General features: G+C 51.8%; 8 protein-coding genes and 2 pseudogenes across 33 annotated transcripts in view; 5 read left to right on the top strand and 5 right to left on the bottom strand.

The window, feature by feature from the left end:
- Rnf223 (ring finger protein 223) overlaps positions 1 to 5340 on the top strand; it is a 6591-nt gene extending 1251 nt beyond the window's left edge. Inside the window, exons 1-2 of the mRNA XM_008852562.2 lie at positions 1 to 2730; positions 4061 to 5340. The exon at positions 1 to 2730 is cut by the window's left edge and continues 1251 nt beyond it. Coding sequence (XP_008850784.1) covers positions 4070 to 4837 — 768 coding nt within the window. The 5' untranslated portion in view covers positions 1 to 2730; positions 4061 to 4069 and the 3' untranslated portion in view covers positions 4838 to 5340. The remainder of the gene's footprint in view (positions 2731 to 4060) is intronic.
- Positions 5341 to 16855: 11515 nt separating this feature from the next.
- Positions 16856 to 49783, bottom strand: Agrn (agrin). 5 transcript variants are annotated; one of them, XM_008852552.3, is made up of 39 exons: positions 49491 to 49783; positions 47315 to 47576; positions 37006 to 37053; positions 30975 to 31190; positions 30684 to 30908; positions 30356 to 30580; positions 29986 to 30192; positions 28760 to 28978; positions 28493 to 28687; positions 28210 to 28410; positions 27964 to 28112; positions 27773 to 27878; positions 26926 to 27042; positions 26682 to 26846; positions 26398 to 26541; positions 26187 to 26311; positions 26008 to 26113; positions 25589 to 25921; positions 25347 to 25484; positions 24794 to 24921; positions 24565 to 24679; positions 24367 to 24486; positions 23904 to 24251; positions 23617 to 23809; positions 23214 to 23429; positions 22589 to 22818; positions 22366 to 22500; positions 22077 to 22176; positions 21822 to 21986; positions 21523 to 21634; positions 21322 to 21333; positions 20980 to 21096; positions 20646 to 20838; positions 20475 to 20562; positions 20268 to 20291; positions 19382 to 19414; positions 18898 to 19122; positions 18486 to 18589; positions 16856 to 18220 (listed from the first exon to the last, which is right to left on the bottom strand). In XM_008852552.3, exons 1-39 carry the CDS (start codon positions 49695 to 49697, stop codon positions 18063 to 18065), a joined length of 6204 nt encoding a protein of 2067 aa, XP_008850774.1. In that variant the 5' UTR covers positions 49698 to 49783; the 3' UTR covers positions 16856 to 18062. The 5 variants fall into 5 exon arrangements, with proteins under 5 accessions (XP_008850774.1, XP_008850778.1, XP_008850776.1 ...); XM_008852556.3 differs by lacking the exons at positions 47315 to 47576; positions 49491 to 49783 and adding an exon at positions 37511 to 38022; XM_008852554.3 differs by lacking the exons at positions 19382 to 19414; positions 20268 to 20291.
- On the top strand, positions 38231 to 78472 carry Perm1 (PPARGC1 and ESRR induced regulator, muscle 1). 6 transcript variants are annotated; one of them, XM_008852560.2, is made up of 4 exons: positions 38231 to 38265; positions 74551 to 77018; positions 77625 to 77750; positions 77999 to 78472. In XM_008852560.2, exons 2-4 carry the CDS (start codon positions 74840 to 74842, stop codon positions 78109 to 78111), a joined length of 2418 nt encoding a protein of 805 aa, XP_008850782.1. In that variant the 5' UTR covers positions 38231 to 38265; positions 74551 to 74839; the 3' UTR covers positions 78112 to 78472. The 6 variants fall into 6 exon arrangements, with proteins under 6 accessions (XP_008850782.1, XP_029411730.1, XP_017658535.1 ...); XM_029555870.1 differs by lacking the exon at positions 38231 to 38265 and adding an exon at positions 50172 to 50803 and having other exon boundaries at positions 75228 to 77018; XM_017803046.2 differs by lacking the exon at positions 38231 to 38265 and adding an exon at positions 50172 to 50803.
- On the bottom strand, positions 51803 to 53031 carry Isg15 (ISG15 ubiquitin like modifier). Its single transcript, XM_008852558.3, has 2 exons — positions 52924 to 53031; positions 51803 to 52316 (listed from the first exon to the last, which is right to left on the bottom strand). The coding sequence occupies exons 1-2, from the start codon at positions 52924 to 52926 to the stop codon at positions 51825 to 51827; spliced, it is 495 nt and encodes a 164-aa protein (XP_008850780.1). The 5' UTR covers positions 52927 to 53031; the 3' UTR covers positions 51803 to 51824.
- Positions 56757 to 56866, top strand: LOC115067620 (annotated as a pseudogene).
- On the top strand, positions 59166 to 60779 carry LOC103749729 (annotated as a pseudogene).
- Positions 78473 to 79590: 1118 nt separating the features above from the next.
- Positions 79591 to 86783, bottom strand: Plekhn1 (pleckstrin homology domain containing N1). 3 transcript variants are annotated; one of them, XM_029555873.1, is made up of 16 exons: positions 86701 to 86783; positions 86511 to 86610; positions 83417 to 83563; positions 83233 to 83313; positions 83080 to 83152; positions 82801 to 82928; positions 82594 to 82725; positions 82407 to 82487; positions 81711 to 81786; positions 81411 to 81559; positions 81132 to 81281; positions 80777 to 80920; positions 80466 to 80606; positions 80083 to 80313; positions 79780 to 79828; positions 79591 to 79694 (listed from the first exon to the last, which is right to left on the bottom strand). In XM_029555873.1, exons 1-16 carry the CDS (start codon positions 86781 to 86783, stop codon positions 79591 to 79593), a joined length of 1869 nt encoding a protein of 622 aa, XP_029411733.1. The 3 variants fall into 3 exon arrangements, with proteins under 3 accessions (XP_029411733.1, XP_029411734.1, XP_029411735.1); XM_029555874.1 differs by having other exon boundaries at positions 80083 to 80310; XM_029555875.1 differs by lacking the exon at positions 79780 to 79828 and having other exon boundaries at positions 79591 to 79752; positions 80083 to 80310.
- An 891-nt stretch (positions 86784 to 87674) lies between these two features.
- On the bottom strand, positions 87675 to 93204 carry Klhl17 (kelch like family member 17). 5 transcript variants are annotated; one of them, XM_029555809.1, is made up of 13 exons: positions 92996 to 93204; positions 92932 to 92961; positions 92101 to 92360; positions 91888 to 92009; positions 91519 to 91740; positions 90954 to 91070; positions 90516 to 90729; positions 90120 to 90264; positions 89868 to 90035; positions 89383 to 89471; positions 89194 to 89267; positions 88800 to 88981; positions 87675 to 88577 (listed from the first exon to the last, which is right to left on the bottom strand). In XM_029555809.1, exons 1-13 carry the CDS (start codon positions 93076 to 93078, stop codon positions 88349 to 88351), a joined length of 1935 nt encoding a protein of 644 aa, XP_029411669.1. In that variant the 5' UTR covers positions 93079 to 93204; the 3' UTR covers positions 87675 to 88348. The 5 variants fall into 5 exon arrangements, with proteins under 5 accessions (XP_029411669.1, XP_029411668.1, XP_008850770.1 ...); XM_029555808.1 differs by lacking the exon at positions 92996 to 93204 and having other exon boundaries at positions 92932 to 92983; XM_008852548.3 differs by lacking the exons at positions 92932 to 92961; positions 92996 to 93204 and adding an exon at positions 92719 to 92920 and having other exon boundaries at positions 90897 to 91070.
- Positions 93205 to 94267: 1063 nt separating this feature from the next.
- Noc2l (NOC2 like nucleolar associated transcriptional repressor) lies at positions 94268 to 105774 on the top strand. Of its 2 annotated transcripts, none has more exons than XM_008852544.3 (19): positions 94268 to 94393; positions 94501 to 94653; positions 95551 to 95725; positions 95808 to 95939; positions 97046 to 97163; positions 97251 to 97341; positions 98491 to 98569; positions 98704 to 98814; positions 99059 to 99172; positions 99893 to 100081; positions 100243 to 100382; positions 101149 to 101260; positions 102502 to 102615; positions 102920 to 103021; positions 104060 to 104203; positions 104325 to 104438; positions 104673 to 104808; positions 105019 to 105108; positions 105365 to 105774. In XM_008852544.3, exons 1-19 carry the CDS (start codon positions 94368 to 94370, stop codon positions 105469 to 105471), a joined length of 2247 nt encoding a protein of 748 aa, XP_008850766.1. In that variant the 5' UTR covers positions 94268 to 94367; the 3' UTR covers positions 105472 to 105774. The 2 variants fall into 2 exon arrangements, with proteins under 2 accessions (XP_008850766.1, XP_008850765.1); XM_008852543.3 differs by having other exon boundaries at positions 97043 to 97163.
- Samd11 (sterile alpha motif domain containing 11) lies at positions 105532 to 124117 on the bottom strand. 10 transcript variants are annotated; one of them, XM_008852546.3, is made up of 14 exons: positions 123031 to 124115; positions 122015 to 122106; positions 118174 to 118355; positions 117548 to 117598; positions 113847 to 113971; positions 110766 to 110840; positions 110441 to 110575; positions 108693 to 108855; positions 107638 to 107753; positions 107436 to 107514; positions 106848 to 107359; positions 106521 to 106642; positions 106246 to 106356; positions 105532 to 106126 (listed from the first exon to the last, which is right to left on the bottom strand). In XM_008852546.3, the coding sequence occupies exons 1-14, from the start codon at positions 123545 to 123547 to the stop codon at positions 105878 to 105880; spliced, it is 2529 nt and encodes an 842-aa protein (XP_008850768.2). In that variant the 5' UTR covers positions 123548 to 124115; the 3' UTR covers positions 105532 to 105877. The 10 variants fall into 10 exon arrangements, with proteins under 10 accessions (XP_008850768.2, XP_017658547.1, XP_017658548.1 ...); XM_017803058.2 differs by having other exon boundaries at positions 110751 to 110840; positions 123031 to 124114; XM_017803059.2 differs by having other exon boundaries at positions 110751 to 110840; positions 113847 to 113938; positions 123031 to 124114.
- Positions 124118 to 136652: the final 12535 nt, after the last annotated feature.

Below are 136652 nucleotides of genomic sequence, written 5' to 3'. Positions count from 1 at the left end.
ACCAAAGGCCACTCTTGGAGAAAATAGGGCCTTGTGTCGGCCACCCAAACCTAGCTTGGTTGTCCCACTCCAGGACCCATGAGTGGATGTGGAGATGTTTGCCAACTGGTGGTGGGACTAGCCATGGAGGGCTGAGCAAGAGCATAGGGATTCTAGGAGTCGTGCACTTGCTTTATGCCTGCTCTGGATGTCTCTACATACTGACTGGAGGGTTGTATCCTGAGACATCTGCTGAAACCTGGCCTCTAAGGCATCCAGACAGCATCCCTCTGCCCTGGGCCTGCACCCCAGAGAAGTGCTGGGGAGTAAGATCTGCCAGGCTGCAGTGTATACTTCCAGACCCACTTTGTTCTGGGGACCAGGTACCTTGCTGTGGAGAGAGAATGTGAGGAACAATATGAGCTACATGAGAGAGTCTAACCTAGCATACTTTTGCTTAGCAACTTGACACTCCCCAGGGCTTGCAGTAGGGTGGGGGTGCTCTAGCCTGAGGGACCTTGAAGCTAGTGGGAGTCCAGAGTTCCCCAGTATGATTTCTGATACGAAGTGGAAAGGAAAATTGGCAGCAGCCAGGGAAGGCCTGTAGGAAGGAATTCCAGCCCTAGGGCAGCTGGCACCAAGTGAGAATGTACGGCCAGTCTTCCATGTCAGTAGTTTGGGGGACAGGAGAGTGGTCAGCAGAACTCCAAACACCAGGCAGGCAGAGATGATGGATGGACCCAAGGCTGAGAACCTAAGAAAAGCCTGGGTGGGTACTGGAGGACCTTTTGCACTAGCCATCCTTTGTCTCCCGGCAGCACATAGTGACTTGCAGCCAGGTCTGCAACCTTAGTAGTGGGGCTTTGACACAGGTTTGGTCTTGGAGTACTACTGAGAGGCTATGATCACTTTGGAGCAGGGGAGAGGTCAATGAGGGCCTTATCCAGGGAGACCCCTAGGGCCTCTGAGGTAACAGGCACTAAGAGCCCAGCCCAAGTGTTCTGTGAGCAGTGACTGTGTGTCACATGCTACCTCCAGGAAGCTGGAGTCCCAAATGCTCTGGGAACAATCTCCAGAAGGCTCCTGGGAATATCCAAGCTCTGAGATCACTAGGGCTACCCAGTGGATAGTCAATGCCCAGAGGCAAGTGTGCTGTGAGGCCTTAGGAATGTATCAGACCTCTCATAGCCCAGGCCTTCTAGCCCAGACCCTAGCCAACTCCCTAATGACAGAAAGGCAGGGACCTGGGGGAGCTCCCCTCAAAGGACCCCATCTCTTTCTTTGGACCTTATACCATTTAGGCACTTTCTCCTCCCTGGGCCCCCATACCCTCTCCGTACTTCCTCCATGGGCCCCCCCCTTTTTTTTTGTCTTTTTGAGACAGGGTCTCCCTGTAGCCCCAGCTGACCTGGAACTCAACTGTGTCAACCAGGCTGGCCTTGAACTCACAGAGATCCGCCTGCCTCTGCCTCCCAAGTGCTGCTGGGACTAAAGGTGTGCGCCACCACGCCCGGCTGGGCCCCCTTTCTGATTCCTAGTACTCATGGAACAGGCAGGAGAGCTTCAATCCCCCTTCCAGAGCTCAGGTCCTCTTGTTTGATAGAACATTTGCCCTATCATTGCCTTTGAGACTCCCCACATCCAGGAACAAAATGGGAGGGGCTTCCAGGAGCTCCCTGTGCTGTTGGCCACAGTCCCCAATCCATCCAACTCCAGTGTGGCACTCCCCACCCGAGCCCTCAGTGTTTTTTGGGTACCAGCCCTGTTGATCAAACCTTCCTTCTATTAGAGTCCTGTCCCACCTGGCCAAAGCTACTCTGAAACCCCAGCATTTCAAGCCTACCTGACTGGGTTGTGACTTCCTCTGCCCTGTAGTATGCCCCAGAAGGTACTCACAATCTATTGTGACCAGTCTGGGTGTTGATGATGTTGCCCAGCCCTGACCTCTCACCCCAACGTCCTGGACCCCAGAGCAGGGAGTTCCCCAAAGGCAACAGCAGCAGCAGATGAGGGATGTTTGTGAAGCACTTGTAAGAACATAAGTGTAATGGGAGGGGAAGGGGCAGAGATAAGATAGGGGCAGATATGCAAGGCATTAATGGGTACAGGTAGACAGGGAGAGGGTGATGATGGGGCAGACTGGACTGTGTTTGAGAGTGTTTGCTGCGCTCAGTGAAGGGTCCCTGCTGGGTAGACTTGAGACCAAGTGGGCAAACCTGCTTTCCAAGGGGGAGGGGCTTTTTCTGAGTACCTGAGCATCTACTCCCAATCTGGAACCCCCAAGCCAAGGGGCCTATGTGGACCCCAGACCCATCCTGGTTCTAGCCCTTACCATGGCTTCCCACCCATTCTAGGCCTGTCAGGGAGAGGGCAGGAGGCCAGCCAATCCCTGATGCCCAGTACCACACCCCTCGCCACCATGACCTGGAGGGTATAAATACACCTGCTCTGTAGCTCATGCCCTGAGAACCCACACTGTCTTCAGTCAACCAGCTCCACTCCTGGATGAGCACACTCATCACACTCCTCATCCCCACATACACACAGAGGAGAGGGTGTGCCAACCAGACCGGTGCCACAGGACACCTGCTGGCTGCTGGCCCGTGGAGGGACACCTACCAGGTGGAGCAGAGGCTGGGCTGAACCCAAAGGAGAGGGAGCAAACGCTGCTACAGCTGGTCAGACACTCAGAGCTTTGCAGTGGCTAGTGGAGAGGATCATGCCCAGGAACCGTTGACCCCCAGCTACCAGGTAAGGTCAGCTCAGCCTGTCTTTACTCTTGATCTATGTATGCAGCCTCAGGGTGGAGCCCCTTCATGTAATGTGAGCTCTGGTACCAAGGAATCAGTTCTGTGAGGAGCACAGGTTCAGGGAGGATAGTTCCAAGGTCCCCTCAGACCCTGCCAAGACCATTTCTGCCTCCAGGAAGTTGTAACATCATATACCAGGAGGCTAGAGCCCTCATAACATCATAGTGATAGCAGATGATTCACAAAGTCTCAGTGATGATTCAGCAATCCTTGAGCCATTCTAATTAGCCATCTAGGGCTGACCAGTGAGGCAGGATGAGGGGTCACCCCTGGTGTGGCTGCTAGGATCTTTATAGTGAAATACTCTCTAAGCAGGATGTATATGGCTCCCTATGAGTCCTGACCCAAGGGAGGTTAGCAAGTATTGCTAGGTAATCAGCAGGATTTCCAGGACTCCTGTCAGGGAATTGGTGTATGCTGTCAAAGAGGAAGGTGGTAGATCCTTCACATTCCAGTTCGTCCTTGACAGGCTCTTGACTCTGATGTTGGGAGGGGGCATGCGAAGAGCATGGCTGAGGCTTTGGCCACTAGCTAAGGGACATTTCTAAACCCTGGCTTCTGGCACCAGTCTGTTACCTGCTAGATACAAGCTAGCCCCATAGATGCAAGGCTGCAGCTGGGTAAAAACTTAGGCCCTCCCCACTGAAACCCTCCCTGTCTTCCTCAAGCTAGATGGACCCCAGCTGCTCCACCAGAGACCCCAAAACCTTACTCAGCTACTGGCAACTCATGTATGCCATCTAAATCAGGCACCCACACTGGGACCCAAGTTCAAACCTGTTCACCTGATCCTGAGCTTAGCTCATAAGACTGTCAGGGCCTGGCTTCCAATCAGCTCTGGTCTGGAAGACCTTATCTAAGCCACTCTACCTTGGAACTGCCTTCTTCATATAGAGTTGTTAATGAGTATTCTGTGACATGGGCTCAGCCTTGCAGAGCATGGACACAAATAGTAGCTGCAATGGGTCACTGTCAAAATCAGCATAGGGAAGAGTAGGCAACAGGTGTCTGGCTATCAGTGTGATACCCCCTTACACAGGGCATCTATTGTTGGAGCCATCTGGACTGTCCAGGCCTGAGGTACCATGGGACTCTTGACCCTCTAATGAGTAGAGGAGGACAAGTTACAACTTGGGCATGGGTGGAATTTTGGAGGTGCCTACAGGTGGATAGTGTCTTCTGAAATTTTTGGAGCTGATGCTGGGTGAGAGGGAGAATAATAGGCTGACCTCCAGGGACAGGGCCAGCTCATGGTGGTCTCTGTCTCACAGCTCAGAACAATGACATCAAGCCAGCAGGTGTGGTGCACATCTATGCCACCCCGCCGCCAGAGCTCCACAGCCACGGGGCCCAGGTCTCCTGGCCCAGCTAGCAGCCCCAGGTCCCCCAGCACACCTGGCTCAGAGAAGGTAGCCTCCCCATTGGAGTGCTCCATCTGCTTCTCAGGCTACGACAACATCTTCAAGACGCCCAAGGAGCTCTCTTGCACTCATGTCTTCTGCCTAGAGTGCCTGGCCAGACTGGCAGCTGCACAACCTGCAGGCCGCCCTGGCAGGGAAACTGTGCCCTGCCCATTCTGCCGGCAGCCTACAGCCGTGCCAGCTGCTGGAGCCCCTGCACTGCGCACCAGCCGCAAGCTGCAGGCCAAGATGCCAGTGCACCTGCAGAGGGAAGAGCCTGTGTGGCTTGAGGGCACCAAGCTTTGCTGCCGTCCACCACTCACCACTCCTGGCAGAGAGGCCACTGGCTTTGTGTGTGTGGATGTAGGCCTGAACAAGCCGGCCGAGCCCACTCTACCTGCACCTGTCCAGGACCCCGCCCCTCACCAGGGCCACCAGGGCTGCTTGGCCCGTTGCTGGGCACGCTGTAGGGACTGGCGGCGTGTAGCACTGGTTTCTGTGCTGCTACTGGTGTTGTTTTGTGTGGTGCTCTGGCCTGTGCAGTGTGTGCTCAAAACTGGGAACCTGCACTGCCTCAACCGGCCACCTACAACTACTGCCACTGCTGCCACTGCTGCCCTCTCCCTTGAACCCCTAGCCAATAACTAGGGTCTTCAACTTGGGCAAGGCCAGCTACCCCACCAGCTCCATAGACAGATCCATGACCCATTGAGGTCAAGAGCACAGAAGCTTTGGAAGTTGGTCCCCCAAGACCCCAGTGAGGACCCATGTGGGCCTCTCACTCTCTGGTCTGAGTGCCAATGGGGATAAAAGTGTCCCCAACGCCTCCAAGAACTACAGGCCTCAAAAGGCCCCAGAAACCACCCCTCTGACCCAGACCCACAAATGGGGAAATGAACCAGGAGTACCTGGCTAGGTCCCTGTCCTCCCTAACCACACTGAATTGCCAAAAAGGCAGGAGTTTACCATCTCTCCTTTCTTGAGACAGTTCACCAGGATCTTATCTTGGTCCTTTCTCTGGGAAGGTCTAGCACCTTCCACTGGGAGTGCTGAGTAGCTAGTCCTCTGAACCAGGAATGAAAATGAAGAGGCAGAGCACTCCTTGAACCCAGGCCACTGTAGGCATGTCCCATCTGTCCCTGGCACCATTGTGGATGATATATTTTTTAAATAAATTATTTTGTATAAATTTCATTTCCCTGTGTACAGCTTCCTACCCCCATCCCCCATCCCCCATCCCCATCCTCATCAGCCAAGCCTGACCCAGGTGACCTGATTGGATCACAGTATGATCAAAGTCCTGGGGGGACCAACATTCATCCCTTTCTGGCTTTACAAGGGTAAGGACAGTTTGACTTGGTTGCTACCGAAAACCATGAAGCTGGGATAGCCCTAGAGCACTGAGGCAGGGCAGGCAGAATCAAGGTGGAGGTACCACCTGTACCATAGCATAACATTTCTAAGGGTTCCTTTTCTTTCCTCATTCCCCACCATAGCCACCCTGGGCACTTATACCCCATGAACCTGCTGGGAGCCCTATTTAGAGAACTACAGAACCCATCACCCCCCCATGGGAACCAAGAGATAAGTATATCTGAAGTGGGGGTGGCGACAACCAGTAGATGGCCTGAAAACCCACAGACTATATAGAGCTCTTCAGCAGACCCTTAGCTCTCCCCTGGCCAGCTGGCTACTGAAACAGCAAAGTGCAGTGTCATGAGGGTGAGGCAGAGCCCTGCCCACCTCATCTCCACCCAAGTTCTGCCATCAGCCACAGGAATCCTGCACCAACCAAGCAGGCATGGCCAGGAGTGCCCAGGCCAGTTCCAGCTTAGGCAGGTCTCAGCCTCCTCACCTCTGACCCCTTGGGAAGTACTACAGATACTTCCTGCTCCATCCAGCTGGGCCTTTGGCTAGGGCAGGGAGGAGGCTTAAGAAGGTACAGGGCTCAACTGTGGGGACTCACACACATCCCTGACCCCAGTCCCAGTAGACACAGAACAGAGAACACAGCACTTTACTGAAGGTGCCAAAAAGCCACAGACCACCTGTGATGGGGGAGGGTTCTTCCATGGACCATAGGGCCAGTATGACATTGCACTTTCACACATAACAATGCACACACGTGGAGCCACACCCTTGTCACTGGCAGGGCCAAACACCTGAGACTGCCTATGTGATCATGAGTATCTCACATATGCCTTCATTCCACAAGCCTTATCCACTGTGTGACCGTCACAGAGCTGAGTCACTGCAAGAACCACATCCCAGACCACCCTGACCCTTGTCACTGGCAGGGCCAGACACTTGAGACTGCCTATGTGATCATGAGTATCTCACATATGCCTTCATTCCACAAGCCTTATCCACTATGTGACCGTCACAGGGCTGAGTCACTGCAAGAACCACATCCCAGACCACCCTGAAACAGGCAGGACTGAAGTGCAGGTCATAAGGAAGCTGGGCTCCAGCACTGATTGTCAGGCACAGACCATCCTTTTTTGTCACTCACATCACACACAGGCCCACAGAGTAGCTGCAATTGAAGTTTATAGATTCACATGTGGTCACAGCCCACATCTCAGCTGGGTGCCTGAAACCGGGTGGGGACACCGGGATCTCCGATTGCCTCTCCCATTGCTCAGCCCTGTCTTGACTGAAGAGCCTAGGAGGCTCCCACAGCTCTGGTCACAGTCAGCCCTTAGAGGCAGCACAGGCAGGAGGGCCCTAGTGCACCTGGGGCGCACCGGGCTTCCCTCACGCCTGAGGCGCAGCAGGTTTTGGTTCACGGTCCTGAGGGTAGAGTAGTGGGTCAGCCAAGTCCTGGCGTGATCCCACCCCAGATCCCGTGGGGCCTCCACGATGGCCTGTACCACGCGAGTAGGGGCTGCGGCCAGGTTCAGACTGCGGGGAGGGCTGCGGAAACACTTTCGTCCTCTGGTCCCGCCCCGTCCCGCCCGTTTGCGCAGGTGCAGCTTCTGGCCTTGGATAACCGCTGCAGCGCCTGAAGACATGAACTTCTGAGCCTCAGCCAGCACCAGCCTCAGTCTGCACCAGCCCGGAGCGCCGCCCCGGGGTTCGGATCGTTTTCAGGAAGTCTAGGACTTGAGGGCTCAGTGCAGTAAGGGCGGAGCGCGCCACATCCACCTGACTCTGGGGGCGTGACCGGTAGATAGAGAGTGGACCTAATGGTGAGGGCTGAGCCAGTGGGACCCAAAGGGAGGAACCAATTGGGGGGGGGGGGGAGACCGGACGCGAAGGGACAGTGGGCGGGACTAGAGAGGAAGGCGGTTCTTTGGAGGGGAGATGGGACTAGGGGTAGGGTCTGAGTAGCAGGGCCTGCCAGGGGATACAGTCCTCTATCGCAAGGATGGTATCTCCAATACCCGGGCTATGAGGATGAACCAGGGGGCTTGTTGAGCCTGCATGGACCCCTGTGGGTCCCTCCTCACGCCCGATTTGCAATACAGTACACTAGGTTCCAGCGTCTGGCTCTGGCTAGCTACTCTAATTCAGGTTCACCTCCCCCAAGAAACTTAGGGCGTCAGTGGGCTCCAGCTGGACTTCTCCAGCCATAGTGGAGCCTGTTCAGCTGTGGAGCTTGCAGATGAGACCACGTACACGCACTCCTGGGACCCTCGTGGGAGGATACAGAGATGAGCCAGAAATGACCAGGTGGAGGGGCTGAGAATGGACCAGAGTCAAACAGGAGGGAAGACGCGGAATGCGACAGACCCTAAGTATCATGGGTGTCTAGGGAAGGAGGGAAAGACCAGACTGGGGACATTGAATTCTGTTTGAGGAGCCCCATGCTGCAGGGGCTGAGAATCTGTGCCTGGAACAAAAATAGATTCCACTTCATACAAAAGGGATACAGAAGCTGTTGTGGCCCAGGGAGGTCATGAGTGGGAGTGCAGATGTCAGTGAGGCTGCCCTGGAGCCAGCGATCTGAGACCTGGACCTGAAATTAACATGGCCTCTGTGAACACTGACCAGAGTCCAGGCTTAGATTGTACCAAACGGGTTGAGGGACATGGAGGCCACTAGCTCTTATGGGGTTAGACGGAGGTCTCTTAGCTTAGGACCTCCTTATTCCCAGCACAGACTTGGGGAACCAAGCTCACATAGTCCGCCTGCATGCAGTATCCCTAGCCCTGGCACTCAGCCATGTTGTACATACACAGCCACCTTCAGTTGCAAGTTGCAGCTCTGGCCATTATTGGAAGCACTAGGGGATAGTGCTTTACATCAGCCTGTACAGCAGACCGTCAACACTCTTGCTCATTTTCTTCAGAGATACACACTTATCTCTTAGGGTCCTTCTATCCCAGTATCCCACAGACTTCTGTCCTAGTCAGGAAGAGCCATATCTGTGACCAGCAGAAGCCTAGGCCAGTCATCATAGAGCGTGATTCAAAAGACTCCTCAATCCTACCCCTCATCTGGTGGTATTACAGTGACTCATGTGTTCTGGTGGACTGTGGCCCAGAAGATGGCCATTATGGTCTACAGACAACCTTGCATGGCCATGTAAACTCTGCCCACTCCAAAGCATGCCTTCTGCTCTGGGTCACTCTGAAATGGATGAGTATTATCTACCTGCTGATTCCACAAAGCTTCATGTGATGGTCTGGAGAGGTGGCTCAGTGGTTAAGAACACTAGCTACTCTTGCAGAAGACCCAGGTTTGAATCCTAGCACCCACATGGCAGCTAACAACCATCTGTAATTCCAGTCCAAGGGATCCAATGCCCTCTTCTTCCTCTGTGGCCACTGCAGGACATGGGTGCACTTATATACAGGCAGGGGTGAGATGTAGCTCAGGTCTCCCAGGAAGGTGAGACGCTCAAGGGCCCACACTGTTTCTTTGCCCACTGACCTATAGTGAGTATAAGTGGGCAGGTCTAAGAAGTTCGAGTATGTAGACATAGTGCCCTGGAAATCCCTCCCAGAAGGGCCCCATATGTGCACATGTTGAAGGAGAATCCTGGGCTTCGCAGGGAGGAAGATATTTGCAAATTCCTGAGCTTGTTCTCTAGCTGCTGTCTCCCTTGTTCTCCAGGTGGTGGGAGTAAGGAAGCTGGCATTCCTGTTGCCATACTGTCTAAACAGATGGAGGCTTCAGTATGGCCCCACTGATACTCTTTCTCCCCTTATTCTACATTCTTGGGCCTCTGCTCCTGCCCCAGAGGACAAGAGTCCAAGGTAGATACTGGTGGGACTACCTCCAACTTGTCTCAGAAGCCCTGTGTGGCCATGTCACTAGCATTCTCAGGCTGTGGAGCTCCCTCACACAGCTCTCAAGGTTCTTGGTGCTATTGCTCCTGGCCTTGAGAAGCTGGCAGGGAGAGACTGCAAGCTTAACAGAGCTAGTAAAACACCCTCCATACTGATAGCTCTTTTTTTTTGCATTTCCACTAAGCCACCCTGCTCCAAACCCACACCACTCCTGGGAGAGGTCACTGTATGACAGGTCAACACTTGGTGTCTTTTTGAGACCCTTCTTTCCCTTGATCATTTAGTTCCTAGGACTCTACTACAGCAACTCCTGGTCCCTATGAGGAGAATCCTGCTCAGGAACCAGTATTTGTGTGGGACACATACTTTCTTGAGGTGCTTAATAGTTCCTGAGTTCTCCATTAATGGCATTCTTTAGTGCTCACCAGGTTAGAATATGTGGAGCTGCTCCCTGCCTCCCACGCTGTACTTCCTGACTGGCTGTGGGGGTGGCAGTGGGGGGCCTGACACTGTAGCTTACTCTTCTCAAAACCACAGCCTACCTGCACTGTCTCACACCTGGAAACAGATCATGGTGTAGGGTACACGTGGCTAGCAGTAGATACCCTGCATCTTGCTGGGCTCCTGGGTCAGCACTGTGAGCACACCATCTCCAGGGATGCTCTGACTCTCCCACACCAGGACACTGCCTAGACACCCCTTCTTCACCAGCAGCTCTTGGCCTCATTGGCAGACAGGTGCCTATGGTATCATCTGGCCCAAGAGCAAAACACAGGTTAGGGTGAGGCTTTAAGCTACAACCTGGTCAGGTGAAAGGCAAAGACCTATAAAAGGTGGATATCTCGGAGATACCCCACCACCACCCCCGCCACTTGTGCACAGGCAGTACCACACCTCAGTCTGACCCTTGAGGCCTCCAGGAACTAACGGGAGGTTGGACAGGCATGCTTACAGGGCTCAGGGGAGTTACCAGGTGGCAGTGTGGTTCTTAGCAAGGAGCCATTTCCCAAACCAGCTTCATCTCCTGCCCCCTCCCCACTTCCTTGTTAGTGTAGCTCCCTGCAGTGGGGAAACAAAGACTGGAACCAACTCACCCCAGTTACCCAGTCACAGGTTTTTCTGTCCAGTCTAGCAGTTTGTTACAGCAGCTGGTCCTGATCATCATGGGCCTGACTTATAACTTCCCCTCTTTATCCCTTATTTTGGCTCATTATTACATTTATTATTTATTTGTCTGCCCAGAAGGGTCCCCAGGTGTGTAACCCTTGCTGGGAGCCTCCCTGCCCAGAATGTTGCCCTCATCATGAGAGACTTGGAGTCTGACCCGGGCTAAGGTGCACATGCTCATGCCTTCCTGCTCATGCCTCACCAGGAAGCTCTATGTCAGCAAGAACAACTTCTCTACCTTAACCCTACTGATGTGGGATTGGAACCATTTGCAATGGGGACAACAAATCAAAGGCTAAGGAACAATCCTGCCCCCACCACTTTTGGCAGAATTTCTGCAAATACCCACAAATACTTACCCACTTGGGCCACCCCATGCTCAAAGCTTGTAATAAGCAATGACCAGGGCACTGAGGTCTATGGAAAGGACGCAGGGGCTTTGGGGTCCTGTAGTACTGAGTGGGTGGGGCTGACCACTTAGGCATACCCACAGGGTGGCTCCAGCTTCACAGCCAGCCCTTGCTCAGACCTCACATGAAGAACAAGAGCATAGCAACACTCCTACCTACCCCCTTGTGCTGGATAGCTTTAGTGTCAACTTGATGCACCTGGGCTGAGGGAGCCTCAATTAGGGAATTGCCCCCATTGAACTGGCCTGTGGCTATGTCTGTGGGGGCATCTTCTTGATTGTTGTGTGATGTGGGAGGGCCTAGCCCACTGTGGGTGGTGCCACCCCTGGGCAGGTGGTCCTGCATTGCATAAGAAAGCAGGCTGAGCAGGGGCTAGGGGAACAAGCCAGTAAGCAGCTTTCCTCCATGGCCTATGCTCCAGCTCCTGGGTCCACGTTCCTACCTTGGGCTCCCTGATGATCTGACTGGGAGATGTAATATAAAATAAATCCTTTCCTCCCCAAGTTAGTACTGGTCAGAGTATTTTGTCACAGCAGTTGAGAAACAAACCAGGACACCACTTATCTTGGACCTCCAGCCTCCTACCACTGAAAGGAACACAGATTTTCCTGCCCGGTCTAGCAGTTTGTAACAGCAGCTGGCCCTCATCATTATGGGCCTGACTCATAGCTTCCTCTCTTAACCGCTTATTTTGGCTAGTTATTACGTTTATTATTTATTTGTCTTTTTGAGGCAGGGTCTTCCTGTAGCCTCAGCTGGCCTAGAATTTGCTCTACAGACCAGGCTGGTCTCAAGCTCACAGAGATCTGCCTGCTTCTGCTTCCCGAGGGCTGGGATTAAAAGCACGCAACACCACACCTAACTTCGTATTACATTTATAAATTTGCTGTCAATCTCATGCTAAAAGACTTATGCTCCACAATAGCAGATACCATTCTCTCTACCGCTGTGTCTGAGATCTGAAATTAGTGCCTGGGGGTTATTACTGTTAGGGTTGGGATCTGCAGCAGCCCCATCCCCAACAGGGCCTCAGGGTTTTGCAAGCCCCTGAGAATGCAGGACCTGAGTTAATGAGCACCCTGGTCTTTGAAGACAAGATAAGCAGACTCTATGCACCTTTTAGATAATTATTTATTTATTCATTCACTTTGGTTATTTGAGACATGGTCTCTCTAGTGCCTCTGACTCATCTGGAACTCACTATGTAGACCAAGCTTGGGGCAGTCCTCCTATCTCTTTTTTAAAAAAATATTTTATTTATTATTTTTACTTTATTTTATGTGTATGAGTGTATTGCCTGCATGTGTATAAGTGTACCCATGTTGTGCAATGTCCAAGGAGGTCAGAAGAGGGCGCTGAATTCCCCAAACTGGAGTTAGGATGATTGTTAGCTGCCATGTAAGTGCTGGGAACAGAACCTGGGTCCTCTGTAAGAGCAGTGAGTGTTCTTAACCTCTTAACGGCTGAGCCAACTCTCCAGCCCCAACTGTCTCTTTAGCGCTGGGATTACAGACATGCATCACCACATCTGACCATAAATATATTTAAATTAAGAAGTAAGCCAGGCTGGTGGTACTTGGGAGGCAGTGGCAGGCCGATATCTGTGAGTTTGAGGCCACCCTGGTCTACATAGCAAGTTTCATGCCCGCCAAGTGAGATGCTGTCTCAAAAAACAAAACAAACAAAAAAACAAGTGATGGTTAGAACTGAGAGATAGCTCAATGGTTAAAAATACTTGGGTTCAGTTTCCAGCACCCACATTAGGTGATTCAAAACCTCCTGTAGCTTCAGATCCAAGGGATCCAGTACCCTTTTCTGGCCTCCACAGGCATCGCACACATGTGGTACACATACAAACAAGCAGGTATATATATACACATAATTTTTTTTTTGTCTTTTTTGAGACAGGGTCTCCTTGTAGCTCCAGCTGTCCTGGAACTCACTGTGTAGACCAGGCTGGCCTTGAACTCACAGAGATCCACCTGCCTCTGCCTCCCAAGTGCTGGGATTAAAGGCGTGCACCACCATGCCCGGCTATAATTTTTTTTTTTTAAAGCAATGGGCTGGGGAATATATTAGTGGTAGAGAACTTGTCCGGCATTCCAAGGCCCTGAGTTCAATCCCCAGCATAGACCAGAAAAAAATAGTGGTAGGGTGAGTGAAGTTGGGTATGGTAGTGCACACTTGAGGCAGGAAGATAGAAAGTTCCAGGCCAACATAGTAAGACCCTATCTTCAAAAAAAGTGAATGAGCCGGGCATGGTGGCGCATGCCTTTAATCTCAGCACTTGGGAGGCAGAGGCAGGCGGATGTCTGTGAGTTCAAGGCCAGCCTGGTCTACATAGTGAGTTCCAGGACAGCTGGGGCTACTGAAAAGACCAAAAAAAAAAAAAAGTGAATGACTGAGAAATACACAGTGGTAGATGGCACAGCAGGTGGGTGTAGGCAGAGTGAAGGAGACAGAAGGCCCAGGTTTTAGAGGGTGATACTGAGGGACTCAATCTTGCCTTTGCTGACCATGGGGCCCAATACTGACAGGTAGGTCCAGGAAAGTAGGGCAGGGCTCCAGGCTAGCCCCTCCTTCTGGAGAATGGCCATCCCTGCTTTGCTCCCTATGAAGGAGAACAGCCCAGGTTCCAGGAGGGACAATTCAGGGAAGCCCCTTAGTGGGCTGCATGTGTCTCACCTATCAGAGCAGGAGTTTCTGGGATCAGGGTTTAGTCAAAATTAGACAGTAACCCCAGAATTTTGTGGAAAAGCAGAGGAAAAAGAGGGGCATGGGTACATGAGAGACAAATTGACTGAGGGAGTAGATGGATAGTGACTTAGCTCTCTGCCCTTCTAAAATAATCACATTGTCATGGAGCCTGTCCCCAGGATAGGCTTTTGGGGCATCTCAGTCTGAGGTACAGATAGGATATACTCAGGGTGTTACATGGTGGAATAAACCAGGGCTCTAACCCCAGTGCTTCTAGTACCTCCCATACTAAGGCTCCCCAAGACAGCTATTTGCAGCCCTTCTAACCTATGCACAAGTGGGATGGGGCTGCTGAGCTCCAAGTGGTCGCTGCCCACAATCTATAGCTGACACAAAAGACAGGAAACCCTCGTCTCCCAGCTTCCTGCCCAGGGCAGCTATAAAGATCTTCCTAGAAGGAAAAAATCAGACCATATCTTCTTTTAAATTTAATTGTGTGTGTATATGTGTCTGTGTGCATGTATATGACCAGAGGTCAGAGGACAACTTACAAGACTTGCTCTCTCTGTCACATGGTTCCAGGGTTTGAACTTAGGTGGACAGGCTAGGCGACAAGTGCCTTTACCCACTGAGCCATCTCGTTGACCTCCATTATCTCTTTTAGTAGTTTCCCACCTCCCTGGGAGCAAAGCCCAAACCCCTGCCTTTGACAGGTTCCCTCTGGGCAGGACTCCTCAGAGAACCAGCCATCTAACATCTAAGTTGTGTGGACTAAGTGGAAACAAACAAAAAGTAAAAAAGCGGCATCTCAGTGCCAGTTGCACTAAACAGAAAAGGCTGTAGCACTGTCACAGGTGAGAAACTCCTTTTCGGCAGATACCCTCTGGCCACACTGACCCAGCCATCATCTGGTCTGAAACTTGCCAAGCTTGCTACTGTTCTCTCCCACCCCAACCCTACCCCCCAACTCCCTGACCTCTTCAAGTATCTTCCCTGACATCTGGACCAGGACTTGACTCTTCCAGGTGGGCTAGAGGACTACGAAGGAAGAGTGTATCGAGTCTAAGTGGCTCACAGGTCTAATGTTTGCTCAGGAGCCCGAGATCAGCCTGAATACAAGACTGGCTAGTCCACCTCTCTTTGTGGCCTTGACGAATGTCCCATCTATTGATGGGGCAGTTCTAACCATGGAACCCTAGCATTTTAGTTCAATAGAAGTGTACATTGGGACACATGATTTGTGAACCTGCTTACACACACATTAGGGACCTGGACATGCTTGAGCCACAACAATGGGAGACATACAAGTTAGGGAAAGAGTGGTAGGCTGAAATTCCTTGGCTAAAGACCTCAGAGCATAGCACCTTGTTCTGGCCCTGGTCTTGTTCTCAGTTCTTGGTCCCTTGAGTGTCTGTGCTGACTATATAGGACAAATGTACTGGACACGTGCTTTTCTCCCCAACCACTGGAAGGAGGGGAACCAAGGAGCTCAGGGGACCAACCCACTCCTCATAGGACCCAGCTCCCTCCCAGGCACTAATGTAGCACAGAACCAGGCCTGCTCAGTTCTGTCCTTTTGTACTGACCCTTGAGTGAGCAGTGGTCACAAGGCACCCATTAGCTCACAAAGCAGAGTGGGCACTTATCAGGGGTAGGCTTTGCTCTGGGATTTGGTTGACAGGGGTGTGAGCAGGAGCTCAAAGGATGAAGGGACAGTCCATGGCCATCACTGAGTGGGGCAGAACCCAGCGAAGACTTTCCCAGGCAGTCCTCAGTCTCATACAGATGACATAATGACTGACACTTTGAGTGCCAGTACTGTGCCCAGAGGACAAATATAAACGAGGCCAAGGAGCCCAGGAGTTATCCAACCATTCCTCTAAATGGACACTATGCAGGTAACCTCTTTGGTTTCTGTCTCGATGTTAAACCTCTGAATCACAGGGTTATGGGGTGGACAGGTTCTAATTCACTTCCATAGTTTCTTGAAGAGGGCCCAAGAAGCTCCTTGTTTGCTCCTCTTTGTCCTTTATCTAGAGCTCTCAGGACCTTCACCTCCTGTGCTGCTCAGGAAGAGTGGGAATCGTCAGGGTCTGTCTGCAAGAAGCCCTGTGCTGTATTGGAGATGGGACCGTCTCATCAGATCAGTCTTTCATACAAAGCTCCTTGCTGCTGTCTACAGCTGCTACAGTCTGCACTTACACGTTTGTGTACCCACCTAAGAGCAGGGATCTGCCTGTTAGAGCAGGAAGTGTTATTATTTCTACCTCCCTCAGCATGGACACAGGAAGCCACTACCCACCCTTTGTGGCCTGCCCAGTTCCACCAAAGGCTACAAACCCAGCAGTTCATCCTCTAAATCAAGCTCCTGGGGAGTTGAACATGTTGAGGGGAACTAGTCTTTGAAGAGCTCCCTGGATCTGTGTTGGGGCTTAGCTGCACTAGATCATGTCTGTACCCTCACCATTCCACTCTGGGTGCTGGAGCAGAATTATATCAGGCCACACACTAGGATCGCTCTGCAGACGCCCATGTGTCCCTGTGCCCAGTGGCCTCCATGCTAGGAGCTAGGAACTCTGGAGAGAGACAGATATTTCTTATGGCGGCTCAACTTTGGAATAGGGGAGGCACATAGGCTCCCAGGCTCAGTGGGTGATGATGCAGCAAGGCTGTGCATCTGGAATGGCCCCTAACCTGCTGGTCACCTCATTGTATCTGCTTGAGGGTCCTCCTCAGATCTCTGGCATTGCCTCCTGGGTGGGGCAGCCTGGAGCCCACCCTCCAGGCAGACCCAGAAGCTGAGCCCACCCATTTGTCTGGTTCTGCCCTCAGTGCAGTCACTAACTCCTTTCCCATATTCAGATTAGTACACGTACACGTACACGTACACGTGCACACACACACACACACACACACACACCCCACACACACAGCAGCCTTGTGGCCCAAGAAGGATGCCTGGAGTTAACCTTTATACCTTCATCATGCTCCCAGCAATATGCATCAATGTGCATGTTTACCACAGGGCACTTGAACCCTGAATTCTCAGTTCAGGTTCCATTTCCTCCACCAGGGCCAGGAGAGCTTGAAGCCTGTGTCCATGAATCTGAGCAAGAAGCTACCAGGCTAGGAAGTGGGAAGCACAAACACAGCCCTTATTTTAAAGTTTTCTGACTTTTATTTCATGGTGTTTGACATGGACAAATACTGGAGTTAGTAACTTGACACCACGCAGCTCCCTCCAGCCTTGGACCACCCTAGCAGAGGAAAGGTCAGGCTGCCACCCCACCAACTTTGTCTGATCTTGCCCTCAAGATGATTGTGCTAGACACTGAGGACAAGGAGTGGAGGGGAGAGAAAGATGATCATTGCAGTTTAAGGCATTTCTGGTTCTAAGCCATTTCTGCCACCTCTGTTCCTTGGCTGGACACTGGGCAGATCCCTATCACTTAAAGATGAACCACCCCTCACACGAGACCAATTGAGGGTTGCTGTGAATCAGGACAAGAATAACACCTCCACATAAGACATCAAATAAAATCAATGCTTGAAGAATATGGTTGAGTCTCCCATTCAGAGAGGGGGTGGGGAGAGGGAGATTGTCTGCCTAGGCAAGCAAACAATGGAGGTCAACCACATCTGACGGTGGCCTACTCCCTCTTATGGGTTCCTCATGTGGCCTGGAGTTTGGAGATGGGATGGCCATGTCCAGAGTGGCTGGATAGGTAGGTAGGGCCAGCTGAGTATCAGTCAGGGCAACACAGATGAAGCCTGGCTTCTGTTCTAGCCTCCTGGGACAGGCAGACATATTTGGGGAGGTGAAGTACTGCTCCAATAGTAATATGGTTTCTAAGTCACAGTATTGGTGCAGGGGGCACTAGGGGTCCAGACTTAGTCTGAGATAAGCCTAGACCTCAGCACACCCAGGAACAGCTTAAGTGGGGACAATGGCCTCAAGGGGGCTTGCTCCAAGGAAGAGCCCAATCAACCCCAGGAGCTCCCCACTGCTCTGGGACACAGCTCTCATCCAATAAAGCGTAAGTGACGTGGGGAAATAGGGCTGGCGAGGGGGCCAGGGAACACAAAAGAGCAATGCAAGGGACACACAGTACAAGGGGCTGAGGTGTGGTGCCTTAGGCAGAGGAGTGTGGCCTAAGGCTGCCTTTGAAGCCCAGGGCTATAGGCTGCCACTTAAAGAGTCCCTCAGCACCAGTTTGTCTCTGTGGCACAGCTGCCTGGATGGAAGGGAGGCCAGGTCAGCAGTCCTTCTGGCCAACGTGCGGGCAAGAAAATCATATCAAAAAGCAACAAGTTTACAAAAATAGAAAATAATTACAGTAAGGTAGAAGTTCTGGTGGCGGCTCAGGGAATAGGGCAGGGCCTTAGCTCTGGCTTGGTGACAGCGTCCTCCAGCAGGTGCAGCTGGCGGTGACCCACTACCACGTCCCGTAGGCAGCCCACAAAACCTGTGCCATAGGCTTTGGGCAGAGTCTGCCCCACAGGCAGCTTCTGCAGGCCTCCTACAGGACAGACATTAGGAGGTCATCAGGCAGTGATACCAACAGATGGAGACCACCAAGCCCTTAAATATCAATGTGGGTGCTACACATGTGCCCAGATCCCTGTGGTCTGGGATCTGCAGGGCTAATATGGGAGAAGATGCCATCCTGCTCTCATGAGTCTAACTGCTGTCCATATGGGGCTGATTGAGGTATCAGCTCTAGGAAAGTTTATCCCTTAGTCTAAGACCCTTGGGTGCCCCCTCCCCTGGCCACCTCCACTCACCAAGCCATAGGGTTCCGTCTGTGTCCAGTTGTGTTGCACCCAGTGGGGAAGAGCCAGTCACAGGGGCCTCATTGCCCACCTGAAGAGAACCTTCCCTTTGCTCCCTGAGAGGATAGGTGGGGAAAGGCTGTCAAGGAATCCTTCTCTGCCTCCTTCATAGCCTGAGCCCCACATCCCTTCTACCCCATGCCTTGCAGGTACCATATCCTGAGGATGAAATCCTGGGGGCCAGGTTAGAGGCCATGAGACCCCTATGGCAATAGTTTCTCCTGCAGCTTCGTGTCCCTTCCTCCTCTCCCTTTCCCACTAGCAGACCTTTATTCAGGCAGCTAGTGACCTTGAGTGACTGATCAGAACTCAGCTAAGCAAGTTCAGGTACCACTTACTATTATTTTCAGTGGGCCCCACTGACCTGTGAGCCCTGACTCGTAGCCAGCGGTTAGTGTTGACCTTCACAGTGGAGCGCAGCACAACTGGCTGGGAACCTAAGTCATAGCTCAGGTGCAGGTACCCATCCACAATGGCCAGAGCCACGTAGTCTGCACGCTCTGTGGCCTTGCCACTCCACAGCACTAGCCCCTGAGTGGCCTCAGTGCGCAAGCTCAATTCAAAGTGGTTGCTCTGTAGCGCCTTCTCACTGAAAAGTGAAGGGATTAGTCATGGTCTCTAGGAAGGTTGAAGGGAGCAGGGAGCAGGGGACAAAGAGATTAGAGCAAGAGTGCTTGAGCCACTACCACAGAGGCCAGAGGCTGGTGACTGGATGGGCAGGGACAACACTAACAGTAGGACAGAGGAGGAATGGCAAACAGACAGCTAGGCAGAAATGATCAGGGAGATCAGGCAGGCGCATGGTGAGATGACAACTTGGTGTCTCTCAGGTGCTACCATGTGCTTACCTGAGAAGGGCCCCAGAATCCAGAGGTGCAGGGCTTAGAAGCAGGAAGAGAGGGAAGTAGTAAGCAGGAGGCAGAGAGGCTGAATGTGGGCCAAAGTCCCCTTATCAACAAGTACAGATGGGAGGAGGAGCAAGCATGACCCCAGGGTATCAATGGCCTCCCACAAAGTGTCCTGGCAGTGACCCATGTGCAACATGAATGTGCAGACACAGAGGGTGACATGGCCCAGTAGGTAGTTCAAAGAGCAAGGCATGGGTGATGTAGAATGGGAATGAAGGCTCTTTTGCTGGCAGTAACCTTAGAAATGCACACTCTGGAGCGTACACACACACACACACACACACACATACACACCCTGAACAAACTCACATTTGCATACACACATTTTTTTTTTTTTGGTCTTTTTGAAGCAGGGTCTCCCTGTAGCCCCAGCTGTCCTGGAACTCACTATATAGACCAGGCTAGCCTTGAACTCACAGAGATCCGCCTGCCTCTGCCTCCCAAGTGCTGGGACTACAGGCGTGTGCCACCACACCCGGCTCACATACACACTTTTATGAGACATAGTGCATATACACACCCACAAAGCAAAAATGCACATACGGAAATATGTATACATGTACACACAGGGACAAAACCACACTTGAACTGGCGCCTCAGAAGGGCCAGGTGGCCACACAGAGTAGGTGAAGTAATGGCCCTCAGTAGGTGTGTCCTGGGGAGAGGACTATTTCCAGGGCATAACAGTACATAAATAGGCCCTGGCCCCATCCTCTATCCAAGGCGGAAATTCCACTTTTAGTGGGGCTCAAGACTGTGATGTCAGGAGCAAAGGATGGACATGAGTGAGTGCCAAGGTGCAAGTAGGAGCCAAGGGCCTACTTACGCTGGGATCTCATTGGTCAGCTCGCTTGGAAACAAAGAGACAGAGATTTTAAGAAGGAAGGAGGTGGGGTAGATCCTGGGCTTTCCCTCCTGGTTACAAAGTTGTTGGAGGTATGGAGAGTCTAGCACCCCCACCCTGCAAGGCATGCACAGACAGGAGCCGACAGCAGAAAGTAGAAGGAGTGCCTGGCTCCCAGTTGCATGTTACCTCTCGATCACAGCATTGAGGTATTCAACATATGTCTTCCCATCAAAGGCCAGGGTTTCTAGGTCACCCACTGACTTCTCAACCAGCCCTGGGAGACAGATGGGATGAAGTAGACCTCAGGTGAGATCTCCAGACCATGTACAGCCTTAGCCCTGGACTGCCAGTGCTCACCCTTCTCGCAGTGCAGCCCAGAGAATCCCCCTGGACATAGGCATTCATAAGTGGCTTCCCTTGGGAGACAAGAGCCCCCATTAAGGCAGGGGTTTCCCAAGGCCTGGGTACAAGGGTGGTCTGCAAAAGATGAGACATCTACTGCCTGCAACACATGCTCCTGAGTCAGTAGTTGGTGGCCTTTTAGAGACACCTGAAAGGGAGAAGAGGAAGTGTCTTCATACAGTCTGCTGCTTCTCTGATGAGATCGTCCTCACCCAGAGCAGAACCCCTCACATCATGGCCCTTCCTCCACCCCACTGTGGAGAGCCCTGGCTGGTATCTGCCCCCATACCAACTGGATGGCACCATCGAAGCCAGAGGACACTGCGGCTGCCCGGGCCAGCTTGCTGAAGTCAGGGGCTCCTCCCACATAGAGGGGCTCCTTAAGATTAAGCATGGTGTGCGGCACCTGTAGAGGGCATAGGGTAAGGGGCCGTGTGAGATCTACCTATTGGGCAGGAGCAGGCCAAGTTCCAGGCCAGTGTACTCAATTATCTGATGTCTCACACCCACCCCTACTATCTAGGAGGCAGCGTTAATCACACAAAAATAGCAGATGTGGGCCTTAGTGGGAAAAGGGCTACTCTAGGGACGGGTATAGGAGATGCTAAGAGGGGCAAAAGGCCAACAGTACCTTGCGGGATTTCTGACATCCGGAGGCGGGTAGGGGGTTGCAGAGCAAGAGCCAGAGAGCAGTGGGGGCAGAAAGGAGACAGATGAAGGCACAGGACAGAGAAAACAGTTCTGTGAGAGGCTTTTAAGCCCTGGGGGAGAAGGGAAGTGGTGGGAAAAGGGTGAGAAAGGTTTGGGCTTTCCTCATACCCTGGACACTCACCGGAGACTCCCCCAGCACACGAGGCCCATCACCCACACGAAGGGCACCCTTGCGGCCATTTCGCTCCAGGGAAACCCTGATCCAGGTGCCCAGGGCTATGGGCTCCTTGCTCCTGTAAAGAGGTACCTGAGCAGACTCTGGACTCTGCTCATTCAGGGCCCCAGTGACACTGCCACACACCCCTTGTTTTATCCCAACTTCAGGCTTGTCGCCAAAGTCCTTCTTATAATCTATGCAGTTGTCCAGAGCCAACCCTGGGCAGCCTTACCCAAACCCCAGTCCAGTCCCTGTATGCCCACCTGATGACTGCAGCTCCCTTGCCAAGGTCATAGCGGAACTCCAGGTGTTGGTTATGCAGGGCCAGGGACACAAAGTCTCCCTTGCCATCTGTCTTTTGCCCGTTGTAGAGAAGTAAGCCATTGGGCTCACGGGCCAAGAACACCATCTCCAGTGCCATCTTCTCCCTGGGGTCATATGGAGATGCGGGAATGTGTCACTCACTGTTCCCAATAGGATGGCTCCCTTTCCTCACCACCCCCACTTGCCCTACTGACCCCAGGTCTCGATCGAAGGTGTGCAAGCCTTTCAGCTCCAGGTAGGAGAAGCCACTGAAGTCAGCTAGGAAGGGCTGGGAGCCAGTGTCTGTCTCCAAAACTACAGAGGGCCAAACAGGTATCAAACAGATTAACAGGCCCTGGGCTCTCTACTGCCCTGTATCTAACTGAATGAAAATCCAACACTAGTCTTAACCATAACCCTAACTGGATCCCGTATCAGACCTCAAATCAACCCAAGAAATTTCACCCTAACCCTTCATCCCCTCCCCAGTAGCCCTTTGCCCACCTGTCTGGCAGAAGGCACCCCTGCGTCCCAGGGGGCACTCGCATTTGACCCCACCTGTGGGAAGCACTCGGCAGGGGGCTGTCCCATGGCAGGGGTTTGGCTGGCAAGGGCTCTTCTCATCTGCACAGGTCAGGCCTGAGGGGAGATAGGATGGGAGTCCCAGGAAACACAAGACCCTGCCCACAACACCTGGATTTCCCCCAGGCACCAGGCTAGCTCTCACCAAAACGGCCAGGTGGGCACTGACAGTGGAACATGCCAGCTTCCAGTGCCTGGCACAGGGCCCCACCATGGCAGGGGTTTGGCAGGCAGGGATGGTCTCCACACTCTCCCACGCCAAAGCTTTGGGCTGTAGCCCCCTGCCAGCCGCTGAGCTCCAGCTGCTGATTGTTGATGTCCAACAGACGAATGCATCCCTTTAGGCCGATGCCCACAGAGGTTCGATCAAGTACCCTGCCACCAGGCGGGGTCAGGGTCAGAGGTAGTCTCTCACAATCAGCTGTAATACTAATACTAACATATTCCATAAACTAGGGCTAGGGATTAGGGTTACCCCTATGCCCATTTCCCTTATTGTGTTCACAGAGTGGCCAGTCCCATCAACAAAACAGAGGTAAGGATAAGGGTCAAGTGTCAGGACTGAAGGTCAGAGATGGCTATCTACAGCGGTTCCATCAAAAGCATGTTACCACCCACAAACAGAACAGTAGCAATAACTGGAGGGCCAGAGTCTGGGTTGAGGTTAGAGTTGCAGCCACCATCCATACCCATCCCTCTATCACCCATCATTTGTCACCCACAGAGTCAGAAACCAGGAGCCTAGCCAGTCCCATCCTACTCCTGCTCACATGGCAGCCTGTTCCTCTGGGACGCCACCCACAAACAGGTCTGTGTCCAAGTTGAGGCCATCAGTGCCGCTGGGGCTTTCACCCACAACAGGGGTCTCACCATCCACAGAGAGTGTGCCCTGGCGCCAATGTCGTGACAATTCTAGGTGGTGCCAGCGTCCAGGTTCCACTGGCACTGAGCTGGTTAGCACTGCTGGCCCTGAGCCTGTATCAAACCTGGACATGGGAGCAGGGACTCAGGATGTCAGTCCAGCCGTACCACAGGCCTGGCCTACCTCATCTCACCCATGGCCCACCATAAGCCTCACCCCTTACCTTCAGATTTGGGTTTATCCCTGTCACCATATAGCCTATTTGACCTATAGAAGCCAGGCCCATGTACTGCTCCCTCCATTATACCCACCTGAACTGCACATGCCCATCCAGCAGAGCCAGAGACAGGAAATCCTTGCCACGTGCATTGCCATTATAGAGCAGCAGTCCCTGAAGCTCCAGTGTCCGGAATTCCAGTGCCAGGCGCAGCGTGTGGTATGCCCGGAGAGTGGGAAAGGCCAAGAAAGAGTGGCCCTCAAAAGACGGCACAGAGGGACGTAGAACTGCAGGGAACAGGGAGGGCTAAACTGGAGGAGTACCTGTGACCCTGCCACCTACTCATTGCCTCCCTGACTCCCTGGCACAAGGTGACCTTACCTTTCTCACAGATGGTGCCCTCTCTGCTTGCAGTACACCTACAGGTAAAACCCTTGCCAGAATCCTGGTCCTGGCAGGTGCCCCCATAGAGGCAGGGCTGGGAATCACAGGACTTTGGGAGTTGTTGAGGGCCTGAGGTCCGAGACTGGTCACGGCTGAGGGCAGTGGTGGGTGGATGGCGTGTGGTGGGAGGTGCTGTGGTTCTACCAGTGGGCCGGCTGGTGTGACTGAGGTAGACTCGTGGGGTCACAGTAGAGAAGGGCAGTCGGCTCATAGTAGTGGCTCTGGCAGTGGCCACAACAGCCGTGGCTCCTGTTGCAGCTCCCGTAAAGAAAGCTGGAAACCAGTCTGCAGGGTAGGGGAGCTGTCAGGTCTTCAGTGAGCAGGGCATAGGGAGAGCTGGTAGGATAATGGAAGCTAGAAAAAGGAGGACAGGTGAGCTGGTGTCCAACCTGGCACTCACCAAAGTCCATGAACCGCACATGCTCCTGAAGAGGCCTCCTCACTGCCAAGGCCCGGCGCCTGGATACCTGGATTTGCCGGAGCAGGGCCCGGCCCACATCGAGTGCCTGGAAGGCTGTGGCTGGGGAGGAGGGACTCCTGAGTATGACCTGGTTCCATGTAGCCAGCACACATTATGAGAGCGGACAAAGGAACTTACTAGGATCGAAATGAACATCCACAATGGCTCGGACTGATCTGCCAGGTCCCAGATCCCGTAGGTGGACACTCCGGAAGTCTTTCTTGACATCTGAGTTCCGGAACAGGTCATCCAGCTGTAGGCAGGGAATGGGTGAGGACACTGGGCACTATCTAAATTCCACTAAAACTGGTCCCCTTGAACCAGTTATTTGGTTCTGTCCTGGAAGGATATCCACAAACTCTTATACCGTGCTTTCAATGCTTCTTGCAGTCTCCCCAAACAGCTCTGATTTGGGATCAGCCATCTCTGGTGTGTAGAACAGCTCCTGACCCTCAACGCCCTCAAGCTCCAACACACCCTGGAATGCCTTGGTAGCTGTAGGGGAGGGTCAGTGAGGCCATGCCAGTGCCATCTGGCCTCCTGGGCAGCCACAGGAGCAAGCCCCACAGCAAGTCGTTTGAGATGCAGGGCAGGGGATGTTAGTCAGATGATCATGGGGTTAGTGGGGACCCCAGGGCAGGGCTGGCGTCAGTTACCAGGCAATTCCTAGGAGCAGGTGCCCCAAGCCGGCTTGCAAGGAGAAAGACGGGTTAGGCACAGGGTCCTGGGCACACACGCATATTCAGTGGCTGAGACCAGAGTGCATGTGTATGCCAAATCCCCCAAACCCTATATTCTCATGTGCTGTAGCCAGAATATCATAACCTTGTACCAACCTGTTGCCACAGGGTACGGGGACAGCACTCCTGGCATATCCATGCTGTTCCTCAAGCTCCACCCTTTCCCCATTATTCACTTACCAGGACAGTTGGAGCCTTCTGAGTCCAGTGAGGGTGTCTTGCCATCCGAGCAGCAGCCCAAGGGTGAGTTGTAGCAGGAAGCCCTCTCAATGGGTGGCCCATGGGTCACCACACTGCTGCCCACAGGGGGCTCGAGTCCTGGGGAGGTGTAGTCTAAGCCCGGCCCTAGGTGGGAGCCACTCTTAGGCTCTGCCCCCACATCACCCTCAGACCTGCCCACATGTCCCTGAGGCCCTGCTCACCCCCAGACCCGCCCCCACTGGCCTCCTGGTCCCCGCTCAGCTCCTCATCGCCACTCCCATAGGTGCTTCCAGATTCGCTGAAGATTGATGTGGCAAGACTGGTTACAGCAGAGGGTACTGTCGGGGGTACGGTCAGCACAGGCCATGCAGTACTCCTGGAGATGCTGGCTGTGGTCTGAGGTTGTGATGTGGGTGGTGGAGTAGGCCAGCCATGAGTGGTGCTGCTGGGAGCCAGGGGCGGGGCACTTGAGGGGGATGGCAGTGTCTTGCTCAGGACAAGCCCTGGGATAGTCATAGATGCAGATGTTGGGGAAGTTCCAGGAACAACAGTCTCTGCAAGGAAAGGGATGTTAGGGACTCAAGTTAGGGAAGAGCCTGGTCTTCCTGGTCTGTTCTAAGTAGTTGTTCCCTGTCCTTACCCGGGCATGGGCCAAGACTCTGAATAGAGATGTCCAGGCCCTGGCGGCAGGCAATAGTCTTCAGCTGACATTCATTGCCATATGTGACACCATCTGATCCACAGACCTGGGATGTAGGGCAAAGGTGTTTGGGTTAAGCCTCCCGACCCAGATCTCTCTCCACATATTCTACTTCTTACCTTGGTAGAGTTGGCCTCTGGACATGTGAGAGCTGGGCAGACACAGTGGGCAGAACCAGCCTCCTCTACACAGGATGCACCGAACTCACAGTGCACCTCCACACAAGTCACATGTGCCAAAGAGTCTGTGGTAGACATGAGATACCCCTGCCAATTCAGGTACACATTTTAGCACAAGGAACCCTGGGTCAGCACCAGCCCTTGCCCTTACCTGCTTCACAGCCAGCAGGACCCAGGGCTTGACCATCTGGACAGTGCCCACACTTGGAACCAGCCACACCAGGCCTACAGGAACACAGTCCAGTCATTTGCTCACAGTCGTCCCTCACAGCACCCCGAGGGTCACAGCTGCAGGCTGGGGGGAAGGGAAGAACCTAAGGTCTACACCTGGACAGGCTTCTCTAACCTACCCTAGAGCCCTGACAGGTATTGGTCAGGCCAGACCTGAGCAGTGATGGGAGTGGGTACTCAGGGGTGTTTGGGGCCATCACTCACGAGTGCAACCGCTGCGGCCATCAGTGACAATGCCACGGAAGTTCCAGAAGCCAGGCTCACAGCGATCACACCTGAGGCCTCCCACACCTGGTCGGCAGGAGCACTGGCCTGTGGCTGGGTCACAGGTGCCACTGTAGGAGCCGTGTTGGTTGCACTGGCAGGTGCCTACAAGGGGAGGGAGCACTGATCACTGCAGCTGCACAGCTCTGCCAGATGATGGTCAGGGCTGGGTTCAGGTACTCACTGGGACAACCAGCCAGGCCCACACCCTGGGCAGCAGTGACATTGTCCTGGCAGCAGCCATAGGGTGTTTGGGTACAGTGTGGGAGGGCTACAGGCAGCAATGGAGCCAAAGTAGGGCCTGCAGGAAGGTACGCAGGGTTCAGATTTGATGTAGTGCTAAATGCTTATTCTAAGCCCAACTACTCTGCCTCAACCTTGCCTGTCACACCACTCAGCTCCTTTAACAAGGAGCTGATGACAGACATTGAGGCTGTCATGGTGAAATCAACAGTATCACATGTAAGGATATACTTGAAATGCAGGATCTGAAAGCCACAAAACATATGAGGCTACAAATATAGATAGGGGATACACACAGCCCCACGCACACATTACCAGAACCACAGACATATACACAGATAAGTGTGTCTCACAAACTAGCACACATATGAAGACACATGTATATGCATTTGCATTCCTCCAAAACATTGTATTTGCAACCATATACATGTATCTATGTACATGCACAAACACATATGTAAGCAGGTGCATGTAAATAAACATGATAACTGTGATGTATGTGTCATCAGTCACTGTCCTACACAAGCAAAAGCATCCAGTGGGTACCCCTCATATCCCTGTTGCCTTCGTTTGGAAGCCTGGATTGGCTTATACAAAGTGCTTGCTGTACATTTGCTAACTGGGCACTGTACATTTAAGAGACAAGGCCACCAAAGCATGCAATGTATGCCCACAGCCTCATCTTGGAACCCCCTCCACCCACCCCCAACACATGGAGACAGAAGCTATTCCACAAATGAACAAGAATATGCCACCATATGCCAGATATACCCCGTGCAGCCACTCACCACGGCAGGCTCCCTGAGCCACAACATATAGTTCTTGCTGTGATTCACACCTGGCCTTCTTCAGGTCACACTCAGTGCCATAAGTGACCCCATCTGAGCCGCACACCTGGAAGAATGGGGTCAGTGTGGACAGTCTTGGTGCATTCCTCACTGTGCCCACCCTGGAGCAAGAGGAGAACTGGGGTGCTCACCGGGCTCCTCAGGACACTCTGGCAACTGAAGTCACAGACACATGGCCCATCCTCTGAGTCTTCATCCCAGATACCACCATGCTGTCGACACATCTCTTGTTCACACTCATTGTCTTCCCCAGAACCAGAGCCTCCAGAGCCACACTCAGCTGTGGGGAATAAGAACTGAGTAACTCATGAGGTGGCCATCAGAAGCTGGGGTCCAGCTGCTTACACCAGCTATCTACGCCAGCTGCCTGAGCTTACCCTGCTCACATGGCCCTGCCCTGGCCTCCTCAATTTGCATCTGCTGCTGACAGGCAGCTTCTCGTAGCTCACAGGCACTGAGATAGGTGACACCATCACTGCCACACACAGGGCCAGGTGGAGGGTGCTCACACCTGGGACACACACACTGTCCAGCTGAGCACACAGCCCCAAAGGTGCACACTGCGTCTCCACAGGTCTCTGTAGGAGATGGTGAGAAGCAGGAGTTAGCAGATGCTGGCTGGGGAAATCATGGGAGCCCAGTTCTCCTGGCCCCACTCACGGCAATGTCCAGCTGAGACCACATGTAGACTGATCTGGTGTGTGCAGGCGTGGACATGCAGCTCACATTCACTGTCATATGTGTGTCCATCAGAACCACACACAGGCTGAGCTGAGGCTACACATTCAGAGGGGCACACGCAGCGTCCAGTTTCTACCTCACATAGGGCTCCAAAACGGCACTGTCCACATCGGTCTGGGGAGGAGGCTCCATCACTACGTTGACCAGAAGCCTCCTCCCAACCCAACCTACTAGCTCACCACTGACCACAGGGTCCTCTGTGGGCCACCCGGATTTCATGCCCAAGGGCACAGGCCATAGACTCCAGCTCGCACACACTGCCGTACGTGATGTTGTCACTGCCGCACACAGGATCGTAGACACCTGAGCACACCTGCTGGCACTCACAAACAGCTTCCCCATTCTTCACTGTACACGTTGCCCCAAATGCACACTGCACTCCTCGGCACGGGGATGGGGCCTGGTCTGGGGAGGATGTGGTACTCAGTTCACACTCTCTTCCAGCTGTGGGCAAAGCCCCCACTCCACGCAATAGCCCCTCTCAGGGTGGGGATGGTGGAGAAAGAGCTAGATGCATAGGACACAGCAGAGAAAGGGACAGACACAACAGAGATAGATGGGGACATAAGAGTTCCTGTCTGCCCACAGTAGGCCACGGACCCTGGACCACCAGCAGCCCTGGGATACTTATGCACACGGGGAAGAGGCTCTTTGCCCATGGATAGGATGCATGTATAACCCCACAATCACACCCAGGGCCACTCAGGGGAGAATGTGTCTGTCAACTTGCTCTGAGGACCAGAAGGCCAGGCAGCAGCAAGCCACTCCCCCCAGCCATGCCAGGGGCAGACCTCAGGCTGTGGGCTCCTGGCAGACAGGCGCGGCACCTCATCCTGCCAGCAGGTCAGGCTGGAAGACACAAGAGGCGGAGCCGAGAGGGAAGGAAGGACCAAGAAGACACAGACAGATGCAGAAAGAAGGACCAGAAAGATGGACAGAGGACTGACCAAGATAGACAGCAGAGCCAGGCAGGGCCATGGTGGCCCACTGGCCCAAAAAGACATGTTGGCCACTGCCCAGCTTCCTCCACCCTCTCCACTGTACTCCAAATCTCAACTGAGACTCCATCTTTAAGGGACTTGGGGTTGCACAGTGCTCCAACAATATGGGATCTCCAACATCACATTCATTCCTGCCCACCCAAGTAGTCTGCACCCTGTGTAGCGAGGAGACAGATGGATAATGGACAAGAAGACCTACAGCGTGCAGAATGGCCAAGTGCATGCTGCCTTGCCCCATCTCCCAGGTACCCCAGAGTTCCCCTCTTCATAGCTTCCACATACCAGCACCCTCCCCAAGTGACTCCAGCCCAGGACCCCAGGAGGTATATGACAAGGAATGGAGATGGTATATGATGGGAACAAGGAATGACACAGGACCAGCTGCATCTGGCTGGATCCTAGGCTGCTCACCACATGGACCCTGGTGCTTGGGTGGAATGGCATGCTGTTGCCGACACTCAGCATGCTGGCGCCAACAATCATTGTCATACGTGTGCCCATCTTGGGCACATACAGGTCTGTAGGCCCCATCACAGGTGACACGATTGCAGGAGCAGCGAGGACGGCCATGGCGGGATAGACACACAGAGTTGAACTGGCAGGTCTCCAGGCACTGGTCTGGGAGTAGGCAAGGAGATCAAACAGGCCAGAGTATCACATCAACTGTATGCAGGGGATTTAGGGACACCTGATGTGATGAGTTGAGACACAAGAGTATGTAGGAGTTGGGGTCTAATGAGTCACAGTGGCAAGACTAGGTCCCTCCCCTGGGAGCACCCACCTTGAGTCTGGCACTGGCCAGAACGAACTTTCTGGAGGAGCAGGCCACGAGCAGCCCCAGTACGGCCCATGACACAGTCATTTTCATAAGTGACCCCATCATCTCCACAGATAGGCATGTGCCGGGCGGGGCAGTTCTCTGGCCGTAGGAGCATCTCTGGGTGCCTTGTGCGTGGATTCACACGGCAGATTCGGTTCAGGTCAGAGAGGTTGCCCTGGCAGGGGTCTAGAATGGGAGTGTGAAAATCAGGGACTGTCGCCAGTCCTGGGGTTTAGAATGGGAGGTATCATGTGTGGGAGAAGGAAGCCATGCAGAGGGTTTCACTCACCACAAGGGCCATTGAACTTCTTAAAGATGTGCTCCTGGCGGGCACAAGCATGACGTAGCAGCTGGCACTCGCCAGGGTAGTCAATACCATCACTGCCACACACAATGCCCTTAGGGGCCCCAAGACAGGTTGCAGGACAAACGCATGAGGCAGTCTGTCCATCGGCTGAGCGTGCACAGGTGCTGCCAAAACTGCAAGTAACATTGGCACAGGGGTCCCGGATCCCTGTGGGATGGGAAGAGTTAGGTTATGCTGTCTACCTGGCCCCCAATGCTGCCCACACTCACTTACCGCATGGTCCCTGGCGAAGGAGGCGGATGCGTCGCTGCTGGCTGCATTGAGCTCGCTGTAGCTCGCACTCATTGCTATAGGTGGAAGCATCAGAGCCACACACAGGGGCCACCACAGCAGGGCAGGCATTCTTCTTACACACACAGGAGGCCTGGCCTGGATTCTCAATACTGGGTTCACACACAGCGCCAAAGCCACACAACATTCCCCTGCATACTGAGGTTAGACCAGAAAAGGGGTATTCAGAGTCAGGCTAACCAGGAATCTGTTCCTAGTTCAGACACCCAGGAGTTCTTGTGACATACTATTTGTGTTCAAACCTCATGGACAGATACACCCACAACACACATTTAAGTTCACACCCAGACACAAGAGTGCCCACAACTGCCCCATGTTGGTGCCCACACTTAATCCTACCTCTGGAAGGCTCCCCCACCAGCCTGAGCCTTACCTCATAAGATAGTTTCCCTCATCCTACAACTTACAACCATAGAGTTCCTATTTCCACAACAGGACAAAGCATTCACTCCCAGCCTATTCCATAGGCCCTAACAAACAGTAGGAGAGGGCGCCAGTTATGGATGCTCCAGCTCCACCCACATCAGCCACAAAGCTCAGCTTTGTGTGGACAGGTTCCTGAGGCTGAATGTAGGGGATGTAGTTGCATTGGGAGGGCCTTTGAGGATTTGGGTCAGGACATTTACTGAGGTGGAGAGGCCCAGGAGGATAGGAGGTACTTTTGTGATCCCAGAGAGATCCTTACCTGCCAGCTTGAGGCTAGGGTAGGAACTGAGGCATGTGAATGGGGGAAATTGGCTATGAGGGCCAAAACTCAGGTTCACCTCATCTTAGGTCTCGGTGGGGCTTTTTCTGAGGAGTTGCCTCTGTATCCACCAGACCTCTGCCTGCCACATCCCAGTGAAGACCATCTCCACAGTCTTCTGAAGCCTCCCTCTGACTCCCTATATCTCTTTTACCTTCCTACAGGCTTGATGAGCCGCTTTCTTTCCTTCATCGTCCTCCCAGACCACTTGCCTCTCTAGTAGGTCTAGCCTCCCTCCCTTCCAAAAGCACACTCTCCTGCCCTGCTCCTGTGATCTTTTCTCTTTCAAAGTCTTCTCTCTGGCCACTCTCCTCTCACTATCCAGGCCCCCACAGCCAGCTTCCCCTGTGCATAACTCTCTAGTACTTCCCACTCGGCCTCAAGTTGGCAGTGCAAAAGTTTCTCTGGGATCACACAGATCATACAAGTACCCCTGCTGTCTTCCTGGGCACTCCATCTCAGGAAATGTCCTCACCCAAGTCCTCTGAGTGCCCTCCCGGTACAACTGCCCCTATACTCCTCCTCACACACCCATTCACACAAGATCTGGGCATGTGACTTCATTCTCTAACATTTAGTCTGCTGTTACAGACAGCAATGTCTAGCATACACCCTGTTCCTAATCTCTAAGCAGCCTGTGAAGCTGGCAGAGGGCAGGGGTGTATTTGTGTCAGGTGTCGTTCACTAAGTACGGATGTAAAGTAGACACGGATACATTTAAAGTTGGGGCAGTCACTGTCCTCCTAGCATGGCATTGGGACTGGTACCCACTTGAGAAGATGAAGCATGAGTGGCGTGGGCCCTTTAGGAACTACAGCTGCCTAGATCTAATATAAATATATACTTGGGTATAATTATCATTAATAAGTCACGGGAAGCAAGGCCCCCATCACCTCCTAGCATGCTCAGAAATGAACCAGAAGCAGTCCTGTACATCTCCTAGAAGGTGAATTGGGGGCTAGAGCCAGCTGTTGCCATAGCAATGGCCTATTCAACCTCTCTTGTTTGCTTATCTGGGTAGCCTTGCTTCTGCCTAGAAGGCTGCAATTATAGAAACCTCTGCCAGATTTCCCTATGACTTGTGCAGGCTTGTGCTTACCAGCCCCAGCTCTTAGAGCCAAGCCCTCATGCCTTGGTTTTCCCTTCCCGTTCTATAAATGGGGACCATAAGTACCTATTTCCAGGACTGTGGGTTTGCTAATGCCTATAAAGTTTAGAGGAGTGGTCTAAGTGAAGTGCTAGGTAGAGCAAGTGCTATGAAGTGCAGTAATAGGGTTGCAGCCCCAGCAGCCTCCTCTGTCTTGGTTCAAAACAAACTTAAGCTATATCCACCAATGGTCTGTCTTCATGCCTGACCAACACCTCCCTCCCATTTACCCTTTTCTTTCCTGTGGTACCATCCTCACATTCTATTACCCAAGTTCCCTGGGAGTCCTATGTCAAATCCAACAGGAGTTTGCTGATGCCAAGCTGGCTGTGCTCCTGGGCTACTGACCAAGATCTCCCCAGGTCCAGACCTTGAGTCTGTGCCTAGCACCTAGTTCTTTGGCTAGCTAAGTATCTGTGTTCTAGGGCCTCTCTCTCGCTCTCGCTCTACCTGATCACTCTGACCCAGTCAACCTTCCCCAGGCCAATGCCATAGCCAAGTGTAGCTATTCCTCAACTACCAAGAACCTATGCACTAAAGCCAGGTATTGCTTTACAAGTATAAGACTCTGCTTCAACAAAATAAAGCAAAAATAGTAACAACAAAGGGCCTGCACTGAAGTTCTGTAGCAAATCCAGGGTTTAGAGTGCTAGGCTTGGTGGCACATGCCTTTAGTCCCAGCACTTAGGTGGTGAGTTCAAGGCCAGCGTGGTCTACACAATGAGCCCCAGGCCAGCGGGGGGTAAAGGGAGGCCCTGTCCCAAAAAAACAAAAAAAAAAAAAAAAAAAAAAGAGTGTACAGTGCCCATCTTGACTCTGTCCCTGGTTCTACAACCAAGTAACTTATCAAGAGTCAGTCAGGACAGTGAGATGGCTGAGCGGGTAAAGGCACTTGCTACCAAGTCTGACCACCTGAGTTTGATCCCCAGGACCCACGTGGTGTAAGGAGAGAAATAACTATATTCTAACCTCCACATGCAAACCAGGGCACATGTGTGTATGCATATATACACATAAATAAAAATAAATAGTTAAAAGAAAAAGAGAGAGAAGCCAGGCATGGTGACACCAGTTGGGGCTATAGGAAAACCCTGTCTCAAAAAGACAGACAGACAGAGAGAGAGAGAAAGCCAGCCAAGAGAGCCAGCTTGGGAAGCATCCACCACCTCCAGGACAAACGCATCCACCTCACATAGCTGGTAAGGGATGTTCCCTTAAATCTTGTTTCTTGCCTCAAGGTGATTGTTTATATGCATCTCTTTCTCACAGGACCAGGTGATCACAGATCAAGACAAGTTTCTTTCTCTTTTAATTTTCTGGATTTACTTTATCTTTAATTATGTATATATGTGTATCTTCACATGAGCGCAGGTGACTGTGGAAGCCAGAGACTTTGGATACCCTTGGGGCTAGAGGTACAGGTAGTTTGAGTCACTTGACATGGGTTCTGGGAATCAAAACAAATTCTGGCCCTCTGGAAGAGCAGTATGTTCTTAACTGCTAAGCCATCTTGCCTGCCCTCAAGACAAGTTTCTTTACTGAATATAAGAATAGATAATATCTGAGACTACCTGAAGACAGGTGGATGGAGTAATGGCACATGCATACATTCCTACACAAGAGCAGGCAGAACTGTTGCAAAAGCCACACCCTGAGCCTTAAGCACCACCCAAGTATCATCACATGCAATGCCTTAAGCACCACCCAAGTATTATCACATGCAATGTCCCATGTAGCAGGAAAGAAGCAGAGGCTCAGAGAGGTTTCCTGACAAAGCCACAGTGCTAATAAACACTAAGCTCAGCTTAGTCCCTATCTGTGTTCCTGGTCAGTTCTTCAGACTGCCTCTCATAAATGCAGGTGGCACACCCACACCTATGAGTAATAAGTCTCCAATGGATCACCTCTGTCCCCCCACCCCAGTATGTGCCACGCTTAGCCCTTGTGGAAATCCTTCTTGGCCTCCTAGCTTCCTGCCCAGGCAATCTCTCTCCATGCGATACTGGAGGCGTCAGGAACTTTTTATAGCCACCACAGTGGTGGAGTGTATATTTAACTTTCCTCCTAGTCTTGGGTGGGTTGGAAGATGGAACAGATGCCCGTGAGCCCTGCTTGAGGCCATTTATGTGTGGCATGAGTGTTTGTATGTGTGTATGGCTATGGCATATATCCAGAGTGTGCAAAAGACATCTGGGTGGGGATAAGAGGTCTGCATGTGTAGTTGTGGGGAATATAGTGTATATAAGAAAAAGTACATTTGGCAGCTTTTGGGGCTTCAGGACAGTGAGCTGATAATGCCAAGGAGGAGGATACCTTCTGAGCCCACCTTGAGTATTGACAGCTTCAGGTCTCTTGGCCCTAGTCTGTGAACATTCAAATCTAGCCCCAGGCACCATGTTAGAGGACAAATTCTACCTCCTCATAGCCCATCCCACTGGGAGGGATTGGGCGTCTTCTTTTAAGATGTAGAGAAATGACAGTCCCTTCCTCCTGGATCCCAGTCCAACAGGAAGAAAGCAGTCTGACACAGGCAGATTACTCACTCATTCATCTATCTAGCCAATGTTCTCTGTAGCTCCAGTAATACTGAAGGTCGCATACCATAGAGTGGTGACCAGTTGCCCTGACAATGACCCCCAAGCAGAAGCACCTGAGAAGCATAGGCTCCCCTCAACACCCTTTGGCTTGGGACTCCAAAGGGCCTTCTGAGTCTTGGGGGAGCAGCCTGAGGAAGTGCACTGGTGTCAGGGCTAGGACAGGGGGTCCCACCACTGTTAGCCTGCATTTCCACTGTACCCGTACACTGTCCAGTTAGGTGCCCTTGGGATCAAAAGCCCAGTGGATAAGTGTGTCAAAAAACACACTCTAACACTATAGTCTCAGGGGATAAAGAGCAGCTGGTTACAGATGACTCTTGCCCAGATGGCTATTAAGACAGGAGAGACCCTCCACTGTACTATTATCTCAATCTAGTTCCTGCTTTTGGGTGCCTGGGTCCCTCACTCCCAGGAAAACAAACAACCTAACTGGTTTTACAGGTGGCTGAGGCCCCCAGGGTTGCCCTACTCTATCTCCCAGCACATGTTAGAGGGAGGGAGGCCCTGGAACTGCCAGGTTATCTCCTCTACTCTCAAGACCCAGGAAATAACCCAGACTGTGTAACCCAGGGATGCATCCTAGAACCACGGGGTCTATCCTCATAGTGACACCCATAACCACAATCCTAGAATTCCCTGATGTCCTCCCAACCCATGTCCTAGTCAAAACAGAACCATGGTTTTGCTCCATGTAAGAGAACTCAACATATATGACTTCAGTGAAACTGGACAAGTGCCCAGGTAGCAGAATTAATGGGGCAGGTGCTAGAGCAAAGTTGGGAACTATGACCCACTGGCTGTGAGGACCCAGGCTGGGGTAGCAGAGCCACAGTCTACCCCATCCTTGCCTTTTTAAAAAAGACTGTCAGTTTTTCTTCTTTCTAACATCAGCTCAATTACAGAAGTCTACATATTAGCAGCCTCCATGGGAGACCTGGCCCCAGCCCACAATGCCATAAAAAAGGTCAGTCTGGCCCTTCCATCACTTGCTTCCTCCCTCATCCTAGGGAAAGACCCTAGGCCCTCCAGGTTCCAACTTAGAAAGCTTCACTGGCTGCCCCACCCAGCCCAATTTCCCTTCTGTGCTTCTGCCTGTTTCAAGCCCCTGTCCAGCCCCACCCTTTCCTGAACAGAGAAAAGGGAGAACAAAGAAAAAGAATCCTTCCACAAACTGACTCCAGTTTCCCATCCAACCCCCACACACATTGTCTAAGGTCATCTCACAACTTATGGATTCTAGAACTGGTCTCTAGTTTTGAGCCTAAGAGAAGTTAAAGTCCTGCTCAGGAGCATACTGGCCAGTAGTCAAGACCCCTATGGACTCCCAAGGATCCAGGTTCCCTTGTCCAGCCTCCTCCTCCAAACACACATGGTATACATACCCCAGAACAGCTCCAACCCTGGTAACCTTGTCCATTTTTCACCCCCACGATCAGCCTGCCATCTACTGTTGCCCCTACTCACCATCAGGAGGCATAGGAGGTGCTGGAGTGAAGTGGGTCCCAGGTTTGTCTGGAAAAAACAAAAGAAAAGTTAGGCCCCTCTGAACAGGTACTCTGCCCACTCATACCTAATTTCTCTGCTCCAGTTACAATCATCAAGGCTGGGAAAGTCACTGGCCAAGACTGAAGACTTAAGTATAAGTGTAAAAGGCTCTTGCCTTTTCTCTACATCTCTAGCTTAATGGCCAACTGCTTTTCCCAAATGAGTCCAACCTTTGCCTGTTTCCAACCCCAATACAGATACCCCCTTGCTAACTCCCTAAGAGCAGATCAGGATGAGGGTCAGCACCACTAGGAGCACAAACGCAGGTCTCAAGGGGCTTACGAATCTAGAATGGTCCAGAGATGGCCCATCTAAGTGACACTACAGCCCCCTGACTCGTTTAACCCTGCCTGCCCTGAAATCCTTGGCAGCTGAGATGAAGGGCTCATCAAGCAGAACAGACCCACACCCAGCAGCCACGTACAGTTGCTAAGGAAGAGCAGCACTGCAAAACCCAGCGTAGAAGTAGCCAACAGGATCAAGCAGATGTTGCAGGGGATCATGAAGTACCGAACCAGCAAGGAGGCACCAGGCTGCTGCCCGGGGCTGCGTTCCAGTGGCAGTGGAGGCATGGTACAGCTCCAGCCCACTTCCTGGGTATGGGAGTCCTTATGGAGTGCCCTTAGGCCTCTTCGGGGCTACGCTCCCCATGCTGGGTGCCCTGAGGCAGCAGATGGCAGCGGTGCTCTCAAAGTTTAGCCAGTCATGGCCTGGAGGGCACTAGACCCTCCCCAGACATCCAGTCCCATGGTGGGAGATATGCAGAATTCTCTCGAAGTAGAAATCCCCAATGTGGACTCAGAAGCAGGCAAAGGATGACGAAGAGCCAGGGCAACCCGTTAGCCTCAATCCTTCCGCCCACCAGCCGGCGCTGTTCTTTGTAGCCCCTGGAGTCCGCACTGCAGGAGAGGCGGCAGGGACCAGGGATGCGGGCGTGGGGCCTGTCTGCTCTAGCCTAGCAGAGGCGGGAGGAGCACGATGGCAGCGGCGGGAGGAGCAACGGCATTGGAGAGAATAAAGAGCGGGTTGCGGAGGCGCCTGCCCACCTCCTCTAGCAGTAGCAGCAGCAGCAGCAGCAGGAGGAGGAGGAGGAGGAGGAGGACCAGGAGCAGGAGCAGCAGCAGCAGCAGCAGCAGCAGCAGCAGCACCAGCTCCCCTTGTCCTCGCTAGGCTGGGGCGGTGAGTGAGGGGAGAAGGGAGCTGTGGGGGCGGAGGCAGTAAGCAGAGACAAAGAAAGATGTCTCTGGGGACCCCATCTTCCACAGGGAGTGGGAGTAAAAGAGACTGGGGTGGATGAAGGCGAAGAGGGCAAGACATACAAAAGGGACAGAGCAGCTGGGATCAGAGTGGGTGTGGGGTGATACTGGAATGGGGGCAGACCAAGGGAGGGGCAGGTGGTGGGAGGGCAATGGCACTCGAAATCGGCTGTGCCAAGGGAGGGTCAGGAGTGGGTAAGGTGCTGTGTTGGGGTAGGGGAGGAGAGGTTGGGCCTGGAGAGGCAGGTGCTTGGCCCCCACCCCACAGGGGCAGTGAAGGGAGGCAAGCCAAGTGGGAGGGGCAGCTGAGGCTGTGATATATGCAGAGGCTGTCCTTTTCCCCTATCACCCTTAGCAGGCTGGGCTAATGCCCTGCTGGGCTGAAAGATTGGTGAGTCACCACAGAGGACTTGGGCCTACAGGAAGGACTTAGCTCTGGGGTTCAATTGTTGTGTGCTTATGCATGCCATTGTGTATGTGCTTGTGTTTCTGTTCTGCTGACTCTACTCTGGTGTGGAGGGGGGATCCCCAAGTGGCATTTAAGGTCCTCAGGTAGAGTACAAGCTAGAGAGTGAGATGATAGGTCCAGAAATCATCTCACCTACCTTTCCTTTAGTAAATAACACCAACACCTCAAAATCACCCATTCACTTAACTTCCCTGAAGCGAGAACACATGCCAATGAGTCCCATGCAAAGTTCCACCATCCCTTGAATCTGAGCCTTGACTACCCTCTAGAAGCCACTTTGCAAACTCCACTTGGGGCAATCACAGGAAGGGAGCAGAGGGATTGGGATGCAGGCCAAGTCCACCTGGGATCCCTATTCAGTAATTAGACATCTCTACCTGGGTTCTGTGAGGTAGCCCCTTTTCCTGGCCTCTGTTAGGAAAGGTTCCTAGCTCTCCACAAGCTTGGAGGGGATGGAATTCTGCATTGTTCTATCTGACATACCCAACCTCCTGCTGACCCTCCTCCACCTCAGCTGAAATCACACTAATAGCCCTCCATACCACAAACTTGGTTATACCAACAGGCACACAGTACTCAAAATTCAGGTTCTAGTCAGGCCTCTGCATCTGCCATCAGCAAGTCCCCCCTTTTAGTCACCTATGGTCACTCAGTCCATCTTGGGAAAGCCACACCTCTCTACCAGAGGCCCTTGGCTTAGGTCTGTGGGGCGCCTCTGCTCTGTCCTTCGGAGAGCCCTTCCTGGGGCCCTAAGACTCTACACTCACTGCACACTGGCTAGAAATGGCCCCACTGCCACACGACCTTTAGATAAACCCACTCCAAAGTCCCCTGGTACCCCCACTGTGCCCATTCCTTCCTGATTCATCAAGACAAGCTCTTCTTTAAACCCCCATATCCCACCTCAGCTATATTGGATATTCATATCCAGCTTCTCTGCCCCATTCCTTTCCATTCTATGGTTAGGCATGAAGTGCCACATCCCACTGGAGTCACCCCTGCCTCACAGGTCCTCCATCTTTTGTGGCCCCAAGCTCACTCTTCTAATGAAATCTTGCAGGAAACTCTAAAATAATGTGGGGTTCTAGCTGGGTGTGGTGGCATATGCCTTTAATCCCAGCACTCAGGAAGCAGAGGCAAGTGGATCTCTGTGAGATTGAGACTAGCCTGGTCTACATAGTGAATTCCAGGCCAGCTGGGGTTACAGGAAGACCCCATCTCAAAAAGACCAAATAAATAAATAAAAATAAAGTGGGGTTCTAAGCACTATACTTGAAGTCTAGGGCAACAATACATCTTATCACTGGGGGACTCCACTCTTAGCTGACCTCACCTTTCCTCAGGGGAGCTCTGGCCCCAAATGCATCCTACTGGACCTTGGCACTGCCCACAGCACACAAATAGCTCCCCTAGCACCAGGGAGAGGGTCTAAGCGATTACCTCCCAGGACAGGGCTTGGCTCAGACAGAGCCTAGAAAGCCAAGAGGACTTAAAACTGGGAAGCTCAGTGCAGCTCATCTTTTATTTGCCTCACTGCCCCACAGAAAAAGTACCTTAGGCAACACCCAGCAGACCACATGATGCTATTGGATGCTGTTTCAGTCCTGGAATATTCCAATGTACACTACAGGAAGCATAGAAACCAGGATCTGGGAGTCCGGGAGTCCTGGGTAAGAGCTTGAAGAGGCTTCAAGTGCTCCTGGGTAATTTGCTGCAACCTCCTCCTACCCCATACCACCAAGCAGAGATCCTAAGATCTGCTACTGAAGAGTTCTCAGTAGGTTAGTTTTTTTAGTGCTTATATGGGGTCCCTAGTCAACCCAGGGCAACACTGAAATGGTGTTTGAGGTCCATTGGGCCCAGCCTGCCTGGCTCTACCAAACCCCAGTCAGTGTCTGAGCCCCCTGCAGGGCAGGATGCCTTCAAAAGACAAAGGGCCTTTGAGGTTCCAGGCCAGTGGGGGGAGGGGAGCAGACTACTGGAGTTATTTTGGGATTTTTAGACAAAATCATTCAGCCTTTATGGCCCCCACAGGCTCATGCCCAAGAATGAGCACGATCCTGTGCCAGGCTCACCCCTCTGGTCTCTGGGCTCACAACCCTACCGACAATGCGACTGCATATGTGAGCTCACACACTATGTATTCCTGCTCTCTCCAGGAGTCATTCAAACTTGTAGGCATTGTTACATACCCCCACCTGCCAGCACACATACTAGGCATTCTTTGAGCAACACAAAGCTTGTCCCTCACTCCCAAGCATTATGGGTGTGTTCCTATGCTTGGCTGGGAATCTCCAGGCACTACTCTGGACCTAGGATGGGGGGATGGGGCCTGAGGAGGGTGCAGAGTCTAGCCATTGTCGGCTCACTGCCCCTTGCGCATGCAGATGACTCCTCCTCCCTTTCCAAATAGGCTTCAGCTTCCTAAGAAAGGACTATAGAGAGGTGGGGGTGGGGTGGTTCAGAGGAGCCCACTAAAGCTGCCTTTCTGGACATTCGACATGCACTGCACATGCACACACTCATCTTCCAAAGCATGGGCCTCACCCGGCCTGTAGAGGTGCCATGCCCTCTGATCTCTGATCAAGCCAGGGGTGAGGCTCACCCGCCCTCTTTGACAGTAATTTCTAAGCATGCACTACACAGGTTACTAGAGCTGGCTACCCTGGTGGAGGTAGGGCAGAGCTCCTCTCCATCCTCTGACCTCCTAGTGTCTGGTCGTAAACTGCACCTGGCCATTCCTCTTTTTTCTCCCCCTTGGCCTTAAGACAATAGGCACTCCACAGCAGGACAGTTGTGCTGGGCAGGGACAACTGCCAGCATGAGGCAACTTCCAAGGCTCCTCTAGTCAGCCTCAGGCCCAGGTCAGACCTATGTCCAACCATCTGGACCTCTGGCCTTTGACAGCTTGCTCGGCAGGGTGATTGGATTAAATGAAAATTTTGGGTACAAAGGGCTGGCTCATAGGAGAGCCAGCATGCTGCCAGACTGCCCCTTTACTATCCCTTGGCTGGCTAGGGCCCCTCAACCTATGGCTGCTCCCCCATACCAATCAACTGGACTATGCCTTCCTGAGCACTAGAGCAGCTTAGTACATCTCATCTATCTGGCCTTAGAGAGACACTGGCAGTTTCAAATGAAAGTCGAATGGGTGAAGTGAAGCTTGCACATAACTAAGTGATGGGTAGGGCCAGGGTTTTAACAGGGTCAGAGCCTAAAAGGTAGATCTGGGTAGCTCCATCCCGGACCTAGGCATCTTCCAACCGGTGCCAACTGAGCAGGTACCTGTGCAAAGACACTAAAATAGGGTAGGGACATGCAAACTCTGTCCCTCCTGCCTCCATTTCTGCCCTAACCCAGCTCAGTGAGGCCCTGTCCATCTCTAGAAGGAAAAGAAAGGAGCTAGGTGGCAATCGTGTGATCAGTGCTGGGTGAGTCAGAAGACCTTGATGTCCCTGCCTATAGTCTGGCAGTGCTGAGCTGGGTAATGACAGGCACAGGTTCCAGTGGATAGGGGTCCTATAGCCTAATGCCACACACAGGCTGAGTTCTCGAGGGCTTCATGGAGGTGCTGCTGGGTAGTTGAGCATCAGGATAAAAAGGATAAGTAGGGAGAGGGATAGAGGACCAAAGGTATAATAAATAGGGAGCAGAGACAGATCCAGAGGAGGCTGGCAAAAAGGGAAGAGCTTTCCTACCAGGAGTTGGAGGTGTTTTCTATCAGCAGATGGGTGAGAAGGCCAGCTCAAGAGTGGGATCAGCTTTCTTTCCCAGCCAGGGGTACAGGCAGCTGGGGACTGATTTCTAGTTCTTTCCTTTCCCCATATAACATTGCATCCACCCTCACCTAGGTGGCAGCATCAGCCTGTTCCTTTCATTTAGGCTTTATCTGACTGAACTCATAGCTCCTAGGGAAGCCACCAGAACCCCAGCAGGGCTCTGTTAAGGTGGTGGTGTTGGCTGCTGCCAGTGAGCCCCACAAGGAATGGCTGTCAAGTGGCAATTGGACATGTTTGAGAAAGAATTTGTGAATAAATGATGGATGCCACAAGCCACTTCTCACCTGATGGCCTCCTCCTCAGAATAGGGGGCATATAAGCCAGCTCTTCTGCCAATATGGCATCTGTGCTCTTCCATGGGTGCTGGAACCTCACTTGTGGGCACAGGGGCCTTCATTGGCACACTGCTGGCTGATCTTCTGAGGCCCAGTGCAAGGGTGACCAAGGAAGGGGCTCAAATTCACCTCAGCCAGCAACAGTTATCCTCCCTGTCTGACTGGCTCTGGGGCAGAGAGGATGGAGAGACCTGTGTGAGTCTCAGGGTCTGGCAGGCTTGTACAGGGCAGTGAACCTGACAAGCCCTAGGCTTCAATCTTGTCCTCATAGCAGCCTACCAAGGACATCCTTCACCTTAACTGTTTACAAGCCATCTCTGTCACTCCCAAAGGTAGAGCTTCTAAGAGATGCCTCTGGCCCTCCAGCAGGCAAGAGGTCCAGCTATACATAACAGATGGGGCCAGAATGAACAACCAACAGCAAGCAGAGGCTGAGACTCACATGCATATGAGGACAGCAGCCAGGATCTGACCACTCAAGACACAGGCAACCTTGCCCAGTACCAGCCCATAGGCCCAACACCTGAACATCCTCTACCCAGGCTAAACTCCAGAAAACCGGAGTGGGGAGAACTACTCTACCCTTACCCCCAGCTACAGGCCTAGGCATACAAATCCAAATAAAGTTCACACAGCTGGAAACAGCCCTAGCCTGTCAGGACAGAACCGCCCCCTCTTCCCTGCCTCCAGGCCTGGGAGGGGCCATCTCTTTCCCCAGTACAGCTGCAAGCTACCCCTGCAGGGGGGCCTTCCTCAGAGGAAGTTCTCAGGACCTTTGCAGTGGAGGGGAGGGGCAAAATCCTGATCCACTGGTGTCTTCAACAGACTTTCCCCAGCTTCCAACATGGTTTAACAGGGGTCCACTTCTGAACTTGAGTAGCTCCAGTAGGAAGTACAGGGACAGAGTCCTCTATAACTGCCCAGGTGATCAGGGCTAATGTGGTGACTGTCGTGGTAGCTCCTAGCCTAGCCTACCAAGGTTTCAGTGGCTAGGAGGTATAGGGGAATCTTTCCGTCTAGGCCCTAAGATAAACAGTTGACCAGGGTCCCACAGGAAGTAGCAAAAGGACTACGTTTTCCACCCCAGGCATAGGTCATAGAGTCTCTACCAAACAGGGATATAGGACCCTCCTGAACCTATGGTGAGTGTATCCTTTACCTCTCTCTAAATGGTTCCATCCTACCCTAACCTGTAGGAACTGGTGGACAGCCCCAGACCTGGGCTAGGGGGTGGGGGTGGGGGTGGGGGTGTGTCTGTCTGTGTCCTGATCTCCCAATTCTGCAATGTGGGTTCTAGGCCCACAGGAATGCTGTAAGGGATCAGAAAGGATGCAACTCTGTTCAGAACCCACTGGGAGAAACCCACATAGACAGAGGTGGTTTCAAAACAACTTTTTTTTTTCCTATTTCCAATTAGCACAGGAGTTGGGGGAGGGGGCATCTTCTCTGGGTGGGGATGGGACAGTGGGATGGGTCTGGAAAAAGCCAAGAGCAACTTTCATGAGTTCAGTCTTTCCTATTGCCTGCCTAAAGGGAAGACACCCCCATAGAACCAAAGGCATTCCTGCTTATCACCTACCTATCACCATCCATTGGTTAGAGCCAGCAAAACGCACCCCCCAAGGCTGCCTCAGTGAGCCCAAAGATGAGACAAGTCTACTCCTGCAGCCAACTTTTTACCAGAACTCAGAGGCCCCTCCCAACCAGGGCAAGCCCTTCTCCCAGGGAAAGGCAGCCTCTAGCTCCAGCAGCCTCCAGCCTGGACCTGCCTGGGGGAGGGGCCCTCAAAGGGCTCTGGGTGAGGCTGGAGAACCAAGAGTCAACAGAAGGAATGTGGGGGAGGTGAAGGGATAGAAGATGGCAAAGGGAGTCTCAGACCAGCCTGGAGGGCAGTCCTCCCACAGTCCAGAGATCCTCCCAGTATCTTAGGCAACCCTACACAGTTCCAGGAGCTAGGCTGAGGGGGTCAGGGTCCTCTCACCCACTGTCCTAGGACCTGGAGCTTCTCTACCTTGCTTTCTTGAAGGCCCTGGACTGCTGGCCTGATAGAAAGGAAGGACAGAACCCATCTGGCCAGACCAAGCCAGACCAGGGCAAGGAGTATAGCCTCTAAGACCCCAGCTTCAGAGCTAAGCAGGGCTAAGCTGGGTAGGTGCCAGGCTCACTCGACCCTGGCCCCCTGCCCTGTCCTTGTGCCAGGTCCTCACTGGGGCAGACAACACTTCCTTTCTCTGCTCTTGGCTCCTATTAGGGAGGGACAGGCCCCAGCCAGGCTTGTGTCTCTCCTGGGGGTTTCAGGGAGATGCCAGATCCAGCTTTCCCTAGAGATACACTGAGGACAGTGACAGACCTGTGCTCAGCACCCAGACCGGCAGTGAAGAGGATCCACCCCTTCACCTCTTCCCTGACAAAGCTTTGTCAGGGCTGTGGGGGTCCCCTTCTGGAAGGAGTAGCAGCTTCCCCTGCCCAAAGGTGGCGCAGAGGGAAGGGCACATACCTGTCCCTGTTATGCCAGGAATGTGGCTCCCCAGGCTGAGGATCAGAGGAGGAGCCTTCCCCAGGGGTGGGGGAGGGTCTGGCTGTCGTGTACACCTGGAGTGCACAAGAGATCAGAAATGACCCAGACTTCACCTAGTTCCCTCTGTGGGTGGGGCTGGTATGGGGCCCCTATAGGCAAAATGGGGACAGAGTCAGATTGGAGGGGTGGGACTGCTTCAGGGTAAGGATCTGGGAATGGGGTTCAATGGACCTAGTTTTGGAGGGATGGGTAAAAGGAGATCCCATTTTCATCCAGGACCCCTAAGTTATTGACTGTCTCCTTGATACTCTGACCTTGCTTTAGCACCCAAACAAATCCAAGCCATCATCTGAAGCCTTTTACAGTAGTGTCCAGGCTCCTCACCCTGCCCTGCCCCCCTGCCCCCCACACCATAAGGTTTCTCCTTAGCTCCCTGGCTCCACCTGTGAGTCCCTAGTCCTGTCCCCACTACTCCCTCCTCCCTGGCCAGCTGCTCCAAAGCTCTCTACTGGAGGAATGCTGGTCTATGAGTCTTGGGTCCAAAGTATTCCTGTACTCCTAAGTGTCAGCCATATACAAGTGTACAGTAGGTTGTCATATCCACTGGAGGGGGGCCTTTCTTCCCATGATTCTCTGACTGTCTTGCTCCAAACTGGGCACTGCCAGCACCAAAACCAGAGTCTAGCATGGAATTTGAGCCTGGCTTTGGTGAGATGCTGAACCTTGTTGTGCCCAGAATAACATGATCTCTAACCTCAGGGGAAGTCCTCAGTTACCGAGTCATGGACCCTCAGGCTAGACTCATGCAGATATTAATGATTCACCCTCTTAATGTTGCAGAGACAAAGGACTGTGGCCCCTCCTCAGTCCCCTACTCAATCCAAAGTGGACATACCTACCCTACCACAAGCTTTCACAAACAACAGGGCTAGAATTTTTGGTTCTTGTCCAGACTGAGTCCCTATAGCAAGCCTGGGCTGAACGGGGTCCAAACCTAAGGGGACCTGGAAGCAGGTTCCCTAAGGAGACATGGGGGGCAGGGTCCCAGAAACACTCCTGAAGTCCTGAAGAGCCAAGTCAGCATCAAAGCAGAAAAGCGAGGCGACAAGACTTCCCAGGAAGCCAGTCGAGCACATCAGAAGACAGGAAGTCACGACCCTTGCCACTGCCCTCAGAAGGAAGTTTCTTTCTCCAACCCTACATCACTTTCCAGTCATGCAGAAACAGACAGGATGTGGGGGCAACAAAAAGAAAGCGTTTTCCACCACCTTTACCCCCAAGGGTCTCAGTCCCCAACTGGGGCTGTGACCAGGGATAGGGGAAGACTTAGCTGGTCATGATTCTGGTCACTTTCTAGAAGCTGGGAGTCTGGTCATACAGTACTGCTCCTCTACAAACTGTGGGCCTCTAGAACACACGGGGTAGCCCCCACCCTCCAATGCCTGTGCCCAGGCACAGGGGTTTATGGGTCCAATCTAGACATATGTTTTGAGATGTCTGCAGGAGTATGACAGCTGGTGCCTATTCACCTGGTTCCAGCTTCTTCCTTAGAAAAGGACCCTCCAGGTGGGAGAGTGTGGAGTGCTGAGGAGGGAGAGAAAGCAGAGGAACCAATCCCTTTGCAGGGCAGTAGCTTGCTTATGGCTTTAAGACCAAGGATCATAAAATGTCAGGACTTGGGGTGCATGCCATGTGTGACTAGGGCTGCAGAGCCAAGAGGCCAGGGATCAGGAATGTAGCACCACAGGCAGGTTGCAGGACAGCACACTCTCCTGTTCATGCTCTCATCTGTACCCTATCTTTAGCACCCATGTATTTCTTGTCACCATCTGCAAGTCACTGATCCCCTAAAGGAACACCTTACCACGCACCTTCTACACAGAACTCCACCTCTTCCAGGTTCCGCAAAGTGATCCGCATGAGGCTGGAGTTGAGCATCAGCTCATTCTTGTGGGCAGGCCATAAGTAGGGTGGTGCTGGGTTCACAAAAAAGATCCTAGTATCTCCAGTGGACACCTGGTTGTCACAGATGAGGGGGTCTCCGAAGCCACCAATCACCACTTTGTTGCCACCATCCAGCAGGCTCTCCTGGGCCACCACGTCTTTGCCTTTCAAGTACCGCCACACTCGAACCTGAGTGGATATGGAGGCGGGTGCATTGGTCGTCTTCCTACGGGGAAAGGGTGCCAGACTGGACATCTGGGCCCTTCCCCCTCTTCTGGCATCACTTGTTCAAGCCAAATGTTCAGTGGACTCCAGCCCTGGGCAGAGATGTACAAAGATCTCTGAGTCAGCCTCTCAGCAAAGGCTGCAAGGTAGTACACATATCCTGAATGCCATTGTTCCAACATGTCATACAAGAGGACATACCACACAACCTAACTATGTTCTGGGAAGCAGCTCTCACCCCAGGTCTAACCAAGCCTAGTCAAGCAAACTACAAGAGTCCATCTCAGTCAGGGCTAGATTTGAAAGGGTGGTGCCTGGTCTGCAGTACCTGCCTTCACCTTTGGCTCACCACCACTCGGGACCAGCCACTATGGGTAAACCAGCTTCAGAATAAGGGCCAGCTGGGATTTTTACAGCCCTGCTTGGGGGCTGAGACCCCCCCCCCCAGGAAGTAAAAGCCCCTTTCTTTGCTCCACAGTCAGTGCCTGAGTCTGGGCAGACAAGGCAGCAATGAACCACAAAGTCAAGTTTGGGCAATGCAAGTCAGCCCCACCCTCCACCTTCTCCTTGGGGGCCCCGGAGGGCACCTCTTCTCACAGAGATGCCTGGAGAATGCAGCCTGCAACCCACACAGGACAAGTTCAGGAACCCAGGCACTCATCCTGGGAAGGGGCTCCTTCCTCAGGATCTCTGAGGGGTTGGGGCTCCTGAAATAGGGGACAGTGAAAAACAATGCAAGGCTTGTCCACCTGCCTAGTCTCTTCCCGGAACCTCAAGACTGCAGCATCTGCAGGGACTCCCCCAACCCCCCCCACCCCCCAGTGGCAGGCAGAACCTCATCTACCGGTCTCTTCACCCCCTCCGCCAATCACACACAGTAAACTGTGGTGGGAGATAACCTAAATAGGGGGAAGGCAGCCTTCACACCTCCCCCACCCCAGCCACACCCAGGAGCCGCCGGGAGGAAGTCGGGAAAATCCTGCAGGGACTTGGCAAAGTGCCCTGGCGGTGAGAGGAGGGGGCCCAGCGGGGGGATCTCAGCTGTAGCATGAACTGCTACTCTGAAAGAAGTCACCATCCTCCCCATCCCCACAGAGCAGAAACAATTTTATTTCTGGTGAAGTGGTCTGAGGGGCTACGAGAACCAGCACAGGGCGTCCTGGGCCCACCTTAGCAAATTGTAGGGGGAGCCCACCATTACCTATTCCAGGGTGCTCCCAGATCCAGCTGAAGTTGAAGCAAAGCAGGCTTCTCCACTCAAAGGCAGGGTAATCCCACTTCTCCCAGGAGCAGAACGGAGCACCTGCCCTCGCTCCCTGCGCATGGGAGACTCCACAGCCCTCTACCCACCTCTGTTCCGGTCCCCCTACCTACCCCCGAGTCACTGAAAAACCCCTCGCTGGCTCCCTGGACTTGAGGACTATGCACCCCTTTTCACTCTGATGGTGGCCTCAGCACAGTTGAGTCCCAGTTCCCACCACAGGCAGTCACCTCCCTGATCCCTATTCTTTTCCTTGGGCGAGGATGTACACGTTTCCAACAAGGGAGAGAGGCTTTGGACAAGGGGTGGGAGACAGCCACCACTGCAACTGCGGCCTGAGCACTGTGGGCGGAACCACAGCAGCCCCGCAGGAACTTTCACTCCGAGCTGCAGAGTTTTCCGGGACCTGGCGCCCTACCCGGCGGCTTGGCGGTCGCCAAGGAAGCACGAGCTGGGGCTGCAGAGCAGTTCTAGGCTCGTTCCCACGGCCTGGGGCAGGGGTCCCAGCAGGGCGGCCGGCACGCGAGGGGCGGGACTCGGGGCTGGGAGCCGCGGGGGAAGAGGCCCCGGCTGGGATTCCGGGGCGTTGAGATCTCGGGGGTTCTATTGGGGCCCACCTTGCACGAGTACGTGTGCTGCACCGGGTCCACGTTGAGGATCTCCTCCACCGTGCCGGTAAGCACCACATTCGCCTCCTCCTCCCGCCGCTCCAGGGCGCGCTCCGGGCACGTCCCGCCGGCGCTGGGCAGGGTGCTTGCGGCCACCACCAAGAGCAACAGCAGCGGCTGCAGCGGGGCCGGGCAGCACAGCCACAGGCTGGCCATGGCGCAGCCGAGGACGGCGGAAGGCTGCCGGTGAGCCTGGCCGCGCAGGGGGCAGAAGTGGAGCCGACCCGCCGCAGCTTCGCAGAGGCGGTGGGAGGGAGGGCATGCGGCGCGGGGGGCGGGGAGGGGGCGGGACCTGGGCAGCACCGCCCCCTCCCCTGGGGCCCGGCACGCCCCCTCCCGGAGACCCGCGCTGTCCGTGAGCCAAGCTCTGGGACAGCGGCGCCGGGCGGGGGCGGGGGGAGGGCGGCGGGGGAGCCGGGCCGCGGAGGGGGCAGAAGGGGAGCCGCCCCGCCGCAGCTTCGCAGAGGCGGTGGGAGGGAGGGCATGCGGCGCGGGGGGCGGGGAGGGGGCGGGACCTGGGCAGCACCGCCCCCTCCCCTGGGGCCCGGCCCGCCCCCTCCCGGAGACCCGCGCTGTCCGTGAACAAAGCTCTGGGACAGCGGCGCCGGGCGGAGGCGGGGTGGGTGGCGGGCCGCCGTGGGGGAGGGGAAGGCGGGGCGCGCTCTGCGAGACACTCTGCGGACGCCCCTCCTCCGTCCGCTTGAACCTTCCTCCCACCAGGAAATGCGGCTGAAATCAGGTTAATGTATAATCGAGAAGCGACGTGACGGAACTTCCAAGTGGCTCGCGGCGGCGCCGGGAGCGATGGGGCGCCCTGAACTGAGAGGATGCGGGGCGGGAGCTCAGATCCACCGCCCCTTGCGTCTGCCTCCCGCCCTGCTGCCCACCGAGCTCGGTACCCCCGGACCTCTGGAGGCTCCGAGGCGGCCCAGTAGGGCTACGCCCCCTGCCGGTGGCCTGTGCGCGGTGACTGGTCTGAAAGGCGCCCAGACCGGCCTGGCCGCGTGGGGCAGCGGGACGCCCCCTGCCGTGCAACTGCTGTGTTCTGTCCCGCTGGGGAGCCTTCCACGCCCCCCTCCCTCTGGGATCCAGCGCTTCTCCATCTTAACTTGGCTAGTTACAAGGTATGAACTGAGTCCCAGGGGAACCAAGCCTGGACTACGGAAGACTGAAGGAAAGAGAGAACACACTATTCTGTCTTCCCGGGACTGGATCTGCGGTGCACAGGCCATAGGCCTTTGAGCCAGAAGCTAGAGTGAAAGGTGGGTGGCAGAAGCTCCCCCCAGAGGAGGACCCCACCACCCCGACCCCGGCGGGCTTCAGGAAAAGGGATCCCAAAAGAAGGTTTGTGGTCACATCTACACAGTAGACATTGGCATTGCCAGACCTGAGGTCGCCTGACCCAGATATGTGGTGTGCATCCAACACACCAGAAGTGGGGGTTCTGAGTCTCCAGTGAGATATTCTTAAGAGTCCTGAACGTTGGGATCTGAGGCCCTCCACCGCAGAGGTGCTTGTCCTGACTTGCTTATATCCTAGGCTGCCTCAAAGCCCAAGTAAGTAGTTATAGGAGGAAAAGACAAGAGAAGGAAGCATCAGGCAAGAAGGGGGCGAAGTTTTTCCAAATTAGGTGCCTCCCGTCTTGGATATGCTCTGCTTTGCATACCTTTGTCCGAAGGTGAGCCCCCAATTCTAGGTCCCCGTAACCTGCCAACCATGGCCTCTTCTTGGCCGGAATGGGGGATATAACTTTCTGGCCACTCATATCCTAAACAGCAGTCGGCTCATGTGAGTGACCAGGCCCTGTTTCACAACCTCTTTGGACCAGTGCAGGTGGGACAGGGGATACCCACAGGGATATGCACCAGCTTCCCTCACAGCCTACCCAGGCAGTTCCACAGACTCTGTGTTTCTAGGGGATCTGGGGAGCAACTGGTCCCATTAGGAGCCTTTTCCTATGGACTGTAGAGTCAGATGGACAGGTGGGGGGCAGTTGTTTAGGAGCTGGTTGAGGCTCAATCTGGCTAGGAGGGGTCCCAGTAAGTGTCTTCTTTATCTAGAAGTGAATTCTCAAAAGACTTCACAAGGGGAAGTTCTTATTAGACTTTTTGCTATGAAACCCTGTCCTTTAATTTGGTAATCCAGAGCTTTGTTATCAGGGATCTGCCTGGGTTTTTTTCACCTGACTTCTGCAGAGGTGCAGAGGGGAAGGCAAACAGATGGTCATTTCTGAAGGAGGATGGGCAAACAGGAGGCAGAACTTCTCATTGCCATCATCTTTTATTAACAGCATTGGATCTGTCCCCTGCTACCTCCCCGCAGGCGCAAATTCATGAACACAGTGCACTGCGGCTTGAGGCCATATTCTCCCAGTGGTTGGTGGTCCTCCATGGGCCTTCCCTCAAAGCTCAGCCAGAACTGGTCTTCCTGTATTTGCTCGTGCTGGCACACCTGCCTCTTGAGCTCTGACACGGTCTGCGTTAGCCTGACCTCATAGATGCTACTGCGGCCCTTGTCGTTCTTCACCAGGATACTCAGAGGGTTGTTATAGTTCTGCACTATCAGCATGACTGTGCTGCCAGGGCCCAGGCCCTGGCTGATGAGGGTAATGCTGTCCCGTAGCACCTCACCACTTAGGCATACCAGGCGCTGCTGGAAAGCTGGCACACCAGTCTTCTGGGCAATCTGCCTCTTCAGTTCTGACACCATCATGGAGTTACTCAGGGGCACCAGGAACTCCTCACCCCCCAGCATCTTCACCTTTAGGTCCTGGCCCTGTAGGTATTATCATGGGCTTAGATGAGACTCCTCTGGCACCAGTCCTGGGGGGCTGCTACATGCAAAGCACTTAGCAACAGAGCTAACTCCTATAACTGCTACTGCCCACTTCTCTATCAGAGGGGACCATCCAAGTATGTAGATGGTACAGAAGAGTCCATTTTAAAAGGCCAGCCTCCCACAACCATCACATTCAGTTCACCCACCGAAATTTCCTTCTGGGCCCATCCCCAAGCGATTTAGGACTGGTAGCTGAGCAGACAAGGAGCCCAGTCCCTTCTTTGTACTGAGCTCTGAGCAGTTGTGTACTTTTTTTTGGGAGGGGGGGTCTTTTTGAGACAGGGTCTCTCGGAAGCCCCAACTGTTGTGGAACTCACTATGTAGACCAGGCTGGACTTGAACTCCCAGAGATCCGCCTGCCTCTGCCTCCTGAGTGCTGGGATCAAAGGCGAGCGCCACTGTGCCTGGCTAGCAGCTGTGTACTTTTTCCACAGAGTAACTGTTCTGCCTCTGGGAGACCTTATCAAAGAAGGCGGGGGTGGGGGTGGGGGTGGAGGGGTCAACTAGAATAGATCCACCTGCTTCTGCCCCAAATTGGTCTTACCATGTCTGTGGGCTTTAGCTGTAGGTCCTCTGCAGCCAGTGAGGAATTTCTGTGTCTTAGCTTCCAGCTGCTCTCACACCAAGAGACTGGGCTCAGCCCTTTTAAATGTGTAAGCTGTGTGTGTCATGGGGCGGGGCCTCCTGCATGCCTGCACAGTTTGGGCTGCCGTCTGTTTCAGTTTCCTTTTCCCCAAGGCTTGCCTTGGAGTGAGAAAACCAAAACAATATAAGAAACTTGCCTGAAAGTACTCTCATGGGTCAAGGTTCAACCAGGGCTGTGTTCAGAAACCCCCTAAATATCCCAATATTTCAGGTCCTTTATAAGGTATGCAGAAGTCATAACAAAAATTGATATTTGGAAATTTAATTTTCATTTCCAGTTTGAAAATTAAGTTATCTTGGATGCCGGGGTTGGTGGCACACGCCTTTAATCCCAGCACTTGGGAGGCAGAGGCAGGCAGATCTCTGTGAGTTCAAGGCCAGCCTGGTCTACATAGTGAGATCCAGGACAGCTGGGGCTACAGGGAGACCCTGTCTCAAAAAGACCAAAAAAAAAGAAAATTAGTTATCTTGGAAAATGTTGTGAACAAAAGTTCCCAGGAATAAAAAAAAAAGAGCCCTGTATCTTCACCTGAATCTCCTGCAAGTTGGCTAACTGACTAGCACTTTAATGATTGTAGAGAGTATGGAATGCTGCAGGTCCAGAATTTTTTGTTGTTGTTTTGAGACATTGTCTGGCTGTAGCCCCAGTTGGCCTGGAACTCACTATGTAGACCGGGGTGGGCTCTGTCTTACAGAGATTCACCTGCCTCTTCCTCTCAAGTGCTGGGATTAAAGGTGTGTGCCACCACACCCTGACTAGAGCCTTAAAACATTTATTTATTTATTTATTTATTTATTTATTTTTAATTTTATTATTAATTTTTATTTTATGTGTATGAGTGTGTTGCCTGCATGTATGTGAGTGCACCTGTGTCGTGCTATGCTGCGGAAGTCAGAAGAGGGCTTTGGATTCTCCTGGAACTGGAGTTAAGGATGGTTTGTAGCCGCCACATGGATTCTGGGACTCGAGCCCAGGTCCTCTGCAAGAGCAGTTAGTGCTCTTAACCGCTGAGCCATCTCTTCAACCCCTATTTAGTTATTTTTATTTTATGTGTATGATTGTGTTTTGTGTGCATGTATATAAATAAATGCATCACGTGCAATGCCTGCGGAGGCCAGAAGAGGGTATTAGATCCCCTGGAAGTAGAGTTGTTAGCTACCAAATGAGTGCTGAGAACCGAATCTGAGTCCTCTGCAGGAGCAGCCAGGGATCTTAACTGCTGAGCCATCTCTCCAGCCCCAGTCTGGAGCCTATTCACAACTTATCTTGGGTAATCTTTAGTTCCCTAAACAGACATTCTTTGCCCACTTCTGTGTCAAACTGGACATCCTGTGACTAACAGGATAAAACCTTTTGAGGTCTATTAATGTAGCAGGCCACTAGCTTTCACCAACCCAAAGGCTCAGAATGCTGTTAAACAAACATCTCAGACTTACAGCAAAATTCTACCTGCTTTTCTGTAACCTGCTTCTCTGATGTCCATCAGTGTATTTGAAAAGTATCTTAATTATTGCTTTCTTTATGTTGTTACTATAAAAAGTTCATGAAGCTGTTACCATGGTGAAGCATGGAATTTGGGGTGACCTAAATCTGTGTTTCTGGGCTCCCGAATAAACTACTTCTTATCTAACCCTTTGAGGTGAGAATTGTGCTTTTGTGTAGGCAGTTATACTATGATTAATTCAGAAACTGTTTCAAGTAGTGGCAATCCAAACTGCCCAAAGACAACCATTATTGGCCGTTGAATTTAGGTCAATAGTTATGAATAGTTGTGTGTATATACTGAGAGAGATAGAGATAGAGATAGAAACACATGCATACAGACACAGACAGAGACACACACACACACACACACACACACCCACACACACACGAGAGAGAGAGAGAGAGAGAGAGAGAGAGAGAGAGAGAGAGATTATAGGAAGCATCTTTTACCCTAGTTTATTAAGACTTCTTTGCTTATACAGAGATATTGATTGAGTCAGATGGGTTTTTGTCTTTTGTTTTTTGAGACAGTCTTGCTATGTAGTCCAAGCTAGTACAAACTTATTATGTAGCTAAAACTGGCTTTGGAATTCCTGATCTTCCTGCTTCCACCCACCAAGTTCTGGTATTATAGGCATGTTACCACCATGCGAATCAAAACACATAAGACACTATTTGACACTGTATAACAATAATAAGAGCAATAAGGAATATTGACAGAGACCTGGAAAAATTGGAATCCTGTTGCACTGCTGTCAGGTATGTAAAATAGTGCAGACACTATGGAAAATAGTCCAATCAAATTATCCTATGATCCAGCAAATCCAGCAATTCCACTCCTGGCTATGTGATGAAAATAACTGAAAAAGTGTTCAGTTACTTACTTGGAGGACTGGATGTGGTGATGTAGGCCTATAATCCCCTCACCCTGGAGAGAAAGAGAAGCAGAAGGATCATAGCAAGTTCAAGTCTATTCTGTTCTACATAGTGAGTTCTAGGCCAGGCCAGAACTAAAGAGACTCTGTCTCAAAAAAAAAGGGGCAGGGGGGTGAGGCTGGAGAGATGAGGCAGTTAAGACTGCTCTTCTTCCAGAGGACCCAAGTTCAGTTCCTAGCACCCACATCAGGCAGCCGACAACTGCCTGAAATTCTAGCTTCAGGGAACCTAATGCCCTCTTCTAGCCTCCACAGGCACTTGTGCACTATAGCGTGTACACACACACACACACACACACACACACACACATACTTCATAGCAGTACAATTTATTACAGACAAATGGTAGAAACATCTCAAAGTTCCATCAAATCAATGGACGGTTATACATACAAACTGTGGTATATCCATACAGTGGAATACTGCTTAGCCACATAAGAAATGAAGTACTGGGGGTGCTGGAGAGATGGCTCAGTGGTTAAGAGCACTGGCTGCTCTTGCAAAGGACCTGGGGTTCAATTCCCAGCACCCACATGGTAGCTAACAACTGTCCTTAACTCCAGTTCCAGGGGATCTGATGCCCTTTTCTCATTGCACAACCTAGGTGTGCTTACATACATGCAGGCAATACACTCATATACATAAAATAAAAATAATAAGAATAAGCTGGGTGTGGTTGTGTACAGCTTTAATCCCAGCACTGGGGAGGCAGAGGCAGGCAGATCTCTGTGAGTTCAAGGCCAGCCTGGTGTACATAGAGAATTCCAGGCCAGCTGGTGCTACAGAGTGCTAGGATTAAAGGCCTGTGCCACCACACCTGAGTTTTTGTTTTTGTTTTTGTCTTTGTTTTTAATTGGCAACCTGATGAAAAAAGCTGCTTTCATTTTTTTTTAATTAAAAAATTTATTTTTATTTTATGTATGTGAATGTATTGCTTGCATGTAAGTGCACTTGTGTTGTACAAAGCCCACAAAGGCCGGAAGAGGCCATTGAATTCCCTGGAACTGGAGTTATGGATCGTTGTTAGCTGCCACGTGGGTTCTGGGAGTCAAACCTGTGTCTTCTGGAAGAGCAGCCAAGTGCTCTTAAGCTCTTAACTGCTGTGAGCCATTTCTCCAGCCCCTCATGTTTATTTTTAAAAAAACAAAATCACAACAGGCATGGTGGTGCACACCTTTAATCCCAGCATTTGGGAGGCAGAGGCAGGCGGATCCCTGAGTTCCAGGCCAGCCTGGTCTACATAGTGAGTTCCAGGACAGCTGGGGCTACAGGGAGACCCTGTCTCAAAAAGACAAAAACAAAACAAAATCAATTGCTTCTCGGCTTTTTGGCTAAGATCAAGTGTAGTATCTGTTCTTATCAGTTTAATATCTGATACCCTGTGTATATCTTAAAGCTAATTCAGTATCCCAAAACATCATCATCTACTTCTGTCCTAAGAGTTCTTTCTTTCAAAACATTGTATTTTTGACTTAGTTATTGATTGAAATGGAAACAAAAAAAATTTTTAATCTCAATTTTTTTTTTTTTTTTTGTACAGTGTCTCCTACAGCCTCCAGACTGGGTTTGAACTTAATACAGAGGATGAATGACCTTGAAGTTCTTATCCTGCTGGGATTACAGGCAAGCTCCACCATGCTTGGTCTGTGTGGTGCTGGAGATCAAAGTCAGGGCTTTAGGGAAGCTAGGCATGCACTCTACCAGCCCTCAAATATTTGCTAGTATGAAAAGCATATAGCAGGCAAAGTTAGCCAAAACTACTGAATAAATATAATAGTCAAGTAAAATTTAAATGCATTATTAATTTTTTTCAGTGCTGGGTATTGAACTGAGGTCTCTTATGCTATGTAACTACCACTAAATTACATGCTGAACCCTTTTTAAATTTTTTAAAAAGTTATTTGCATGCACCAGGTATGGTAGCTCAACCTTTAATCCTAGTACTCCAGAGGTAGAGGCAGAAGCAGGCAGATCTCTGTAAGATTGAGGCCAGCCTGGTCTACATATCGAGTTCCAGGCCAGCTGGGGCTACAAGGAGACCCTGTCTCAAAATTTAAGAACATTTATTTGCGCATGTGTATGCACATGTGTATGTGTGCATGAGGAAGCCAGAGGTTGGTGTTAGGTGTCTTCCTCAGTTGCTTTCCATGTTACATTTTGAAACAGATATAGGGTTTCTCAGTGAACCTGGAGCTCACTTGATTAAGCTAAACTGGCTGGACACAGTCTCTCTCTCTCTCTCTCTCTCTCTCTCTCTCTCTCTCTCTTATCTTCTACAAGTGTGTGTGCCATGGTGCACCCATGGAGGTCAGAGGACAGCTTACAAGAGTTGGTTCTCTCCTTCCACCATGTGGATTCCAGAGATTGAACTCAGGTTGTCAACCTTGGCCGGAAGCACCTTTACCCACTGAGCCATCTTATTGGCCCACAGCTGGCTTTTTTATGCGGGGAAAATTAGAAAATTGAATCCAGGTTAAACACTTAACCAGTTGAGCCATCTCCCCAGCCCTAAATTTTTTATTTTGAGACAAAGTCTTAGTAAACTACCTAGTCTGGCCTTGAATTTGCAATTTCCTTACTTCAGCCTCTCAAGTAAGTGGAGTTATCAGTAAATAAATTTCCAAAAAGTTTTTTTAAAAACATTTTATTTATTATTTTTATTTTATGTGTATTCATGTATTGCCTGCATGTAGGTAAGTGCACCCATGTCGTGCAATGCTCGTGGAGGACAGAAGAGGCTGTTGGATCCCCTGGAACTGGAGTTAACAGACAGTTGTTAGCTGCCATGTGGGTGCTGGGATTCGAACCCAGGTCTTCTGCAAGAACAGCCAGTGTTCTTAACCGCTGAGCCATCTCTCCAGCCCCAAAGAAAAATTTTTAAAACTGAAATTGTTTGGGCTTTTGTTGTTTTTTTAAAATATTTTATTCATTATTTTTATTTTATGTGTATGAGTATATTGCCTGCCTGTAAGTATACCTGTGTCATGCAGTGCCTGTGGAGGTCAGAAGAGGACATTGGATCCCCTGGAACTGGAGTTACAGAGGGTTGTTAGCTACCATGTGGGTGTTGGGAATCAAACCCAGGTCCTCTGTAAGAGCAACCAGTGCTCTTAACTGCTGAGCCATCTCTCAAGCCCCTGTTGTTTTGATTTGAGGACAGAGTTTCACTATGTGGCTGAGAGGCAGGCCTCAAACTTGTAATTCTCCCCCCTCGGTATCCTAAATACTGGGATTACAGGCATGTTCTACCCCCATCTAGTTTAAAATTGTTAACAAATGTGGCTAGAAAGGTGCCTTAGCGGTCAGAAGTGCTTACTGCTCTTTCAGAGGACGTGAATTCATCTTCCAATACCCACTTTAGGCAGCTCAAAATCACATGTAACTCCACCTACAGGGAATCCAGCACCCTCTTCTGTCTTTCTGCAGGCACCCACACATGTGGTAGACACTGAGACATACACATATACACATGAATAAAAATAAAAAATTTAATAAAATTGTTAATAAACAAGCAAATCAGAGATTTAAAATATTCTGAGACTGGGGCTAGAAAGATGGCTCAGCAGTTAAGAGCACTGGCTGTTCTTGCAGAAGACCTGGGTTCAGATTCCAGCACCCACATGGCAGCTCCAGTTTCAGGGGATCTGATGCCATCTTTTGACTTCTGAGAGCATTGCATGGCACAAGTGCACTTACCTACATGCAGGCAATACACTCATACATATAAAATTAAAATTAAATTTTAAAAATTGTCAGGGTCTCTGACATTCACTGCCTAAGAGTTTCACTGTAATAAGCAACAACTTCCCTCCTCTTCATCTCTGCCATCTCCTCGGCAGCCTCAAGCAAACAACCATGTGTGAGTGCATCTCCATCCACGTTGGCCAGGCTGGTGTTTAGATTTGCAATGCCTGCTAGGAGCTCTACTGCCTGGAACATGGCATCCAGACTGATGGCCAAATGCTAAGTGACAAGACCATTGGGGGCAGACACGACTCAACACCTTTTTCAGTGAAACAGGCACTGGCAAGCATGTGCCCAAGGCAGTGTTTGTAGACCTGGAACCCACAGTCATTGATGAAGTTTGCACTGGTACCTACCGCCAGCTCTTCCACCCTGAGCAACTTATCACAGGCAAGGAAGATGCTGCCAATAACTATGCCAGTGGCCACTACACCATTGGCAAGGAGATTACTGACCAAATTTGCAAGGAGATTAGACCAAATTTGCAAGCTGGCTGACCAGTGCACAGGTCTTCAGGGCTTCTTGGTTTTTCACAGCTTTGGTGGGGGAACTGACTCTGGGTTTACCTCCCTGCTAATGGAACAGCTCTCTGTTGATTACAGAAAGAAGTCCAAGCTGGAGTTCTCCATCTACCTAGCCCCCCAGGTTTCCACTGCTGTTACTGAATCCTACAATTTCATCCTCACCACACACACCACCCTGGAGCACTCTGATTGTGCCTTCATGGTAGACAACCAGGTCATCTATGACATCTGTCATGGAAACCTTGATATTGAGGGCCGAACTTACACTAACCTAAATAGGTTGATAGGTCTATTTGTGTCTTCCATCACTGCTTTCCTGAGATTTGATGGAGCCCTGAATTCCAGACCAACCTGGTACCCTACCCCCGCAGCCACTTCCCTCTGGCCGCATATTCCTTTCATCTCTGCTGAGAAAGCCTACCATGAGCAGCTTTCTGTAGCAGAGATCACCAATGCATGCTTTGAGCCAGCCAACCAGATGGTGACACGTCACCTTCGCCATGGGAAATACATGGCTTGTTGCTTGTTGTACCATGGTGATGTGGTTCCCAAAGATTCAGTGCTGCCATTGCTACCATCAAGACCCAGTGTACCATCCAGTTTGTGGATTGGTGCCCCACTGACCTTAAAGTTGGCATCAATTACCAGCCTCTTACTGTGGTACCTGGTGGAGACCTGGCCAAGGTACAGTGAGCTATGTGCATATTGAGCAACACCACAGCCGTTGCTGAGGCCTGGGCCTGTCTAGACCACAAGTTTGATCTGATGTATGCCAAGTGTGCCTTTGTGCACTGGTATGTGGGTGAAGGCATGGAGGAAGGGGCGTTCTCTGAGGCCCGTGAGGACATGGCTGTCCTAGAGAAGGATTATGAGGAAGTTAGTGTGGATTCTGTTGAAGGAGAGGGTGAAGAAGAAAGAGAAGAATACTAAACTTAAAAATGTCACAAAGGTACTGCTTTTATAGGGAAGCTTACTCTGTTCCAACATTGACAGTTGTGGTCTAATCAGGTAACTTGTATGTGGCGGTGTATGTGCTCTCATACAGTTACTGGAAAGTAAGAGGGAGGGGGCAAATATGAGCAAAATATGGTTTATATTATGTTTTGTAAATATTTATTTATTTTGGTCTTTTTGAGACGGTCTCCCTGTAGCCCCAGCTGTCCTGGAACTCACTATGTAGACCAGGCTGGCCTTGAACTCACAGAGATCCGCCTGCCTCTGCCTCCCAAGTGCTGGGATTAAAGGCATGTGCCACCACGACTGGTGTGAACATTTTTACGCATGCACCTACTAGTCTGTGCATCACATTTGTGCAGTGCCATGGAGGCCAGAGAGGATGTTGGATCCCCTGGAAGTAGAGTTACAGGTGGTTGTGAACTCAACCTACTGTGGATGGGTGGTGGGAACTCAACCCAGGACCTCTGCAAGAGTAGCAAGTGCACTTAACTCTAGGCTCATGATTTTGTATTATGAAAATGTTATGATGAAACCCATTCTTTTGTAGGATAACATTAGAAATGAGTTTTTTTTTTTTTTCAGGAAAAAAAATTTCATGGCAAAAAAGGGTTGATGAGGATATAACTTAGGTAGAGTGCTTGTCTACAGGCATGAAGCCCTTGGTTTGATCACTAGCACTGTGTAAAATGGGTCTTAGCACATGCCTGTAAGCCCAGCTCTTGGAAGGGGGAGGCAGAAGAATTGGAAGTTTAAGGTCCTCCTTGGTGTCCTGGATAGCTTTAACTGTCAACTTGATATAGCCCAGAGTCATCTGAGAGGACAGCCTCAAAAGAGGAATTTCCCCATCTGATTGACTTGTGGGCATGTCTGTGGGGGTTGTCCTGAGTCAGGGTAGTAAAAACAATCTTTTTGTTTGTTTTTGTTTTTTAAGACAGGGTTTCCCCGGGTGGTGGGTGGTACACGCCTTTGATCCCAGCACTTGGGAGGCAGAGGCAGGTGGATCTTTGTGAGTTCAAGGCCAGCCTGGTCTACATAGTAAGTTCCAGGACAGCTGGGACTACAGGGAGACCCTGTCTCAAAAATACCAAAAAAAAAAGAAAAGAAAAGAAAAAAAAAGACTGGGTTTCCCTGTAGCCCTGACTGGCCTTTAACTCACTATGTAGACTCAGGCTGACCTTGATCTCACAGAGATCTGCCTGCTTCTTCTGCCTTTCCCCTGCTTGTTTGATCTCTGCAGAAGGCAGAGGTGGGGGACAGTTCACATAGACTTGCCAGGCTCAAAGAGGTACACAGTCAATGAAGACTTGACTTCCCAAGGTGGGGCCCAGGTAGCTGGGAGAAAATCAGGTGGCTGCTATCTTGAAGATCCGCATCAGGAGAAAGGGAGGTGACTGGTTGCTTGCAGGCTTTCTTGGGTTTAGCTTCAGGCTAGGGAAGGTAAGTAGGACCAGGTCTAGGGGCTCACTTCTACATTAGCACCAAAGCCTAAGCTAAGGATCTAGCAGGTGAGCAGGGGCCCAGTCTACTCCCAGGGGTCTTTGAGTTTATAAGAAATACCTGTAGGGGTTGGGGAGATGGCTCAGTGGTTAAGAACACTGGTTGTTCTTGCATAAGACCTGGGTTCGAATCCCAGCACCCACATGGCAGCTAACAACTGTTGGTAACTCCAGTCCCAGGGGATCTGACAGCCTCCTCTAACCTCTGAGGGCACTGCATGACATGGGTTCACTTACCTACATGCAGGCAATATACTCATACACATAAAAATAATAAATAAAATATATTTTTTTAAAAAAACAACAAAGAACAAAAAACTTCTTTGTCTCATTTAATCCTTTGATAGAAAAGATGGTACATTTCATTTACATTCCTCACAGGCTGACAGAATCACTTCCTTGGAATACTCATGAGGATTCCCAAGATTCCCCTATTCCACACCTGGAGCAGTAGCCAGAGAGGGGAGTGGGTAGCCTCACCTGGGAAAGAGACAGCCCAGCCTTGTTGTCGGTCCCAAGGCATAGACCCCTGTCTAGAAGGGGTGGTGGTGGTACAGGCTGGGCCATTTGTTCTCTACCCATCTTCAGTCCTAGAAGGAGTGTCTGAAGGGGCACTGGGATCAAAGAGGACTTCCTAGAGCTAGAGGCAGAATTCTTCTAGGTATAGTCTAGGACCAGACTGAGACTGATCTCAGAGAGAGACATCTTCTGGGCAGGTACCCAGGTAGGGGACCCTAGAACAGGTGTTGGGCAGATACTGCCAGTCAGCAACTGCACACACTGGGTGAATGAGGTCAACTTTTCTAGTACCAGATGGCTTATTCTCCTATCCATAAAAGCTCCTCAAGGTTCCTCTTACCCATTCTGGGGCCAGAAGCCCCTGTCCTGTGCCTGCTGGCCCTAGTCTATCCCTTTCCTTCTTTCCTGTATCCCTTCCTAGAATGCTTTGGTAATGCCTTTTCCTCCTTCTGAGCCCTTGAAAGTTGCCTTTGCTTTGAAGACTCCATTGTGAAGATTCTGGGACCACCCAGTGTAATGTGGCATTTTCTATACCTCAACAATCTAGCCACTTATTTTCTGTGGCTTACAAAGGTGTGGTTATTTGGTGTTTGCTGTAGGCCTCCAGAGCCAGATTTGAAGCACCAGGAGGATGTCTAGCCCCCATTGTGGTCTCAGGCAAACTCCATTGGATGGATACATGCAGAACATTTGCCAGGCCGTGGTGTGCTGGGGAACCTGAGTACTAAAATCCTGTATGCCCTAAAGGGTAACTCAGAATGAACAGCAACCATGAAAATAATAGTGGTCCTGTTTTTTCATTCCCCTTGGAAATAAATTCATCCTAATTTTTTTAGTTCTCCCTTGCTGGATTAACTTTCGGTGGGTAATCTAGATTTATCATTTTAGCTCCATGATTCTCATCCCATCTGGCTTGTGTTATCACCCTGCCTTCACTGATACCCTTACATTCTATTCCATGAAGTTGTTTAGCCTGACTGGTGGCATCATTCCACTTGCCCTGGGTGTCAGCTGCTGCCACCTGCTGGACAGCTGCCCCGGACCAACTGACCTCTCTCCAGCTCAGGGGCTGGCGTTGGCTAAGTCCGTGGCTCCAGTGACATAGGCTCCCTGCTGGGTACTGCATTGTGCCAGAGCAACCGGGGTCCAACTGTACACATATGGGAGACTGCTAGAGCCTGGGGCATGATCATGAGGAGACGCATGGATCTGGTCTCACTCTGGAGGAACTTCCTTTTAGATTTCCTATGTAGTGGTCACTGAAAACTGAGCCCTACACCCACCCGGGTTTCCGTTCTGCGGGGAAGTGAGCCAGGTGCCTCCGCACTGCGCAGTTTTCGCTCCGGTCAGCTTGAGCACTAGTCTTGGTGCTTTGCCCTTGTGGGCATCTGGCTCGCCTTTGTCGCTGGTCCTGCGGTGGGTAGCTGGCCACAGTCGGAGAGGGCGGGACTGGAGGCAAGATGTCCCACTGGCGGGGATGAGTGTGGGATCCTAGGCTTAGTGGGATTCACACATCCAGTTGCCATGCGGCCTTAAATAGCTAGCTGCGAGCGCCGCGCCCGGGGGCTTGATGTCCAGACTCAGCAGGAGGTCGCCAGGGAGCCAGGCTCACGGTGCTCACAGACATCCCCTGCAAGCGCCTTGCCAGGCGCGCTGGCCAGCACGAGCCGGACCGCAGACGCGTTCCACAACACAGCTGTGCGCCACAAGGTGGGTCTCGGCTCCGCACGCGGAGGAGGGTTGCGGGGAGAGACGATGAAACACGGAACAATGCCCTCTGCTCCACCTTAGAGTCCTCTAAGCGGGTCACGGAGACGCGGGGCAAGCTCGCATCAACGCGAGCCTCGCTCAGCTCAAGACCCTTATCCTGGACTCGCCCAGAAAGGATGTGAGCCGGGGCAGGAAGAAGCACTAGGAGGGTCTCCAGCTCTCAGGGCTCACTGTGGCCCTGGGACCCTGAGATCCCGAGGGTGGATCACCACCAGGTTGCCACCCACCACTGCATCCATCCCTGCCTCCAGAGCTCCCGCCATACAAAACTGGAGATGACCGTGAGATACCTGCAGAGCCTGTGTCGCCTGCCGGTGACAAGTGAGGTTCGGTGATACATGGGGGTGGGAGGTGTGCAGAGTCGCCACCGCAGGCACCGACCGCTGATCGCCCGCCGCTCCTGAGCGCTGACCCTGTGGTCCTGGGCAAGCACTGAGCTGATTTCAAGTGCCTGGCGGAGGTGAACCGCTTCCTGACCAGCTGTGAGGGCCTTCCAGTCCAGGAAGCCTCGCGCCATGCTACCGAGGCGCCAGAGGTGCTCGTGCAGGTCGCGTGCTGCTGCGGCCACGACAGACCCGGGTGCCTTTTACGTCTCTGGAGGCCCTGGCTGCGGTGAGGTGCGCCCTGCCCTCCGGCTTGGTCTTGGTCTAGACTGTATCAGAGAATGAGTACCTTCGAAGTCTGTGTCACATTTTTGTTTTATTTTGTTTTTGTGAATGGTCTTGCTAGTTCCTACTGTCAGCAGTTCAGACAGCGCCATTTCCCAAGCCCCATCCACTGCAAGACTAAGCCTTTCCGTTTTCACTCCTTTTCCAGTGCTTCACACGCAGGCTGGGCAGACTACTGTGCCCTCTGGTGCTCTAGGGTTGGCTTTGCTTTGGTCATCCCTCAGAGTTTCCCAAGAGGTACAGCCAGGAAGGCGACATTCATCAAGCTTTCCAAATTGTGTCTCAGTTCTGGAAGATAGTATTGGTCTAGTTTTTCTCCTTATTTAGAAAAAAAAAATTTGGTCCCTGTGTGTGTGTGTGTGTGTGTGTGTGTGTTAGCCACATACACATGAGAGTGTGGGTACAGCCACCCATGGGCAGGCATACAGAGTCCAGAGCAGGCCACTGGGTGTTTTCCTCTATCGTTTCTCTAGATAATTGCCTTAAGACTGAACTGGAAAGTGGCCGTTTTGGCCAGACTGACTGGCCAGTGTGCTTTTGGAGTGTGCCAATCTCTGCTTCCCAAAGCTGGGGTTACAGAAGGTACAGCTATGCCTGGGTTTGTGTGGGTGCTGGAGACTGAATGGAGGTCCTTGTACTTGCAGACCAAGCACTCTTACTGAGTCATCTCAGTCCTGTTTTATTTTTAAATATTTTATTATTTTTATTTTATGTGTATAAGTGTTTTGCCTGCATGTATGTAAGTGCACCCATGTCATGGGATGCCCCAGGAGGCCAAAAGAGGGCATCAGATTCCCTGCAACTGGAGTTACAGATGATTGTTAGCCACCATGTGGGTGTTGGAACTTGAACTCGAGTCCTCTGCAAAAGCAGCCAGTGCACTTAACCACTGAGCCATCTCTCCAGCCCCTGATTTTTTTTGGGGGGGTGGTGGTTTGTGTGTGTGTGTGTGTGTGTGTGTGTGTGTTTGGTCTTTTTGAGACAGGGTTTTCCTGTAGCCCCATCTGGCCTGGAACTCGCTATATAGACCAGGCTGGCCTTGAACTCCCAGAGATCACCTGCCTCTGCCTCCTGAGTGCTGGGATTAAAGGTGTGTACACTAGTTCCCCAGCCTTATTTTTACTGTTTTTTTTTTTGGTCTTTTTAAGACAAGGTCTCCCTGTAGCCCCAGCTGGCCTGGCATTTGCTATGTAGACCAGGCTGGCCCAGCTTTATTTTTAAAAAGGTAACTTCCCATGCCTTTCCAGACCTGGAAAGTGGAGAGCTGTGTTGAGTTATGCTGCACTTGGGGGAGGACTGACCTCTTCTTCCCTGAAGCCTCAGGTTTGCTCACCTGGATTCTGCTTTCCTCTCATGGTTCAGCACAAAGCTGCCTGCTTCCACCGAGGTTGAGCCCCATTCCCCTAGTTTAAGTCCCCTTCCTGCCATATAGGTAGGGATCCATATACAACAGGCTAGAAAGGACCACTGGTTCCTAGACTCTGCAGCTGGGTATCACTGAGGACACCAGGCAGTAAGGCCAGGATGCAATGGACATTTAGTCTTATACTCCCCAAAGTCACCATTAGGCTGCCTGTGCCTCCCTTGCCCCCAGGGTTGCTGCTGAGGGCTGTGCTGTAGTTGTGGGAGAGGGTGGCCCTATCACAAGCTCAGTCTGCAAAGAATTGCATCTAGATCCATTTCCAAGACAACTGAGTTCTTCAGGCACTTGCCCAACACTTGCCCAGACAGGGATACCAGGAAGTGAGTCATTCTACCATAGGCTGACCTACTACCTCCTCCAGTAGGCTGTCCCTGGATCTTCTTAGATAGAACTACACACCTGGGAGAAATCTATAAGTTCTTGTTAAGCCTGACACTCCACATTGCCCCACTGCTTCTCAAATTTCTGAGTTTGCAGGGACTGAGGGCAGTGATCTCAGACAGTGGGCAGCAATGTGGACTAGGTGCTATGGCCTTCAGAACTGAGCAAAGGAGGACCTTCTTGGCAGGAAGAGTCTGTGTGGGGGAGGTGGAAGAACCATTCAGTGCAGAAAGGTACATGGAGAAGGGGGAGGTTAGGGCCTGCTTGAAACTAAGGCTCACATTTTCAGGAAAGGGGGGCATTCTTTACCTGTGTGGCCACTGGAAATGCCACCTGAGAGAACACTAGGAAGTGGGCCATATTTGCCCCCTCCTGGTCTCTCTGCCTTACTACCTGTCTTACTCCTATAGTCTGTTCTAGGCACTATTGCCAAAGGGATCTGCTGTAAGAGCCCCACTTAGCCCTCAGGATCTCTTTAGCTCTGAGGCATCCACACTTAGACAAGAAGGTCCTTGGCACTTTTTACTCTGCCCCTTCTCCAAATTTTTTCTTTTCCCCCATTCATCTCAGACCATCCTGCCTATTGCAGGCTCCTTCAATATTACCTGGGCCTACCTAGATGGGGTTCCAGGAAGCCAGGGCCACAACTGTGTCTTTCACTTTTGTCCCTGGAACAGCAAAGTTCAACTATACTGATCTAATCAATCAGTGTGGAGGAAAGGTGGAGCTGGGAGATTGAGGTGTGTGTTGGGTTAATAGAAGCATAGTCGAAGCTGAGGCTGGGACCCTTTAGTGAGGAATCAGTTATGGTGGTGGGGGTGGGCAATAGGGCAAGCACCAGAGGGATAGTTTGTTATCCCCCCTTAAGACTGCCCCTTCTCAGCATTTGAGGGTACATGCAGCTCCAGTATCTTGTCACCCACTGCTCTAGCTGAGGCATATTGACCTGCAAATGCTTTACTGCAGAGCTGTCATGGTAGGAGTTACAGCACCAAACTATGGGTGCTTCCTTTCATAGTATGGGACCTTCCTGTCCTCCCCACCCTTCCATACATGTCCAGCCCTTTTCACACCTCAGATCAGTCCCCTGGGGGATAGACTTTGGGTCATTTCCTGTCTTTCACTCTCCCCTAGTTTATGTGTCTTGGCTCTTGTCTTACAGAGGCTTCCTGCTGAATTGCAGTTGAAGTCTCTCTTCTGGCTAGGGAGGATGCCTGTCATAGCTCCTTCAAGTTATCTCCAGTAGCCTCCTTCAATCCCAGTGCTTGGACGAGACCTAGGGTCAATAAATGCTAAATTTCTGTGCATTTCTGGGTGATCTGCACACCCCCCTGGTGTCTAGTCTATATGTCTGGGTCCTCTGTCTGCTATGGGTCAATTTTTGAGGATTAAACAATGACAGAGCTCAGAAGTATTTGAAATGGGGAAAGGAATCAGTCCCCATGGGTGTAGAAGTTGCTGGTCATGCCCATTAAATTACATTCATTGGAAGTTGGGGTGGGGATGGAGCTGGGCTGCTTGGATCCCTGGCTTGTAAGAGGTGAAGGGCTAATAGCTCATCTGCCAAACCCAAGGGGTGCTTCATTCCTAGGATCCCATGCCTGTGCTTGGTTGCTCTCTATCTACTCCCTGAGCCCCCCCCCATCCCCTAGTAATACTAGAGAAACAAGTTAGCAGCCTTGGAGATAGCTCCCAACAGTCCTTATGGGCCACAGGGAGTTAGTTAGCCTGTGTTGTTACCTGAGTTGTTAAGGTCAAAGTCTAGGCTTTAGTAACCCAACAAAGCTTGGCCACCTATCCTCAATAGGCCAATTAAAGAGATAAGTAAAAGACATAGTAAGGAGATTTATTCAACATGTCACATTGGGAAGAGGAATAAAGAGGTCCAATGCCCCCCCCCGCCCCCCCCGCCAGTCCATCTTCAGGGTCTTGATATGGGGTTTAGGTTTAAATAGAAATTAAGAAAAATGTACAACTAAGCAGACCTGGTCATGTCCATGATTAACTTATCATTGACTTAGCTCCAGTGTTTCCTGCAAGGTGGTATGACAAGTTGTTGGAACTGTGTACAATCTCTTTCCAAGGAGACAAACTCTCTCTGGCTAGTACCTGGGTGCCAGCTCTTTCCTTCTCACAGTATACGGCCCCTGGAGAAACTCTAGTTTCTTGGGATCCATTGTCTTAATAGTCAGAGAGCTAAAGGGAAGGGCACAAATGCCTCTCCTTAGAATATTTTCCCGCCTACCACGATAGGTAGTGAGGTATTGTGCAGTTGAGGTCGTAAGGTTCCTCTTGTTCAGTCTCTGGTCCCTGTTACTCTTTCGTCCTTTGCTGTGGGGAATCATCTTCTCCTGGAGGAAAGCAGACCTGAGGGCTCCTGTCAATGACAGTGACAATGAGTCTACACCATAGCCCTACCATGTCTTCTTGTCCTGAAAGACTCTAAGTGAAGGCTATCAGCTGAGCCACTCCTTGAAGGGTCCTATCAGAAGCTGTGAGATCATATATAAGTGCTTGCTGTTTCCAGAGACTTAGTTTTTGTTATACAGCAATAAACAATGAGTATAATTTCTATGTAATTCATTTAACAAATGTAAATAATAGTTGCTGTAAACACAAATACAGTTCCTGAAGGTTGAATTACATATGCAAGATCACCCAGAGGTCATGGGATGAAGAAGTGAGAGTGGCTGAACCTAGAAAGAGTTCCTATATTGTAATAACTAGAGAATGAAGATAAAGAGACCACCCAGTGATGGATGCATGATCACTTTCTGTAGCAAGTGCCTGTAATTATCATAGAGATGTCTGTGGAATCTAGTCTAACTATAACACCTAGCTGGTAGCTTCAGGTGTACTTAATGGGCTGCTGTCCACAGTGGGCCTGATATCTGAGCATGGATACGAGAGGATCACAATTGGATATTTGAAGTCCCTCATCACACCTGGGTCTGAAATTGTTCTGATGTTTCCCCTCCCCATGTTAAGGGCTTAATCCCCAGACCGTGGCATTATGGAAAGGTAATAAAACCTTTAAGAGGGGGCTGGTAAGGAACCTCAGCAGGTAAGGGTGCATGCCATCGGGCCTGGTGACCTGAGTTTATCCTTGGAAGCCACATGGTAGAAGGAGAGAACCAACTCCCATAAATTGTTCTCTGACCTTCACACACATGCTGTGTGTGGTATGTGCATGCCCACATACACATACGCACACAATAAATACATAAATATATATATTTTTTGTCTTCTTGAGACAGGGTCTCCCTGTAGCCCCAGGTGGCTTGGAACTCACTATGTAGACCAGGCTGGCCTTGAACTCACAGAGTTCCTCCTGCCTCTGCCTCCCAAGTGCTTGGATTAAAGGTGTGTACCACAACATCCAGCTATAAATGTAATTTTTTTTAAAAGTTAAAAAATGAGCCAGGCGTGGTGGCGCACACCTTTAATCCCAGCATTCGGGAGGCAGAGGCAGGTGGATCTCTGTAAGTTCTAGGCCAGCCTGGTCTCCATAGTGAATCCAGGACAGCTGGGGCTACAGGGAGACCCTGTCTCAAAATGACCCCCCCCAAAAATGATGGGGCTGGAGAGATGGCTCAGCGGTTAAGAACACTGGTTGTTCTTGCAGAAGACCCAGGTTCGAATCCCAGCACCCACATGTCAGCTAACAACTGTCCATAACTCCAGTTCCAGGGGATCTGACCACCTCTTCCGACCACCTCAGGCATTGTACGACATGGGTGCACGCACCTACAGAGGACCTGGGTTTGATTTCCAGCACCCACACAACAGCTAACCATCTGTAGCTCCAGTTTCAGGGGATCTGATGCCCTCTTTTGGCCTCTGCAGGCATTGCATGACATGGTGCACTTATATACATGCAGGCCAAACACTTGTACATGTAAAATAAAAATAAATAAATAAATATATTCTTTAAATGATAAATGCTAGCCAAGTATGGTGACTCAGTATCTGTAATCCCAAAACTCAGGAGTCTGAGGCAGCAGGGTTATCTTGGGTTTGAGGTCATCATGAGCTACAGTGTGAGACTATCTCAAAAAACAAACAAAAAAGAAAAATGCAATAGTATGGATGAATCTTAATATGTTGTATTCTTTAATACAGTACAAACAAGTACATAATGATGATTCCAGTTACTTAAAATTCTAGATAAGTTGGCTCACTTCACATTGACAGAAAATTGGCAATTATGCCTTAAAGGGAGGGAAGGAAAGAATCACCAGGGCAACAGGTGACTCTGGGTGATGGAGTGATTGGTTTTCTGGAGGTGGCATCCTAGCTGCATGCATATGTCAAAGCCTAGCATTCTATACTTTAAACATTTGCAGTTTATCATGTGTTAATCTCAATAAGACTATTTTCTATTTTAAAAAGAAAGACAGAAGCCCAGGTCTGACATGTAGTTATTTATTCAGTTAGTCCTTACTTAAGAAAAAATTGTGTACCTGTGTGTGTGTGTGTGTGTGTGTGTGTGTGTGTGACATGCATGCCATGGTGTGTTTGTAGAGGCAAGGAAGAGGACAACCTGTGGGAGCCCTTTTTCTCCTACCATGTTGGTCCGAGGCATCAAATTCAGTTTATCAAGTTTGACAGCAAACTTCTTTACTTGCTGAGCTACATGGCCTCATAAAAAGCACTTTGGAAAGCCCCTGAGAAACCTCTACCCATCCCTGTCTGTCCTAGGATGGAAGGAGCCCAATCCAGAGACCACTAGGTTATGAGGCTGGCTCAACCCCTCTGTCTGGTGCCCAGTGGAGTTTGGTGCCCTCTCGTGGCCTACAGGGGCACAGCAGGCAAAGCTCCTCATTTCTCCTTTTTTGCCTGGAGTAGGGTGCCTACTTATCTTAGCCCAGTGGCCCTATGGGCCATCCCTCCTTTCATCAATTCATTTGTGCCCACTGACCCAGCTGTTGTCTCTATTCATAATTGAAACATTGACCAGAGATCTGGGTTATAAACGTGCCATCTTCCTGCCTAGATTGAGATGAGTTACAGATCCCTGCCTGGATCCTTCCTTTTAGACAAACATCTCTCACTTCTCACTCCTTATGGAGAAGGTTCATAGTTTGGGTAGGGGTAGAAGAAAGGACTTCTCTCTGAAGGCTGAGCCAACTCCACTGAAGGTTGTTTCCACGAAGTTTGTTCACCTGGCTCCATAGTAAGATATTTTTCTACCCTAGTCCTGCTGCCCCCACTTACCTCTTGCTGACCCTATACTCCCTCAGCATGGGGAAGTCAAGGCAACTGTCTAAAAGCCTGTGTCAGATTATATCATCCCCTGACTCAGCCTTCCAAGGCCTTTTCATCTCATGAAGTCCATGTGAGGCTTAGCTGCTGTGCCCTTGGACACAGGCCCACATGTATGCACCTCCCATCCTGTGATGAGGTGACACTGCTGTCTTTGCAGGATGTAATGTTGGGTGTTCAGAATTTGTATGGGAACCAACTGTGCATGACTCTCTTTTACACTCATGAAAACCAGTGCCAGGTAGTTTGGGATAAGTAATAGGAAGAATATTTTCATGGTTTTTGAGGCAGACAAAGAATTCTTTAAAAAATATATTGAATTATTTTTATTTCAGATATATGAGTGTTTTGCTTGTGTGTATGAAAGTGCACCACATGCATACAGTGTCTTCAGAGGGTGTTAGATCCCTTGGAACTAGAGTTAGGAGGGTTGTGAGCCACCATGTGGATGTTGGGAACCAAATTTGAATCCTCTCCAAGAACAGTAAGTGCTCTTAGCCACTGAGCCATTTCCCCAGCCATTTCCCTTTTTTTTCTGAAATAAGACCTCAGATAGCCCAGGCCAGCTTCAAATTTGAAGTGTAATTGAAGATGTCCTTGAACTCCTGATCTTCCTGCCTCTTTTTCCCAAGTGGGATTACTGTCATACATAACCAAGTCTAGTGGAACCAATTTTTTAAGAGGATAGAAGGCATTCAGGAATTCTGGCACATGCTTGTAACCCCAAATCTTGGGAGGCTGAAGTAAGATAATTGCAAATTAGAAGTCAGACTAGACTATAAAACAAGTCTGAAGTCATCCTAGGTCATGTTAAATAAAAATAAAAAATAGAGCAAGCAAGACTTAAGGACCCTACTTGGCCACTTGTTGGCTATGTGGCTGTGTGCAAGTTACCCTCCCTATATCTCATGCCCTTCAGAAAGAAGGGCCTCCTAGTGCCTCTCTTAGAATTCATGAGTTTATAGAAAGGTGGTCAATGGCTGGCAAGGGGTCTAGTACAGATGCTTGTTGGCCTGTCCATATCTGTGGGGAAAGAGTGGCCACCCTGTTTTGGGCCATCCATTGAATTTACTGTCTTCTTGGCCCCTCTCAGTCCTTTTTGAGGCCCAGGGTCCATGGATATCTTAGGAGCCCCTCACAAAAGCAATGAATGCTCTATTTTCCTCCAGGACCCCTTGAAGGTTTAGCAAGGAATAAATGCTCAGGAAACTCCTGTGGGTCCTGGATATCAGACCCAGGGTGGCAAAGCTGCCTGTAAAGTTGGGCTAGAGATTCAAGTGACAGATGGATTTGAAGTTTCATAGTAAGCTGGAAGTACAGGTAACCTTCTGTTTGGAAAGGGAGACCTGTATGGTGTTGATCACAGGACAGGTTTTGCTAATTGCATTTGGATGTGACCTTAGCTGGTACCAGCCCCTGGCTACACCAGGAAGATGTCCCTCATATAGCTGGAGGCCCCTCAAATGCCATCTATTTGTGGCCTGGCATTGAGACCTGCACGAGTCATAAGTGAGCCCAGCGATGGGATATTTTTGGCATTGGGGGTGGAGCTTGCAGTAAGAAGTCCAGCACCATGCTTCTTGGGGAAAGGCTGCTAGATGCCTAGCTCTACTGTCTCAGCTCTACTGGCTGCTGAGACCCAGGTAGGACAAACTCAGCTCCTCTATTCTGTCTGGAGGTCCTAATGGTCACTATGGCCTCTTTAGCGGCTAGAGAGGGGAGAAAGGGTTGGTGGGTCTGAAATCCCCAGTGGCTTTTCCCACTCAGGACTCTACCAGTCATAGTGACCTCTCATCCTCTTGATTCTTGCAGTATCTGATCAAGGCGCAAAGAGCAGACACTATAGAGGGTAGAGGCTGGAGGTCCTGGTCAGCTCTGATCACCTTGTTTTCCTATGATGAGGCAAAATGAAGCCTTGGGCAGTTGGGCAGAACTAGGTGGTAGTATAGACCCTAAGGATAGCCAGAGGGGGCTGATGGGGGTTCAGGGGGCTTATCTGTATTCTGTGACCTCTGGCCCAGGCTCTTCTTGCAGACTTCTGAGCAGGCTATGGCCAGTACCAGTGTGACCTTGGTGAGCTCAAGAAGCCTGTTCCTGCCAAAGCTGGTGGAAGGTCACCATCCAGAAGGCTAGTCACCTGCTGGATACTACAGCTCCTTTTCTGTGGTTAGCTGTCAGTGGAGGACAGGCCAGGGATGACTATCCCTAGTGGGTGGCCTTCATTGCAGACCTTTGTTTATAGAAGTAGAGAAAAGAAGTCGATCCCACTGAACAGATCTCAAGAGGGAATATCATTCAAATATGACCAACACTAGTCTTTAGCTTGCTTCACTAATATGAAATTATATTTCATTTTAGGATTGTGACAGTGTGTCATGGTAAAGTTATTTGGAGCTGATTTGAAAATAGGGGGAGCTGGAGTTGGAGATTTCTAACTCAGAAGAAAGAATGAATTAGATTTGGAAGAAGCAGAGTTTCTCTTCTGTGTTACCTCCAGATGGAAATGAACTGCCAGGGAAGGGGCCGGTGTTACTAGGGCAGGTGGGGTAGTGGCAGTATGTGCTGCTTGGTGCATGGGGCCTGGATTTGTGAAGACCCTACCTGGCCCAAAGTCTTGTTATCACTCTAGTGCCTCTGTTGACCAGCAATGGACAACTTCCAGTATAGTGTCCAGCTCAGTGACCGAGAGTGGGCCGAGTTCTCAGCCACTGCTGACGAGTGTGGCCTCCTGCAGGCTGGCTTGGCCTCTGGTGACGAGCTCTTGTCCAGTGACATTGACCAAGGGGACAGCAGTGGCAGCAGCCCCCCTGGGCCTCCACCCCTCTTCATTGGGCAGCTGGATTCCAGGGGGAGGGGCCAGCAGGGCTGTGAGGTGGAGTACGTGGCCACTCAGCAACTGGTCAGCAGGTCTCAGTGTGAGCCTGTCCTGGCTCAGGGGTCCAGTCAGCAGGTAGCCGGCACGTCCATACAATCAGAAGGTCTACTGTTCCTCTGCCCTGACGGTGCCCTTCCTGACCAGGGCTTATCCCTCCCAGGGTCAGCAACTTCCAGAGACAAGATGCAGAGGCTTTTGCAGGGACCTGCCCCCAGCCCCTCTGGAGAATCCTCTCGAAGTCCTGAGTCCCCTGGTCATAGTGCTACCCCTCAGAGGACTCCTGACAGTCCCGGAGCCTCACTGTGGAGCCCTGGCCGCAAGAAGAGGCGTGCTGTAGGTACAAAGGGGAGCAAGTGCTCAGGACCTCTGGGTCCTACTACTGTCCAGATGGGCTCCTCGCTGCTGAGTGAGACCAGGCCTGAGGAGGGCCTTGCGACTGGGCCAGAAAAGCTGATGGCAAAAGACCAGCAAAATAAGCCAGAGCCAGATTCTGCAGGTGCTTCTGAACATGGCTCTAGTACCTCTGAGCAAGTTGCCAGACAAGGGTCAGGCTTGGATCTGTCTACGCCTGTTCTAATAACCAAACAAGGTACAGATCAGATCAGAATGACACCAAGAGCTGAGCTACACATGGTATCCAAACCTGTCCAGGAGGCTCATTCAGATGTCTTCATTATCAAGCCAGATGTGACTCTCTCTATACCTGTCTCCAAGTCTCAACCAGACACAGCTTTGTCTATACTCACCTCCAAGCCTCAACCTTACATGGTTTTGTCAGAACATACCTCAGAGTCTCAATCTGACCTAATTTTGTCTACACATGCCTCCAAGTATGACATACTTTCCTTCAAACTTCAACAAAATATGAATCTGTCTACACCTGCCTTGGATCCTGAGAAGGTTTTGTCTGCACCTGCCTCCATGCCTCAACTAGACAAGGCTGAATCTGTGTCTGCCTGCACACCTCAACTGCATGTGGACCTACCTGCAGCAGGTCCAGGAATCAAGACAGAGGTGGATTCTTCTATGCCTGCTTCAGTGGTTGTGCTGTGTACTGATCTGCCTCATTCTGTTTCCCAGGCTGAGTCTGAAGTGGGTGTGTCTACACCTGCTATGCCTTTTTTACCCCCTGTTTCCAAGGCTGAAGCTGCAATGGTGGACACAGAGGTGATTGTGCCTCCAGGGGAACATCTAGAGAAGCCAGGAAGGGAGCTCTCACCAGGGACCTCTGGCTACTCCTCGGTGGAGTCCTGCCTAGGTCCTGTCCAAAACCCCAAGAAGAAGAAAGTACGATTCTCCATGGCTGTACCCAGCCATGAGGAATCAGGGTCAGGGGAGCCTACAGGTCCACCTTCTCTAACCTCAGCCTGGCCACCAGCCCCAAGGACAGCTTCAGGGAGCCGTGGGGGTTCTACAGCCTGGGATGCTGTGGCTGTTGGGTCCCGCCCTCCCCAGCCCCGGATCCTCAAGCACCTGCCACCCCCTACCCCCTCTGCCTCAAAAGAACCTGAGCCTAGAAGCTGTTTTGCAGTGACTCTCCCTGAGGCCTATGAGTTCTTTTTCTGTGACACCATCAAGGAGGAAGATGAAGATGTAGAAGATGAGGCAGCAGCCAGTCAGGCCCTGGATGAAGTCCAGTGGCCTGACACATGTGAGTTCTTTTTCCAGGACTGCCAAGCCCAAAGGTCAAGTTGCCAGAGAGGACACTCTCCAGCCCCACTCCTGAGAGCAGAGGCTGTGGCAGATGCTCCCCCTGGAGACTTGGTACCTATCTCCATCCCTGAGGCTTATGAACACTTCTTTAGCCAGGAAGGATTTGAGAGCACACTGCCACCAACTACCTTTCTCCAGCTGCAGACCTCAGAGCTTTCCAGGGAAGTGGGGCCTGAGGCATTCCCCAAGCCTGCTTCAGAAACAGCAGAGCAACTTGGCTTGATAGTCAGAGAACCAGGTAGGTGTGGCTTAGGTCTCAAGCCCCATCCAGGTCCTGGGAACACTTTGTCCAGGGAGCTAGGCCAAGGGGAGATATGGGGGAGGGACAGGGAAGGATTCTGGCCATCAGCCAGTGTGTGTGTGTGTGTGTGTGTGTACACACTCAGGGAACTACTGGGAGGGAAGGACGAGTCCTAGCCATCCCAGGACACAGTCCAGATGGGGCAGCTCAGGCCAGGCACCAAAACCGTTCAGCATTTTGGCTCTACACTGACCACTGTCGTAAGTCCAGGCTCAGGTGCCAGCAGGAACACTTTTCCAGCTTCTATGGGGGCAATTCCTAGCTGCTAGGGGCCCATTCCCACTCAGGCTATGCTGCATGAAGCACTATGAAACAATATCTCCTTTCTCCTTTGGAGACTATTTCATCGACCATAGAACAGAAGATCCTAAGGGAAAATCCCCCAATTGTCTTGACTCAACATGCAGTGTCTCAAGGAAGAGAAATCATGGGCAAGATCTGACTCAAACAAATGTGTCTGGGGCAGATGGTATCCTAGAGCAGGCATGTTCTGGGCAGGCGTGTCTCAGAGAGGGGCAACTAAGAGTGTGCTTGTCTTTCCAGGGGAGCTCCGGAGTCCCTTTGCCTCATTTACCTTCAGCCAGAATGATATGTGCCTGGTGTTTGTCGCCTTTGCTACTTGGGCTGTGAGAACTTCAGATCTACATGCCCCAGATGCTTGGAAAACAGGTCTGGGGCCCCTAAGAACAGAGGGTGTTGTGCTTGGAAGTAAGACTCAGGGGCTGGACTGTCTACCTCATCTGCTGTGCCAGCAGGGATGAAGGGTACATGGGAGGTTCAGGTACTCTTTGATCTTTTCTCATTGCTGACTGACCTCCAATACAAAGCTGTCCTTGTTTTGTCCTTTGAGATCATGTAGGCAGAAGGAAGTGGGAAGCCAGAGCTGGCGCTCAGGAGAGCTTCTGCTTCTTTTACAGTCTTGCTGGCCAACATTGGCACCATCTCTGCTATCCGCTACTTCCGCCGTCAGGTGAGGCAAGGGCGTAACCACAGCCTAAGCCCCAGTTCCAGCCCAAGCTCCAGCTGCTAGTAGCCAGGCCGGCCTGCTGAAGTACAGGACATGAAGATGAACCCATGTGCCCAGGACAAGGTGCTGCTCTTCTCCTTATCCTTTGACCCATCTTCTACGTCATCTAGGAGAGAACCAGTGTTCTTGGTACTGACTCCCTTGGACTCCACCTGAGGGTCCAGCCAGTGGCTATTACCAAGTTCACTTACCATACCTGGGAGAGTAGAGATTCAGGATTTTGGTTGAGTGGGCACTGAGGAGGGAACTGGGTAATAGGGCATCAGATTAGCAACTAAAAACTCTGGGGCACCCGGCTCAGTTTGAATATACATGCAATTCTTGGGATGTACTTATTTGAAAAAAATTGTTATCTGAAATCTAACTTAACTTGGTATGCTGCCTTTCATTTGGTCATGTAGGTAGGAAGAGCAGCAAGAGAGGACTCCACAGGGTCAAGTGTCAGAGTAACAAGGCCCCACTGGGTCTGGGAAGGGCTGAGATGAGGGTACTGAGTGGATTCAAGGCTTGGTGGAGACAGTCCAAGGACTCTGCCCTATTCACAGGCAAGTTGAGCTGGCAAGGACCTCCAAGGCTCTGAGCCCTGAGGCACCACAGCTATAACTTGCATAGGCCTCGCCTGAGTCAGTGATCAGGTCCTGGGAAACACCTCCAGAGGAGGCTTCTGAAGCCCCTGCAATGTGGGGGCAGGGCTGGATCTTCTCTGAGAGTCTTGGATAAGGTGCAGATAGAATTTGGTGGCCTCCTATGGAAGAATTGTATCCTGAGACTGTCCCATATGGAGCTTTTAAGGAACCAAGGCTGAGGGGAGTTGTAGAGTGAGAAGATAGATGAGGAGACTAAGGTGGCACAGCGATAGCCAGTGCAGAGTGGGGTTCTGCTCAAGGCAGCACATGAAGTCCCTAGGATGATGGGGGAATCTGGTTGCTCAGGGGGGGACACAGTGACACAGCACCAATAAAATCTCTCTTTCTTGTTTATAGTGTTAATCTCTCTGACTAGTCTTACTCTATTTACCCAACAATACTAGATCTTCCCATTCTTCTCACTAAGCACTACTCTACTTGTGATAGCTCTCACCTTACTGACCTCCTACTCTCATGCCCTCTGACCTCATACACACTGAGCTTGACAACCTGACTTTTTCCATGTACTTCAAATTCCTGCTGTCCCCCACTTCTGGGTGATGATCTGGTCTAGCACCCTCAGCATCAATGATGAGTATCTCATTGGTATCCCTTCCTGGTTTGTCCCTAGGAAGAGGCACCTCCCTCCAGTTGCTCTAGCTGCTAAAGCTGAGGAGTCAGACAGAACCTGGTGAGAGATGCTTCTACTCTTAGCATTCTAGAGACACCCTTGACCTACTGGGGTCAGACCCTGGTGGATTTAATGACGGCTAAATAGGGCTAGTATGGCTACATATTCCCATCCAGGTTGGTGCTAGCTAGTTATGTTTCTGAGAAGCAGCCCATCTCAGGGCCATCAGATCCATTGGATGAGTCCCCCCTCCTCTGCAGGCCTTCTGAGCCGTGGCCACTTCTGGTGGGAAGGAGATGAAGTCCTGTCACAGACAGGAGCCTCTTCATCTAGTAGGGAAGACAGAAGCAAGTCAGGCATCAGCCTGTAGGAAGTTAGCACCTCTCCCTAGAAAGAGGGAAGACTCTCACTTACCTGGGGGAGGAAGCAGGGTACCGGGTGAACCTTCCCTGGTAGGGATAACCTGGGAGTCCCAGAACACAAGTCTCAGAGCCAGCAGCACAGATCAGTCTACCCAATCTGCCAGGCCCTTGCCACATTCTTCTCCTTACCCCCAAGCTTCCTGTTCTGCCACCCTCTGTTGGTGTCCTTGGTCTCTTCCTGCCCCATATTCTCTGAGTTTTCTTTTCCCCTTGGAGTCCCCAGAACCCTCTGCCAAGCATGCTCTGATCCCAGGGCCTAGGACCACCTCATACCAGAGTACAGAATGCTACTCACAAGCTGAGGGGAGTCTGGGGGCCATGGCCCCCTGCTCTTAATGGAGCTCCGGTGTCTCTGGGAGGCTCTGGAATGCAGGGTACCTTTCTTGGAGAGCAAATGGGGGGTGAGGGGCCCAGGGGAGCTGGAGATTCCAGAGCTGGGATCAGAGACAGGCACAGACACGGGTACTGAAGGGAATGGCCTTGATAGCTCAGGTCCAGATGAAGTCTGCATCACTTTGAGGAACTGCTGGGAAAGTATTGGTAATCTGAGGCCCCAGTCTGGGACTACTGTGAAGCCCCAGGATCCCTTGCCTAGAAACACCCTTAACCTCTCTTCATGGCCTTCAAGCTTTTGGCATCTTTTTAACTCCACTGCAGCATACGTAGCAGGGCACTGACCTCATCTAGGCCTTGGATATCTGTGATCTTGCGGTGGGATGTAGCTGGTGGTGTGTAGGGATCAGCATAGAGTGGGGAGTGTGGGTTTTCCAAAGAGTGGTCTGGAGCCTCTGTGCCACTGTCCAGGCCCAGCACATTTACCTACAGGAAGAAGGGGAGACATGGGTTCCCCCAGCTGGAAGCAACCAGAACCTTCAATACTTTGAAAAAGAGGTCTCTGGGGGATTTAGGACAACCTGGACTGAGAGACAGACAAGTAAGTAGAAGCAGGAGGGAGAACAGCCTGGGGTCATGGCATGTGGTGGGCCCACCTTGGTCAGGTCCAGGTTCAGGGGCAGTGGGATAGTTGGGCCAGGTACTTCTCGGGCCTTGCCCTTGGATGACTGGTTGCTGCTGCTGCGCCTCAGCTCTGTCCTCTTTCGGCCAATGCTGGCACAGTTAGGGTTGGCCTGGTTCTGTGGGAACCAAGAACCTCCCAGAAAGTTCTCCTGTGCCTTTTCCCCACAGTCTCTTCTTCTATGAGGTTGCATGGAAGTCTAACTAAGTGCCCTCCCTGAGGAACCAGGGACCAGAGTCACTATGGAATTGGGGGACCCGGGCTCCCTAGCAAACAGAAGTCCCATAGTTTCCCACCTACTTTCCTCTTTCATTCCCTCAGGTACTCACAGGTACAGGATGAGCAGGGCAGCTTATAGAGGATGGCACTGAGGACTCAGGGAGGGAGTGGCTTGTGCAGGTGTTAGGGGGCAGTGGACACTCTAATTTCCATTTGGTCTGTCCATCAGAAGAGAGTGAACCTTGGTCTCCACCCATAACCTAGGCAGCAGAGGTGAGGTGAGTAGCTAGATCTGTCTCCCTACCTGTTCCTGCCTCAACCCACACCTCTGCTCCTATTTTGTACCACTACCTAGGACCTGAGCTATAGGGGCCCCACTGACCCCTCACCTGTGTGGGTTCTTGAAGTCCTAGGAAACTCTCTGGGCCAGGTAGCAGGTAGGCCCCATCCCTGCGAGAGACAGTCCGAAGGCAAAGCAGCCAGTGACTGTAATCCTCATAACTGGCACATACCACACGAATGGTGTTGATGAGGTGGCCTAGCACACAGACAATGTGAACTGAGGCCTGGCAGGACAGGGTGCATTCCCTATCCATACAGCCCCCAGCAAAGAGCTGGGCCATCCACCAGGATCACACTCTTCCCAGGAGGCCAGCTAAGCAGTGGGCAGATATGAGGGAGGACCTCACCTTCAATTAGGAAGGAGCGGATCTCCTTCTCCTTCTCTTCCAGGTTGATATGGATGGCACTCAGTGGAAGCTCCCCCTGTGGAGTGAGGAATAGGCATTCATTTGGGTCACCCCAACCTTTGTCAGACCCCATCCATTTGTCCTGCCCTCCAGAGCTGGGCTGAATACTTAGTCCACTTTGCACTGAGGTTGACACCCTAAGGAAGACTAGGTGGTTCTTTGTCCTGGGACATCTTCACTCTATCTCCTGTTGGATCATCACCAGAGATGCCAGTTGCAGACAGATGCTTATAGGGACTGGCCCCTGTCAAGGAAGCACCCTTTGTGTGTTTTTCAGTGACTGCGAATACACACCAGTATAATGCAATGGCTGCAGAACACACACACACACATACACACACACGCACACACACACACTCACACACAAAGGGTGAAGGTACTCAGAAACAAAGGGGATAAGCAAGCGTTCATGAGAGACTCCAGAGTGGCTGGCTGATGAACCTCCAGGATGAGATGGGATGTGGAGAGTGGGTACTCCTTCTCTGCACCAGAGCAGAGACTAGATTGACCAGGGGAGCCAAATAGGTGGAACCTTATGCTCTGCCCCAACAGGCCTTGAAAAACAGGTTTCTGAGTCTCCACCCCCACCCCACAAAAGGCACCTCCCTGGGGCAGGTCTTCTTGGGGAGGGCCCACCTTAAAGCCAAGCCCATCTGGCTCCTCAGAGAAGATGGCCAGGGATGCTGGGTACAGTACTAGGAGCCGGTCCCACTGCTCCTGTAAGGGATTAAAGGATGGAGTGGGGCTGGGCACTTACAGTCCTGACCTACCTGCTCCTACATTCCTTTCTGTCTCATCAGACTCCATGTTTCCATCTACCCACCTGGGAGGGCAGATATTGCAGCTTGACCCTTGAAGCACAGATGGCACTGCTCATAAATTCATGTCTTGATGCTCTTTGAAGCTGGGTCAGACTGCACTGCAGAGTCCAGGAGAGTTCATTCCCCTGAGGACCCTGGGGAGGAGAAAGAAGTACATTAGGGGCAGAGCTTTCAGATGGGGGAGGGGCTCGAGGATTCTTGTCACTGACCTGTGGGGGTGCTGAGTGGCAACGCCGCAGACCCCCCATGAGGGCCATTTGCTTCTCCAGGTGGTAGAGCCAATGCCTGAGCTCTGCTTCACTGTGGCAGAGAACAAGGAGCGGGGCAGGGAGTGGGCCTGAGGGTGAAAGAGTCAAGTGGACTAGGAGGCTAAACTTATAGTTCCCAGAAGTCCACAGGAAAGTCTCTTCTCCAAGGCCACCAAGCAGACCTCCAAGGTACAGGTCCAGAGGTGCCCTTTGGGGGCCAGGCCAGTACTCTCCACATACCTGTAATCTGGAAGGTGTGCTCTCTGGACCCATCAATTGGGCAGATGCTCAATTCTGTCAGTGGTAGCAGCCCCTGCCACAGGACAGTGTAGGAAGGGCTGCAGGGACTCCAACAGGACAGAGCCATCCCCTCCCCTTGTCCATACCACTCACCTGGAATGTAAGTCCTTCAGAACCATGGGCCTGGAAGTACAGGTGGGAGGGGAACAGCTCTAGGTAGCAGTCACTGATGTCCTAGAGGGGGAGCAGGACCACCAGTCTTAGAATATGGAGGACCAGCCCCAGGCTGGCAGGGATGTTGGTTCCTGAGCATTCCTCTACCTGGTATGGCCCCTACCTGGCTGTGTTGGAACCGCAGTTGGACTTTGGAATAGTGTACAACTTTGCCTAGGTTCCTCACAGGTGTCCTCTGCCGCCCCTTTTTGAATACACTCAGGAACGGCTGCTCTAGGTTTTCTGGCTGATTTTCCAGGCTGGGAATGTCCTGGGGGAGCAGGGTTTAGAGAAAGGGCCAGAGCCCCAGGCAACATACACATAGCCACTGTATACGGTCCTGATCTGTTCACTCATGGCTACAAAATACATCAAGAACATACACATAGATGTGGACTGTACACGCACTGAAGCCTCTTCACATGAAAAGTAGCATTATATGTATACACCATACACATACACATAACTTTTTCACTCTGTGGTACATAGTGAGGTTAGGAGTCAGTGGGTTCAATCTTTATCCTCATTATTTCCTACACTGTGTAACTTGACTTTGGTCATTCAAGACTTTCCAAAGAGTTTTGAAGTGTCTCGATGAGATAACACTCAAAGCTGTCTCATGTTTTCAATGTCAGTTGGCAATGTTTTATTACTTGGTTCTATGAAAAAACAAAAACAAAAACATCCAGGGTCCTGGCTTGTAATATTTACTACTTTCTTTGGTATAAATATTCCTGGCACTGCCCACTTTGGTCTACCAAAACAATGTCTGTGAACTTGGAGGTGGAAGGAGACATTAGCCAGCTTTTGTGAGCCTACGCTGGCTTCCCCAGTTCACCATACATATACTATTTATCTCACTCACGGTAGAGCCATGACAATAGCCTGAGGAGTTCTCTGATCTGACTCAGGGCCTGGTCCTTTTCTTCCTTTTTCCAGTCACATAAGGCACATGCTGTATAATCTTTGCACTTGCAGTGCCTCTGCTGGGACTACTCAGCTCCAACTCCCCATCTCACCCATTCAGGGCTTCTCTCTGGATGCCCTTCTAAAACTCTAACCTTTGCTTTTCTCTTAGTACTGATTTAGTCTGGCTTACTCTATCTTATCTTGTTTGTCTTAACTGTTTTTGACATAGGAATGGAAGCAGGTAAGAAAAGCAGTCTAGTCTACTTTGTTTACTCTTGTCTCTACATAGCCTGAGAAAGGGCCTGGGCTGTGCTGGGAGGGAGGGAGGCTCAACATCTATACAATACTAAGCCAGTCCAGGCAGAGTTCTTTTATTTTTATTTATTTATTTATTTTTTTGTCTTTTTTGAGACAGAGTCTCCCTGGCACCTGCTATGTAGACCAGCTCACTAGGTAGACCAGGCTGACCTCAAACTCACAGATATTCACCTACCTCTGCCTTCCAAGTATTTTTATTTATTTATTTATTTATTTTGTCTTTTTTGAGACAGAGTCTCCCTGGCACCTGCTATGTAGACCAGGCTGGCCTTGAACTCACAGAGATCTGCCTGCCTCTGCCTCCAGAGTGCTGGGATTAAAGGCATGTGTCACCACGCCCCGCAGGCAAAGTTCTTTATAAATGGGAGGTTTGATATCATATTAGGGGTCAGGTAGGAATGGGTGCTAATGGCATGGAATGAGCTGGGATCCACAGGCTTAGGAGTAAGCTGGGCAGCAAGGAATGTTCTCTTTGGAAGCTGCCCAGAACCACCTGCATGAGGTGCTATGCACTGGCCAAGTTGAACTACTTCTAGCGCAGGCCTAGGAATGTGAACAAACAGACACAGATCCCATCCTTCCTGACTATGGGTGGGGCCTCCTGTACCCACGTCCAGTGTGGAAACTGATGCTGGACAGCACCTGCCAAAAACAGGCCATGAATCAGGAAGGGCCATGAAGCTGGTGTTAGGGCCTAGACAGCCTTGGAATTGTGACGGCCAATTATAGCACAGGTGCAGAATTCACCTAGAGCCCAGTGCCCAGTTGCAGTGCTCAGGAGGCTTGGCTCCATGCCTGGACAGGATTCCTCCCCCGACCCTACCTCCTGAGTGTCATACCCTGCCCCATCCAGCTATTGTGTCCTGGCTAGGGAGGACTACCAGGGAACCTTGGGACTCCCTCCCAGAATCATAGGACAAGCCCTGGACCTGAATGGAGGAAGTTGGGGTCTGAGATAGGGCCATAGAAAGGGATCCCACATCTTGACCAGGCCAGGGCCCCTCTTCCTCACAACTTCTGAAAATTTTGAGGCTGGCACTTGCCTTCAGGGAGCCCTGGGATCTCAGAGACCAGGAGATGTCGTGGTAGTATTCCCAGCTTGGTGAGAACATGTGAGAAAGGTATGCTCTGGTAATCTAAATCAGCTACAGCACCAGGAATACAGGATGGGAGTCTTGCCCTAGCCCTGATAGAGAAGTCCAGGTGCCTGTACACAAGACAGAGGCTCCTCCACCCTGGTGGGTGTGGTCCTCTGAGAGCAGTGAAGTAGGAGGTGTTCCTGTTAGACCTGCAGCCCAGGCTCCTCTCAACCTAATACCAGAGAGTTGGGAAATGGGACTGGGGGTCTTTCCTCGAAACTAATCCTTAGACACATAGAATGGTTGTTCTTCAGCTCTCATGAGAGTTAGTCTATAGGTGCTCTGGAGCCAGCTCCTTGCTGTATGGGGAGAGGGACCTGCAATAGGGGATTGTGGTAGCTGCTGGCTGCAGAAACAGCTCTGCCGGGTGTGGGGGTGTATGGGGACTGAAACATGGTCTGGTCCTGGAGTAAGCTCGCTATTGACTTTGAAGCCTCAACACTGCTGTCTGCCATCCGCCCCACTGAGAGGGCGTGGGGTCGGGGGGTGTCCCCTTGGATGCATAGCAGACTAAGAAGGCCCCGCCCTGTTTGCTACTGACTCAGAAACTGGTCTCAGTTTCGCTCTCAACCCAGACTTTCGGTGGATAAGCTCCCCAGGGAAGGGCAGTGTCCCCTTCCTCACGTTGCTTTGGATTTGATTCCCCCAAGCTGGCCAGGGAAGACCCTGAGCTGTTGAAAATGCAATGTCCACACTGTCACCATACATTGGCACACACAGTCATACAGGGGAAGCACAGAGCAGTACCCAGACTCCAGACCAGGTGCCATAGCAGACCGGTACTGGGCTGAACCTGACCATGCAGACCACCCAGGCCGCTGTTGCCCCACCGGGATACGCCCCTCTGCTCACCGTCCCGGGGATGTAGTGGAAGATCTTTTCAGCCACGGTGTCACCATCAGGGCTGGCCTCAGAGCCAAACAGGCCAGGTAGCTTCCTGGCGCTACCTTCTCTGAGAACAAGGAAAATGAGGCTCATGGCCTGGTCCTGGCAGCAGGTTGAGGGAGCCCCTATTGCTTCATGGCCAGGCCACGCCCCTCACCTGTTTCCCTTCAGCGATGGCTTTCTGGAGAAAGAGGCCCGCAGCCTCCTGGGGGCCTGAGGGACGCAGTGGCTGTTCCCCATGGGTGGCGGCAGCTAGCCTGGACTGGGCAGGTCGACAGGTCTGGGTCTCTGGTCCCAAGCTGTCTGCTAGCACCTCCAGCTGGTAGGCGTGGCCACGGAAGGCCCTGCCCTTACCCAAGGGCCAAAGGAGGGGCCTCTGTGGGCTCATGATTGCTCCGACCTGAAGGGAGCCTTCCAGTGGGACCTAGTTTCTAGGGTTCTCCCCGCAGGGCAGCCTTAGGGCAAGAACCCCACCTCAGCTGCCAGTTTATACAGGTCTGGCCAGGAAGTCCAGGTTTGTATACTACCTATGCTCAGTCTGGAGATGCCTGGATGTTGTAGTTCTGTAAACCCAGGGATCTCGCCTCCCAGTTGCCCTTCTCCTACACATCCTGTTTCCACATTGATCCCAGTTGGTGAGCCACTGGTGGCTATAGAGGACTTGTGTTCACTCTTAATTGTTGAAAGAGTGCAACATCATATGAGGGGAAGCCAGAACCGTCCCTTCAGCTTCTCTCCTGCCTGGGCCAACACTTACTCCAGACCCAAATCAAGGTCCCCAAGGCTAAACCAAAAGCAGCAAAGAGGCCATATGGCTCCCAGGTGCCCAAGATAGTAAGGATGAGGTATGGGGCCTATTTTCCTTATGTGCCCCACAGCCTTAGAATATGGGGTCTGACAGGAGCCTCAGGACTAGGATAGCAGCCAATCTCTGCTTGTGAACAGGTACACCGGTCTGTGCCCCATGTGGATATAGAATTGCTGTCTTGCAACTCTACACACTAACACCCAATATGTGAGCAGGGTTGCACATTTGTTTATAGACCTCCACCCTATTGTTCAGACAGGAACCAAAGATGTGCTGCAGCCATAAGCAGAGGGGACAAAAAAGGTCAGAGATGGACACTCAGCCTCAGGCCCATGGAGCCTAAGAAACATATTTATTGTTCAAGTTGGCTCATATTGCTATGCAGTGTCTAAGTGCATGTTATGTGTCCAGCTTCATACAGATCCAGAAAAGACACGACATTGTATACACAAGACACAGGAACTCTGCTTTGAGCCCTCAGGGGCAGTGCCTGGCAGGGACAAGAGCTGTGTGCAAAAGACTGGCTAGGGGTCTGCACCTTCTGAGAAAGCCTCTGCCTCCACTACTGCTCTACTATGACAGCCGCTCTGCTTCCTGCTGTTTACAGAGCCCAGATGTGTCGCTCATTCTCCTGTAGTGAGTGTTTACTCCCAGCATTCCCTGCTGCCTCCACAAAGAGGTAGCCAGGTGAGAAGACATTCTGGAGGGCTGCTTGATCCCCTGCACGCAGGAGAGTTGACATCAGAGAGTAAATGTGTGAACTGGTAGCTGCAGCATTTCTCATCCATCAATAAATAATGAACCAATAAATAAGTAAATAAATGGCACACACATAAATGAACAAGAACGAATAAACACAAAGACAAGGACTGAAGGAGCAGGAAGTCCCTGGTGGGGTTTGTGATCTGCCCCAACACTTGGCAGAAGACAGGAAGGTGGTAGGGCTGCCCTGTGGGGCTTAAGGCATGTGGAAGGCTTCTGGGTTGTCTGACATGGGTCAGAGGCTGGTAGAGGACACAGAGAGAGTGGGTGAGGAAGGTGGTGGGAAGTTGAGCAGTTCCAGCACTGCCACACCCACACTGCTGCGCCGTGTGAACATGCAGGATGCTGCCACCCACTTGTTGGTCCTTGGGTTGTACTTCTCTATGGAGTTGAGGCTGGAGCTGCCATCATTGCCCCCAACAGCATAGAGCCAGCCGTCCATGGCCACCAGGTCATGTGTGCTCCTGGGGGTTGGGTATGCAAGAGTGAGCCCAAGGGGCAGGCCAAGAGAGAATCCAAAAGAGTGGGGCACAGAGGGAGGAACCACAGGGGCAGAACTAGGAGAGGCCCAGGTGTCCAGGAGAAACACTATCAAGGCGCTTTGTTCACAACTCTGGAGCTAGTCTCCTGGGGTAAACCAGCTATAGTGGCAGAACCACTCACCACCCACCCCTGGCCTTATAGACCTGCGGATGTTCATGGGTGCCACACTCTCCCAGGCACCAGCCTTGGTGCTATATCTCTCCACTGAGTTGAGGCAGCTTGTGCCATCGTTGCCCCCTGCCACATACAGGGCACCCTCCAGCACTGCTACACCTGCTGAGCTGCGCCGGCTCAGCATTGAGGCCACAGGTGTCCATGCATTCACCTGTGGAGACAAGCGTACAGGCTAGAAGTAGACCCAACAAGGGTATAACACCTTTGCTGTAATGCAGGCTCTACTCCTGGGTGGGGATCTGTAGGAGAGGGGTAGGATATAGAAGGCAGATCCCTTGGGGGGCACTGGTAGCCAGAAGATGGGATGACACCACCCCCACAGCACTTGAAAGGAAGTCATTGTGATAGGGGTGCATTATGCACCTGGGGCTCGTACTTCTCCACAGTGGCCAGGTGTGATGAGCTGTCGTAACCGCCCACAGCGTACAGGTTCCCATCTGTGGGAAGGCAACATACCCATGGTGCTTCTGCAGGGTGTGAGGGACTGGAGGGTAGGTGGGAAACGGGCAGGCATGAAAGCAGTCACCACAGGAAGCAGGTCCTGTCACCCACCCAGTGTGGCCACACGCACATATCTTCTCCGGGTGCTCATGGCAGCAATGGATGTCCATGTTCCCGTCAATGGGTCATATCGTTCAGCACTGTGGGCACCAGAACGATGCTGTTGTTTAACTAAAACAGTCAGGTGAACCTGCCCCAGGACCTGCTCACCCCAATGGTGTGGCTGAAATCCTGTGCTGGGCACCACAAACTCTATGAGTAGACAGCAAGGTCTGTTGGATAGGTATAGGTTCCTGGCTGCCTGGACTGGAGGGAGGGTCCCAGAGAGAAAGAGGGACAGAATAGAGCCTGGGCCCTACTGCTGTGGTGGCCTGAGGTAAAGAGGCCTTGGAAACCTTGGTGGTGACCAAGTGGCCTGGGTCAAGAAGGATCTGTGCATTTCCTTGGCTAGATGTAACTTCATGGTCAAGTCAGCCTCACCTGCTGCTGCTGAGCCAACCCTGCAAGGCCACTGGGGCCCTAACCCCAACTACTACCTGTTGAGGCAGGAAGCCCCATCATAGCCGCCGGCTGCATACAGAAGCCCATGCAGGGCAGCTACACCCAGGCAGCTTCGCCTTGTGCCCATGGACACCTCGGGCTGCCATGTGTTGGTCACAGGGTCATAGGACTCCACAGTAGCCAGGTCTGAGGTTCCATCGTAGCTAGGAGAAGAGTCCGCTACTGATCAAGGATGGCCTGGCAGGCATGTGATAACCCCCTGACCCAAGCCCAGCTTCTATGCTTACCCGCCCACAGCATACAGCCTGTTCCCAACAGCAGCGACTCCTACCCGGGCCCGACGTGTGGACATGGAGGCCACTACGTGCCAGCGGTCGGTTCGAGTGTCATATGCTTCACAGTCTCCATGGATGGCAAACAGGCTCCCACCACCTGATAGGTGGGTGAAAAGATAAGGGACCTAGGAAGGTGTGTGGCTAGTGGGGGGACAGCTCTAGTACAGCCTAAGGGCAAAGATACCAGGACTCCAGGAATTGGAAGAGATGAGGTTTGGGTCACAATGGTAGGCCCCATACCATAGGATCCCTGGGATACAGGTCATGTGTGTGGTAGTCTGGGTTTGTGTTCTGACTAGGGGTGGATGACCCAGGGCAAGGATGGGAAAGAGAAGCAAAGAGCCATACCAACAGCAAAGAGCACAGGGCCAGCACCCTCACAGCGACGGGGCCGGGTGCGGCTGGTACCCAGAACACCCCTTTGCTCAGGCAGCAGGTGGAACTTTAGGGCCTCAATGAGCAGGTCTTTGCAATCAGGATGATGCCTCACAAGGCTCTCAGCATCCACATGGCCTAGTAGGAAGTCTCGGCTCAGCAGAGGCAGCCGCACACACTTCATCAGCTAGGGTAGGAGGTGCAAAGGTAAGGCAAGATTCTAGGGCACATTTGCCCCAGGGCTGAGACAACCAGATGCCTACCCCACCTGTACAACGGGTTGAGACAGGTTCCTGTATTGCCCCTAAGGGGTCTCTGAATGGGAGATTAGGTAAGGACTCCATGAACACTCACACCTTGGCCACCTGCATTCTCTCTGGACACCATGGGAGTTCCAGGGCCTGGTCTCACCCTTGGGACATGCTGCCTCCGAGTGTCTACATCATGTTTGACCCAGCTCAGGACTGCACGGTAGACATCTTCCTCTGAAGGCACATTCAGGCTGTCGCTAGAGACCAATTCCAGCACCTGGGGGTAAGAGGTGCTCAGACCTGACATCTGGGGAGGGTCTTGTGGGCCCAGGAAGGCCTGGAGGTATCTGGGAATATTGGAAGGAGGGAGCACCCCTCCCCCAACAGTTCTTAGCGGAAGGGGCCACACAAAGTCAAAACCCACAAAATATGGTCCCAATGGTAGAGGGTGTCCTAGGCTTTGAGTAGTCTTGGGGACATGAAATCAGAGACTGAGGTTCATGTTCCTGGAGTGTGGTAAGGACAGGAATCTAAGGCAAAGGCTTGGGTAAAGTCAGACAATGGGGACACGGTTGGGGGATGGCCAGGGTATGGATCCTAAGGTAGAACTTGTATCAGGAACTGAGAATACAGATTTTGAGGCACTGGTTACTGGGGTCTGCACTGGGACAAGGAAAAGGTGTAGGCTGAGTCCCAACTGGCATGTTACCTGCTTCAGTGGTTACCTGCTTAAGTGGCAACAGCATGAACTCCTCAGTCTTGGCCACGTCCACGAAGTGCTGCAGCACATACCTGTGTGCTGCTTTGAGCAGGTCACTGCATGAGTGTGTGTCTGCAAATCCACGAATGCCCAGGCAGTTGGAAGGGTCAAGCTGGCTCAACAGGAACTTGCAGCAGGCATCTCGGACACCATTCAACTGTAGGAGGCTGGCAGCTGGAAGTAGAGTCTGGGACATGGAGATACATGAGACTCTAAGGGGGGGCCAGGAGAGCACAGAGCAATTGGAGAATGGGGAGAGGACTGGGGAGGCCAGGGCACAGGGACCTGGGCAGGAGGCTTTAGAGAGTATAGGTGTGGGGATGGGACTCCTCACCTGTACATTGCCCTCGCCCACCACAATCTCAGCTGTGTATGCAAACTGCACCAGCTGATCTAAGGCCTGAGGGTCAATGTCATGTAGCGTCACATGTGTCTGGCGGCTCTCACTCATCTCATCTGTGAGGACAGTGAGTCAGGCTGGTACCTACCCTGGGAAACCTGCATAGGGCCCCCAAGGGCTGCCCAGACTGTGGTATGTGGTACTTGCTTGTGAACATGGCGTGGAAATAGGGACTGCAGGAAGCCAACACTACTTTATGTGCGCGGATCTCCTTGGCAGCCACATGCAGGACGATGTCACACAGGAGGCCACGCTGCCGCATTCGGCTCATGGCCACGAAGGCATCATGGTAGTGCCTCTTGGAGTTGTGGGCCACACTATGGCCCTCTCGGCTCAGCAGCTGCATGGCACCTTCCATGGGGGCTGCAGGCCGGGTCTGTCTGGGTCGGGCACGCTCTGCTTCAGGGCTGCAGGCCGCAGGGCTAGGTCAGGGTTTACACTGTAGGGAGCCCCTCACCTACCCTTGAGAACTCTGGGCACAGTCTGGGCAGCTGCACTCTATCCCCAGCAGTCCAGTCATCAGGGGCCAGCAGCCCATTAAGGACCATCCTGTCACTCAGTGCCACTTTTCAGGGCTCAAGACCTCCCTCCTGTCAAGAAGCTTCACTGGAGCCAGACCAGACACTCCTCTCTAAACCTAAGCCTGTTCCCAATGGTGCCTATTCCTCTTCTGTCCATCATCCCTCCTCTGCTCTAAGCTCCTCTTCCAGTGCCGCCCCCGCCCACCAAGGCAGTTCCCAGGGGACAGGTGTCCTCAGCACTCACTGGGAGTGCAGGAGGAGCTGGAAAAAAGTTGGCCAGCGCTGTCCCTCTGGAGCGGACCCCTGCCTCCCACACACCAGGTTGACCTCACCCAGCCCTGCGAGCAGTCCCTTTGGTCCCATTCTGCAGACCGGTTCAAGTGCGGCCAGAGTAGCAAAGGGCTGAGACCGTGCCCCGCGGCCTGCGGGGCACAATCCCTCCCTCCGCCCCACTCACGCCGGCGGCTGCGGCGGCGGCGGCGGCGGCTGCGGCTGCGGCTGCGGCGGCGGCAGCGCCTCAGGAACGAGGCCCGGAGGGAGGCCCCGGGCTGCCGTGTTCCGGACTCTGCGTCCTGCCAGCTGGGCGCTCGCCGCGGGGCTGCATAACTTCAGCCGCCAAACCCGCGGCCAACCGGGGAATACAGAATGACTGACGCGGACCACAGGAGTACAGCTTCGCCGCAGCGGCCCCTCGGAGCACGCCCGCCGCCGCAGCCGCTGTTTCTCGGCGCCGCCCGCCCCGCCTCACGGGGTTCTAGGACCCGCCCCTCTCGTCCTCCCGATCCGCACCCTTCGCATCACTGGCAGATCGAGGTGTCAGCGTCGCGTTGCCAGCCTCCTTCTGCCTGGGAACCGCGCTCCCTCAACCTCCACACCTCCCTCGTCGTCTTCCAGGGAGCCCCTGGCCCGCGTCTAGTGCCTCGGCTAGCTTCGAGTTCTAGAACCCCAGCAGCCTGCTCCATCCTGTTGTGATTGACTAGCCCCACGTGGCTTTTATAGCACGGGCTTCGCCCCAGGTGCTAGCCCTCTTGTCCTGTTCTACGGCCTTCACTCCACAGGGATGTAGAAAGGCAACTTCCCTCCTGGTCCAGCGCTCCTACACGTAAATGCTTGGCTGTACCAACTCCCAGCTGCTGAATCTCTGCGCATTAGGTGGATAGGGGCTGCTGGGGACTGCAGGAGGCTGACAGGTGCTGCGGCATCTCGATGATGGACGCAGCACACTTTCTGGTTTCAATGAATCACAAGCAAACCAAGGCATCTGATGTCGTCCGATTTTTGATGAGCTGTCTGCGTCTGTGTTGCCATTTATATCTTTCTTTGCTTTTTTTTTTTCGGTTCTTGTTGTTGGTCTTTTTGAGACGGGGTCTCCCCATAGCCCCAGCTGTCCCGGAACTCACTATGTAGAGCAGGCTGGCCTCCAAATCAGAGAGATCCGCCTGTCTCTGTCTCCCGAGTGCTGGAATTAAAGGCATTAAAGGCACGCGCCACCAGGCCCCGCGAAGCCTATGCTTTTTAAGTTATTGATTTGTAAGCGCTCTTTGCATAGGAGGCCCCGCTATCAGCCTTTTGTCTATTGCCAATGAGCTGCATGACACAGATGAACTGCGGGAAGGACAGGTCGGACCTCGGGTTGTGTTCCCCAGGTAGCAACCGTTGTTACTGCTCCTTCTGGTGAAGAGCACAGAAGCTGTGCGCGGCAGTCAGCCTGCACTCGGTGCAGGAGCCTCGACCAAGAAGGCAAAAGCGCCCTCCCGCCTGGAGGCCGCCGGTATTGCAATCTAAGAACCCTTGAGCCACCAGCGAGGAGCGAGGGGCAGGGCAGGCGAGAGGAAGTGCGGCGGCGCGAGGCATTCTGGAGCCGGAAATGCGGTGCACGTTACTTTGAACGTCATGGCGGTGGCTCGCGCCCCTAGGAGGTGAGTGGAGTTGGAAGCGTTGCGGGAAAGCCCGCTCGCATTCGTCTCTCTGCGCTTCGGGATGAGGCTGGCCAGCTGGCAAGGTTGTGACTTGCTGTTACATGCAGGCGCCTGGCGGAGCTGACAGTGGACGAGTTTTTGGCTTCGGGCTTTGACTCCGAGTCGGAGCCGGAAGAGTCCCTGGAGGCTGTGGAGCGGGAGAGGACCCGGGGCGAAGCCCCCAGGAGTCTGGAGCACACCAGGACGCGCACCTTGCCTTGGTGAGGGTCTGTCCAGCGCACCAGCCGCGCACAGCGCTCGGCATCCAGTGATTCTTGGGCCCCACGCTGCTGTGCAGAACCCTGGGCCAGCCTTCTCCTCCCTGGCGGGCCGCCTAGATGTCCATTTTTGACAAAGAGAAGCCCTTGGTCCTTGGTAAACCAGTCTGCCACGTGCTGGCGGGGACATGCTGTGGGCGGAAGAGAATTACCGAGGCTGGAGGGCGTGGTTCGTAGATGCACTGAAGGCCTGGGGTGGGTGGGGGGACTTGGTTTAGATTGGCGACTTGAGTGGGAACTGCAAAAGCCCTAGAGTTCTACGGCTTTGAGGAATTGCAGAGGCGGGTGTGACTGGCCGAAGGGACTCTGGAAAGTAGCAGGCGATGAGCCCAGAGTGACTGACAATGAGGAGACTGGGTTCGAGAGAACATTTCTTGTAAGATCTCTTGGTAAAATGGGAAGCAGCCTCAATTGAACAGTGAAATAACATTAGATACCATACAAGAAAGGGCCCTTAGGATTGCTATGCCGGTCAGGATTGTGGGTGGGTGGTAAGGGTGGAAATTGAGAGTTTTGAGAGGAAGCATACCCGTAGATTTGGGGGTACTACTGGAGTGAGCATGGTGAGTGCACAGCAGGTCTGGAAGAGTCCTGATTGTATGTTGTGCTTGAGATGCTTGTGTTGAAACGGTATCAGAAGTTCTGAGTGTGAGTATGGGAGAGAGATGAGCCGATGACTTACCTCCTGGAACTCCTGCTTGGTCATTGGTAGTAGCTACTGTGAAGGGAACAGACTAACCTCATGACCTCACTGAGGAGATGAGCAGACTGGCTATGTGGAAGGACAGGAAGCCCTTCCCGGTGTTGGTTTTCCACTGGTCTTACAAAACAATTTCTCAGTCCTCATAAAGGGCGTGCTTCTGAGCATAAGGACCAGCTCTCTCGGCTAAGGGACAGAGACCCTGAGTTCTACAAGTTTCTGCAGGAGAATGATCAGAGCTTACTGGACTTCAGTGACTCAGACAGCTCTGAGGAAGGAGAAGAGCAGTTCCACTCCCTGCCAGACATGCTGGAGGTAAAACCTGGCAGACCTGGGTAGGGGGGCAACTGTGGCTTCTATATTATGTCCTACCTTGGTCCTTTTGTGTTTGGTGCAGGAAGCAAGTGAAGAGGAGGAGGAGAATGGAGGAGAGGACAGTAACTTAGCCCCCAGAGGATTGCAGAGGAAGAAGAATGAGCCTGTCCCTGTGACCCTTACTATGTTGGAGAAATGGAAGCAGGGGGCAAGGGTGAGAGGCAGTATAAGCTGGGTGACTGGACTCCCACAGGCAGGGGTTTCTTTCCTTCCTCAAATGTCTCTGAGCATTATACAATAACCATGTGTTTTTTTATCTGCCGGGATTCCCTGGTTGCATAGTCTCAGTGGCAATATATAGTTTTGCCAAATTCCTTCCTCTTAGTCTCTATTGGCTCTTCTATCACTGAAGTTGAGCCACTGTGGGTTGAGCATAGAGTTTGTTTCATTGCATTTTCTCTTGCTGTAGTGGAATACCAGAGATTGGGTATTTGTAAACCCAATTGGTAATTTGTAAACTTAATTGGCTCACAGTTCTGGAGGCTAGTAAATCTAAGAATATGATGGTGGCATTTGGTAAAGGCCTTGTGTGATACTTCTTCATATCTCTCTTTGGGGTGCTAGGTATTGAACCCAGGTTCTCATACATTCTAGGCAAGAGCTCTATCCTGAGCCCCATCTTTCTCTCATAAGGCCCTCGTAGGGTCCTGACCCTTATCATCTGATCTTGATTACTTCCCAAAAGGACATTTTCCAAATACCACCTTATGAATTCAGACATTATTTCTATCACATGAGCTTTTGAGGACACAGTCAAATCTTTAGCAACATTTGTTCATGGTGGGGGTGTGTGTGTGAAGTCCTTTTAGTGATTTCATATTTGGCTTTTAAGCTTTGGACTCACTATGTAGCCCTGGTGACTGGTCTTATACTCTATATAGAGGAATTTGGCCTCAAATTTGCAGCATTCTTTTTGCCTCTGTTTTTCTAGTGCTAGGATTGCAAGTATCAGCTGTCATGTTCACTCTCCCATTGATTTCTCAAAGGGAGAACTCCATATACTACCTGGAGCTGGCCTATGATCCAGGACTCTCAACTTTTCCTCTGGGGCTCTTGAAACACTCCCTCCCATCCAAAAGGGCTATAGGCACAGTTCCTTTTTGTTACAAACCCGTAGCCCAGTGATCTTACCTCCACCACTGCCCAGTCCCTGAGATTGTGTGTTAGGGACACCTTTCCCACCTTGAGTAGGTTCTTGGAATCAGGTACTGTGTGGCCTAATGCTCCCCTAGTGATTTTGGTTTCTTGCCCTTTTAGCAGCACCTCACTCCCAGGCTGTTCCATGAAGTTGTGCAGGCATTCCGAGCAGCTGTAGCCACCACCCAAGGAGACCAGGAAGTTGCTGAGGCTTGCAGGTTCCAGGTCTCAGATAGTGCAGGTGAGCTGGGGCTAGGGGACCCAGGTCAGACTCCATTGTGACACCTATATTCCTTACATAGGCAAATGACATCTATGTTCCCTACAGTGTTCAACGCTCTGGTCACCTTCTGCATTAGAGACCTCTTTGGTTGTCTTCAGAAGCTGCTGTTTGGAAAGGCTCTGAAGAATAGCAGCAAGTAAGGGGATGGGCTTGTAGGCAGGAACCTTGTCACTGATGGGGTAGAAAAGGTCACAGGTCTTGAGGAAGCGCAACAGAAAAGCTGGTATAGGGAGGGTCATAGCGGGGCTGAGAGTGCACATACCCATGTGTCTTGAGGTAGTAAGTACCTATAGAGTCAAACTAAGCACCATTAGGAATCAGACTCCAGGGAGGGCCCTGCTATCAGCACTCAAAGGGGATAGCACTTGTCTTGTACATTAGTAGGGTGTGTCCATTTGAAGACAGCACAGAAAGAAGGGGCTAGGGAAGTCAACAGGTGGGGAGGGTGGAGGATAATCCAGAATATGAGTCAACATTAGCCCAAGTGGGCTGGCAGTAGCTAATGCCGCCAGACCCTGGGGAGCAGTTGTCATGAAGGGGCAGATGGGATTTTGGAAGCAGGATTGCATCCTGAGTCAAGTGAGTTGCTTCAGGTGTCACACAGATGGTGTTGGTCTAGGTATCAGGAAAATTGGACAATGGGATTACTTTAGGGAGCCCTGCTTTTGGTCCTTGGTGTAGTTCAGTAGATTTTGGTGAAAATCTATTACTAAGTACTTGAACACTGAAGAGTAAACTATGTAAAACCCACAGGGGTTTTATAAAGCTGTTGCTAGATGTCCAGCCATTTAGCAGTTACGAGTCTGGAATTTTAGTTGCAACTGAGTATATAAGCATATTCTTTATGATGCATGACACATATAGGTCACAGACACACAGTGTGCAACACCAAAGGGTGCCTGGTTAGGCCCCAAAGGCCTTGAGTGATGGCTATAGAGTTTGGGTGCCGGTAAATTGGGAAATGGGGCCATAGGGACCCAGAAGAGGGACATAGGGAGGCAGCTGAGACAGGAGTCCTGAGGAAGATAGCTTAGGATTTTAGAGGACAGTTGCTCTGAACTGTGCCCAAGCATGTGGCCTGTGGGAGGGGCGGGTGCTGCTTTGTTACAGGTGTCACTCTGGGCTATACTCAAGAAGGTCCTGGTAAGTCCCTGCATCTGCTGGTTGTAAGGAGCTCCTCAGCTTTTTGTGTATGGGGCTAAGTTATGTGCCCTTGTGTTGTAGACTCTATGCTTGGGCAGCCTTGTGTCTGAATTACAAGATGGGGTGGGTGTGGTCCCTGCAGGATGCTGCTGCCGTCCAGTAGCCCACTCTGGGGGAAGCTCCGTGTGGATGTCAAGGCATACCTAAGTGCGGTCATACAGGTACTATTCTGGTGGGGGAAGAATCCAGGAGGCCTGGCCATGTCCAGTGGTCAAGTGATTTTTTTTTTTTTTTTTTTTTAAATATCTGAGACTTAAGTGAATTTGGACCTCACTGTCCTTTTTTGCTTCTTCAGCTGGTAGCCTGTCTGGCTGAAACCACAGTGTGTGTGGCCGTCCTACAGCATGTCAGCAGCTTGGTGCCTTACTTCCTGACCTTCCCCAAGCAGTGCCGTATGCTGCTTAAGGTGTGTTGGCCCATCCTGCTGTATTGGTATGGCTAGGGATGTCTCCCTTACTTGTTCTACTTCTGGCTAGGTAGAGGCAACATCTATGCCCACACTTACTGCTGCTGGCTCCTCTACATCCCTTCCTAGGGTCCCAGTATTAGGTTGCCCTCTGTCCTCTCAGCTGTGAGAATAGGTTCCACTGAGGCATGTTAGCAGTGGATGGTCTCTGGCTGGGGCAGGCAGTGATGGCTCTCTTTTTCAGAGGATGGTGATTCTGTGGAGCACAGGTGAGGAGTCCCTACGGGTCTTGGCCTTCCTGGTACTCATTAGAGTCTGCAGGCACAAGAAGGATACCTTCCTCAGTCCCATACTAAAGGTATTATGGGCCATGCATCTGTCTATCAAGTCTCTGTTGGGAATCAGTCCGATTGCCTGGTTGATGGTCCTTGTTGGGTTCTGACACCAAACTCTGGGTACATGGACCCATAGATCACAGTTTTCTTACCAAGAAGTTGGTGTGGTGATGAGGACAGGAGTCCTTGGCCTTCTGAACTCCACTTGGATGCTGATACACACCACTCCTGAGGGAGATGGGGGGAGGGTGGGGAGGCTGTCTTCTCTAGGGATGATACTGGAAAATAGAAACAGATCTGAGGCTACAAGGATCAGACCCTTCTGTCCAGTGGCAAGTCTGGGGTAGTCTCCTGGCATGTGGAGATCCTCCATTTCTGCTTGTGCAGACCTAGCGTGGAGCAGAGCATTTCCTTTACCTGTCTCCCAGGCCTTCAATCCTATACTTGTCCATCCATAGCTCACCCCTCCCTTCTCTATAAGACTCGTCTATGTACCTTAGATTTTGTGCCTGAGGCTGGTGGGTACAACTATAAAAGTTGAGCAACATCAGGGTCCTGGGGAGTAGGGGTGGATGGAAGTGGAGTGGGCTGGGAACCGTAGAGGGAATGAGTCTGCTGCTGAGTGGCCAGGCTATACTTTTGCTTGGGACAGCAGCTCTGATGGAAAAACCCAGGTATTGGCAGATGGCTTGGAACTGAGCAGTGGTTACTCAGGTAGCTCTTAACTGGTGTCTCTCTGTCAGCAAATGTACATCATGTACGTGAGAAACTGCAAGTTCACTTCTCCTAGTACCCTGCCCCTCATAAGCTTCATGCAGCGAACACTGACTGAGCTGCTTGCCTTGGACTCCAGTGTCTCCTATCAGCATGCCTTCCTCTACATCCGCCAGCTTGCCATCCACCTGCGTAATGCCATGACCACGGGCAAGAAGGTATGCTATCAGGCCCCTCCAAGCCAGGAGCCTGGCAGAGGGCTTGGGATAGTTTGGAAGTTCTAGTCTATTGGGGGAGCCACCTCAGCATTTTGGGGGGAGACTGGGTGATTCTGACATGGAGGGACTGACTCTTAGAGGTGGACTCTACTCTTGACCAGGAAACATACCAGTCTGTGTACAACTGGCAGTATGTACACTGCCTCTACTTATGGTGCCGAGTCCTGAGTGCCCTTGGTTCCAGTGAGGTCCTACAGCCCCTACTCTACCCTCTCTCACAGGTTATCATCGGCTGCATCAAGTGAGTTTTAAGGGTAGGGCTTCATCAGGTTTTTCTGGGGCGGTGGGGGCACCAAATTCATCAAGATGTTCTGGGCAATGTTCTTGGTCAGGGGTTTCTAGGGCAGGGGTTTCTAACCTTTTGGCTTATTTGAGCCATATTGAAGAATTGTCATTTAGGGTTTGTCTGGGTCTTGGTGGGCCTGGGAAGATGAGCTTGGTGGGCCTGGGCTTGTAGGAATCAGCCTCCACTTAGGCAAGCAGGTTAGCCTCCCAGGATGCAACACCCATGTGTTCTAAGGCTTAGGTGGGCACAGCTGGAAGGGCATTCAGATCCAGTGGCCCAGGGTTCTTGGAGCTTTTGGTATGCCATGAATGTGCTGTGTACCTTTCTGACCAGGAGGGGGCAACTGTGTCCTCTTGAGACTAGGCTGGGAAGGAAAGCAGAAGGTTCAAGGAAAGAATCCCCCAAAGCAGGGAATGGCTAAGAAAGGGAGTCAAGAATGAGTAGCTGCATGTTAAAATGAAATTGAGTTAAAAGCTAGTTGGGTGTCTTTTGGTCCAACAGCTGAGCAATGAGGCAGGACCCAAGCCCAGGCTTTTGTTGTACCCTGTTGTGTTTGAGGAATATGATTCTTCTGCATGGGTGTTGTGAGTGCGTACCTTGCAGGAGTGACACGGACCCTCCTGTAGTAGCTTGTGAATGGGGAAAACTCAGGGGCAGTGGTCAGTTAAGGCTGGTGCTTGTGGCTGGCTGCCTGACCAGGCTCTGCTCCTTCTTGTTCCAGACTGTTGCCCACTGCCCGCTTCTATCCATTGCGTATGCATTGCATACGTGCCCTGACATTGCTGTCCCAGACAACTGGCACCTTCATTCCTGTTCTGCCCTTCATTCTCGAGGTGACTATGTTGTGTACAACTTGGGTGGGGACTTAGAAACATCTTTTGGAAACCACATCTTCTCCCCTGTGGCACCAGTGGTGACTTTTGACTATAGCCCTGTGGCCCCTCTTGTCTTGGCAATCTGTTGAGGAGCTCTTGAATTTGGTCTACCCAAGTCTCTCACTTTCTGTAACATCTTTTTCTTCTCACTGAATAGTCCTCATTCTGACCTCTGCTTTGGCTCATTGCAGCTGGCCCTTTGATCCCTCACACCTGGTACAGGTTTCCTGAGAAATCAAACCACAGGGGCTAAAACCAAGATCTCTACCTACAGGGTGTCCCTCTCCTTCCTTTAACTTATGAGCAGAAGGGAGTATTGAGAGCAGCCCTACATGCCAGTTAGCACCATTTGTTAGAACTAGAGAAAGAGCATATCCCCTCCCCTTCCCCCTCCACTTATCATTAATTGCTGTAGTTGGCTCTGCTACCAGCACCATGCTGCTGCGTGGGGTCTTTTGCCAAGGGGCTTCCCTTATAGAACCTTCCCTTTCTATTCATCTGCATGAACCTGGTACCTCCTTGGTTCACCTGCCCTGGTATATGGGGTCTCCTAGTGGTTGGGGAGTTATCACTGCACCAAGAGGCCAGGCTAGGCTCCTACTCCCCTCCTTTCTTGGAAAGGTCAAGGTTCAAGAACTGGGGGTGTATAAAGTAACAGCCCTTCTCCCGAGACCTGTCTCTCTCTGCTCTGTATTTTTTTGTTGCTGGTTGTACCCACAGTGCCTGGGATGTAGATGTGCTAGGCTCAGGCCTGTATTCTGCATGGTCTTCAAAGGAGGTTTGGCGCGGGGTGGGGGGGGCTTTTTACTATTTTATTTATTATTTTTATTTTATGTGTATGAGTGTTATGCCTGCATATGCGTAAGGGCATTTGTATCATGAAATGCCCATGGAGGTCAGAAGAGGATGTCGGATTCCCTAGAACTGGAGTTACAGATGATTGTTAGCTGCTGTGTGGGTGCTGGGATTCAAACCTGGGTCCTCTGCAAGAGCAGTCAGTGCTCTTAACCACTGAGCCATCTCTCCAGCCCCAAGTGGGGGGCTTTGTACACAGGGGTCCTAATGGCTTCCTGTCAATGGGCTCAGGGTTCTGGAAGGTGGACAAGATCTGGAGGCATCTAGGGGCTTTGGGGCTGTGTTTGGTTGTACACACTGGTCTTGAGTGATCTCTTAGGGCTGGACTGACATCCTGGGGGCAGGTTTTCCAACAGGTGGACTTCAGTAGGCGGCCAGGCCGCATGAGCGCCAGGCCCATCAACTTCTCTGTGATCTTGAAGCTGTCCAATGCCAACCTACAAGAGAAGGCATACCGGGTAAGGCTGGCCTCAAACTCATGGGAAATGCCCAGGACTATGTTTTAGCTGGTTCATATCAGGACTTCAGAGACAACTGAAGTAGACAGGAGGGATTGCTATTTGTGTAGCATTCTTGGTTTCTTTGGTAATAGTCCAGGGCCTTCTTAGTCCTATCCCCTGCAAAATTGGATATGGCTTCTGGGGAAGCTATAAGCACTTCCTTGTAGTCCTTACCTGGGAGATTGAACAGAATTAGAATCATTAGGCTGAGATACAAAACCCTGAGCTCTCTCTTCTGATGAGCTTGATCCTGCCACCTTAGGATGGTCTGCTGGAGCAGCTGTATGACCTTATTCTGGAGTATCTGCACAGCCAGGCTCATAGCATCGCCTTCCCAGAGCTAGTGTTGCCCACTGTCTTACAGGTATGTGCTCAATATTTGGCTCCCTTCCCCTGGCTAGGCCCCTTGGCATCTGCTTTGTGGCTAATTTGGACTATCTTTTAGTAGGTTTGGCTTCCCCTTGTACATAAGGGTGAAAGTTAAGCTTCCTTGTTTAGCCACACAGGGCAAAGCCAATAGCTTCATGCTCTTTGTGGTCAGCCTAGGGGGAAGATGTTTATTTGGCTTGGTAGCCCAAGGGGCTTCTTTCTGTGGGCTGTAGAGTTGACTTGTGGTGAGGGATTATTAGCCACTCACAAGGTTGGAGCAGGCCTGAGTGACTTAACCAGGATTTCAGGAACTTGCTGGCCTTTCCAAAGGCTAGCTGGAGGCGCCCACCCCCACCCCCCATGGCCAGGGCCATCTGTGGAAGTCTCAAGCCTGGGTTGGTCTAGTCCTTATTCTGCTTTCCCAGATGGTCCTGGGAGTTAAAGTGTGGTTCTCCTTCTCAGAAGCTCCTTTTGTGCCCCTCATGAGAGTCTTGTTTGCTGTTATGTATAAGGCAGCAGTTACATATACAGCTGTGCACACATGCTTAGTCACTGTTGGTCACATGACATGCAGCAGTGGCCTTCTCTTTCTGTGTCCTCTTGGCTAGTGATACCAGGTAATCAGGACACCTTTACTTTTGGGCTCAAGGTTTTGGGGATATGGATTTGTGTGTGTGTGTTGGGGGTGGGGGTGTCTAGAGCATGGAATCAGAAGATTTTTTTTTTTCCAGTAAAGATCCAAATGTCAGGTGCTTGAGGATTTGTGGGATGCATGGTTTCTCATAGCTAGTTCTTCAGCTGCTTACTCTGGCTGTCTGCAACAACAGCCACAGAAGTACATGAGTAAAGGAGCCAGGCCTTGTGCCAGTGAGATGAGATTTAATTTACAGAAAATGGTAATAGACCCTTGTGCCCCCCCCCCCAATTACCATATGGTTTTGTTTTGCCTGGACTCCCTGTGTGGTGGGGTGTAGTCCGGTCACTAGAGCTATACTAAGCCCCTCTTTTTTTTTTAAACCCCTCTTTTCTGCAGCTGAAATCCTTTCTCCGGGAGTGCAAGGTTGCTAACTACTGCCGACAGGTGCGCCAGCTGCTGGAGAAGGTGCAGGAGAACGCAGAGCATATCCGCAGCCTTCGCCAGAGAGTCTCCTTTAGTGTTTCTGATGAGCTGGCAGTGGTTTGTTGGAACCTGGCATCTGGGCCTTGGGATGGTGCTTCCTGAAGGCACCAGTTGGGGTGTGATAAATGTTTGGGGGATTTCCAGGGTGAGCATGGCTCTGAACTGTCCTAATCCTCAGGATGCTTGGGAGAAGCAAGCCCGGGATGAAGGAACCCCACTCATCAGGTACTACAGCCACTGGAGGAAGCTGAGAGACCGTGAGATCCAATTGGAGATCAGTGGCAAAGAGCGGGTATGGCTGGGATCTAGGACGATGGCCTAGCAGAATGTGGCCAAGCAGGTTACTTGTGAAGGGGGTTGAGCTGAAGGAGGACACAGTTTGGGTGAAGCCTGGAAGCTACTGTCAACCCCCAGGACATTTGTTTTAGTCACCTGACCATATATGGCTTAAGGCTGGGCTAGTCTAGGCTCTACTCAGCTGTCTTGACCTATGCTTACCTGCTTGCTGTTCTTCTGGTCCTTGAAGCTAGAAGACCTAAACTTCCCAGAGATCAAAAGGCGGAAAATGGAAGACAGAAAGGATGAAGACAGGAAGGAATTTAAAGACCTGTTTGAGTTGGACAGTGATGAAGAAGAGGACAGTACAGATGTCTCAGAGAAAGGTAGGGCCTGGGCTGCCTCAGCAGTGCTCCTGGGATGGGTGAGTATTTGGTTCAGAGCCCAGGGTTGGGGGTTCCGTGTCTGGCTGGAGAGCAGACCTGTTTCGTGTACCATTCTTACTGGCTCCTTCCTGTTTGAGCTGGGGTATAGGGCTGGTCAACCCTGCTGGGCCAGGTGTATGTGTGTACATGCATGTGGTTCTTGGTCTGTAGGGGTACCTAGGCTCCTGAGAGCTCAGCAGGGAGTGAAAGAAGAGGAGGAGGAGGAAGAGGATGAGAATGAGGGTACCAGTGATTCAGAGGGTGAGTGGTTCCTGTTGTGAAATAGACTGGCCCTGGAATTCATCTGTTGAGGCCATGTGAAGGTGGCTCTGACTCAGGCTTGTGCCCCTCCCTGGGGTGCTAGGCCAGCTGTTCTCTTCTTGTGCATGGACTCTGACAGCCAGCTATAGCACACTGATAAATTAATTAGTACTGTGATTAATTAGTGATGAGTAACTTCTAAGGCTGGCTTCTTTATGATACAGCAGCATTTATGTAGTTTCTTCTCTTCCTACAGATGGAAGCACAGGCACAGGGATGGGGCTGGACCCTGGTGAACTGTGGCAACTGGCCCAGGGACCACAGGATGAGCTGGAGGATCTGCAGCTCTCTGAGGAGGACTGAGGGCTTCCTGCTGGGTCCTGGAAGCCTTGAGGCCAACATCTGTGTAGCAAGAGGGCAGTAGACAGTGGACAGGGCTTTATTGTTACTGCACAACAGACCAAGTGTACCCAGAACTGTCTGACCTGGGAAGGGAACTGACTCTGTAGAGCCTACTGTTGACCCAGCAGGAGGCTGACCCTGACCTGCTGAGCAGTCCTGGTTTAGAGGAGAGCAGCTTCATGGCCTCTCCACCTCCTTTGTCTTTGGTTAACCCTAGTTCTTTGTAAACTCATTCCTTTCCTTGTAAGTCACGCATTTTTCTTTTTTAAAAATATTCTTGGTGTTTTTGCATCTAAAACCAAAGGGGGGAAAAAAACCTGGGGATATGGGCAGTCTTATGAGTAACAGGGAGTATGGTAGTTGCCTGCTAGTTCAGCAGAGTCTGGGAGGGATCTGCGGCCTCTGGGAGCAAAGTGAAGGGGCCTGTCCCATTCTCCTGCTTGGGTGAGACTTGGCCTGTAGTTGGGTGGGCCTTCCCATAGCAGGAGGTGGTGGTTGCTGGGGACAGGGGTTGCTGTCCTGTGCTGAGCTCAGGGGTCCGCAGGCTTGGTGGCTGCAACGGCAGGGCCACAGGAAAGCTGGCCATGTAGAAGACGTGGCCTAGGCGCTTGGCCACCTACAAAGAGATCAAGCTGGGTGAACACCTGCCCAGATAAAGGAGCCTGGGAAGACCATCCCAGGCACAGAGAGCCCTTATGTCCTCCCTAGATTGGTGGGAACACTGGTTATACTCACTTGTGCCCTGATCTTGAGGGCAGGTCCCAGCTTCAGCCCCATGGTGTTCAGCAAGTGCTCCTCTGTCAGCAGAGGCAAAGTCTCTCCATCTATTCCTTGTTCTCGGAATACCTGGGAGCAAGGTGGGCCCATAGAATAGAGTTGTGTGTTTTGCAGGGGGAAAAAAAAAAAAAAATCTACCAAAGGAAAATCCCTTTATGTTGGGTGTGGAGACTGAGATGTTGCCCAGGACTGGCCTTCCCAGACTAGCCCCAGGGACCTGGAGTTCCCCTCACCCTGGCATACTCGCCACAGCCAGACAGGCCCCCTATGAAGCTGCAGACATCATCCACTGTCCACTTGCTGACCTCCTCAGGGGCTGTGTTCTCCCCATCATTGGTGAGTCCCCCCATGGTGCCTAAGGATGTGAAAGATGTCACTACTGCTTAGGCGCTTTACCACACTGTCCCCCCTCCCCAATGTGCTGACTTTGCTCTTAAAAGCTTAAAGCCCTTGGATCAATGACTAAAGGATTTTACTCTCCATCATCTCCCCTACCCCCATTGTTGGTTGGCTAGACTGGGTCTCCAAACCTACTTCAAGAGACTGTCTGTGGTGCCCACCTGTGTGGAAGTAGGGGCTGACATAGGGGAAGCCCAGAGGCAGTGGAGGGGTCAGTGTGGACCCGGGGAGAAGCCCCTTTCCTTCTGTTCTGGTCTCTCTTGCAGGGATTTGGCTACGAGTAGAGGCCCTGCCTCCAGCAGCTGCTAACTCAGGGTCCTCTCCATCTGAATCTTTGGAGGGCTCCTCCTCAGAGCCATCTTGAGCCCAGAGGCCAGCCCCTGCCTTCGGTGGTGGGTCGTTGGGCTGTGCTGAAGCAGAACCAAGGCTCCCTGTCTGGGGTGCACTGCGGGTGGGTTCCTGGGGCAGGGTGGGGGGCCCGGGGCCTGGGGGGCCCTGGGTAGGCAGGGCCAGCAGTGATGCAGTGCTGTGTTTCAAAACTAGCAAGGGCCCACGACGCTGCAGCTCATCGCTGCCTTCGGGGGCACGCAAGGCCACCTCTGGCGCCAGTAGCTGCGGGCGGCGAGTGTTGTCCAGCTCTTTCTGCCGAAGCAGCTCTGCAGACATCTCCAGCCTAGACCAGGAGGGCAGACAGTAGGGTCAGCTGTAGTGCGTGTGCCACTACTCCCGACAGCCCCCAAGGCGCTTACCGAGCCAGGCTCTGCTTCCGAAAAACCTCCTGCTGCCGAGCAAACATCTCAGTCTGAGTCGGGGCCAGGTAGCTGTAACCTGAGGGGAAAGGGACAGGGCCCCTCTGCACTACCTCTTTCTTCACCAAAAGGGGCATCTATGGGGACAGCCTTGGCAATGCTCCCAGCACATCAAGGGTCTACGCACTGGCTTACTACTCACCTGGAGTCTGACATAGGGCTGAGGGCACGCCCAAATAGGGAGGCCTGAGATGGGAGCCCAGGGCGATGTGGGGGGCATTCTGCGGCGACAGCAAAGGGGGCGGCTGCGACAACTCCCTGTGGACAAAATAATGAACACATGCCCAGTTCTCTTCACGCTCCCCTCTTTCCCATAACCGCCTCTGTGTACACCCCCTGCAGTCGCCGCTAATTGTCGACCCCGCAGGCGGTCGATGAGTTCCTGTTATGGCTTCGGGTCGTGCAGTGCCCGGGTCCCGGCCCGGCGGCGCCAATTAATCTTCCCGGCGGCGCGGAGGCGCTGACCCTGCAGGCCCGCGGCGGCTGCAGCGGCAATTACTGCGGGGTGTGCTGCCCGGCCTCATCCAGAGCCATCCCACGTGGAGGGGCGGGGGGTGCGGGGGTGCGTAATTAGCCACAATCCGGAGGCGGCGGCAGCTGCAGATGCCTGGCGGGTGTGGGGTGGTGTGTTAGGGGCCGTCCAGCCTAGACACCTGCCCAGCGCCCGCCCGCTGCATAGATAGTCTGTGCTGCGAACAGCTCGGGTGTCTGGACTGGAGTCACAGCCCAGGCCCTCTTTGCTCTCCAACTCCGAGTGCTCTGGACCACCCACTTCGGGTGGAACTTCCAGACCATGTGCAGTTTCCTCTCCACCTTGGGATCCCTCACACACAGTTACCTCCACCACCTGTGAAGGGAGCAAAGCCCGCAGCTGTTTGAGGGCACTTCTAGACGGGTCCCCTGTTGCTCAAGAAGGAAACTGGAATGGCCCTTGGCATTCCTGCCAGGGGTTGGTGGGCAACCCTGTAAGCTCTGTCCCAGAAATGTTTTCCTGGGCTTTTGCTTAGTACAGGGGTGTCAGGAGACTCCTGTTAGCTCACCCAGAGCAGCGTGCTTAGCATTATCCAGGCGTGCAGTACTTACAGGTCTGTGATGGGGAAAGTCAGGGGAAGGTCCAAGATGTGGGCTTGGCCTGCCTCTCAGGCAACAAGTACTGAGAATATGGGGTACCTTGCTGAAACACCACTACCTCAGTACCTTTCTGAGAAGGATGGGGTAGCAGCCAGAAGTGTGCTCTCCCGGTGCTGAACTAGGCCTTGCTTCCTTTGATGACCTGATGTGGATGAGGGAAGTTGGACTTGCAAGCCAGCAGGGCTCCTCAAAGTTGCAGCTGCTACTTCCTGCTGGACCCTTAGGAGATCTGGGGAGGGGGACAACAGCGGTGATCTAGAGGCTGAGCTCCCTATCCTGGTGAGCTCAAGAACAGGGTGAAGGGAGACTTTCACATGTCCAGAGCCCTGCTCTTGGTCACTGGGGCTAGAGGAGGATTGGTCATAGGGCATGGGAGACAGGCTGCAACAGGACATGAAGGATGCTGCAGGGCAAGTGAACTTGGAAAGGAATATGAGGTCAGTAACCAAAATGAGCTGGGAGGGAAATTGGTTGTATTTTGAATGATAGTGCTAATGTGATAGAAGCTAGAACCTTCACAAAGATGGGCTGTGCAAAGGTCAGAGTATATGGATAGGTACAGAGCTGCTGCTGGAGGTCAGTGGGACAAGAGACCACAAGTTGGGAGGGGACTGCAAACTGAGGGCTGCCCATCTAGTTGGGCGGCAAGAAAATTTGAGATTGATACCTAGGAAGAACTTGTCACTCCCACAAACAATACAATGCACACATGGCCATGAGAGAAGATGCCATCACCTAGCAGTGACACATGGTCACAGTCCAGCATGGTCACATTAGGACCTATTCTGAGACTATGTACCCCTCATTGCACCTGGGTGCAGGCCTCATAGTTTCCTCAAGCTCCTCTAGCTCAAGCTCTACTTCTCTGCCACTCTACGTAGTGCTGCCTGTTTATAAATTAATTACCTGAAAAGTGGAGGTGGGTCTGCCCAGGGCCCAGAGCCAGCCTGCAGCTGGCTGCCCAACTGTATAGATTCCAGCAAGACCTGCACTCTTGCTCTCTCAGGCATGCTCTGTGCAGCGGTGATTGACAACCTGCTCTGCTGTGCATCCCTCACCCTCCCAACCCTACTCCTCAAACAGGCTAGCATAACTGGCCCCAGGCAGGGCAGGGAAAGCAATTAAAAAGGAAGATTTTTAAATTATTAACATTTGGTGAATTATTCAGGCTCTTGGTGCCTGAGCTGCCCTGGGGGACAGTGCCTTCTCCAAGGAGGGGAAATCCTGCCCCCTTACCTGAGTTCCCAGCCACTTCTGCTAGAAAAGGCAAGATTCCCCAGCTCAGCAGCTGGACAGGGTATCTGACTATGCTTAGGTGGTAAGGGTAGTGCCTTAGGATGGTCTTCTCTTAAGCAACCTGAGACTCTGGTGACCATAATCACCTGCAACCTAATGCTGCCTTTCTGTGCTGCTTGCTACAACCACTCCAATCCTTTGTGGGGATCTGACAGAATCACAACATGTGCACAGATTTATGTTACTGCACTGACTGCTCTAGGAGTGAGGACCTGGTATAGGTCACAGAGCCAACATCTCCTGGATGGAGGGCAGGCGGGCAAGCCCCTATCTCCTACCTTCACTTGACTTCTCCCCTCCCATCCAGGGATAAGTAGTCGAGGACTGAAAACAAAACCTTGATGAGGCATCTAGGCCTCACTGCTATCCAAAAAGGTTGGGGGGGCCCTCTAATATATCTAATACCGGTCTTGGTATTGGCCTCTGAACACACAAGTCTACTTCTGGGAGTAGGCCTAGTACATAGGAGGCGGTAACAGAGGGTACATCGAAGGTGGGAATAACTAAGGGGCACATACCATGGCTGGGGATACCAAGGTGGTGGAAATGTTGACTTTCCTCAAAGGGACTAGCCTCACTCAGGGCTGACATGAGCCGGCGGTAGTGGTCCTCAGGAGCCATGGTAGACCCCAGTCCTGGAAGCAGCAGAGTCTCTGTGTTGGGAAGAACACATGGTGAGGACTTCTTTTTCAGACAGTACCAAGGGAAAAGGAAAAGCCCCCTCTCCTTAGGGTCCCCATCCAAGGTCTGAGGGCCCCTTCAGGACTCAGGGACTGAGTTGCTCCTTTTTCCACTGATCTGCGTCCCATTCCTGGGTCAGGCTCCCACCTTGTGGGGACTCACTTCGGGCCTTCTTCTCTGAAGAGCAGTCATTGGCGATGTAGGAGGAACAGCCCAGCCTCTTGCCCAACAGGTCACCTGTAGAGGATGCAGTGAGTCCCACCCAGTGCATCAGGGCTTGGAAGAGAGGGACGCAGGGAAGGCCATCTCTCCTAACCCTAACCCTAACCCTTAGCTCAGCTTGGAACACCAGTCACCGCCATGCTTTTCCTGGCAGTCAAGACCTTGCCTAGCTTAGGGACTCAGGCCAAAGGACATCATGACAGGTAGAAGTGAAGCAGAGCAAGGACACAAGGCAGCCCTGGGCATGTGACAGAAGTAATGGGAAATTCACATCTGTATCCCCAGAGGTACTTGCTACCCCCACCAGGCAGTCTGTTTTCTCTTGCAAGTCCATGTGCTTACCTAGCCCCTTCTGGGGAACTGAGTGGCCCATCTTTGCCTCCTGGGATAGAATTGGTCACTGTGCAAGTGTGGGAGAGGCAGGTCCAGAAGATACACCTCACATTCCAACCTATTTCATTCTGGGTCTTCCAGGTCCTGACATCAGAGGCTCAGTTTCTCCCCAAGTAACCTCTTCTCTGCTGCACTTGTGACACAGAAAGGAAGGCCTTGCCTTTCTCCTTGGCAGTATCTGCCCATCTGTGCAGCCAGGCTCCGGGCTCTTGAGGGCACTCCTGAGCAGCTTATCCTACAGTGCACAGCCTATATGTACTATGCTAGCATCTGGCTTGCTCAGCCCCTGCCCCTGCTTCCCAGGGTTCCCTGTAGGACCCACAGATCATACTCTCACATGCTAAACTTCAGGCATTAGTTGGCCTAATTCCAGACCAGCCTGAGTACCCTCCTGGGTGCTTGCCCAGCTTCGTCCTGGGCCCCTAACCAGAAGCTAGGGTCTTTGCTGAATAGCCCTGTGCCATTGTGGCTTCAGGCTAGAAACTGTTGCTTCTGCCTTCCTCATCCTCCAGTTGAGGGGTGGTAGTGTGGAGGAGCTTACTCCTGGATGATCTAAACTCTCCATGATGCCCCAGCAAGTGGTGCTTCCATATCTGTGCCCATCCTCCCCCAAAGTCCTGCCACACTAGAGCTGAATTCCTTTTCCTTAGTCCCTAATCTGTCATTTTTATCAGGCTGGGGAAGTGCGGCAGCAAGAATGCCGATCAATCTCCACATTACAGCTGACAGAATGGTGCTAATAACTTATTGATCTCAGCCACCTCACTGCCACTGGTCTAGCTGGCCAGCTCAGCCTCTGCCCCAAGGAGAGGGATAGTACCCACTGTCTGGACAATGGTTCTTCTCAGTAACGGATCAGGGCAAATGGACCCAGCAGACAGATGAAGGGCATCTGACTGCAGTTGGGGTCACTAATAGCATATCAGAGACCAGTGGGCAAGAGAGGCAGCAGCTGAGCTAGGCAGGGAGGAGGGTCTCTCAGGACTGTGTGGCCTGGTCTCACTCCATACCTTCTCACACAACCCCTTTAGGGCAAGGCAAGGGCTCTTTTCACAGCAGTGTGCCTTCACTATAACAGTGGCCACTCTCCACCCCACCTGTGTGCGTGTGCGTGTGCGTGTGTGTATTATGTCTTTCTATTATTGTGTGTTATATCTTTCTATTATTGCAGTTTGGGTAACAGCCTGGAAGAGGTGATCATAGGGTAGTGTTACCTCACATAAGACCCAGTCCTATCTGATTCATGTGGCCACACTCACTCACTCCTGGATACATGAAGGTGCTGGCAATAGGAGGCAAACAGTATACCCAGAGGCAGACCACAAAGTCACAAAACCTGCTCCGAGCCCCATAGTTCTCTCAGGTCCAGAGAGTGGTGACACAGTTGGAGTGACCCCCTATAAGAACTGAGAGAAAGCCCACAGGGAAGAGGGATAAGACACTAAGGGAATGCATATGTGAAACCTGAACACAGTACACGCTCCCACTGTTGTGCACAGTATGAACCCTTGCATGCAGTGCAAAGAGAAGAGTGGCCAGTCAGGTGACCAGGCACCACAGAGGGACACATATTTATGTGTAGTACACAGATATTTTGACAAGCAGCATGATGGCCCTGGCTCGGAGGAAGTGCACACAGCCTGTGTATTAGTAAGCATACCTGAGCACACATATACACATATACTTGTGTACTTAAGGAGATCTCCATGTGCAGGGGCAGGGGAGGGCCTGTGGGCTCAGAACATCTCAATCATTGCAGGACTCCCTTGGTTCCACCCAATCGATAGGGCAATTAGATTTTATCAGCTGCTTATTCAGCCGCCTCCACCAGGCTGGGCCTCCACCAGTCCTATAGCTGGTCTAGAAGCAACTCCCTACCCGGACACAAAGACTTCCAGGCACAGGGGACTCTGATAAGGGTGCCCAGAGTAGCAGACCACACCTAACTAGGCTTCCCAAGTACTGAAGCCACCACCAGAAGCACACCTACCTAGGGGCCCCTGATAGAAAGGCCCCCTCAAGGCCCCTGAAGCTCAGGTGTACACCCACTTCAGCCTCATGGCCTGTTCCTTTGCAGAGTACCATGATCTCCAGGCTGCCTCTCCTGAGCTCCTGTGATCTCCAGGAAGGAGTCAGCTTTCTTGGAGGTCCTGGGAGCTTCAGTATCCTTTGCCCACCCTGCTAGGTTCAGGACCACAGGAAGGCAGCAGGACCAGGGTTGTGAATGCTCCCTGGATAGGAGGAGTGAGAAGGTTTCTGCAGATATGAGTCTTTCTGCCATGGGCATTTCTGAGTTTAGGAGAGGCTTACATGGTGTGTGCCCCTTTGAGGAAAGGGGGTGGGTCTCAGCCTCTTTAAGCCCACTCCAGCAGCAGGCACAGTAGAGTAGCCTCTGTTGCAGCCTGTCTGCTGGGATGGCTGGAATTAACACAATTACCATCAAATGTAGCCCCAGGGGAAAGCCAGTTTCACACTTCCCCTTCACTCTGCTGGCCTCTCTGGCTGCCAGCCAAGGTGTTCAAGGCCCAGAGCTGCTGAGCAGAGACTTGGGAAGGACAAGCTGGTCGGTCTGGGTGACTGTGGTCCTGTAGCCCCACTCCACCCTGGGGATCCCCACATGCTCCTCACCTGTAGGACCAAGGCCAATCTCCACGTTGCCTCTCTGGAAGTCACAATGGCTTGGATGCTCAGGCATAACGAGGTGGCGACTTCGATGTAAGCTGGATATAAGGGTGGGGAGGTTGTTGTCCTGGCTACAGTAGAGCAAGACAGGGCAGGCCATGAACTGTCACATGGGCTGGGAGTCTGGCACACAGAGTGTGAGCATGGGAGTGCAAGACTCAGGGACTGTGCGTAGAGTATGTGAAGCCAGGTGCATACCTCTATGTGAAGCCAGTGACACCACACACATGCACCCTCCACTAAGCAGACCAAAATGAAGCAGGGACCTGTCACTTAGCCCCCACTGCAGCTCTGGGACAGCTCCTCCACTATTCTTTGCAGAAAGAATAGTGTTGTGCCCTGTTCTCTGCCTTGGAGGGCAGCCAGATGTCCTGTCTCCTACAAGACAGGCCTAGAGAGGACAAGCTGATACATACATGCTGCCAGCTTCTCAGCAAGAGCATTATAAACACTCCCCAGCTCCTAGTTACTTCAAATAAGGAAAGTGAAGTTCTGACCACAACTCTGTAGTTGACAAGACTCATACTCATTACCAGAGTGCCAGCAGGCATAGGGGACACGCCACTCATGGGTGGGCCAGGGACTTGCAGTCAGACCCTTTGGGCTTGGTCTAGCACCCACTTAACTCTTTGTTCTCTGTTTTTCCCTTCTGCTCAGTCAACTGAATCCTCATTCTCAAAGCCCCAAAGAGGAGTTCTGTAAGCACCCCCACAACAGTAGAGAAAGGAATAACAGGAAACCCAAGCCAAGACAGGGCAGGAGCTCAGCGCCCTGCACATGCCCTCCCAGGGCCCACCTTTGGCAGAGTGACCTCAGTGGCTCCAACCCTGGCAGAGCCTTCACGCAGTGACCTAGGGAAACCGACCCTGAACCTCATTAAATAGCTCCCAAACCCTGGTCAGGGTGGCTAGAGCTGGGCTAATCCAGAGCTGGCCCCTAAGCAGATCAGTTTCATCAGCAGATACCCCAGGGGGCCCTAGCAGGCCCAGATGTGGTATACTCTCCACCCCAGTGCAGACCCAGAGGGCAGGTGGGGGTGTAAGTACTTTATAGGATTAAATGGCAAGAGGCTCATCTCCTGCGTCTTCATTGACATGAGGGTGTCAGAGAGAATTGCTGTCCTCAGCATGAAGAGGTTATAGGCTGGCCAGGCACAGGCTGCTGCAGCTGCAGAGTGGCTCCCCACGGGGACCCCCTTCTTGTTGGGGGGCGAGCCAGCTTTTAGAGACTCCAGCAAGAGGACAGAAAGTCTGCTCTCTGAACCCACCTGGCCCTCTAAAGGAGGAAGACGGCCCCTGTCTGGATCTGTGTCTGGAATAGCCCTGATGACAGCCATCAGGATCACTGGACATTGGGGGCATGACCCTGTGGAGGCGAAACCTGGTGGGAACAGGGCTTGAATTCGGCTTCTCTTAGGAGTTCACTCTGTGTGCCCAAAGGTGACCCAGGCCTGAAAAGCCTGTTCCCACTTGGTCATTCACTGAACAAATTATGCTGGTTTTATGCAGATCTGAAAAAACACTTCACACATACCTGACTGAAAAAAAAAGCTTGAAGAATATCACAGCATGAGGTTCTTGAAGCCAAAAATCACCCCCTGCACCCCATTGCATCCCATTGTACCACACCACACACTAGGGACCAAGTCCTGGAGGGTCTCAGGGAGCTGTGGCATTGGGGAGAAGCTGGAGGGCAGGAAAAAGCTAGACTGCTGCAGGGGCTGGCTATGAGGAGGCCAGAAGGAGAAAGGGATTTGCCCAGAATACTTGCAAGGAGGAGGGCACCCTGTTCTGTGATTATCATGTAATCCAGACTTGTCCCCCTCCTTATCAATTTAGGGGTCCTGGGGGCCAGGGACTGTGTTACCTTGGGTTTCATAGGCAGAAGTGGGGGGGGGCTATGGATCTCTGCTTGTTCTAAGCAGGTAGGTGGTTCACTGTAGGGTTAGCCAGAGGACCAGAGACAGATGGACAGATGAATGGGTGGAAACAGGTGAACAGACAAGAGGAGAGTGACAGACAGACATAGATACATAGGAGACTGGATATAGAAGAATGGGTACGTGGGCCAACAAGACAGAATAAAGAGCCAGGTGGGAATAATACAAGGCACCTGGCCCTGACCACCTACAGCACTTCCTTCCAGATACTGGGCCCCTCAATAGGTGAGCAGAAGGTTGTCAGTCTTCCTAGGAAGGCAGTCTTCCTCTCCTTTTGGTAGAATCCTGGCTCTTGGAACTAAGGAGCTATTGGCCCAGGCCTGGCTCCATGGAGGGGTACCAGGCTACAGCTGTTGGCAATGTGACAGAACTGTGTAGGTACGCCTCCACCAAGGCCTGGTGAATGTGAAGAGGGGCCACAGGATGGGGATCTTCTCCTAGAGGGGAGGGACAGCTGCCAGCTTCCCTATCAGCCTTTGCTGACAAATTTATCTAGTAGTGTATAAAGTAAAAGGCTCATAAAATGTCATCCATGTTCATGATGGTTCATAAAAATGATCAGTTGCGCTGGCAATTCTAAAATGAGGTGGAAATAAGTTTAAAGATGTTTTTATTGTAGTTCACCTCCAGGATGCAGGTGTTCTCAGTCATATAAATAACACCACATCTGGCAAGAAGCCAGGATAGACTCATTCCCAAGTAAGGCTGGCCTAGGGGCTTGCCTCTCACAGCTCTGGCTACAGGAGGTTAGTCCCTTCCTGAAGCTACAACTTACTATCAGACTCCTCCTGAAGTACTCCCCTGGAAGCCATGAGTAAGACTGGACCCTACTACCCAGAAGCCACAGCTGGGCTATGCTCACAGACTGACTATCCATGCACTTAATAATAGGAACCTAGGCCTTCCCAACACTCCAGCCTCCTTGTCTGGGGTCTTCATTTTTATCTCCTTGCTACATCCTACATTTGTAGCCTCCTTACTGCTTCCATAGCCTGAGTCCATATGGTTCCAGGCAAACTACTGACCTGCCAGGCAGAGGTTTCTCCAGAAGAATCTTTTCAAAACACATAACGGTCACTTCCACGATGAAGAACTTTCTGTGGTTCCTCTTGTCTTGAGGACAAAATCCAACAGAGGTTCAGCATCTAAGGCTCAGACCTTTGGCCTCCAACTGCTCTAGACCCGCCTCTTATACCCTCTTCCCTCATTCCAGTACAGCGCTGCAGACCTTTTCCCCAATGAACTCTTATACGCCCTTCAAGGCACCACTCATATATCACCTTTCTCACCTCTTGGTGCATCTCTGGGACGGTAGGGGCCTCATCCATTGCAGTCTCATCTTTGAGCAGATGGATGCAAATGGAAAGTCTCTTCAGGGATAGCATATACTCTGGTTCCAGGGGTGTTCTTCCTAGAATTGTTGACTGTGCTGCCACTGAGGCCTAGCACAAGCCTATACTTAGCCAAGATGGGATTCTGCCACCCACCTCCCAGGTTGGGCAAGAAGCCAGCGTAGGAACCTGGTGGATGCTCAGCTCACATTAGCTCACACTGACCAGAGTAATGGACAATACAGGAGACCATAGGCAGAGGAGGGATGAAAGGCAGGCAACCTGAGAACTTACAAGCAGGCCCAGGGGAAGCAAAACAATAAGCTCCCTGCTGCTAGTGCTGTGTGGGCAGAAGCCTCACAAGCTGGGACTCCTACCTGCAGGAAGTTTCTCTGAAGGAGATGTTCACATCCCAGTGGGTGTGGACTCTGAAAAGGGAGAAGCAGGGGGTCAGTATGACTCTAGGACCATACCTGGACAGAAGGGTGTGCAAGCACCCAAGTCAAGTGCCCTGTAGGACCAACCAGTGGTTGAGGGGCAGTGCCCCATACTAATTTCAATATGTTACAGCTTCCACTGGCCAGATTAGAGTCATTTTTGGCCTTACCAGAAATGAATAGGGACAACTTCACTTCGTGTACCCAGAGGAGATTTACCGCATGGGAGAGGGGTGTCTTGAAGTTTCATCATTTCATGTTTATTATACTAAAACCAAATTCCTAGTTGCTAGAGCTGCTTCAGCCAGTGTGGGACCACATCATGGAGAAGGCTCATAGCAGCCACCAGAAGAGGACTTGGAGCATCAGTCCAGGTAGATGCAGCCCCTAGATCCTGCTGACACCAATCCCCACCCCAAAAGTGACCTCTGCACAGAGGTAAGACACTAGGATGACATGTTAGTAAAGGTTCCTTCCTGTGCTGCCTCCCACAGTGTTTGCAGAAGACCCCCAACTTTGATGCAGCACCCAAGGGGAGCTTCCTGGCTTTGCCATGGAATAAGTACCTTCTCTTCATGATATGGATGTATGGATCATCCTCCTGCTTTAAGCCTGACTGCTGCCCACAGGCTGGGCCACTTCCGTCACTGTCACCATCACTAGCTGAGAAACTGGGAGTCCTTTCTTTCTTTAGAGCATGTGTAGGGGGCAAAGTAACTGTCCTCTTGTCTGCTAGTCGCCCCCGGTTCTAGAAAGGTGGAAAGAGAAGGGTTAGGCTAGACCAGGCCTTCAGCCTCCAGGGCCTGGATCAAGTTACAGAGGCCCATTGCTGCAGACTGGTCCACAGAGGGCTGGTGGTATGGTTCCTACTCAGCTCTGTAGACTTAGCTTGAATGACGACTCCCCATGTATGGTAAGCTGCACCTTTCTCATTCTAGAGGATGCCCCCAATCCCAGTTCCCTTCTTAGGTTCTGGAATTTTCTGGGATCTGTATGAAGTCTGGGGCAGGATTCTTGTCCCATTCTCTATCCATTCCCAAATAGAAACATCAATGAGCAGTCAATCCCTTCCCCCTTTCTTCTTTTTGTAGTGCTGAGCATGCTAGGCAAGTGCTCTGCCATGGAGCTAGAACCCCTGCCTCCTTTTTCTATTTTGTTAGTGCCATGTACAGTCCAACTCAGAGAGAGAGAGAGAGAGTCTGAGGTTAGGGCCTGGGACTTGAAGGAACTTGCTGACTGCCTGGGCTGCTGGTCTCTTGCAAACTGCAAGCCTGGTATTCATAGATCCCTTGAAGAGGACAGACCCTTTGTCTCATGGGCCCCGATTGTTAGATGTTTTTCTTAAAGACTCTTTGTTCTCTCCTCTGCATCCATGGTATAAGTATGAAGAGCCATGGGTGCCTTGAGCTGGGGTCTCTGCACATGGGCATGCACACAGCACAGGCATATGTGCTAGTGAACACATACTAAGCACTGTACAGAGCAGCCTAAGAATGTGTGCCTCAGCCCCAACCTCAGGCCTTTCTCTGCTCTTCCTATATCTTCAGGTATCTCTCCTTTCAGGGGAAAGAAGGAAACCATTGGTTATTTTCTAGTGGGTGGGAAGGTTTTTTTTCTTATTTAATAATAGGCTGCTGGCTCAGAGCAGAACAGGCCTTAACAGCATTCAATTCTGACTCCTCTATCCAGTCTCCAGGATCTCCTCTGATATGATATCCCCATTCCTTGCCATTGTCAGAAGGCAGGGTCTTCACCACACCCATGAGCTCAGGGCTTCACAGCCTTCCTTGGGAAGAAGGAGACAGGAGGAGCCTGCCTTCAAGTCATACAGGACCTATTTGGGCTGCAGTCCCAAAGTCATGTTCTCCAAGACAGAGGTATCTCTTTAGACATAGAATGACGATCACTTCCAGACATATGGCTTGGTCTGAATGGTGCTGCCCTTTGGCATCTAGGAGCCATAGTCTATGCTGCATCTTCCCTCAGGAATTTGCTGGGGCTGACTTTGGGATACTTTCCAGAGTGGGTGACATAGACCCTGCAGTACCTGGCCAGTGGGATGGATCACTATGGTCTGAGGGCTGGCCTCAGGACAAAAGAGTCTCTTCTGTGGTCTGTTTTTATATCTACCTGGCTTTAACTGTACTATTCTAGGGACAGCAGAGGTCAGATGAGGCTGCAGGGAGGAAAGGCACTCCACAACCCAAAGAAGTCAGCCATCTTGGGGTTGACCCCACAGATACTCTACCTACCAGACTTGTGCCCTAGGCCTCTACCAGTCAACAGACTTGGAGAATCATTTTTATGCGCTTCTGCTTATCTGGAATGTGCTTTTCCCTTTCCCAGCCTGCCAGAATCCAAGTGTCAGGACCTTGGGGGGCTCCATATCCTTCCCTCTTCTTTCTGTCTCTCATAAGATGGGGAAGAAGGGGGCATGAGGGCCATGAGACTGCTGCTTGGAAAGGGGCCAGAATCAGTTGACTGTTTCCAGGCTCAGCTCCATGACACATGGAGCTGGATGCTAGAAATGGACCTACTGGCCTCTGACACACTCTGAGGGCACCAGGAGGTGGATCTTGGGTGGTATCTGGAGAATGACCCATGAGGAAGGGCACTGAGGACCCAGATAGCCATCCTGATCCTACCTAAGGGCTGGAACTATAGATTCTCTTATATACTGGAAATGTCAGTAAGCTCCACTGCTCAACAGATCTGAAAACTTAGCTCCCTAACCAAGAGTTGGCCCTCTTCATACAGTGGGAGGGGGGTGCCATTGTGTGAACCGTGTGCATAACATATTCTACTATCCATGACAATAATACACACTTATGGCCCTGGTTATCAGGGTAAAGGAGACAGTCTAGGTGTGAGAAAGGTGGGTCTCTGCTAAGGAGGGACCCAGGTTCAGGAGAGGCAGGCTCAGTTCTGAGTTGTCTCTCATGCATGGTAGGGACTGGGAGAACCAGATAAGCAGCAGCCTCACTCCTCTTTTAGCTGCAGATTTTCTACTTGAGGTGAGGGGGCACCTGGTCACTTATTCCTCCATATTGTGGGGTGCTCATTAGGCGGCAGTTTGTGAGCACCTCCCATTCAAACAGAAAATAGCCTATAAGCCTAGTGATGACCGCTCTACAGCACCAGCTGCTTGCAGAGTCACAGAAGTGGAGAAATTGTGACCTCTGGCCCCAGCAGCTGGTGATGTCCATCCACATCTGCCTGTGGTGCTCTCATGCATCCTGTTGTGTGAACCTAATGGGTGTGGTAGCCTGAAGCTGTTGGTCTGTTAGATTTGGCGGAGTAGGCATGTGGCTCCCCTTTTCCTGCCCTCCCATACACGAGTCTGGGGTTTCCCAGCCTACCCCTCAAGGTCCACAAGGAACCCACAAAGATACCCTACCACTAGCCCAAAGACTAAGCTTAAGGTGGCCACCTGGGTCCTATCTGGCACCACTGCCTCTCTTTGCCCCTGCAGAGAGGATGCTGGGCTAAGCCAGGAGCAGCAGCCCTAGTCCAGCACCAAAGCCCTTATTGCCCTCCCTTGGGGGCTCTAACTTAGTTCCTCTTGTGAGGTAATTTCCTTTTCAGATGAATACCTCAAATCCTCCTTGCCTTGAGGGAATGAATGTCTCTTGCTCTCTAGGTCATCAACACTTTGTCTACCTTTGGAGGGAATTACCAACCAGTTCCCAATTTCAGTTCACTAGATACCTATCTATACTGCAAAGATCCTGCCCTCATCAGGCTTTGCCATCAGAACACTTGGACATCTAGGCTCTTGCTAGGCAGGATTCCAATTCTCAGCACCCCATAGAAACAGATCACTCACACACAAGCCCAGGACCACCCTAGATCACAATTCAAGTCAGTCAGCACTGTCATGCCTCAGAATGAGCTCAACCCCAGAAACAGTATCTCTTTTAGATGGGCCAAAGGATTTGGTGACTTCTAGAGGTGGGCCAAGGGAGTCCCCAAGCCCAAGTTGAATGACATCCAGAAACAAGGTCACGAACCCTGGGCTGTTCCCAAGATTTGAGTAGAAACAGTCCAAGGATGGAGGCCAGAGAACACGCAGGACTCACCTTGTATTCAACCCAGGAGGGACTCCAACACCTGGGATTCTTTCCCTTTTGAGACAGGGTCTTCCTGTGGCCCCAGCTGGCCTGGCACTCCCTATGTAGACCAGGCTGGCCTTGATCTCACAGAAATCCACCTGCCTCTGCCTCCCAAGTTCTGGGACTAAAGGCAAGTGCCACCACACCCAGCTGACCATTTGCTTTTTTGAGACTCCTCCAGTATACCTGCAGGGCTGAGGTTAGGACTCCCACTCCCAGACAACACAGCCACCAACTCTGCAGCAGAAGCCTAGCACCCCGCCCCCCCCTCCCCCCAGCTTATCTCCTGTCTCACCACAGGCGAGGATATTCTACAGCCTGGACAGTCGCAGATCGGGGGGTGTACTTGCAGGATCCCCTTGGACATAAGCGTCTTCAGACTTTTCCCTGCCAGGATACCAAGCAGAACCCGTGAGGGAGAGGCCAAGCGCAGGTAGCATCAACATGTTCTTCAGGGGTAGTCAGCAGCAGGGTCCGCCCCCTCCTCCTCCCTGCACGAAATTTACAACGATCCCCCACACCCGCGTGTGTTCAACTTCCCATCTGGAGGCCTGTCCTACCCAGAGCGGCCGCTGCTGGGATCTGCAGGGGTTTTGAAACGCAAATCCAGAGCGAGTGCCTTCCCCTGGCGGAAGTCCTCCTCCCCGCCCTGGGCACCCCTCCTCCAGCGCTCCACCCTCTCCAAGCGGGTCTCAAAGGGACCCGTGGCATGGGCTAGGTAGGCTGAGCCCCGGATCAGGTGAGAGGTGCCCAGGGGACCTGGCCAACGCTTGCTCCCCACCTCGGAAGAGGGAGGTCATGAGGGGTGTGAATCACCACACTAAATTCAGCGCCTCCTGGTCCCTAACTTTCTAACTCCCTACACAGCGCCAGCCTGTCTAACCCCGCTCAAGAGCCCCTTCCACATCGCATTTTTGGACCCACAGTCAAAACAGGCTGTGCCTGGCAGTATAAGGCCACCGTGGTTGGGCTCCGCGGCCCCCACCTGCCCACGCAGCCTACACCGGCGCGCACTCGTACCCTTGCCGCACGTGCGCCCTCCACTCCTGCGGGGAACCGCTGGCTCCGCGCCTGTGGAGAGGAGGCGTCCCTCCCAGCTGGCCTCTCCCGAGTTCCCGGGCTGAGGGGACCTCTGCTGCGTTCACTAGGTCGCCCGTGCGTGGGTGGGTGAACGGGCGGGGGTGGGGAGAGAAGGGTATCCCCCGCTGCAGCCCTGGAGCTGCAGCGCCCCCTCTGGGCTGACACTAGGCGTCCCAGGTGGCAGAGTGTGGAGCCTGGGGAACCGAAGGAGAGGGACGGCGGCGGCCGCACCTTTGTGGCGGATGCTGCGCTTCCAGTCCTTGGCCGTCTCGCGGCCGCTGACGAACTGGAACTCGTTGGGCGTGAGCCACTCGCCGCGGTGGCGGATGGACGGGCCTTTGCTGCCCTGGCAGAGTTTGCGCACATAGAGCAGCGCACGGTTGGTGCCGCACTCCACCTCGATGCACGGTTCACCGTTGTCTAGCAGCGGCTGGAAATCTGGTGCTACGGCCGCGGTGGTTGAGAAGCGCTCGAAGGCCAGTGGGTCGCCGGGCAAGTAGAGGTGAGGTGCAGACTGGTGCAGGCTAAGGTAGGCGCGCGGGGGGCGTAGTACAGGCGCCAGCAGTGGCTCGTAGCCCAGGGCTGAGGCGGGCAGTGAGGCGGCAGGGGGCAGAGCTGCTGCGGCGGGCAGTGGCGCCAGGTAGCCAGGCAGTGGTGGTAGCGGCAATGCGGCCAGGGTCGGGTGGAAGGTGGCAAGGGCCATGGCCAGGTCCTCGCGTCTCGGGAGTTCCTTTTTCACGGACGGCATGGCACGCAGATGAGGGCTTCCGTCGCCGGCTCAATTTATTCTTTCTGCGGTTGGAGTTGGGTCTTGGGCTGGAGGCCCCGGAAGAACTTGGCCACGCACCCTCTCGATCGGCTAGTGTGCCCCGGTGCTTGCAGCGGCCGCTGTAGCTGTGCTGCACGCGGGGCCCCCCGGTACAGTTGCCCCGCCAGTTAGCAGAGTCTCGACGGCCTCAGGCATGGTGCTGCTGAACTGCCTTAGATCCTGGATCACCTAGCCTTGCACAGCAGCTCCAGGGCCCTGGATCTCCTCAGAGCGTGAGGAGTTCAACTGCACTCGCCCCGGGGGACCGGGGGACCGTCAGTGTCTCAAGCGCTGGCCAGAGATGGGACTGAGTGGGACAGTGAGGAGTTGTGGAGTCACCAGCCCTTCTCCCCGTCCTTCCTGGGGTTCTAAGCCGCAGCTCGGGCCTGCCTTGCTGCGTCACCGCGTTCACCCGAGTGCTCCTGCCCACCCGGGCGGAGACTTGGAAGACTTGCCGCCGCCGCCGCCGCCGCCGCCGCCGCCGCCGCCGCCGCCGCCTCCACCACCACCACAACTTGGCCCATTTAAACCGCCCCGGCGCGACGGGCGGGCGGGCAGGCGCGGGCTCTAGCGGGGGTTGTGTGACGGCCGACTGGACTCCAGCGGCATTGGGGGGGGGGTCGCTGGACAGGGCTGTATGCCCCGGTTTCCGCACCCGCCCCCCGTAACAGGAGGAAGGGAGGCCCTAAGAGTGTAGATGCTGACCCTCACTGTGGGCCTCGGGGGAAGTGGGGCAGGGCTCTGCCGGCTAGTGAGTTGGCTTCTGCTGAAGTGGAACAGGGACAGTCCCATTTCTGCTTGGGTGTGAACTTGCTGCCCTCTCCCTCAGGCTGCCCCTATGCATCTGCAGAGTCTGGGTTGTAGATTGTGGAGGGCTTGAGTTCTGTGCATAAGGACAGCAGTTCCCTCTCAGTTTTTTCTTACTACCCGTTTCTCACCAAGTTGGTACTTGATCAATTATGAGAGTTCTTTATCATCCTCATTTTACAGAGGAGAGCCCTAGACAGGTCAAGTAATGTTCCCATGACACACAGTGTTTAGATCAGGATGCCTACCTCCAGGACAAACTCTCAAAGCCATGGTATGGGACAAGAAAAAGTCATTGGCAGAATCAAGGTGGGAGTATGGGATGGGAGCAGTTGGATCAACAAATGTGCACACTAGCACATTTCTACCCACAAGAAGCCCAAGTCTGGAGAATAGAAACTGCCACATCCCTGTTCACCTTGGTGCCTTGGGAGGGAACAGATTAGCTGGGCCTCTGGTCAGCTTCTTGTAACCCCTAGCCTCCTTGCTTGCTTATCTGTGTGGTATCAAGAGCAACATGAAGAAAAACTGAGAGATCATGTGGCCTTGATAATAGCTTGTGAGACAGATTTGTCTATCACTGCTGTGTCATGTTGGATACACTAGAAAGTGCACCATTGTTAGACACTGTCCTCTGAAAGCACCTGGCATCCTCTTATTTTGTTCTAGGGGGCTGAGCTGGGTCACAAGTTTATGTGTACAAAATACCTTCTTTAAGGGAAGTCCTGGAAGTAAGGAAACAATGCCACCTCTCCTAGTGACCAGCACTAGCTGGTATGAAACTGGTTTCTGGGACCACTCTGTTTTCTCTCATCAACCATGCTGCCTGCTTCATCCACAGCTAAAACATCGCCAAGTTGACATGGAGGGTTAGATTTACATATGCTCTCCAGGCTCAGACCAGGAGTGTGCTAGGAGCCTGGATTTTCTTTGCACTCCTATTTGGACTGTTCTTCTTTCATGGTCTGTTCAGGCCTCAGGGTATAGATGGAAATGTGAGTGACCCCTCCTTTCCTCAACAACTTTGGCCCCATCCCTTTTCCTACATCCTGGATATCAGCATGTCTCTGCCCCAGGTATGATAGATAGCAACTCTCTCTTTTCTCTGCCTATGGCCTGTGTCTTGCTGAAAGGTATAATGCCTCCATGTCAAATGCATGTGGGTGCTCCCTGTGATTGAGGCCATCACATTAATGGGTAGTTGTGGAGAAGCCACAGGGCTTCTGGCTAAGGCCAAGTGTTGGGACTCATATACTGTCTAGAGTGCTAATCCTGCTGCTAAAGACAGCCCCCGCCCCCCCAAACCAAGGCTTCTCATGTTAGTCTGAACCGTGTGCTGCTGAGCATCTGACTTTTTGACTCTCTGTGGCTTTGGAAAGCACAGGCCTAGATCTGAGAAGGCCACTGCTTGGTGTGTGTGTGTGTGTGTGTGTGTGTGTGTGTGTGTGTGTGTATGTGTGTGTGTTTTTCCCTTCTAGCCCTGCTTACCAGCCCCTATCATACACAATCAAGCACAGAAGCCATTTAGGAGGGGCCAAGGGTTACTGTTCAGAAGGGGCAGAAGGCAGCCAAACACACCAAACTAACCTCATGCCAGTCTTGCCCTAGCTGGAAGACCAGGATCTTTTCCTGAAAAGACCCTGGATTAGGCCCAAGGCTGGAAGACCCTATCCTCTGTCTGTTAGGCTAATTTCAGTGGCTGGCAAGTAAATCCCTTTCCACCTACTCCCTTCCCTGGGAGTAAAGTTCACTCAAGCTTCCTCTCTGGGGACTTAGACTTGCTACACTTGTATCCTGGGCTAGGGCACCTGGACCACACCTTCCTCTACACTTTTCAGATTGGAGCAGAGGCCAGAGTGACACAGTTTTGGCAATAGAATCATTCAGGCAGACTGTCTGCCAGAAACCTGCACCTACACTATAACCCCTCCTCCACCCAGGAGTCCTGTCTGCCCTGGCGCCGCCTGGTCGCTGCTCCCGGGCCCCCTGCTTGAGGGCCCTCTGCTTCAGACTGAGGCTGGAGTGCCACTGCTGGAGGGGGAGGAGAGTCATAAATAACCCTGGTGGCTGTGACCTGAGATATATGAGGGGGGGGGCTAGTCAGGTCATAGACCCTTCTGTCCCAAGTGAGCTTGCTTGCCAATCTAGGATTGCTTCTCCTCCCCTCTTAGAGTCCCTTTATTCATCTATCCATCAATTAGCTGTTTACTAAGCCCAGATATGGTAGAACCCCAGGAAGAGAGAAACAGAGGTTGGACTGTAAGAAGAGAAATACAGTGCCTCTGAAGATCATAGATGTGATCAGAGGAGGTGCTATGAGCAAAGTACTGGTTAACCTCTCCAGCCTGCCTGAGATCAGGGCTTATGATAATGGGCTGCATGTCATACAGGCCCAGAACCTCTATGCTCTGGGAGGCCAGAGCAGAGGGACAGGTGGGTATACAGGTGTGGGTTCAATATTCAGTGGACCCTGAGCTGTGAGAAGCATGCCTATATATATTCAGCTATCAGCAAATACATGCATGGTTAAAGCACACACAGCAAGCACAGGTGGGTCACAACCTATACGTGAACACTGCTTCCACAGTTCCTGAACTTGCATGTGCAGGATGGTGCACAATTCACAGGCATCTCCTCAAATGCCCACACAAGGCAGGCAGCTTCACCACAAATAGCACAGACATATTGCAGATACCCCAAGACCTGTACCCAAAACACAGCAGATCTGCAGTCACCAGTACCAGATGGACTCCTTTCCACATTCTTTTGTGAGGATGGACTGTCTACTGACCTTAATTTTGTCACCTAAAGGAATGGAGATAAGCCTGAGCTTAGCCTGGCCCCATTCCTGTGAGTGTGCAAGCAGGACTGCCTTCCCAGATGCACATATTCAGGGACTCTAGCAGGTGATAACAGGAGTATGTATCCCTGAACTGTCATTACTTGTGCATTGACACCGGCAATGTTCAAGTATGCCGACACATGCAGTGACCCTAACAGAGTACTCCCAGATTCTGGTCCTTGCCAGGCATCCTCTGTCACCACTATGTTTTCACATTCAGGCCTTCTTCTTGAGCAGTGCAGAGGTGCCTGTTTCTGGCCACTATAGGGACAGGGGCAGCCCCTGCCATAGGACAGCCTTCTCAGTGTTGTGGTCTCATCTGGTACTGTGCTATGCCAGGGAGGCTAAAACAGGTGGTATAGATGATAGACTCTGAGGTGGCCTGAGCACCAGATTTTTCTGGCTAGCAGCTATTCATCCCATTCTTCTCTGTTCTTGGTACCTTAGTTTCCCATGTGAAAATGAGAGGGGGCTCAAAATCTGTGGTTCCCTTTGACCTGAAGTAGAATGGTCAGGGTGAAATGTGGCTACAGGTGTGTTAGTGATGCAGGGGCAGTAAGACCTTCAGGCCTTGCACATTCAACCTTCTGTAATGGACCTAGCGTACAGGAAGTATCAGGCCCCACTACCTCCAAGTCAAACAGAGGGATAGAAGCAGAATTCTGTAAAATCTGTGCCAGTGAATGAGTGCTAGTTTCATCTCTCTCTGAGGACAGTGTCAGCTATGGCCCAGACCCAACCTAGGAAGTCAAGGAGGAACAGGAGGGTGCCTGAGAGCAACTACTACTCTGCTGGCAGATATGGTGGAACTCTCTGAACAAACTACCATATCAGTGTTCTTGCATGTTCTTGAGATCCAGTCCTAAGAGTTACCAAAGATTAGGAACATGCAGGCCCTGGTCCCAGTCTTACCCACTCTATGTCCCCAGACCGTGCCAAAAGGAGCCAAAGTATGAGGAAGAACCTTGATGTTGGTGAGAGTGAAGGGACCCTCATACTTGCATGTTGGTACTGTGAGAAGTGACCTATATTCATGTGTTTGTATATTTGTCTTGCTGTTCATATCAACTCACACAGCACAGACCTTGTGCAAAGTCCTCAGGTACCCATGTTCCTCATTCTGTGAGCCTAGGCTTTGGGTGAGTCAGACATAACTGTGTTAGTCACAGTTTCCTCTACATATTTGCCTGCCCGGATCTGGGTAGACCTACAAGCCCTTGGACCAGAGCTACTAGACAGTCACCCCCCCATGAGGACAGCGGGAGTGGTTGTGAAAAGAGTGGGCTCACATAGGCACTCATCCAGGTTTCCAGGTGGAAAAGAGAAGGCATCCCAGCGGGTCCTTGCATATAACCTGGAGGATAGGGAAATGGGGAGGCTAGAAGGAAAAGGGTAAGGCTAGAGGTTGCTGCTCCTAGACTTGGGTCTGAGAGCCCTTCTGGCTATACAGGCTGAAGACTGGACCCCACAGCTGGGCACTGGACATATTGCCACCCTGGTTCAGAAAAGGTCTGAAGATTGCACACAGGGCCCATTCTACTGTAGTGGAGGTGAGCCCATAACATAGCCAGTGGATCCAATTCCTTGGTGGGTGCTTTTGGAGTGTACTGATGTCTTGCTATCCTGTGAAGGGTACCTGGGTGGGAGGGTCAAGGCCACTGGGGTCATCTCCTTTCCTGTGTTTTGCTATGGGGCCACAAAAAACTATCCCTGGATACTACTGAATAAGAATGGGAAGTCTGCTGGGTGTTGTGGCATAGGTCTTTCTCAGGAGGCAGAGGCAGCCAGGTCTCTATGAGTTTAAGGCCAGTCTGGTCTAAATAGCAAGTTCCAGGTCAGCCAGTGCTAGACAGTGAGACCCTGTCTGAAAAATATCAAAACAAAACAAAATAAAAAACCAGAAAAAAGAACAAGAAGTCTATGCCACATTACTCTGGAGTCATAGACTGTGAACTCTGGTATAACCCCAGAAATGAATTGGTAGAGGTCCTGCAGAAACATGCATGCAGAATGAGGTCTGATTCCTGCCAGTTGATTATGGCAGGAAAGGCATGCATGCTTACACTATGTGTTCAAATGGCTACATGCACATGGAATCTTTGTTAAGACTGTTGCCCATGGGGTTCCCTTGGGTGACCAGCTTGGAACCCCATATAGTTGCTTTCTCAGGGAGCGGGGTTTCTCTGGTGCTGAGGTGAAGTCTGTAGGCAGTGGTAGCCCAGGCCTAGGGGTCACCCATGTCCCTGAGGCCCTGAGCACCATTTGGCCCTTTTTATAGTGCAGGAGGACTCCAGAGCAGAGGCTCCATTCCCCTTTCCAGTTTCTGCCTGTGACAGTGAGGCTAAGACTAATAAAACATCCACCTTGTAAGAGACAGCTTTATCTTGTTGATCAAAAAAGTCTGCCAGCCCAATTTATGATAGAACATAATATCTCCAAATCTAAATTTACATGCCAAGGTATAATGAGAGGTTAATGAAATTGAAAGTGGGTTTGTGAGAAGACCACTGGGGCCTTGCTTTGTAGTGTAGCACAGAAATCCTCACATCCCAAGTCCTGCCCCAAGGGAGTGATGATCCAGCAGCATGACAGAAGGTAGGGAAGGTGAGAGTTTGTTGGAGAGGCATATGTAGAAAAGAAGTAGGAAGAGAGCTGGGGCTGGTTGCAGCCAGAGCCTTGGAAAGGCTTGGCCTGGACAATCTATGCTGAGGATGATAATCATTCATTCTGGAGATGACAATGGTGCTGAGGTACTGTGTCCCTCCAGAATGGGGGCACTTCTTCCTGGTCTCAAACCTGCCCATCATGGGTAGCCCTGGCTTTGTGAACAGGCCTCACATAGTTCTGACCCATCTTCAAATGGGATCCCTGTGGGTTCAGGTCAGCTCCCAGCCCTTTTGTGCTTTCAGTCTTTGTTACTCCTGGAGTTCTAGGGGAGGGTGGTGGAAGGATGGGCCTATCATGGGCTGGGCACCTAGCCAGCAGAAGGCTCGCTCTTTGAGCTTAGGGCAGACCCTGACTCCAGGATTTATACAAATAAACGAAATAAAGAGTGCTGGCAGTTCTGATCTGATTACAGTCATTCATTCTCTGGTCGTTAATAATTTGTGCAATAAAGGATTGAGGCTGCTCCAGTGAGGGGGAGGCTGTGGCTTAGCCGTCCCTTGGCGCCAGCAGTGGGAGCTGGAAACATAAATTATTAGTTTCTTATCACTCATGCTGCCATTGCTCATGCTGCCATGGTCTGGCGGGGGTTGGCAGAGGTCCTGCTGCCGACTCTACTCTGAGTGGCTGTTTGTCCTGGAGACTCAGGGTAGGGCCCTTTGTCACCCCAACCTCCATTCCAGCCTGTCAGGCTGTGACTTCAGAGCTGGAATCTGCCTCTGATATGGGTGTGGGACTTGGTTGCATGTCCTCTGGGCCTCAAACCCTCTATATAAGTGAAAACAAATCCTCCATCTGTAAAGCTTGGGTATACAACTACTCAGTAAATGCAAGGGTGAGTTTTTGTCACCCATGTGCTCATCACAGAAGCCCACAGACCCCTCTGTCCAGCCCTGACCAGGGAATGAAAATTGTGTCTAGTTATGCTGCCACCTCTCTGGGTGGGACTCAGAGCACCTCTACCTAAGTTTGCACACCTGCAGGAATGACTATCTTTCTAGACCAGCTTCTGGTCTGAGGCATTGAGGAAAGTGCCCTCCCTGCATGGGGTTGGTGCTGTTAGAGGCCCTGGTAGTATAGAAAGGGCAGATTCAATATGGCAGTGGGAGCCTTCTGGGATTCTGATACTTTTTGAGTGTTTTGCTCCCAGGCTTTTTGTCTGGATTCCCAAATACAGCTGCTGAGGTGGGTGAGGTTAGGGCTAAACTCTTAGGCTGCAGACCAGAGATCTCCAGGTCTAGGGCATGACAAAAGTCAGGCAGGACGGGATCCCAGCCTGCTTGGGGTACGTCCTTGTTTCCACCTTCAAACTAGGGAAGAAGAGACTCTGGCAAGGTTGGAAAGCCGGGAGGCAGTATGGAAAGATGAAAGGATGGTGCTGACATCTGCCTTCTGCCAGGGAAAATTGTACCCAAACCTCTTGGTGTGTCTCTCAGTTTCAGCCTCAGCCTTTAATTCCTGGTGCTTGGAGTCACCTAACCCCTGTCTTGCATTTTGTAAGAATGGCAATGTCTGGTGTGGCACAGAGGCCTTGAGGTAGCATGCCCAGGGTTCTTTACCTATCACTTTCTGACTGTGTGGCTTTGGAAAGGCCTTCAACCTCTCTGAAATTCAATCTGTAAAATGGGACTGACAATGAAAGGAGGCAAAACTTGTGCTTGGTGAGGTGTGCGGGTCCCAGATACCCTCTGGACTAGGTGGCTTTGCACTTCTCACAGCACTGCTCTAGCATGTCCCTACTTGCCATATCCCATCAGCCCTTGATTCCTGAACATCTGGATGCAGTGGTAATGAGTGCTGTAACTTGTATGTCTATCATCTTATTAGATGTACCATTTAAGGGACCATCTACAGTTGATTGATTTTCTTTATTTTGAGTTGTGTTTTTCCTACTGGTAAGTTTTGCCTGAGTGATAGGAACTGTGGATTTTGTTTGGTGCTGACTATTTTTGTAAATTTTCACTTTTCTCTGGACATTAGAAAGTCACTTGGGAGCCATTTGGTCCTGTTGGACCTTGCTCTGAAGCCTTGCTGGGAGGCCACAACAGCATTTGATCTAGGGCTAACTCTGTCTCACTTCACAGTGTTAAGGCCCTGCATTGCTCCTGCTGTGGGCTAAGGTTCTTCAGATTGGCTAGAGAAGCAGCAAAGTCCCCCATGAGCTATGTATAGGACTACTGTTTGTTCTTATAGGTGGTTGTCTCTGGGTCTGTCAGTAATGCCATCTCTGACCTGTGCTTACTGGTTGCAGGTCTTGGACTTTAAAAGGCTCATGGTTCTGTTTATTCTCCCTTGAGAGACCCCCCCCCACTTTCCTAGATCTCCCTTCTGGCTCTATAGCTTGGAGACTCTTGAGGTATGGCTCAACATCTGTACTGTTTCCTGTGCTCTCTTGTTTTTCTTGCTTGATATTTCTGATGGCGAGTGAGAGATGGCTGCTCCTTCTCTATCTGAATGTCTGTTTCCACAAGTATGCCCACAGTGCCACCATATACCAGGAGAGCAGCCTGACACAAAGGAATTTCTTGGAAGTCTTTTTTGAGTGTGCCTGGACTGTATTACATAAACAGTCCCCATGGTCCCTGCAATGTTTGGGGTAGCAGATCATTGGCTACCCAATTGCCTCAGTGGACCAGGTACCTCAGTGGACCCTTGGTTAGGCAAGTCTTACATGAGTCTTGCCCAACGAGAGGATCAGAGGGACTCCATGGTCAGCCATAGCCCCTGTAGTACCTCATCTTGGCCACTTCCTATTTCCAAGACCTCAAGCTGACCCCAATGCTGAGGCAGGCTGGTGGCTATATTGCAAAACCAGCAGGAATATGTTTGCTGTAGCACACCAACTGTGACTGGGGTTGAGTCCACTTTATACCTAAAGTAGCAAACTCCTGTGGGCCCTAGACCAGGGTCCTTATATCCTTGGAGAGGGCTCATCACCAGTACCCCATTGTTTTTTAAATATTTATTACTTTTTATTTATTTTTATTTTTATTTTTTTGGATCTTTTTTTGAGACAGGATCTCCCTGTAGCCCCAGCTGGCCTGGAATATTTATTATTTTTATTTTATGTGTCTGAATATGTTTTGCTTGCATGTGTGCAAGTGCACCTATGTGGCGCAGTGGCTGCAGGGGCCAGAAGAGGGCATTGGATCCCCTGGAGCTGGAGTTATAGATAGTTGTCAACTGCCATGTGGGTGCTGGGAATCAAACCTGAGTCTTCTGCAAGAACAGCTAGTGCTCTTAACTGCTGATCCATCTCTCCAGCCCTACCAGTACCCCATTGTGAAAGGACAATCTTAGAAATTAGGGGGGATGAAGCCTGCTGATGCTAGGTCTGATATTTGTTTTCCTTGCACATGGGCTCTGTTGGCTATAGGGCAGCATCTCGTGCCTGAACATTCATACTTGTGTATACAGAAGGACACATGGCTGCACATGAAACCTGGCAGAGCCATTGGCTTCTGAACATTGAAACATGTGACCTTGGTCTCTGTAAACACTGCCTGCCATGCTATGGAAATGCTGTTGCTGGTACTGGAGGATTGGGGCTTCTTTAGTGAAGAAGCATTAGGATATGCAGACTGGAATGAGGTGGGACCTACAGGTGAATTCAGTCTTTTGCTCTTAGTTATGTAGATAGACAAGTAGAGGAGTCAGGAATGGGGTATCCAAGAGCAGTGTGGTAGGGACAGAGGTAGGCAGAGTGCAGGAGGTTGTGAGATGCTCTTGGGTTTTAGACTCCTGCCTTATTTCTTCTGTTTGAGGGGCAGGTTTCATTCAAGGGTATCAGTGGAATGGGCATCTTTTGAGTGACTGGTAAGACGTGTGTGTGTGTGTGTGTGTGTGTGTGTGGTGTGTGGAGAGGGAGGGGGGAAGAGAGAGAGAGAGAGAGAGAGAGAGAGAGAGAGAGATAAACCTAGGCCCTTATACATTCTAAGCACATGGTCTACCACTGAACTATATTTCATGCCTACAATAAGATTATTCCCCACAGATTCTCTGGAGAAGGGACCCAGTTCAAAGTGCTACCTATTTGGACTGGAATGCAGCAGCTCAGAGGCAGAGTGTTTTCCTAGCATGTGTGAGGCCCTGGGCTTCATTCCCAGCACTGCAAAAACAGAGAAAGGGAGAAAAAAGAAAAGAAGCCACCCACCTTCAATCTATTCAGCAGCAGAGTCCTGGGATGCCCAAGTTGGAGATCTCCATGGGGTGTGCTAACTCTAGCCACCCCCAAGGGAACTTGAAGTCTAGGTTGGCTCCTGGGGCACCTTGCCTGCTAGTTACTGTTTGCAAAGGCAGAAGCAGCACAGATTTGTGTATCTGCACCCAGTAGGCCCCTCTGAGATGTTATGGCTTGTCAGAGGATGCTCCTGCTCCTGTCAGGGCTTTGTCTTCTCTATTTACTGGCTGAGCAGCCCTTCTGGACTCCTGCTGTTTCTGTCTAGCCTAATAGTTTCATTTTTGCTCCAGGCCAGTTGGCATTCAGGTAGCTTCTGTCTGATTCCTTGACTGAGGATCAGTAACCCACAGGATCTACTGGGCACCAAAGGTGCCTGATCTATGAACCTTTTAGGTCCAGAGGCTCTGGATGGAGTATAGGGATCCTTTTCTGAAGCTGTCAAGGGCTACTTTGCTTGCTTGTTTACCTGAAGATATAGGTACCTGCCACCCATTTGTGTGCTGGAGAGGTGCTTTCTTCTCTCCCTGGATACCAGCTGGGCTTTCAGAGGCCAGCCCCTTGCTCTGTGGCTTGGCCCCTTTTTTTCTGTTTTCTTCTGCTTCATTTCTGGGGATCCAGTCTCTTCACTTTACATCCTGTCTAGCCCTTACCTGGCTGCCATACTCATAACCCACATCTCATATGGCTTTTCTCCCATGCTTAGACCCTCAGCCCCTACAAACATATGCACATCCCAGCCAGTATACATAGCAAATATACATAGATCCACTAACATGGCCCTGGGCAGGCTGTGTATTAACACAAAAACAATTCACCTAGGCCTGGAAACCCTGAATAGGGAGCTTTTACTTTCACTCTGTGTGGTGTCCTTGAGACTGATTTCATTTATCACTGACTGAGGATGAGTAATTTTATCGTGAAACACAGTTCAGGGTGATAGATGAGGGAATGGGGGCAGATGATTGCCTCACTACCTACCCCTGTGAGAGGAAGGCTGGAAGTAGGCTCCTGTCTTGTGTAGAGGGAAGATGATGATACAGGAGAGGGAGGAGAAGGAAGAGCTCCATGGTTGGCATGATTGTAGAAGTTGGAGAGACAGAGGACAGAAGAGACTAGGCCTCCCTGTCCAGGGTTACAGAGGAGTGTGAGTGAACTAGGACCCAGATTGGGTAGGAGATGTGGCTGGCTCACAAATATGCCCAGGACTGAGATCTAGAGGCCCCTATATGTTGGGAGGATGTGGGGCAGGCAGATGTGTTTCTTTTGTCCAGACAGAAAAACATGTCATTTTCCTCATAACATTGTCAATAGTCTTCACAGGTACCTTATTTGCTTCAGTTTTTCTACATTTTTTTAAGTGTGATTTTTTAAAATATTTTATTTATTATTATAACTATTTTAAAATTTTGTATGTATGAGTGTATTGCTGGCATGTATATAAGTGCACCCATGATGTGCAATGCCCATGGAGGTCAGAAGAGGGCATTGGATCCCCTGGAACTGGAGTCATAGACAGTTGTTAGCTGCCATGTGGGTGCTGGTAGTGGAACCTGGGTCCTCTGCAAGAGTAGTCAGTGCTCTTAACTGCTGAGCCATCTCTCCTGCCCCACAAATTGGTGTTTTTGATAATAAACACCGTTTCACTAGCTCACCCATCTTGTAAAAGTAACATCTGCTTTAAGCTATGGATGCAGATGTGTTGGGTTTCTGGAGTCTTTTCTAGGTGTTCCTTAAGGGAAGCTGCCCTGTGACCAGTGGGCAAGGGGGGGGCTATCCTGCCCATCTGCCTCCAAAATCCTAGCCACAGTAGACAGCAAGGGGCTCAGCAACCGACAGCTGGAGGCCATAGGGTACAAGGAGCAAGTCTCTAATCTGTTTCTGGCCTGTGAGCTTCCTGGGGCCTGGAGTGTTAGGTAGATCCTGCCCACCTGTAATAAATTCAAGCTTTTCAGGTGTGGTCAGCCAGTCCCAGCCCCATCTATGATCAAAGCAGAGCCTTCAACTGCCAGTTCTATGTGACCACTTGATTGGTCACAGGGTCAGACAGATTCAGCCTTGCAGGAGTAATTCTGCTGTTTCCTATGTGGCTAGTGGGTGCCCAGTGGAGCTGACAGACAGCAGTGCTGTCATCTTGGTTGGTGAGCCTGAGAGAGAAAACTGGGATTGGTGTAGGGAGGGGTTGTTGGCGCAGGAGTGGAGCTGTCCCCAGGCAGCCGGGTAGTGTCCCGGGAGGCTGCCGGCGGCGCGACGGAGGCGCCAGGCGCGTCCGGGAAGTCTGGGCCGCCGCCTGCCCACAGCTGCCCCTAGGCCTGACCTAGTGAGCTACATGGGTGGTAGCTTCATGATTCCCACCCTGCCACAACTGATTAACCCTTCCAACTCTGGTTGCAAGGAGGTAGCTTGAGTGGGGATCAGGCAGACACTCTGTGCAGCTGCAGTCAGGGGCACCTGTAGAAGGTGAAGGCATTTGTGTCCTTTGAGGATATCTGGTCACTGAGGACACTATTGCCTCCTCTCCCCTGTCCCCCTGCAGCAATGCCTTTCCTCTTCCT

This window comes from Nannospalax galili, unplaced genomic scaffold, assembly GCF_000622305.1.
Source record: "Nannospalax galili isolate Female #2095 unplaced genomic scaffold, S.galili_v1.0 scaffold806, whole genome shotgun sequence".
In the NCBI taxonomy this organism is placed as follows: domain Eukaryota; kingdom Metazoa; phylum Chordata; class Mammalia; order Rodentia; family Spalacidae; genus Nannospalax; species Nannospalax galili.
The sequence above is the reverse complement of the archived record's forward strand: the minus strand, read 5'-3'. Positions and strand labels throughout refer to the sequence as shown.

Bases quoted from the DNA above. Each gene is read 5' to 3' on its own strand.
- Perm1 (XM_008852560.2), top strand. From the start codon at position 74,840: ATGGACAACTTCCAGTATAGTGTCCAGCTCAGTGACCGAGAGTGGGCC. The intron at 77,019-77,624 runs GTAGGTGTGGCT...TTGTCTTTCCAG, and splicing joins CTTGATAGTCAGAGAACCAG to GGGAGCTCCGGAGTCCCTTT. The intron at 77,751-77,998 runs GTCTGGGGCCCC...CTTCTTTTACAG, and splicing joins CCCAGATGCTTGGAAAACAG to TCTTGCTGGCCAACATTGGC.
- Samd11 (XM_017803058.2), bottom strand. From the start codon at position 123,547: ATGCCGTCCGTGAAAAAGGAACTCCCGAGACGCGAGGACCTGGCCATG. The intron at 117,599-118,173 runs GTACTTATTCCA...CTCCCTTTTCAG, and splicing joins ATCCATATCATGAAGAGAAG to AGTCCACACCCACTGGGATG. The intron at 107,754-108,692 runs GTACTGAGGTAG...TTTTGTCCACAG, and splicing joins ACCCCATCCTTCTCAGAAAG to GGAGTTGTCGCAGCCGCCCC.
- Agrn (XM_008852552.3), bottom strand. From the start codon at position 49,697: ATGGCCAGCCTGTGGCTGTGCTGCCCGGCCCCGCTGCAGCCGCTGCTG. The intron at 27,043-27,772 runs GTGAGTGGCTGC...ACCTTCCTGCAG, and splicing joins GGCTCAGGGAGCCTGCCGTG to GCCCTACTTTGGCTCCATTG. The intron at 22,501-22,588 runs GTGAGAGCTAGC...ATCTCCCCTCAG, and splicing joins GTGCCCACCTGGCCGTTTTG to GCCTGACCTGTGCAGATGAG.
- Noc2l (XM_008852543.3), top strand. From the start codon at position 94,368: ATGGCGGTGGCTCGCGCCCCTAGGAG. The intron at 103,022-104,059 runs GTATGTGCTCAA...TCTTTTCTGCAG, and splicing joins TGTTGCCCACTGTCTTACAG to CTGAAATCCTTTCTCCGGGA. The intron at 104,439-104,672 runs GTATGGCTGGGA...TGGTCCTTGAAG, and splicing joins AGATCAGTGGCAAAGAGCGG to CTAGAAGACCTAAACTTCCC.
- Plekhn1 (XM_029555875.1), bottom strand. From the start codon at position 86,783: ATGGGGAACAGCCACTGCGTCCCTCAGGCCCCCAGGAGGCTGCGGGCC. The intron at 82,929-83,079 runs GTATGTGGAGAG...TTTCACCCTCAG, and splicing joins GCACACCTTCCAGATTACAG to GCCCACTCCCTGCCCCGCTC. The intron at 80,607-80,776 runs GTGGGCCCACCA...TTCTTCCTGTAG, and splicing joins TGAACCTGGACCTGACCAAG to GTAAATGTGCTGGGCCTGGA.
- Klhl17 (XM_008852548.3), bottom strand. From the start codon at position 92,837: ATGGGACCAAAGGGACTGCTCGCAGGGCTGGGTGAGGTCAACCTGGTG. The intron at 92,010-92,100 runs GCAAGTACCACA...CTGTCCTCACAG, and splicing joins TTTCCACGCCATGTTCACAA to ATGAGATGAGTGAGAGCCGC. The intron at 89,472-89,867 runs GTAGTAGTTGGG...TGGTGCCCACAG, and splicing joins GGGGCTTCCTGCCTCAACAG to TGCTGAACGATATGACCCAT.